Source organism: Sapajus apella, unplaced genomic scaffold (genome assembly GCF_009761245.1).
Source record: "Sapajus apella isolate SASKATOON/1434 unplaced genomic scaffold, GSC_monkey_1.0 scaffold39, whole genome shotgun sequence".
Lineage (NCBI taxonomy): Eukaryota > Metazoa > Chordata > Mammalia > Primates > Cebidae > Sapajus > Sapajus apella.
The window spans coordinates 3428271-3554472 of NW_022436979.1; the positions used below are offsets into that span (position 1 = coordinate 3428271).

The 126202-nt window shown below is 37.4% G+C and overlaps 2 protein-coding genes and 1 long non-coding RNA gene across 14 annotated transcripts in view; 1 reads left to right on the top strand and 2 right to left on the bottom strand.

The window, feature by feature from the left end:
- NEK1 (NIMA related kinase 1) overlaps positions 1-13592 on the bottom strand; it is a 202056-nt gene extending 188464 nt beyond the window's left edge. For 6 of the 9 annotated variants that reach the window (XR_004275287.1, XR_004275286.1, XM_032298641.1 and 3 more), the window contains exons 1-3: positions 13012-13591; positions 3941-4105; positions 3116-3212 (exon numbers count right to left, since the gene is read on the bottom strand). Coding sequence is in view for 7 of the 9 variants with exons in the window: in XM_032298641.1 (XP_032154532.1) it covers positions 3116-3212; positions 3941-4057 (214 nt within the window). In the remaining 2 variants the exon portion in view is untranslated. Of the gene's footprint in view, positions 1-3115; positions 3213-3940; positions 4106-13011 lie in introns of all 9 variants that reach the window. The other 3 variants (XM_032298644.1, XM_032298640.1, XM_032298645.1) reach the window with 2 other exon arrangements.
- Positions 13593-21016: 7424 nt separating this feature from the next.
- On the top strand, positions 21017-121158 carry CLCN3 (chloride voltage-gated channel 3). Of its 4 annotated transcripts, XM_032298647.1 has the most exons (14): positions 21017-21559; positions 35924-36099; positions 78771-78928; positions 84977-85076; positions 86563-86750; positions 88064-88186; positions 89633-89839; positions 93338-93418; positions 94940-95485; positions 102733-102919; positions 105457-105855; positions 112464-112680; positions 117779-117854; positions 119576-121158. In XM_032298647.1, the coding sequence occupies exons 2-14, from the start codon at positions 35940-35942 to the stop codon at positions 119732-119734; spliced, it is 2601 nt and encodes an 866-aa protein (XP_032154538.1). In that variant the 5' UTR covers positions 21017-21559; positions 35924-35939; the 3' UTR covers positions 119735-121158. The 4 variants fall into 4 exon arrangements, with proteins under 4 accessions (XP_032154538.1, XP_032154540.1, XP_032154539.1 ...); XM_032298649.1 differs by lacking the exon at positions 117779-117854 and having other exon boundaries at positions 21018-21559; positions 119576-120638; XM_032298648.1 differs by lacking the exons at positions 21017-21559; positions 35924-36099 and adding an exon at positions 58198-59292.
- Positions 77824-91075, bottom strand: LOC116565170. Its single transcript, XR_004275290.1, has 3 exons — positions 90996-91075; positions 90130-90131; positions 77824-77839 (listed from the first exon to the last, which is right to left on the bottom strand). It is a non-coding gene; the product is annotated as an uncharacterized LOC116565170 (long non-coding RNA).
- Positions 121159-126202: the final 5044 nt, after the last annotated feature.

The following is a 126202-nucleotide window of genomic DNA, read 5'->3' on the forward strand; positions in this document are numbered from 1 at the left end:
ACAGTCCACTTTTAAAAACATACATCAGAAGCATGACTAAATTAAAGGTACTTTAAGGCTTACTAAAAAGCAGCTGCTAAACAGAAAACAGGACCACACTCAAAGAAATAGGGCACAAAGTCAAGGTATACCAGTAACACAGATTGTTTAATGACTTGGGTTAACAGAAAACTCCATCATTAATGATTTCTACTAAAAATACACCATCTTATTGAATAGCACTGTTTACATTGACCTAAACATCTCTGAAATATAAACAAAATGCAGATAAATATACTTGATTTCATTCAGTAAATACAATTCCTTAAATGTCACATATAAAGTCATGTTTTTTCGTCAATACATCATATCAGAGATGGGTTTAGTTTTCCAACTGGCCATTAATTCTCAGCTTTGTTTTATCCACTTCAGTCAATTATTTATTAAACAAATACAATAATAAACGTTGTGATAAACTCTAAGGATTCAGCAGTGTATATGACATAATAGGACACAGTTTCCACCCTCTGGGACCTTTCTTTGATTTATGCTCTTTTTAAAAAACTGTATATGATTGGTGAACAAACATGGAGATGGGCACTATCCCATCCACCTTTATGTCTTGGTTCACATAAAGGGAGAAAGGGACTTCTATGCCACTTCTTATGGATAAAAAGGACTAGAAGAACACTTCTTTTTTTAATTGAGGCTTTTTTTTTTTTTTTTTTTAAGAAAAAGGGTCTCACTATTTTGCCCATGCTGACCTTGAGCCCCTGGGCTCAGGTGAACCTCTCGCCTCAGCCTCCCCAACAGCTGACACTACAGGCCCATGCTACTGTATCCAGCTTAGAAGAACACTTATTCTTTTCATCCTTTACTTCTCAGGTAAGGAAGAGTGGCCAATAAAACTTTTAACACTTTCTGAATCACCACATAGTACTGAGACTATCACAACTCAAAGAACGGTTTTCCTAGTTCTCACTTATTTTACCATTTGTGCTATGGTCTTAATTACATAGCATTTTTTATTTTTCTTTTGAGACAGGGTCCAGGCTAGAGTGCAATGGCACGATCATGGCTCACTGTAGCCTCAAACTCCCGGGCTCAAGCAATTCTCCCACCTTAGCCTCTCAAGCAGCTGGAATCACAGGCATGCATCACCACATCTGGCCGATTTTTAAATTTTTTTGTAGAGATGGGGTCTCCCTATGTTTCCCAGGCTGTTCTCAAAATCTTGGGCTCAAGAGATTCTCTGACCTCAGCCTCCCAAAGCTGTTGAAATTAACAGTTGTAAGCCACCTTGCCCACCCTCCAGGAATATTTATTTCTTATACTTTGTATTGACATTCTTGTCACTCATAGTGCACATATCTTCTTTTGATCTACTGCTTGTAATGTGCCATTGGGATAAGAAGCTATGATAAGCTCATTAAGAATCTCTATGACTTTTTATGATTGACCTGGAAAGATCATCCAAATATACATGTGAGAAATTATAATGTGAAAAAAACTCCTGAAATCTGTATAATTCACTATTTATAAAATAAGTATAGATGTTATAATGTATGTAGCATAACAAAAAGCAAAAAATTACATAGAGTATGCTATCATTTTTTTTTTTTTTTTGAGACGGAGTTTCACTCTTGTTACCCAGGCTGGAGTGCAATGGCACGATCTCGGCTCACCGCAACCTCCGCCTCCTGGGTTCAGGCAATTCTCCTGCCTCAGCCTCCTGAGTAGCTGGGATTACAGGCACACACCACCATGCCCAGCTAATTTTTTGTATTTTTAGTAGAGACGGGGTTTCACCATGTTGACCAGGATGGTCTCGATCTCTTGACCTCGTGATCCACCCGCCTCGGCCTCCCAAAGTGCTGGGATTACAGGCGTGAGCCACCGCGCCCGGCTGGAGTATGCTATCATTTGTTTGTCATGAGCATGTATTCTTTTAAAACTCAGAGAAATAATAAAGCCTTATTTTTAATATACGTCACCCCTTTTGAATCATACAGATATTTCTATGTGAAGCCGCCAATATAAATCCAAAACATCTGCTGGAACATTTGCTCAAAACCTTTTAACTTGAAATATTAAAATTTTGTTAACAACAACAAAAAAAGAAACTAAAAAATGGATGCCAGGAGAAAGATAAAGGAAAAATCAAGGTCCTCAAAAGGAAGAATTGGTTAACATTGTACTGTTTCACATGACATATAAATCTTCATTTCACTACCAGAATAAAAAAAAATAGAGCACCTTATGACATAATATATTCACTGAATCACCTTTTTATAAAAGTACAACATACTTTTATTAAAGATACTGAGTTCATCTGGGAATATACTTTAGCTCTAATTCAGACTCTGAAACTGGTATGTGATATGTCCCTGAGTCATTTCACTTATCTTCTGCTTTCCATCTAGATTATCTTTCTGTTATTCAGTTTATAGAAATTTATAATAATGATGAAAATATTTGGGTAGGACTTCAATAAGCCACTTTGACTTGCCTTTAGAGAAGCTTTGTCTTATCTTAATACCTGCATTTATTAAATATAATGCACATAGTTCCAAAACAGCATAATAGCCATAATACTTTAAGAACTTAAGAAAACTGTCCATATACCTCAATATTATAACAGTGAAGTATACAGGAGCATACTGAGTAGGATACTTTCTAAAGGTCAGAACATTTTCTTGGTGGTAGCAGTGGCAGCACTTGCCGGAAGTTCAGTTTTAAAATATGTAAATTACTGTTCTTGCTCTGTCCAAATTCTTGCACTTCACTTACTACATTGCTTCTTTTAAAGCAATCACAGTAACAGCCAGTATTAAATTATACAGCTAAGGCACAAGAATCATTTGAACGTGGGAGGCAGAGGTTGCGGTAAGCTGAGATCATGTGCCTGCACTCCAGCCTGGGCCACAAAGCAAGACTCTGCCTCAAAACAAAACAAAACAAAACAAAACAAACAAAAATATGCAGACACAATATATCAGTACTGCCCTTGAATCAGTCTGATATTCATATGCATATATTTTTAAGCAAAAATGATATCTTTTTTCCTAAGAATGCATTCACAAAAAGATTAATGTCTTAGGATTTTTTAACAACTCTCTCACAAAATTTATCTGACCTTCAAATGATTCTCTATATTGGACAATATTTGGGTGCTTCATATTTGCCAATACTGCAACTTCTCTCCTTGATTCTTCTCTTTCTTTACTGGACATCTTAAATGGGAGGAAAAAGAAAATAGCAAATTAAACTATTAATAAACCACCTAAAATTCCATCAATGCAGGAGTAGTTAAAACATACTGGTATTAACACAGTTCAATCAACAAAACATAGCAAGAAGTTAAAAGAATGAGTTGAGGCCGGGCGCGGTGGCTCAAGCCTGTAATCCCAGCACTTTGGGAGGCCGAGGCAGGTGGATCACGAGGTCAAGAGATCGAGACCATCCTGGTCAACATGGTGAAACCCCGTCTCTACTAAAAATACAAAAAATCAGCTGGGCATGGTGGCACATGCCTGTAATCCCAGCTACTCAGGAGGCTGAGGCAGGAGAATTGCCTGAACCCAGGAGGCGGAGGTTGCGGTGAGCCGAGATCGCGCCATTGCACTCCAGCCTGGGCAACAAGAGCGAAACTCCGTCTCAAAAAAAAAAAAAAAAAAAAAAAGAATGAGTTGAATCTGTAAGTAGAAACATTTTAAGATGTCTAAACTAAATTAAGCTACAGAACAGCAAGTATATATTTCTAAATACATAAGCATAAGCACATATCATAGAAAAAATCTAAAAGAACATATATAGAGTATTCTGATATTAGCGGGAATAAAGCAGTCTTTTGGTTTGGTTTATAGATTACCTTTTCTTTTTTTTAAAAAGAAAATCTCTAACAATGAGCTCTATTGTAATCAAACTATTACTCATGAAACCAAACTAAAAATATACTTACTCTTGAGATGTTAATTTCCTTGATAACATACTGTCTGCCATCTTCTGTAGATTTAACAAGAATGGCTTTTCCAAATGAACCTTCTCCAATCTTCTGTAGTCTAACATACTTCTCCATGACTCTTTTTCTAAGGCATCTTTACAGATACGCTAGACATTTAGAAAACTAACAAAAAAGATAAAGCATTTACAACATGAGAGATAAAACATTATAACAATTTTAATGCTTAATTCAAATTCTAATTCTTTAGTGATTTGCTAACATTTAATAAAGGGATATTTAATACATTTACTAAAAGTTATACTTTCTATGCTTTACTACTAGAACCTAATTATACCTAAAAAGAGAGAAAAAAAGGCGATATTTCAATTTTGTAAGAATACTTTGGAAAGCCAAATACTGCATATATTTAACATGTATAGAGAGAAAGGCAAACTCTTCTTACCTGAATTAATTAGTAGCATTACTTTATTTTCTCCAAAGAGAAAGAAACCCAAATATACTACTTCCTGAAGTTATTTATCTAATCCCCTCTTATTCAACATTCATTTAAAATGTTTGCTATTATAGAACAATTTCAGATAGTTTTTGTACATATATTTTAATGTGCTTATTGTAAGCATTTCCTTTGGATAATTTCTGAATTCAACAAATATGCCCATGTGACAGTATGGCTTTCAAACAAATATCTTCAACAGAAATGTCTATTAATATATATTTAACCAGTAGTGCTTGCTACTAGATAACCTTATTGACACTGGTTATTATTATTTTTTATATTCAGGGAGATGTTTACTGTAATGTTATTTATAAAAACAAAATACTGTTTTTTATTAAAATCTTCAAGAAGCAATAAAGGGTAGTAAAGAACACTGAAACTTTAGAGTCAGAAAGCTTAGGTTTAAATCTTAGCTTTATCACTTATTTGTTATGTAACCTTAGCCAAGTTACTTATCTTTATGTGCTCAGTTTGGTCGTATGCAAAATGCGAATAACCATAGTACACATTTATGGAACTGCTGGAAGAATTAGTTAACGTAAGTAATGTACTAAAAACAGTGCTTGGCACATATGAGCACTGTGTCACTATTTGTTATTGTTGTTACTCCTTACGTCTAATGGAGAAAATGGTGTTTCATTTTTAATGTCTTTTGCTTACCACTGAATTTGAAAAATTCTTCCACATTTATTGAACTTTCTTTTTTTGAGATGGAGTATCACTCTGCCACCCAGGCTGGAGTACAGTGGTGCGATCTCGGCTCACTGCAACCTCCTCCTCCCACATTCTAGCAATTCTCCTGCCTCAGCCTCCCAAGTGGCTAGGATTACAGGTGTTCACCACCATGCCCAGCTAATTTTTATATTTTTAGTAGAGACAGGGTTTTGTCATGTTGGCCAGGCTGGTCTTGAACTCCTGAACTCAAGTAATCTGCCTGCCTCAGCCTCCCAAAACACTGGGATTACAGGTGTGAGACACCATGCCCTTTCTTCTCTTTTTAAATACTCATCCATGTTCTTTATTCATTTTCTATTGGGTTAGTCTTTAATTTGTAAAAACTCCTTATGTAATGAAGCCCTTATCTGTCATAAATAATTTTTCCCCTATAACCTGTTTGCCTGTATTTAAACATAAAGGTTTATTTTGATATAAACAAGTTCATGAATTTTTCTTTATATTTCCACTTTTAGTATCATACTTAAACCCTTATCATACCAAGAAAATTACTAGTTTAGCAATAGTAATTTCAAAAAAGTGGTCATTTCAGAACCCAGAATACAATAAGCTAGGTAGTGAAAGTTGAAAAAAGTGAAAGAGAGGAGTCATAAGAGCAATAATGTGTACCACCTACTGGCTATATCACCCTTATTGTAGACATCCATGAATTTACTATGCTAATCTAAAACTGATAAACATTTAATTCACCTAGCTTTCTCTGTTTTATTTCCATTCACAGAAGGCAGGCTTCCAGTGGATGATTCCTTTCTAGGAGAAAATAAGCTTGTTGGGAAACACTTTTTAAATTTCTGTGGCAGTTTACCACAAATAAATCCATGTTCTCATCTCATCCATCTCATGCTAAATTTATTTTTAACTTTATTTTGCCTCTAAAAAATGATACAATCTCCTTAGATGACAAACTTCATGTTCTGGGCCTGGAAGAGCAAACTACAGGCCAGAACTCAGCCTGTGGTAACAATGATGAGATAATTATGCTGCATGAAATTCTGTGAGAAAGAGCCTTTTTCTACCTTAGAAAACAAGAATACTTTTGGCAATTTTAAAAGAAACAAGAAATAAACCATTATTACAGCATTTTAGCGTCAGTGAGTTAAAGATGAAAAGTTGTTCCAAATATATTTAAGTCCAAGTTGTGTTAACTGGTACAACATAACAGCTATCTGGGCAACGGCCACAATGTAATGATTTCTCCAGAACATGAATGTTTCTTACATTACTATGCTACTTAGGGGAAAAAACACAAGATAAACTCATCTTAGCAATCTAAATTTCATAGATTAAATAATGGCCATATAATGAGATTATTTCACAACCATCCTTCTTCTGTGACTTTTTGCCAAGAGAGAGAAAACAAAATCAGTTAATTTGGCCATTCCTTAATAAGAATTTAGTTGCCAAGTCCTTTCTAGGGACCACACTAACAAGATGGAAGCTCCAGAAGTCCCTAGTGTTGCATTCTCCTGCCAACATTACTGAGCACGATGGCTCTAACCCTATAAAGCAGAAGAGAATCTACTGATCCTGTGAGTGAAGAAAGATGATTCTAATTGCCATCAAATACATCAAACGCAAACACTTTCCTGAACAACAAAAGACTTAGGGTAGATGACTTTCAGGAAAACAGACAAGCTCTCCTTTTTTGTAAAGTCAGTTGTACATTAGAGGAAGTAAAAGAGAAAACATGAAACAATAGATCTTACAATACATTTAACTGAGCTACTTTTTCCTAGTTGAGAGACTTCTCAACTGAATTATAATTCTATAAAATGTTTCAAACCAAATGAAATAGAAGACAAATTATACCACAAGCCTCCACATACAAAATCATAACTTATAACTGAAGGAACATACAAATCCTGTTGACTTCTGTATTGTAATAAACTCAAATTAATGTTTGCCTTTTCTAGCATTCAGTTTCCAATATCAAATGAAGATCACAATACCAACTTTACTCACTCTACAGTGTTCTTAAGGTCTCTAATAATTACACCAATTCAATCTCTATAATACATATCTGATCTTGAAGATAGGCAAAAAGGAAAAACTCAGAGACTTTTTTGATATTTGAGCTTTCCAAAGTTATGTCATATAATAAAGCAATGAATTCAGAATCAAGAGACAAGATTACAAGCTACATAATCAAAAGCTAACCATTTGCCTTCTGTGGACTTCAGTTTCTTTATTTAGAAACACAAAAGATTTAAACTTAATGCTGTTTTATGGACCCTACCAACTCTACTAGTCTATGACTCAGGGAGAAGAAAATTTAAAAGTCAGAAAATAAGAAACAGTAACACTGTTTAGAATTATACTCTTAGCCACAAAGAGTAAGAATGATGGTGAAAGCCATTCCATCAAAAAATTAAAAGAAGTCATGATACTAATTTCTTTAGCTTAATTCTTTAAAAAGTAAAAATAAATGAACTGCAATCTACAGTTAAGCATACTAGATTGACTATCCATCTTTACCTCTACTACTTCTCCAAACCTAACTCACATGACTTTAAAGGGATTACAGAAAGAGAAGAACAGAAGAGAAGGCCACAGCAATACAGTTCTGGAAGCTGGCAAACCCAAAAGGACACGCAGCAACCGACTTAGGAGACTAGAGAAAAGCTGTATTAAGCCAGCAGTGGGAAATAAGTCAGAAACAAGTCAATTCCCACCATAAACTAGCTCAGTAATTGGAAGTACTGGGGCATCCAAGAGTGAGGATAATATTAGTACTCAAACAGGATTGGTTAAAAGCCTGTGAAAGAAGCATCAGACACTCAGTTTGCCTCCTCCACCTCTCCCAGTCAGATAACGACTCCTCTCCCATCTAGAAAGGCCACAGGTATCTCTAGATTGGGTAAACTAGAGACAACTAAGAATGGAAATACCATCTATGATCTAGGAGACTGAGTGAAAATCTGCATAATAAAAGTGAGACTCTCTTTCAACCATGATGGTGCCCTTAGTATCAGTCCACCCCACCTTCAGAAACAATTTAAAACCTGTATAAAATATGTAAAGAAACAGCAATGCATTGACGGGTGATAATCATTGAAAGGGGGGAACATACTAGTGGGTTCTACATTCAGCCCAGCGTCTTCCCTGAAGAGAGTTTCCAAACTGTGCTACAGACCAATAGAGCTCAAGTATAAAGCAGCAGTCTTGCTGAAAAGAGAAAGTGGTCAGAGTTCAGTGCTACCAAAATCCTGGAGAAGAGGAAAAAGAATAGAAGGAGTCTAAAAATCTACAATAAACTCTGCTCCTGTTAGCCTATTCCTATGCTGTGCATACATGGAGGAGGCCTAAAACAGACTGGTCCTGACAAAGCTTAAAAGCAACCATGGAAAGAATAAAAGGTATTCATTGATGCTTCATCAGACTGCCAAAGCAAAACAATTTTCACAAGATACATGTTTCAGAGGCTCCAAGACTTTTCATTCACAATGTCTAGTATCCCATCAAAAAATAATGATGCACATTTAAAAAAAACAAAACAAAACCCAGAAACAGACTGAAATGACTCAAATACGAAGTTACCAATAGTGGACTTTAAAGTAATCATGATTAATTAATATGTCTAAGAAAATAGGATAAAAAGATGGATAAAACATTTTTTTTAAAAGATGGACAATTTCAAAGAATTAAAATTTATTTTTTAAAAAATTAAGTGGACATTCTAAAACTAAAATATAAAATATCTGAAATTAAGAATTCATTCATGGATTCATAGCAGACAGGACACACCAGAAGGCCAGGATCAGTAACCTACAAAATGGACCAATACAAAATATTCAAAAAACTTAAAGAAAAATATTTAAAAAAACAACACACACCACGGGGGAAATAAAAAGAAAGGAATGTATAGGAAGACTCAATATCATAACGATGGTCATTCCTAATCTCTACATTTAACGCTGTCCTAATAAAAACATAAGCTTTGGGGCTGGAGGTGATTAGACAGGCTGATTTTAAAGTTAATCAAAGAAAAAAAAAAAAAAAGATGATTAACAGCCAGAGAAATACTGAAAAAGAAGAGCAATGAAGAAAAATTTGCTCTGCTTAATATCAAAACACATTACAAAGCTACAATAATTATGAAATAGGCAAATCACAAGAAGTCCAGAAATCAAAAAACTTTTAAAACTTGGTTAATAATTATGGTGACGTTTCAAATCAGTAGGAAAAATGATTTTGAAATATAGTTCAAAACCAATAGTTAGACAACTAGGTAGGCACGTGGAAAAAAACATTATTTCCTCATTTTACACCAACCTAAATTCTAGATGCTAAAATACTGAAATGTAAGAAATAAAAGGATAATAGTAACAAAACATGGGAGAATGATTTCTATCTTGGAGTGGGTAGCTTAAGCGATTAATATGACTAGACCAATATTTTAGCTCATATTACCAAGATCTCATTTTTCTAACAAATAAAAAGCTCCTACATATTTATAAGATCAAAAAATAAAACAATCGAACAGAAAGTGGATAAAGGATATGACGTAACACGTTAACACCGAGAATGAATACAAATTATATTAAAATGTGACACGATACCCAATCTCTTGTAAAAAGATATATAATTTTGGCTGGGCATGGTGGCTCACACCTGTAATCCCAACACTTTGGGAGGTTGAGGGAGGCAGATTACTTGAGGTCAGGAGTTTGAGGTCAGGCTGGCCAACAGGGTAAGACCCCCGTCTTTACTAAAAATACAAAAAATTAGCTGGGTGTGGTGGTGCAGGCCTGTAATCCCAGCTACTTGGGAGGCTGAGGCAGGAGAATCATTTGAACCTGGGAGGCGGAGGTTGCAGTGAGCCGAGATGGCGCCACTGCACTCCAGCCTGGGCGAAACAAAAAAAGCCCCCCCCAGGGAAAAAAAAAAAAAAAAAAAAAAAAAAAATTTAAAGTACAAGGGGTAAGTTTTACGTTATGTATATTTGACCACAATTTTTTTTTTTTAGAACAAGAGACAGCACGTTTCATCAATCAGAATAGCAAAATTCACAGTTTATTACCATACTGTTTTGTGGGGAATAGAAGAAAACAATATAATGGGAGTATAAATTGGTATAAACACTAAGGAAAACAATTTGGCCATATCTACCAAAATTATAAGGGTACAGAAACTTTAATCCAGTGATTCAACTTCTAGGAATTTACCCTATAAATATTTCCAAATGTAGGAAAATAAAGTACATACAAAGTTATTCTCTGCAACACTGTTTCTAAAAGGGCAAAATGTTAACAATCCACATACAGTCAACACAGCAACTTTTATGCTGATATTTTTCAATACAGTGTTAGATTTTTAGGAATCAGAATAAATATGGCATGCTATCATTTGTTTAGTAAAAGAAAATACTTATGTATATATTTATACTTACATTTACTCATATATGTGTATACACATATTTACATATATACACACACACCCCTGGCTAGTATACCTATAGAGAGATACACAATAAACTAGCAATATTGCCTACACAGAAGGCAACTGAGTAGTTGAAAATATTTTTCAATCTTTCGTACTTTCTGAATTTTGAACCATACAAACGTATTATCCATTCAAAACAATAATGTTAAATATGAAAAACAATAATATCTGATAGAAATAGTCAGAATATTGGCTAAATCAATTTCTCCAATTAATATCCTTCAGCAATTCCCCATTTCCAAACCCCTCACTTTTGACAAAGTTTTTCTAAGGCATCACCCTTCTTTTCAAGTATGTGAACTACGCTCCAGAAAAATGTACCTCAGCCTCTAGTCAAATTAGACATCTTTCCTCACATTTTACTAAGAATTTCTTTCTTCCTTTTTTTTTTTTTTTTTTTTTTTTTTGGGGACGGAGTCCTGTTCCGTCGCCAAGTCTGGAGTACCGTGGCACTATTTCGGCTCACGGCACCCTCTGCCTCCTGGGTTCAAGCAATTCTCCAGCCTCAGCCTCCCAAGTAGCTGGGATTACAGGCACGTGCCACCACGCCCGGCTCATTTTTTGTATTGATTGATTAAGAGTCTCACTCTGTCACCCAGGCTGGAGTGCAGTGGCATGATCTCAGCTCACTGCAACCTCTGCCTCCCAGGTTGAAGCGATTCTCCTGCCTCAGCCTCCCGAGTAGCTGGGACTACAGGCTTGTGCCACCACGCCCAGCTATTTTTTTTGTTTTAGTAAAGACGAGGTTCACGATGTTAGGGAGGATGGTCTCAATCTCCTGACCTCGTGATCCACCCTCCTCGGCCTCCCAAAGTGCTGAATTACAGGTGTGAGACACCACGCCCAGCTAATTTTTTTGTATTTTTTGTTAGAAACAGGTTTCACCTGGTTGGCCAGGCTTGTCTCGAACTCCTGACCTCAAGTGATCTGCCCAGCTTGGCCCCGAAAAGTGCTGGAATTACAGGCATAAGCCACAGTGCCCAGCCACTAAGAATTTCTTTAAAGCCACAAATAAGCAATTTTTAGCATAATACAGTTTTGTGAACCACATATAAAAATAGAGTATATTAATAAAAAACTCAACTTCGATTAATCTGGAACACATGCTGTTAAGCATTAAGCTCTCATCAGGCGTTTCCGATATTCTACAGAGAGGCTGTCTTGAAGGGAAGCATTGGTAAAGAAACGGCAGCAGATTTCAAGAAGTCTTTTGGAACTGCCTGCAGCTACAATCTATGCATACAGTTCTCCCTAAGCAATAAATGCCATTTTGAATTGTGAGAGAGGTCGATGTATCTTTTCAGGGAAAAAAGTTCTTTATTCCCTTTATTTGAAAAAGCAGAAAGCAAAAATGGAATTTCTGTTAAGACTTTTTTCAAAATATTTGTTCTTCTCTGTAAGTCTATTCAGAAAGTATTCAACAGATTTTGAGGTGGAAACTACCAACAGGTAAATAAAGAATTTATATTTGTTAAAAAGTGTCATGTTCATGACTTAGATTAGCAGGCAAAAGATCAGATAGAGCAAAATTTACGTGGAAATACGATGTCAATGTATTATTCACACGACCTCAAAAGAACTCTTCTGGTCGAGTTCCACAGTCTTTATTAAATTCCTGACAGTGACTTTTACTGTGAAAAAACCTGTCTTTCCTCAAACTAGGCTCCTTACATTGCACCTAGAACAATGGCAATTTTAAGTGAAACAAGTCTGTAGAACCTCTAATATCAGAAAAATCTAAACTAGAAACAAGGAGCTATTTATCCCCAAATTTGGCTCCCCTCCATCAGCTCTACAATACTGCTGCATCATAAGAAAGGTTATTATTAACTTAGATTGGATGCTATTTTTAGTCGTTCATAAACATTTCTAATGAAACTTACCGAGGAAAGAAAACGTATTTCTGTTTTTAAAGCAGATCTTAAAGAACAAAAAATGGGACTGCATAAAAAGTAATGATAAACTTAAAGTGGAAGAACTATTAATACCTTACATACGGAAACTGTGTCAAATCATGGAAACTGAAATTCGAAGATTACAGGGTAACCAGCTAACTACTAATCACATTAGCTTCCTAATTAAAATTTATCTGTAATTTAAGATTGGAGACAATATAAGCAATCTAAATGCTTGCTTATCCATACTAAGATTCCCATTATTTTAATCTCACTACCGCTCTAGTTTTTAAAAACACTGCAGTGTCCAAGAATTGCTTTGTAATACACAGTTTCTGAAATAATTAACATTTAATAAGATTAAGGTATTTTCCCTGCAAACACTTAAGGTGGCGATTACCTGTGCAATGTCAATATAAGCATGTATACGCACATCTATCTCATTTCCAGGATGATTTTTTCCATTTTGCATGTCCTTGCTTCCCCCAAGTGGCACTCACCTCAGTGACACAGGACGTTAGTAGGGATAACGGTGATGACTAATAAGCATCAGTCTAGGTGTGGCAGTCTTCCTATGGGGCTTAATACAGCAGAGGTACCATCCTGAAAGAGAAACCAAGTCTTTCTAACCAGCAGCAGCTCACAGTCCAGACTGAAAGGGGGCACTGAGACTCTCCACACCTGACACTCGTCTTCAGCTGACACCACGAGTTTGACTCCGTCCTGCCTCGAGCCACGCCCGTAGGACAGGTCGACACCACCCCGACGAAACAAACAAACTGGTTTCCGAGCCCCTTGGAAACGGCGGGGTGCAGCTGGGGGAATGCCTCCGTCACCGCCTCTCCAACTTCACAGAGGTTGTTGCTAGTGGCCACCGCGGGGTGGGGACAGGCGGCACTCGGGACTGGGAAGCTACCTGGCTGCCACGTGCTCCTGCCTCGCAACAGCGGCTCTGGAGTCCGAGTTATGGGGACAACCGCTCGAGACGCCAGGGTAAGGACTCCGCAAGCGGGCGTCCCAAAGCAAACGCAGACGAAGGGGGAGCGGCCGGCGCGTCACCGGCGCTAGAGTGTGACGTCAGCGCGCGGAAGGCGGCACGCTGCGGAAGCGGCTGGAAAGGAGCCCGGCGGCAAGGCTAGAACTGTGCGTCAGGAGGGGTGCGAAAGGACGGGCGGGGCGGGTTCTGCAGGCGGGAAGAAAGAAAAGAGACATCAGGGATGAAAAAGATGGAGAGGAGTGTAAAGCTGTTAAGAGTCATGCAGAGATAAGGGAAAGAAATCACTGGTTGAAGCCAATTTGGAATATAAAGCATATAAAATTTTCCCACGCCTACTAAAAAAAGGGACTTTTTTTTTTTTTTTTTTACTTGAAAGCGCACTTAGGAATTACTACTTACCACATTTTAAAAAGTAATTTCGCTTTAAAAAGCAAGCTTTTCCCTATTATATTTTGGATGGTTAAAACAAAGAATGTTTAAGTCTTGAAAATTTTTTTTAAACTGTAATGTGGTTTTCTATACCTTTACATCGAATAAAGGTACAGACGGCTATACACCGCCAAACCCTTCAATATACAGACACGTAGTTTATAGTATGTATAAATAAGATGTATAAACTACGTGTCTGTACATTGAAGGGTTTGGCGGTGTATAGCAGTCTAAGTACCTTTTTTCACTGCGGGACTGGCGAAGGTAAGAAGAGATTTCCCCTAAAACTATAATAACGGATATCATCTGGTGTCACCCTGAGCGGCCAACCTTATTCCTGCCAGGGACATTGAAAGGTTTTGGCAGCTTTGCCAGAAGACGGCGCTGCAAGTCACCCAAGCTGAAAAGCTGGAGAAAATTTGCCTTGTTTCATCTCCTCTTCAATCTCTATACAGCTACAAAAGGCTGATTTTCCTCATTCTTTCCACTTCTAGACTACTCTCTTGTGGGCCCTCCCACCCCCGGTCAGTCGGTAGGAAATTTGGTGTCTGAATGCACAATTGTAGTTCTACCCAAATCCTTTTGTACATCAAAGTGAAGTGTTGCCAACCGCTAATCAAAGCAAATTCTTTTTGCTGCTTACAGGAAGAATGGCTAGTCAGCTAACCTCCTTAGAGAATTCTTTAGGCTCATGTCATAAACTATTGGTGGGACTATAAAATGCTACAGTCTTTCTAGAAGGCATGATAGCAGTATGCGTATCTTCTGACTCAGCAATTTAACTTCTAGGACAAGTGGGCAATGATTTATATACAAGAATAACCATTATTGTTTATAACCAGAAAAACTAGAAATAATACAAATGTTTAACAGGGAATTGATTAAATTATAATATATCCAAACGACAAAATAATCTAAAGCCATTTAAAACAGTAATCAGGATCTATTTTTATTGACATAGACAGATACCATTGATATAACAATCATATAACTTACTTATATGCCATTGATATATAAAGCAGGTTACCTAAGATGATTACTTGATGATTTCCCTTTCTGGTTTACATAACCCTGTACAATTAATTTTTTTTTATTTTTAAACAAGAATACTTTGGGGCTTCTTTTTCTTTAAATATTTTATTGAACTTTTCTTTCAAGCAAAAAAGTTTTTGCTTCTTGCAACAAGCAAATAACACAAGTGCACAAAGATAGAGCCCACCTCCTCCTTCCCAGAGCTCCCTTCTGTGCTGTCCTCCACAAAACCAATGTTAACAGTTCCATGAATATCATCTACATTTTTCACTAAGTTCCTAAAAATGTAAAAACCTAAGTTCCTTAGGTTTTTTTGTTTCTGAGACGGGATCTCATTCTGTTTCCCAGGCTGGAGTGTAGTAGCGCAATCTTAGCTCCCTGCAACCTCTGCCTTCTAGCTCAAGTGAGTCTCCCACTTCAGCTTCCTGAGTAGCTGAGACTACAGGTGAGTGCCACCACACCTGGCTAATTTTTTTTTCTTTTTTGGTAGAGACAGGGCTTTGCCATGTTGCCCAGGCTTTTTGTGTGTGTTTTTTTTGTAGAGACAGGTTTTACCACATTGCCCAGGCTGGTTTCGAACTCCTGAGCTCAAGTGATCCACCTGCTTTGGCCTCCCAAAGTGCTGGGATTACCGGCATGGGCCACTGTGCCTGGCTGGGATTATAGTATACACATTATTTTGCAACTTACATTTTTAAATTTAATAGTATAACATGAACATCTATGTGGATATCAACTAATTCTTGTGAATGATATTGATATTTCATGATATGGCTAGACCAAAATCTACTCCATTCAGTAGACATATTATTTCCAATGGTATAATTATTTCTGTGGGATCGATTTCTAAAAGTAGGTTTGCTGGGTCAAAATGTATGCATAGTTTTCTCACTTTAATACTCCTATGTTTTGGTTATGAAAAGTTCTTAACTCCTTATTAATAGTGGTAGTATAGTAAATGGGAGGGGACTAGCAGTATGCCTGAGTTATTCTACCAGAGACTTTTCAGAAATATATTCTGCCATGCATTCACAATGAATTAAGCACTATATGTTAGATGATGGGGACAAACATATTCAAGGAATGGATATTGTTATCCCTTTTTTCTAGAAAGCAGGCAGCAAGCTGAAACAAAATAGAATAACAAATAGAGAATAACACATTAGAGCAAATGGCTGGTATAGAACTACACTGAAATATTTTCCTTTTGTAAAATTAATATGTAAATGATTTTATTAAAAGATCATGTATTTGTGAAGGTGTGTCTGATTATACTGATCTACAATCTTTTGTGATTAGAGAAGGACCTAAAATATTAAATATGAAGAAAAGCATTCTCTAAAATCCAGATCTCTTGCAGACATGTAATATTCAAATCCATGAGAGAAAAAAAAGTCAATGTCTTGGCATTTAGTACTCCACCTTGCTACATTCTAGGAAATTTTTAGTATTTAAGCCACATTCCTGACAGTCTACTCTAGCCTTAGTTGGTTTGAACTCACCATTAACTCTGTGTAGCTATGAATTAAACTGTAGCAGCCTAATGAATTTCTGGATTTTAATCTGGTAGGCCCAGTTCCATATGCAAAGTTAAAACATCTAGTTTGCTCCTGAGTTTCTGGCTTTCTGAATTGGGTCACCTGCCAGGATTCACAGATGAGTCAACCATCTGAAGAGAATGATCATAACCTGTTTCTAGGATGAATAAAACAAAACACTGTGCCCAGCCTGAGAAACAAGTCACTTCACGAGTCTGTTTTCAGATATGATTGGCTGAAAAAGCTTTGAGTGTATCAAGTCCTACTGAGGGAGTTTTGTAGGAAACAATCACACTAAACTGGAAGATTGTTTGCCATGTCGTCAGAGGTCTCAAATTGGAATCAGAAGTGCAAAGCTATTTTGGATAACTTTATGCTATCTTTGGGGAAAAGACAAAGGAGAAGAAAAGGATACTCTGACTTACTTCTATGATGCCAGTAGGATCAGGAGGAAATTCTAGACTAGAACCACATTACTATTTTCCTGATAGCACATTAGAATCTCTTCCATTCTCTCTGAAACATAAGATCAAAGTTCTTTTTCTGAAACAACTCATAAATACATGAAGTAGAGCTATAAAATCTTGTTTGATTTTTCTGTGGAACTTTTAAAATATGTTTTTGAGGCACAGTCTCGCCCTATCATCCAGGCCGGAGTGCAGTGGCGCCATCTCGGCTCACTACAACCTCCGCCTCCTGGGTTCAAGCGATTCTCTTGTCTCAGCCTCAAGAGTAGCTGGGACTACAGGCACCTGCCACCACACCCAGCTAATTTTTGTATTTTTAGTAGAGACAGGGCTTCACCATGTTGGCCAGGCTGTTCTTGAACTCCTGGCCTTGCGATCCACCCACTTTGGCCTCTCAAAGTGCTGGGATTACAGGCGTCAGCCACTGCGCCTGGCCTAAAATGTATTTTTTTTAAAGTTGTTATGGGAAGTAATCCTATTTCTGGGTTTTTTTACTTCAAGGAAAGTTCACAGTAACTTGACTGATCCAGGGAGCAAGATAGAAGAAACTGAGATATGATTCCCAGTGCTCTTTACTTTGCCATTTCTATAAAATAGTATCATACAACCTGCCACTCCCAGAGGGATAGAATTGCTGGCAGAGGGAAAGGTTTGCGCTACCTCAATTTGTTTCTCTTGTTCATATCTGCCAGGAACCTACGATCCTACACCTAGTTGTAATTGGCAAACGCTTACACTGTGAGTCAATCTTTTTTTCCTTTTCCCTTTCCTTGAGGCCCCAATAGTTTTCTTGGTTGGTTGGTGAGGGAAGTGTAAAGCTAATTTGAATACTGGTTGCATATTTGTTATTATTAACTTAAGCTCCAACCGGTCCTAGCCAGAAAAATCTGACTACAGTAGAAGAAACTGACCCTTTTCACATAACTTATTTTGCTATGTCTCCAAATACTTCCTGTATACTGGGGGCTTTTAAAAAATGCCTAGAGACTTGTGGTTGAAAGAGGAATTTAAGCACCCTATGGTAGGCAAGATAACACCCCTCACTGCTGCCCCAATCCCTGGAACAAGTGAATATATTAGATTACGTGGCAAGGGGGAATTATATATGGTATGAGAAACATTCAGCCTTCCATTGCTGGCTTTGAAGATGGAGGAAGGGGGCAATGAGCCAAGGAGGTCAAGTGACCTCTAGAAGCTGCAAAAGGCATGAAAGTGGATTCTCCCCTAGAGCCTGTAAAAGAAAACAGCCCTGCCAACACCTTGATTTTTAACCAGTGAAACCTATGGCAGTCAGACTTTCACCCTACAGAACTCTAAGATCAAAATGTGTACTGTTTCAAGCCAGTAAATTTGTGGGAATGTGTTACAATAGCACTTGGATACTAATACAAACTCCTCTTAAGGTTCCAGGAGCAGGTATTTACAGTATAGTGATCAGGTGGGCTGTTGAATTATTTTCAAATGGGAGAAAAGCCCACAGTTGAGTCTGTAAACCGCCTTACTGGGAATTATCTCGGCCCTAAGAAGTTCCTTCTTAATCTTAACTCCCACTAAAATAAAGGATCTGGTAAGAACGCCGATCAATCAGGATCCTTTCTGTAGTATTTACCGTGATGGAATGAGATCAGGCTGAAAGTACTCACATTAGGGCACTTAAAATGCACCGAAGATCTGGCTGTGGTGCTTCCACTGTTGTTTCCTCCCACCAGTCTGTTGAAGAGGAAGTTCAACGTCACCAGATTGTCTGACACAAACACCAGAGGGATTGCAGAGAAAGTTTTTTATATTTTTTTTTTTTTTTTTTGAGACGGAGTTTCGCTCTTGTTACCCAGGCTGGAGTCCAATGGCGCGATCTCGGCTCACCGCAACCTCCGCCTCCTGGGTTCAGGCAATTCTCCTGCCTCAGCCTCCTGAGTAGCTGGGATTACAGGCACGTGCCACCATGCCCAGCTAATGTTTTGTAGTTTTAGTAGAGACGGGGTTTCACCATGTTGACCAGGATGGTCTCGATCTCTTGACCTCGTGATCCACCCGCCTCGGCCTCCCAAAGTGCTGGGATTACAGGCTTGAGCCACCGCGCCCGGCTGAGAAAGTTTTTTTCGCAGATGTGATCTATTGTTTTATCACCAAGCAATCACATACCACGCTGTTTAAATATATTGCCCCACAAGTAACGCAGTGTTTCTGACTGAGCCCCTTGGATCAACTGGGAATAATTAAACACTGGGATGCTTAGGTCCAACATGGGAACAATGAAGACAGGATTTCTGGGAGTGGGGCCTAAGCAAGGATATTTTTCTGAAGCTCCCTAGATGGCTCTGATGCAAAGTGAAGACTGAGAACCACTGGTGCGATGATTATGTATGCCAGAAACCATCACCTGAAAATAAGTTTTCATAAAGGAATAAGGTAGTGCATAACAGGAATAATATTACAAAAAACAAAACGTGCAGACTTGTTCTCGCACAGTTAAGAGATCCTTGGGACAATCCTCCATGAAGAAACTAAGTACCATAAAAGAATTTTTCATCGTTGTAGAAAGCAGGTAAGATTGACTAATAGACCACAACTACTGTCTACATTCTTAAAATTTACGTGCCTTTCCAAAATTAGCTACGTAACTACAGTGAGAGGGAAAAAAAACGTGAGTAAATCTCTTGTAAAAATTCCACTTAGTTTGGAAAAGTTTTTGCCTGCTTTTCCGCATTTTCTAAGAAGAATCTAAGAATCCTGGCCAACAGTGTCCCAGGTAAGAGAAAATTATGCTTGGATTACCATAGTTCTACAAACCCTACCTTGATAAAAGCAATGAAAGAAGTCCTGAGAAGCTTGACTGCACTGTGATCACCATGAGCACTATACCAGCTGGGAAGCCCCGAGCTGTCTTTGAGAATATTCAATTCTGCTCTAGAAGGAAAGAAATAGGTGAACAAAGCTCACGTGTTACTAGCCTGCAAAACAGATAGTCAGTGGACTATGTATATGTAAAAACAGAAAAGGCTGGAGACCAGGTATTATTTAATATTCATGAAGCACAAAATAGACAACAGGCACTTAATATTCCTTAGTAAGTGTATATTCATAACATACTAAATAAACAGGAGATATTAAACGTTCACGGGTCTCAATTCTGCCACCCAGTGGTGACACTCAAATTGATCCCGCACATCTGCTAAAGAAATGCCAAACCTGTACCTGCTCAGCAGGCTGTCAGCATGCTACAGCTGTGGCCACGCATTCTCACACCGCATCGCCCAGCCCCTGCATCGGAACATAGCTCCTTGAACGCGGGATCAGGTTTAGTAAATACTGTGACCCACGCTGGGAACTCAATACATGTTTGCTACACGGAAATGAACTCAATTCAGACCGTGTAGAAACCCTGGCTTATAGATTTTCTCCAAACATTTCATTTCTAAGCAGTATTTTTGAAAATGCGTGATGGCTAAATTCGAGTTACCCTTTTTGTATGTATGTTAAGGACACAAGCAGCGACGACAAACGAGGCGAGGTGACACCACTGCACTCCCTGCCCGCACGCCACCTATAGGCGCAGAGGGCTTTGGGTGCTGGTTTCAATTCAGAGGCCGGCACTTTTCTCCGATCTAAGTTTTAGGAACCTGTGCTCGTCGACGGCTGCCAACACTTTTCATTTTCACGGCCGATGCTTGCTAGTTTCACAAGCTGCTCCAGGACGCTGTGGCCTCTCCCTGGAGTGGATCCGAGCTCCGCGTAACACTGGGAACAGCCAGCGCCTGTGTCCTCACCGAAACACCTCCCACAAGGCGGCCGCCTAGCACGAGGTCACGGGCCAGGCAAACAGGAATGCATGACTGACGTGAGCTAATCGCTAAAGAAAGGGTTTGCAGCCCGCGCGGCCCTCAGAATGAGGCTACTGGCCCCGCTCCTCCTCCTCGTGACCCAGCCCCGGCCCGCCCACGGTTCTCACGCTGCCCAATAGGCGCCGACGCGGCTCAAAGACTCGTCGGAGGAGGAGGTGCTGGGACGGCCTGACGCTGAACGGCCGTTCACGTCAACGCGGTGGCGTCACGCGTCGACGCCGGGGACGTACCTGTCGGACTCCTGACTCTTGCAGCTTCTCTTCCCTTTCTGCGGGTCAGGGCCGGTGCGGTCCGGAACCTGCAGCCCTTTTCCCAGTGTCCTAGTTCGCCCGCGGCCCGGAATAATGAGTGAGGAGGGTGTGGTGGGTTGAAAGCCATCCTACTTTACTCCCGAGTTAGAGCATGGATTCAGTTTTAGTCTTAAGGGGAAGTGAGGTTGGAGATTTTTATTTTTAATTGTGGGCAGAAGCAGGTTGACTCCAGGGACCTCCAAAGCGAGAGGGTTTAACTTCATGTTGCTCCCGTGTTTGAAGGAGGACAATAAAAGTCCCACCTGGCAAAATTTCCGTAACCTCTGCAGTAGAAAACGTCAGGTATCTTTTAAATCGCGATAGTTTTCGTTGTGTCAAGCTATCTCCAGGTGGAGCTCCCAGGGTAGCTAGGTTTTAGGTTTGAAACAGATGCAGAATCCAAAGGCAGCGCAGAAAACAGCCACCGATTTTGCTATGTCTCTGAGCTGCGAGGTGAGTTGCATTGTATGAGCGAAGATTCGTCAGCTCTCAGGTTTACAGATTTTGGGTCAACTGTGAGGCCATCGTTGTTTCTCTTACAATGTACCCATACGATGTTGAAAGGTACTTCATGAATCGGGGTGCATACCCATCCTGATCCGGTGTATACCCTCGGACATTCTTTAAAATTTCACACATCTGCTTCAGTAACCGTCGAAGGACCTCTGAATAGAATGGAAATGGGTTCCAGGAAAAGATTAAACTTAGAAGAGTGGGTTTTACTTTCGCTAAATTTTCCCCAATTTAAAAATAATATTGTTTTTCTATCTTTAGATATATGTGTATGTAAAATATTTTGTGTGTGTGTATAATATTTGTGGTTTGATCTTAAATCATCAGAAACTGCCTTAGAATCTCAGAAATTAACTTTGCATGTGGTATGCTTTATTTGTATGGCATTTTAAAACTGGAGCACATAGAAGATAATTACATATGTCGTGCATATTAGAGACTGAGATTTCTGTTTCCTTTGGAAAGAAATTCCTGTTTTTGGAATTGAAGCAACAGTGACCATAACTTTCACATAGATATATAATTCATAAGTTCTGATTTACAAACATAAACTTTTTGAGCTATGCCATTCAGTTACTGTAGCATCATTGTGGCTTGTATAATCATTGAATCTTTCCAGAAGCGCTTTTACTTTCATCTTTAAATAGTTAATTTAGAAGATTTTTTTTTTGATGAGGTCAGTATGGAAATAGCTATCAGTCAATTCTGCATGTCTTTGTGAGTCACTACCAAATAGTATTTGTTCAGTTCAAGAGTAGCTGTGGGCGTTAAAGTGCTTATGTATATATTGTTGACTTTCATCTTAAAAGGTGCTGCTGCTACTAGTGACTTGTTATATAGTATGGCTTTAAAAACCGTGTGTGTGACCTACAGATAAATTCTCAAATTGAATATGCCCGTATGGCTTCTAGTCAATAAAGACAGTCACTGTTGGCAGAATTCATCACAAATTGCATACTCTTCCCACCTTTTACTCCCCCCACCACCTCATAAACTTTGCTGCTTTGCTTGAATGATGAGTTAAATTATTTTAAGAAGTCGATATGAATGTATAGTACCTCCGTCTTTACTTGGAAATTGTGCTTTAGCATGTGTTATCAATCATACATAGCTCATTAAGAATGTAAATATGTCAGCTACTTTTGGTTAGATGTGGTTCAGGGGCCAGATTTGTTGATGTTATGGGTTTGTGTTAGTAAATTGGCTGTTTTCCAGATCATGTTACTGGTAGGCTTTGCATTTCCTGTTGTGACATGTTGGTAATAATTTTCAAAAGGCTCAGGAAGCCAGATTTGATCTCTGTGGTGGGTCCTATATCAAAGCAGCATCCTGTGGGGTTTGGCCACTATCACTGCTTTGTAGAACTTCCAACTTAGTTTGGTAGTCAAACTTGTCAGCAGGGATCTAAAATGTATGATATTTTATAATAAGTGTTAATATTTATTGAATGCATTCTATGGTTTCAGGTTCTTTTCCAAATAATTTTTGTGAATTATCTCAATTTTCACCCCAACCCGACGAATTAGGTACTTTCACTAATCCCGTTTACATTCATAGAAACTGAAGCACAGAAAATTTATCCCGCCCAACAGTGGCTGTCAGAACTGAGACTGAAGCCTGGGAGTATGATTTCAGAGCTCCTGCTTGATGCTGCACCATATTGCAATTTAGAATAGTCAAAATACTAGAGAAAAACCATAAGAGACAAGTCGTGTAGGTTCAATTATAAAAGCAACGTAAAATTACAGAAAGTCTGGGAAACAGTGTTTTTAAAAGGATACTCATAATCTTGCTAGTCTAATAAACTTTTAAATTTTTAAAATATATACATTCACATCTGTACATAAACATTGTAGCTGTGATTCCTTTTGATTCTTAAAGATAAATCTTCAGTAAAGCTTAAAATGGAGAATGAACCTCACTGCCTCACTTTCATTGCTGAAATCTGGAGAGATTTGATCTGCACATTTGACTGGAACCAAGTTAAATAAATGTATTTATTGCTATTTCTTGTGGGATCTAATTGAATAGTTTCTATCTTTTAAAATAATGACTATTTAGTTTTCAAAGTTTCTGTCTTCCACAGCAACGTATTATTGGTTTATTGTTTTATCTTTCTTCCTCGTTATGAGTGTTATATTTGTATGTGTGTTTATTCCTTTGTCCTTTCAAAATCGTTTAGCGTTTATACCCGCTGCCTCTGAGGAATTTGGGTTTTTTGGTCTGTTTTTATTTATTTTTAATTGACAAATACTAATATATGGGGTATAATGTGATGGGATATATACTTATGGGGTACAATGTTATGTTTTGATAAAAGTATATATTGTGGAAAGATTAAATCAAGCAAATTAACATAGCCATCATACCACCTACTTGTCATTTGTGGTGAGAACATTTAAAATTAACTCTTAGCAATTTTGAGGTATATAGTACATTATTATTAACTATAGTCACTATGGTGTGCAATAGATCTCTAAAAATTACTCCTGTAACTGAAACTTTGTATCCTTTGACTGACCTCTCTCCTTTCCTATTTCCCCACTCTCTGCAGCCTCTGTAGACTGCCATTCTGCTCTCTGCCTCCCTGAGCTTGGCTTTTTTTTAAAAGATTTTACATATATGTGAGATCATGTAGTATTTGGTTTTTTTGTGTCTGGTTTATTTCACTTAGCATAATGTCCTCCAGGTTAATCTATGTTGTTGAAAATGACATAATTTTCTTCCTTTTATTTATTTTTTTTTTTTTTGAGACGGAGTTTCGCTCTTGTTACCCAGGCTGGAGTGCAATGCCGCGATCTCGGCTCACCGCAACCTCCGCCTCCTGGGTTCAGGCAATTCTCCTGCCTCAGCCTCCTGAGTAGCTGGGATTACAGGCACACGCCACCATGCCCAGTTGAATTTTTGTATTTGTAGTAGAGACGGGGTTTCACCATGTTGACCAGGATGGTCTTGATCTCTTGACCTCGTGATCCACCCGCCTCGGCCTCCCAAAGTGCTGGGATTACAGGCTTGAGCCACCGCGCCCGGCCAATTTTCTTCCTTTTAAAGGCTGTATAGTGTTCCATTCTGTATCTATACCACATTTTCTTTATCCATTCATCACTGGATCGACACTTAGGTTGTTTCCATATGTCGGCTATTGTGAATAATAGCATTTAACTTTTGCATGATGTGAAAAGATTTTGTAGGTCTAAGACATTTTCTTCAGAGAGCTATTTCCCTCAGTAGATTATTCACTTATTGCATTTTTTAAGAAAAATAAGGCACAACAATTTTGACATGCAGGTAACTGAATGGACAATAAGGATAAATTATCAAGTAATAATATTTTGTGAAAAACTAGTTTTATTATTATCTTATTTTGTATGTGTTGACAATTTGTATTAAAATAAATTTCTTGTTTTAATACCCTGTGGGTCAAATTAAACACTTTCCCCCCTTTTCTTCATCTAATCTTGCTCTTTTGCCCTTTCTAAAAAATAAGTCCCATCGCATATGTCTTTTATTGTGATACTTCATATGGTTTATGGAAGTAGCTGGGTTTAATAATTTGCCCAAACATATCTCTACATAAAACATAATTTTTTCATTTTTAATTGTGTATAGTACCAAAATAATACTCATAATAATACTCATAATTATCCCTACTTTTCTGATAGAAATCAGTGACTCTAATGTATCATAGATCCTTTTAGGTATCTCTAATATCACCGGTGCAGTGGGTCACGCCTGTAATCCCAGCACTTTGGGAGGTCGAGGTGAGCAGGTCACCTGAGGTTGGAAGTTTGAGACCAGCCTGACCAACATGGTATAAAATCCCGTCTTTACTAAAAATACAAAAATTAGCAGAGCATCGTGGCAGGTGCCTGTAATCCCAGCTACTTGGGAGGCTAAGGCAGGAGAATCCCTTGAACCTGAGAGGTGGAGGTTGTAGTGAGTCAAGATTATGTGACTGCACTCAGGCCTGGGCGACAAAGTAAGACTCTGTCTCAAAAAAAAAAAAAAAAAAGAGTATCTCTAATATATGCATAAATGCAGAAGATGAATCACTGTATCCAAATAAAGAAAAGTAATTGTATAAAATCAGTTTAAAATTAGATCAGTGTAGCAAGGATTAGGTATGTTGATTTCACTTTCAGAACTTTGAAAACTTGATTTAAATTGAACCTTGCCCAGTGCTAATGTGATCAGTAAACCACACTTAATTTCTGTGGTATAGTTGTGCCTTTTTCCTTTTTGGAGACAGAGTCTCTGTCACCCCATCTGGAGTATAGTGGTGAAATCTTGGCTCACTGCAACCTCTGCCTCCTGGGTTCAAGTGATTCTCTTGCCTCAGCTTCTGGAGTAGCTGGGATTACAGACGTGCACCACCACTCCTGGCTTTTTAGTAGAGACAGGTTTTACCATGTCTTTTTTGTAGAGACAAAAGTTTTACCATGTTGGCTAGGTTCATCTCAAACTCCTGACCTCAGGTGATCTGCTCACTCTGGCCTCGCAAAGTGCTGGATTACAGGCGTGAGCACCACGCTGGGCCAATTTTTGTATTTTTAGTAGAGACAGGGTTTCCTGTTGGCTGGACTGGTCTCAAACTCCTGACCTCAAGTGATCTCTCCACCTCGACATCTAAAGTGTTGGGATTACAGGCATGGGCCACTGAACTGGGCTGGGATATATACTGATTTTTAGGAAGCTATTACAGCATCCCTCTTGAAGACAATATATAATGTAATTTATGCTGAACTCTACTGAAAGCTGTAGGGCCTATACAAATGTAATGGCATTAATACAATAAAAACTGTGTTTATATTTATTATAATTTCTGGTACATTGTTAGCTATTCTATAAACATTAGCAAATGAATGTTACGTTAAAATTCCTTTTTATGTTTTAATCTGTGACTAGTACTTAGCAGTTTTTATAATTTTGTATGAAAATGCTCTATACATACAAATGGCTAGCTTAGATTTTCACTTCTGTGCCCTGTTGCTCTTGAGACTTTTGTTCCATCTCTCCAGTTGCTGACATTGAGAATCTTTTTCTTTTGTCACCCAGATTATATCTACTTTTCTTTTTAGCTTAACAGACAGATAGTTGACTGACACACCTTTGGGACTTAGATGTGATCCTCAACCGCACCTAGTCAGTCTCCTTAATGGGAAAGACAAAACTTTGTTGGGAACCATGAAAAATTAGTGTGTGTATCTCAGGCTGGGGATCCTTTCACCATCCATTTCCATGGATTTCCTGTTTTTGCTCGCCTCCCCAAATTCTGGTGGTGTACTGCTTCTGGTGTTTGCAGTTTTGGGGCTCAGGTCAGTGTACTGAAGGTAACCTTTATAGTCTGACCTGGAATAGAAACTAAAGCCTGGGTGTATCCTAAAGTTGGAAAGAACACTCTGGTCTTGAATCCTATGAGTTGTAGGAGACTGAAATTTGTTTCTGCCAACTGTTTTCAGTTAATCAAGTTGGAACCTTAGTGGATATCTTAGCTGCTTCTTTACCATTCCCTCTATCTTATTACCGGATCTTCTTAAATATTTCTTCAAACTCTCTCTGCTTCTCAATATTGCTGTGTCTCATTGAGCAGGGTAGAGTAACAGCCAAAGCGTGTTTTTTTTTTTTTTTCTGAGACGGAAAAAAAAAAAAACAGACACTGCACTCTGTCCCCCAGGCTGGAGTGCAGTGGCGTGATCTCATCTCACTGCAACCTCTGCCTCCCAGGTTCAAGCAGCTCTCCTGCCTCAGCCTCCTAAGTAGCTAGGATAACAGGTGTGCGCCACTACACCCGGGTAATTTTTGAATTTTTAGTAGAGACGAGGTTTCACTATGTTGGTCAGACTGAATTCCTGACTTCGTGATCCACCCACCTCAGCCTCCCAAAGTGCTGGGATGACAGGCTTGAGCCACTGCGCCCGGCCCAAAGTATTTTTTTATTCTCTCACTCAACACGACAAGTAACACAGAAGACTTATGTGACCAGATACGTGAGGGTTTCTCCCCCCACAGCAACCAACCAATCAGTTCTGCAGCAGATATCAGCTGGGTGCCCCCCAGTTCCAACACTGTGTGTACCTGGAGGTAGTGTCAGATACTACAGGTTGGGTCTTTTGCGATTCTAGTGCTAATCGCAAGCCCCAGGTTATTTTGATTTTGCCTGTGCTTCTGATACACTGGCTATAAATTGGGGATCCCATGAACCCCCTCCTTACATCCTTGAGTTCAATTAATGTGCCAGAGCAGCTCACAGAAGTCAGAGAAACACTTAACCGGTTTATTATAAAGGATATTATTCAAAGGATACAGATGAACAGATGCATATCGGGAGGTATGAGGGAAAGATCATGGACCTTCCATTCCTCCCCTTGGCGCGCCACCTTCCGGGAACCTCCGAATGTTCAGCTCTCCGGAAGCTCTGTGAAGCCAGTGCTTTTGGGTTTTTATGGAGGCTTTATTACATACGCGCAGTTGGCAACCTTGTAGAAATGTGGATTGGACAAAAAGGGTATGACGTAACAATGCTAATACAGCCAGTGGGGAAACCCAGCAAGACCTGTCTGTTCAAATTCTTCTGCCTGTCTGTGCAGCGTTCCTTCTTCCAGGGTCTGGGGCAAGCTCCCTTCTGAAGTGAAGGTCTTATGAACCACAGTAAGAAAGACTGTGGAAGATAAGAATCCTGGCTGGGGCTGGCGGAAAGGAGGGCAGGAAGAGGTCAGCAAGAGAGAAGAGATTCTGTTTTCTGAGGTTTAATGTCCCTCAACATTATAACAAAAGACTGTAATAAGGCCGGGCGCAGTGGCTTACATTGGTAATCCCATCACTTTGGGAGGCCAAGGTGGGCGGATCACTTGAGGCCAGGAGTTCGAGACCGGCCTGGCCAACATATCAAAATCCTGCCTCTACTCACATAACATTAGATTTAATATTCAAAAAAAAAAAGAATGTAATAAGAGCTATCGGGACTTTCATCCACGAACCATGGATGAAAACCAATATGTATCATGCCACACTTAGCCCTTACTATCTTATGTTTAGTATTGTCAGATGTCTAGTCTCATCTCCAACTCCTCTATCTGTAGTGCTTCAGTCTCTTACTCTTCTTATCTGCCTTTCACACTGCTGCTGGTGTTGGCTTGCTAAAATTAATGTCTGATCATGTGGTTTCTCTATTTAAAGTTCTTCATGGTTTCCCCGTGTATAGATGAGTATGTTTCTTAGCATGACACATGATCTCCTCCCTTTCACGATCTGGCCTGTGTTCACTTCTGTAGCTGCTCTCTAGTCCTTTACCTCTTATATAAGCTACTCAAGCAGGTTTTACTATGATTCTTCTGTGCTGTTGCACATACTTTTTTTTCGTGTGCCTGTATTGACTTTTCACCTCATACTCCAATTAATTTATCCTAATTTATCCTAATTCAATATTCTGCTAAAACCTTCCCTCTATTAAGTGCTCACAGACTCTTTGCCAGCCAGCTTGCTTACTTTTCTCAGGTTTCTCAACTACCTTGTATATACCTCTCCTGTGATGTGTATCATACCATACTGTCGATATTTATGACCGTCCCCTTCACTGCCTTAGGAATAGGAACCAGATCTTACTCATTACCCTGGAGCCTGGCTTGGTGCATGGTACATGCCAGGTGCACTGGAAATGATTATCGAATACATTAATAAATGACTCTGAAAACTAGCTTTGGCTACTAGATAAATGGTGATTCTGAAAACCGAGATAGGAAAAGTAGGAGGACAGGCACTTTTGGGGCAAATATTTATTTAGGTCTTGTTGAATTTTAGCTCTTTTACAACATCAAGGAAGGTATGTACTATTCATTTCTTATATACTTGTTATTTATTCATACAGTGTAATTAACCCAACAAGATCTTTTTAAGATGTGGACAAGAGTATTCTAAAATTTACATGAAAGGCAATGATAAAGAAGAATCAGGTGTGAAAAATCAATCTACACGATTTCAAGACTTATTATGTAGCTACAGTTATCAAGACTGTGTGGTGTGGGCAGAGATATAGACACGGAACAGAGGAACAGTGGAACAGAACAGAGAACTCTGAAATAGATACACATAGATATGCCTAATTTTTGTCAAAAGCACAAAACTATTCAATGGAGGTAGATAACTTTTTCAAGAGTTAGTACTGGAGCAATTAGACATCTATACACTGTCCCCCACTCCCAAAAAAGGAACCTCAACCTATGTCTCATACTTTACATATACAAAAATTAACTCAAAATGGATTACAGGCTGAAATATAAAAATATTAAAGTATAAAGCTTCAGGGAAAAAAGAAAATTTTGGGGAGGTAAGGTTAGGCAAATGTTTTTTGACTTGCCACCAAAAGAACTCTCCTTAAAGGAAAAATTGATAAATTCAACTTCATCAAAATTAAATATTTTTGCTCTGTTACAGACCCTGTTAAAAAGATGAAAAGATAAACTACAGAGGGTAGAAAATATTTGCAGACAACACAACTGACAAATAGCTAGTATCTATAGTGTATAAAGAACCCTTAACATGCAACAGAATGAAAGCAGTCCAGTTAGCAAATGGACAAAAGACATAAATAGTCATTTCACTGAAGAGAACTACACATATAGTAAATGAGCACATAAAAAATGTCCGACATCATTACCCATTAGGAAGGTGCAAATTAAAGCAACAAGATACTACCATTCATCTATCAGAATAGCTAAAATAAGAAATAGTGACAACACCAAATGCTGTCAATGATGTCAAGAAATTGGATCACTCGTACATGGTTGGTAAAAATGTAAAATGGCACAGCCACTCTGGAAAACAATTTGGCAGTTTCTTTAAAAACCAAATATGTGACTGCTCTATGACCCAACTATTGTACTCTTTGGTGTTTAGCACAAAAATGAAGACTATTCATTTTGTGAAAACCTGTTCTTGTATATTTGTAGCAGCTTTATTCCTAGTTACCAGAACACAGAAACAAGGCAGATATTCTTCAGTGGGTGAATGACATGTCTGTTATCATAGGCTTCTACGATAAAAAGGAAGGAACTATTGACAACATATAACACCCTTGGTGACTCTTCAGAGAATTGTGCTGAGAACAAAGAGTTAATCCCTAAAAGTAACATCATTTATGTAACATTCTTGAAACGGCAAAATTATTGAAGTGGAAATCACTGTGGGTTGCTAGGGATTAAGAAGGGATGGCTATAAAAGGGTAACAGGAGAGATACCTGTGGTGATGGAATGTTGTGTATCTTGACTGTATCAATGTATCTTGATCGTGATATTGTACTATAGTTTTGCAAGATGGTTCCATTAATGGAAACTGGGTAAAGGTTATACAGGATTTTTTTCTGTATTATTTATCATAACTACACGTAGAACTACAGTTATCTCAAAATTTAAGAAAAAAAGTTGAACACCTAATGTGATGCTTTTTTTTTTTTTTTTTTTTTTGAGGTGAGTCTTGCTTATTCACCCAGGCTGAAGTGCAGTGGTGCAGTCTTGGCTCACTGTGACCTCTGCCTCCTGGGTTCAAGTGATTCTCCTGCCTTGGCCTCCCAAGTAGCTGGGATTACAGGCATGCACCACCACACCCGGTTAATTTTTCTATTTTTAGTAGAGGTTTCACCATGTTAGCCAGGCTGGTCTCGAACTCCTGACCTCAGGTGATCCGCCCTTTTAGGCCTCCTCAAGTACTGGGATGACAGCCATTGAACCACTGTGCCTGGCCTAATGTGACACATATTTCGCTAACCATTGTGAATGCAGTGTTGAGCAAAAATTGAAAGACCTCATGACACACTGTACAATGGAAGACAGATATTAAATAATCACAGAAATAAGTTCAATATTCAAGTGTGATAAGTGCTGCAAAAGAGAGCTATAAGAACTAATAATGAGAAAATTTGATCCAGTTAGCAAGTAGTTCAGGGAGGCTTTCCATACTAACTGCATGACTTTGGCCAAGTTATTTACATGCTTTGTGCCTCATTTCCTCATTTTAAGTAAGGATAGCAACTATACTTTAAGGTTGTCGTATATTTAATATGAATATTAAATGAGTGCATTTGTGAAGTGCTTAAGATTCTGCTTAGCATAGAGTAAGTTCTGGATAAGGGTTTGTTAAATAAAAAGGTACTTGATGTAAAACCTTAATAATGAGTAAGAGAGTTGATTCTTTTTTATTTTTATAATTTCAACTTTTATTTTAGATATGCAGATTTATTACATGGGTATATTGCATGATGCTGATGTTTGGGGTACAGTTGCTCCCTTCCCTTCCTTCTCTCCCTTCCTTCCTCTGGTAGTCCTCAGTGACTGTTGTTGCCATCTATATGTCTGTGAGTACCTGATGTGTAGCTCTAACTTAAAATGAGAATATGCAGTATTTGGTTTTCTCTTACTGTGTTAATTCACTTAAGATAATGGCCACCAGCAGCATCCTTGTTGCTGCAAAGGACATGATTTTATTCTTTTTATGGCTGTGTAATGTTCCATGATATATATGTTCTATATTTTCTTTCTTTTTTTTTTTTTTTCCTTTGGTTAAGACAGTCTCGTTCTGTTGCCCAGGCTAGAGTGCAGTGCCACGATCTTGCCTCACTGCAAACTCCACCTTCTGGGTTCAAGCGATTCTCCTGCCTCAGCCACCTGAGTAGCTGGGATTACAAGCACCCAGCATCATGCCCAACTAATTTTTGTAGTTTTTTTGGTAGAGACAGGGTTTCACCATGTTGGCCAGGTAGGTCTTGAACTCCTGACCTCAGGTGATCCACCCGCCTCAGCCTCCCAGAGTGCTGGGATTACAGGCATAAGCCATTGAGCCTAGCCTGTACCATATTTTCTTTAGTGCACTGTTGATGAGCACCTAGGTTGATTCTGTGTTTTTGCTATTGTGAGTAGTGCTGCGATGAACATATAAGCGCATGTCTTTTATGTAGAACAATTTGTTTTCTTTTGGGTATTTACCCAGTAATGGCATTGCTGGGTCAAATGGTATTTCTGTTTTAAGTTCTTTGAGAAATCTCCAAACTGCTTTCCACAGGGGCTGAACTCATTTACATTCTCACTGCCAGTGTATAAGCATTGTATAACCTTGCCAGCATCTATTGTTTTTTGGCTTTTTAATAATAGCCATTCTGACTGGTGTAAGGTGGTGTCCCATTGTGGTTTTGATTTGCGTTTCTCTAATGATTACTGATGTTGAGCATTTTTTTATATGCTTGTTGGCCAGTTGTATATCTTACTTTGAGAAGTATCTGTTCATGTCCTTGCCTACTTTTTAATGATGTTTGTTTTCTGCTTGTTGAACTGTTTGTTTCTTGTAGATTGTAGGTATTAGACCTTTGTTAGATGCTAGATTAACAGAGAGAAGATCCAAATAACCACACAATCAGAAACAACAAAGGTGACATTACAACCAATCCCACAGAAATACAAAAGATCCCCAGAGACTATAATGAAGATACCTCTGTAAACACAAACTAGAAAATCTAGAGGAAATGGATAAATTCTAGAAACAAACAACCTCCTAAGATTAAATCAAGACGAAATTGAAACCCTGAACAGACCAATATTGAGTTCCAAAATAGAATCAGTAATAAAAAACCTATCAACCAGAAAAACCCTGGACCAGATGTATTCATAGCTGGATTCTGTCAGATGTACAGAGAAAACTGGTACCAATTCTACTGAAACAATTCCAAAAAATCAAACAGGAGGGACTCCTCCTTAACTCGTTCTTAGAGGCCAGCTTCACCCTGATACCAAAACTTGGCAGAGATACAATGAAAAAGGAAAACTACATGTCAGTGTCCCTGATGAACACAGATGTAAAAATCTTCAATAAAATATTAAGAGAGCGAGTTGGATGAAGAGGAGAGGATATGATCCAGGCAGAGGGAGCAACAAAGGCCTTGGGGCAGGAGTCAGGAAGGAGCTTCGTAGGCCTGAGAGATTGAAAGGAGATTAATGAGACTAGAGTACTTCAAGAAGTATATACTGTAAAAGGAAGCTCAGGAACTAGCAGTGGCTGGGCTGCATGGGGCTTTTTCTGCTATATTAAAGAGTTTGTCTCTTAAGGGTGATAGAAAATGATTAAAAGATATTAATACATGGAATGGAGAGAGATTATAATCAAACTTACTTTTTGAAAAAAACAACTGCTGACTGCAGTATCATCAGATTCCAGGGAAGCAAGATAATTGCACATAGATAATTTAGGAATTTATTATGGTAAATGAGGCCTTATCCCTGGCAGTTTTCATAGTTTAATTTTGTTTTGTTTTGTTTTTTGAGACAGAGTCTCATTCTGTTGCCCAGGCTGGAGCACAGTGGCACAATCTCTGCGCACTGCAACCTCTGCCTCTCGGGTTCAAGCGATTCTCGTGCCTCAGCCTCCCTAGTAGCCTCAGCTGGGGTGGCTACCACGCCTGCTTAATCTTTGTATTTTTAACAGAGGTGGAGTTTCAAAGTTGGCCAGGCTGGTCTTGAGCTCTTGACTTCAAGCAATCCACCCACCTCAGCCTCCTAAGGTGCTGGAACTACAGATATGTGCCACCACACCCAACTTATCTCTGATTTTTATAATTTTGCAAGAATATATTTACAAGTTACTATGTATTACAATGTTTTGAAATGGTTATAAGTATATTTTTTGGCAATTAAAATGGAAAAGGTGACTTTGCATTTTTTTTTTAATATGTAAAATGTCAGCTGCTGTGTTAGGGTCTGAAGAGTCTCTTGTGTCCAAGCCTGGGAATTGGGTTTAGAACCTAAAAATATTTAACACTAGTGTTCATATTTTCTTCTGTTATGTTTCCTTTTATGTTACTATGGAAATTTGAACATTTTACAATAGTGCTGTTCAATAAAAACATTAGTGCTGCAAATGCAAACCACATAGGTAATTCTTAATTTTTTAGTAGCCACATTAAAAGAGTAAAAATAAAGTGGTGAGATTCATTTTAAATATATTTAACCCAATAGGTCTAAAATATTTCAACATGGAATCAATATAAAATTTCTAGTCAAATATTTGACATCCTTTTTAAATAGTAAGTCTTAGAAATCTGGTAGGTATTTTACACTTAGAGCACATTTCAGTTTGGACCAGCCATGTTTCAGTGGCTCAACAGCCATATGTAGCTGCTACCTGCTGCATCAGATAGTACAGATCTATAGGTTTCTGGGAAAATAAGTGGAATAGTTTTTTTTTTTTTTTCTTAAGTTACCCAATTTATAGAAATAGCAACCCATGCAGGCCTGAGGATGGTTTATTTGGAGCAGAGTTGCATGTTTGTGTTATAAAGAATGATCTGCAGGCTAGGTGTCTCAAAGGTGTTATGAAATTAATTTTTTTAACAGAAATAGTGAATTTCCAGTTATCACTTATGGTTTTTGAGGGACTTTTAGGGATAAAATGGAAGAGATATATTGGAACTTGCTAATTGAAGTCTTAATATATAGAAAGGTTTAATGATTTTAGATAGATTTCTCAGTGCTGTATAGCTTCTAGCTAATGTTCACTGAAATGTTATCACATGTATTAAGCCCTTCTATTCTGTAAAGAAATAAAAACAAAGTGTCTGTGTTGTTCAAAAAATCTTAGCATACATGCTTTGATACATCAAAATTAAATGATTCTTAAGCCATCTTGGCTCACTGCAAACTCTGCCTCCCAGGTTCAAGCGATTCTCTGGCCTCAGCCTCCTGAGTAGCTGGGCACTACAGGTTTGTGCTACCATGCCCAGCTAATTTTTGTATTGTTAGTGGAGAAGGGGTTTCACTATGTTGGCCAAGCTGGTCTCGAACTCCTGACCTTGTGATCCACCCGCCTCAGACTCCCAAAGTGCTGGGATTACAGGCGTGAGCCACTGTGCCCAGTCTGTAGTGTTTTTTCTGTTGTACTTATACCTGCTAAAATATTCAAAAGGGGCAGTCTGTCTTTCAAACCTTGTACTTCAGCCATCTTGTTCCCTACCCTGTGGGCAACTTACCTGGAAATCTCTCCTGAGACAGCCTATGCATATACAAGCAAAAATGTAAATATATTTTACATTTTTCAACTTAAAAATTGCAGATCTACTTGGAGGAATTCTTCATTCTGTTTTACAGCTGTATAATGAGAATAAAATTATTACATCACCCGAAAATACTTAATAAAGGTAGCTATTGTTACAATGAATACACTTAATATTTTTTAGCAACTTTCCTTTTGTGATGTTAAACTGGGTGATTTTTATTGTATGTTTGAAAAATGTTAAAACTACTTTTTCCCCTCTCCCTCCTCCCCCACAGATAATCCGACAGCTAAATGGAGTCTGAGCAGCTGTTCCATAGAGGCTACTATAGAAACAGCTACAACAGTATAACAAGCGCAAGTAGTGATGAGGAACTTTTAGATGGAGCAGGTGTTATTATGGACTTTCAAACATCTGAAGATGACAATTTATTAGATGGTGACACCGCCGTTGGTAAGTTCAGCATGACAACCTAATGTCTGTATTCATGAATATCCACTAGTAAACATATACACTATTTTACTGAGGTTGAATTTTTCAGTAACTTAAAATTTTGGGGGGTAAAATTTACATAACATGAACTTAACCATTGTAAAGTGTATAATTGAGTGGCATTTAGCACATTCACAGTGTTGTGCAACTGTCATTTCTATCTAGTTCCAAACATTCTCATCACCCCAAAGAAAACTACATTTAAATGGGTTAGCTTTTAAATATAATGTAATACAGAGAAGTGTACAATTATCAAATCATAGTGTGGAAATTGATGAATTTCTACAAAGTGAACATTATTATATAACTATTCTTTAATCAGGAAATAAAACATTACCAGTATTTCCAGAATTTTTCCTTGTTTCACCTTCACTTTCAATATTATTTTGATTTCTATCTGGATTAGTTTTGCGAGTATTTAAACTTTATTTACAAGGAATTCATACTGTATACTCTTTTATGTCTGGCTTTTACATTTTGAGATTGTTTATATTGTTGTGTGTAGCAATAGTTAACTTATTTTCATAGTTGGTATAGGATCCCATTGTGTAAACATACTTCAATTTATTTTTCTATGTCGATATTGTTTGTTGTTGTTGTTGTTGTTTATTATTTTTTTTTTTTTTCAGATTTTTGGCTGTTGCTAACAGTACCACTATGAATTTTCATATGCGTGTGTCTTAGTGCACATTATGTACACAATTCTGTATGATTTATATCACAGAATGGAATGCTTAGATCATAGAGTATGTGTGTCTCAGCATTATCAGATACTGTCAGTGATACTTCCTTTTCTTTTTTCTTTTTTTTTTTGAGATGGAGTCTGGCTCTGTTGCCCAGGCTGGAGTGCAATGGCACAATCTCAGCTCACTGCAACCTCCACCTCCTGGGTTCAAGTGATTCTCCTGCTTCAGTCTCCTGAGTAGCTGGGATTACAGGCGCCTGCCATCACTCTTGGCTAAATTTTGTATTTTTAGCGGAGATAGGCTTGGCTGGTCTCGAACTCCTAACCTCAGGTGATCAACCCACCTGAGCCTCCCAAAGTGCTGGGATTACAGGCATGAGCCACTGTACCCAGCTGCTTTTTTTTTTTTTTTTTTTTTTTGGTCAATTACCATATACAAAGATATTTTGAAAGTGGATATAGCATTTACATTTCTACTAGCAATGTGTGAGATTTGTAGTTACTCCACATCTTCACCAATACATGGTATCAGTTTTAAAAAATTTGGCTATTCTACTGTAGGTTGCAGTAGTCTCTCATTTTGGTTTAATTTATATTTACTTGATGATTTAATTTATATTTACTTGATGATTTATGAGTTTAAAAAGTTTAAATGCCTTTTTGTGTGTTTATTGGCTTTTCAGATTGCTTCTTTTAAAGCACCTTTTTAGTCCTTTTCCCTGTTTTTTAGTCCTTTTTAGTCCTTTTCCCTGTTCGTTATGCATTCTGATTATGAATCTTTTCTCATGTACATGTACAGTATTGCAGTTATCTCTCATTCTGTGGTATGTCTTTTTACTCTCTTAAAGGAATCTTCTGGTGAAGATATCATCGATTCTAATGAAATCCAGCTACTCTTTTTTTTAAATTCTAAGCCGGTCTCAGTCACTCATGCCTGCAATCCCAGCACTTTGGAAGGCTGGGGCGGGAGGATTGTTTGTGGCCTGGAGTTTGAGACCAGCCTGGGCACCAAAGCAAGACTCTGTCTCTACAATAAAAATGCAAAAGAAAAAAAAAATTAGTTCGGTGCTGTGGCATGTGCCTGTAGTCCTAGCTACTGGGGCTGAAGCTGGAGGATGGCTTGAGCCCAGCAGTTTGAGACAGCAGTGAGCCATGATTGCACCACTGCACTCCTGCTAGGCACCAGAGCAAAACCCTGTCTCAAAAAACAAACAGCACCACCACCACCACCAAAAAACCTTTTTCTTTACCTTTACTTTTAGTGTTTCTTTGTTCTGTTTAACAAGTCTTCCCATACCTCAAGGTCACAAAGATATTCTGCTATTTTCTTCTAGAAGTTTTATTTTTGTGACGTCTTTGTCATATATCAAGTGGCTATATTTTTGTAGGTCTGTTTCTGGACGTCCTACTGTGTTACACTGAAGTATTTGTTTTATCCAAATGCCAATGCCCAGCATATATATGAGTTTTGATTTTTGATTTTGATTTTTAAATTTGTCTGTTTTTTATTGATTCATAGTCTGTTTGCATTTAACATAATCACCAATATGTTTGGTTTCGGACCATCCTCTGTTTGCCTTCTGTTGGTCATATCTAGTTTTTCCTCTCCCTTTATTTCTGTTACCTTCAACACCTTTTTATACATTCCCCTATTCTTTGTTCAGTAGGCTACCCTAGAGATTATTACACGTATCTTTGATTTATTGGTTCTAGGCATTAGTACTTTTGCCACTTCATGGAAAATGCAGGGACTTCAGAATACTTTACCTCTTTTTATCCCTCTCTGCTTCCTCACCATTTTCTCACCAGGAAATGGCTCAAGAATAAAAGTGATTAAGACTGTTGGGTTTTACCTTTCTTTATTTCACTTCTTTTCAGTACCTTGACACTTCAAGGTCTAGCTCCCTTGGATATTTACTGGTTTAAAATACAATATTTTGCTGTTACTGGTCATTTGCTCTCTTCATCACAGATTTTTTTTCTAATTTTAATGACAAAATTATAAACAAACATATATTCATCATTTGAAACATCAGGTGAAATTAATAGCATATCCATTTTCTTCTGTGTTTAAATAGCTCTTTAGCCCTTTAGGTGAGGCAGGAAATTAACTCCAGGAAGTAGAAAGACATAGGAGGAGCTGACTCCTTCTGTCTTTCCATACTGCCATCAAGTGCTGGTGATGTCTTTATTCCTGGTCTTTACTAGGAGAGAGTGCCAAGCAGTAAGGATGGATGGGGCAAGGGCACAAAAAGGATCTACTTGCGTTGCTCTTTTATCAGAGAGGATAATTTTCTAGAAGCTTCTCAGTAGACTTCCTTTTGTGTCACTGGCCATAACTGGGTCACATGCCCACCCCAAGACTGGTAACTGGCAAAGGGGAATGAGATTACTGATTGGTTAGGACAATTATGATTCCTTCTTGGAAATTAGGCATATTAATATGCAAACAAGAGGAAGGTCCAATTAGCAAGTATAACGTTGGAATGATATAGGATAGGCAACCATTGGTGTTTTCTTTTCTTTTTTGGAGACAGAGTCACACTCTTGCCTAGTCAGAAGTGCTGTGGCACGATCATGGCTAACTGCAGCCTTTACTTCCTGGGCTGAAGAGATACTTGTGCCTCAGCCTGAGTAGCTAGAACTACAGTTGCATACCACCAGACCCAGGTAATTTTTTAAATATTTTGTTGCAATGGGGTCTGACTATGTTGCCCTGGCTGGTTTTGAACTTTTAGGCTCGAACGATCCTCTTGGCAGCCCAAAGTGCTGGAATTGCAGGCTTGAGCCACTGTGTCCAGTCTATTGGTAGTTGATTTAAAGATTCTGTCTTCAAAGTTAGTGTAGTTGAAGGTATACATTGTGGAGTAACAGTAAAAAATAACTGTGAGTTTTCAGTTGGGTGGTACAGATTCCAAATGTTACATCTCATGAAGAAACGATATCATTTTGATAATCTTTTAGAATTGCAAAGGCTGTTGTAAAGGGGAAATCATGCATGAAGATCCAGCACTGGGATTAATATTATATAGGTGAAACAGCAAATGTCCTTTGTTAAGACAGTGAATATTCTTTCTTTCAACATAGCTGATGTGCCTCTGTTAGCAGCAGTAGGAAGGGGAATGTCTTAGAAGAAGTTGCAGCCTCAGATTAGACCTCCCTCTATAGGTTAAGGCAGATATCAGAGGAAAAAGCTTATTTCTGTTTCTGCTCAGTATCTGGGAGTATGGAAGTGGTTAGTAAGTCAAGCAGTAATTCTTCATGACTCCATATCTTTTTAGCATACCAAAAAATAACAATCACCGGAAGGTACTGATAGTGTTGTTTTGAATATGTGTTGAAGGAAAATCTGTGATGTTCAGTGGCTTTCAATTGGTGACCTGAATTTACATCCTGGTTCTGTCAGTTACTTGCTCTGCAACTTTTGGCAAGTCACATAGCTTCTTTATGCCTCAGCTTATTCCTATGTGCAACATAGTAATAAACTCATAAATAATAAATTTTTTAAATGATAGCTCTGAGAATTAAGTACTACATGTAGCGATCTTAACAGATAAATAATGCATATGGAATCCTTAGCAATGTGACTGGCTGATGGTAAGGACTCATTAAATAGTAGCGGTTTCTGTTTTCTTCTGTGTTACTTCACCTTTGGATGTGTTAGACTCTGTACCCCCAACATAAGCAGTTTCCTTTTATGTTTGTATTCAGTGAGAATGTCAGTAACATTCATGAAAAGCTGTAGCTCTAGAGCTCAAATATGACATCTGGATTAGGATTTAGCTTGTCAGAGATAAACTGCTTTGGAATCTACTGATTTCAGTAGATATTTGTTGCACAGCTCTTGCTTTGAAAGTATATGTGTGCTAAATGATCTAGAGAACACTGTGATTAAAAAATAGAAGTTATTCTGAATAATGATGACTAGTAGTATCAGTTAAAATTTTAAGCTAGCAAAATGCTGAAAAATTAGGCCTGATATGCGTTTATATTAGGTATATCTAGTCATTTTGGTCAGTAATTCAGATTCCATGGAAAATGCAAAATTTTTTTATTGCAAGTAACTGGGAGGGCCAAGATTTTGTTGCCAGAGTTGTATTCATTAAAGAGAACCATATGGCTCTTGACTCATCGAAAATGAAGCAAATGACTTTTCATGAGTTGCAGCTTTAGAACTATTCTTATAATAGTACTATCATCACTTGAAGTAAGAGAAGTTATTGAGATTGACTGATGGGTTGAAAACTGTAATCAGCCACATGTTTAAGCAAATTAACTTTCAATAGTTAATTTATGTTGATAATGTGATTATGCTAGTAAGTTTGTTTAAATTTTAGGCCCCTATATCCTTTTTTTTTTTTTTTTTTTTTTATCACATCTGAAATGTTTACTTGACAACATCCAGGGTCTCTCCCAGGTTTCTGATTATGTATAGACTGAGAGGAAAATGTGAGAGGAATAATAAGAGCCCAGAGGGCTCACTCCTAAGTGTTTGATTTCCTATCTATAGATAACTTTGAAAAATAAAAATAACAACCTTGGAAGCCGGCGCACTGGTGGATGCCTGTAGTCCCAGCTGCTTGGGAGGCTGAGGCAAGAGGATTGCTTGAGTGCAGGTATTCAAGGCTATGGTGCTATGATGCTATGATTGCACCTGTGAATAGCCCCTGTGCTCTGGCCTAGGCAACATAGTGAAATCCTGTCTCAAAAAAAAAAGCCTTTGGAAATACTAAAATCCAACTGTGAGTTTTTCTGATTTATTGGAAATCTTGGGGCATGTGATAACTGGGAATAGAATCCACATAAATTACATAGATTATTGTATTCTACTTCCCATATATGTAACATTCTGAGCTTCGGAACTCAGAAACCACATAGTATATGAGGCTCAGAGGTAGGTTGTCCTGGTCAAGGTGTTGTGATCCTCCCACCACTGCTGAAACTTAACCTACCTTCTGAGCTATTACAAGAGGTTCCAGTATTTTCATTCAAATATCTATTGTTAGATTGAGCTTTATTCAAAATGTTTGTAATTTTATTCATCTCATATCCTTCTGGGTGGTGTATTCATAACTACTGCCTACATGGGACATTTCAGAAGAAGCAGCGTGGCAAAGTAGATGCAGAGTGATACTACCAGAAACCGAGTGGCCATCTCTTCGTGTGAAGACACCTCCTAGAGTGAGGGTACATAACACAATACGGGGTCCAGCCCTTCTTCCTGTAAACACAGAGACATGGCATCACCATGAAACTAGCTGTCTCTAAGAGATGGATTCATATTAACTAGGGTTTTAGATCTCATTAGGTAAAACCATAACACAAATTTACTTATTGTGAGAAATATACTAATAATCTAGTTCATTACAATAAAGGATATAAAGCAATTTAAAAGGATAAACAGAATTCAATCATTTGCATAAGTATTTGACACAGAAGAAGCAAAGGGAAAACAACTTGAGGTGACCTAAAATGAGTAAAAGTGTTCTGTTCATTCTTTCTACTTTATTACACAGAATATTAAAATGATGTGTACTTAAGAGTTGTGACTTAATCAAATGAATACTTACCATTTTATCAAGGACATTTGGAAGTGAAACAGGCTTTCGTTTTCTGCAAATTCATGTGGTGAAAAATAAAACAACTTCTTTTTTTTTCTTTTCTTTTCTTTTTATTTATCAAAAGCATTTTGAGATGGAGTCTTGCTCTGTTGCCCAGGCTGGAGTACAGTGGCACGATCTTTGGCTCACTGTAACCTCCACCTCCTGGGTTCAAGCAATTCTTGTGGTTTGGCCTCCCAAGTAGCTGGGATTACAGGTGTGCGCCACCATGCCTGGCTAATTTTTGTATTTTTAGTAGAGACAGGGTTTCACCATGTTGGCCAGACTAGTCTTGAACTCCTGCCCTCAAGTGATCCATCCGCCTCAGCCTCCCAAAGTGCTGGGATTATAGACACAAGTCACTGTGCCCAACCAGTACAACAACCTCTAGTCCATTTTGGTGCCACTGTTCTGATTTATCCTAGATATCAAACTGTCTTCCTCACTCTTGCTTTTGATAAATGAGACAAAGAATGTTACTGTCTGCTTAATGATGGCCCTCCCCACCCCCTAATTCCTAAAATCTGTAAATGTGTTACCTTACATGATGAGATGGACTTCCATTAAATTAAATATCTAGAGATAGATTGATTATCCTGGATTACCTGGGTGTCTCTGATGAAATCACAAGGGTCAGAGTCAGTGGTAGCAGACATGACAATGGAAACAAGAAATGATGTGAGAAAAAGGCCGTAATCCAAGGGATGAAAGTGGCCTTTGGAAGCCAGAGAAGGCGAGGAAACAGGTTCTCCCCTGAAGCCTCCAAAAGGAGCACTGCCCTGCTGACACCTTGATCTTAGACTTCTGGTCTCCAGAACTGTAAACAAATGAATTTGTGTTGTTTTAAGCCACTAAATTTGTGGCAGTGCGTTACAATAACAGTAGGAAACTGACACAAATGTCTTCGTATTATTGAAAGTGTTGTTTTAACCTTATAGACCCTGTGAGAAAGATTTTGCTGTCTCTGGACCATACTTGACCACACTTTGAGAATTCTGTTTTAAGATAAGCTAGCTGCCAAATGCACACTGAGTACGTGAAAAAGGTAACTTGTTTTATTGGATTAAAAACTTTTAAGAGTGAGGCCGGGCGTGGTGGCTCACGCCTGTAACCATCCAAGCACTTTGGAGGCCAAGGCGGGTGGATCACCTGAGGTTGGGAGTTCAAGACCAGCCTGACCAACATGGTGAAACCCCATCTTTAAAAATTAATTAATTAATTAATTTCAAAAAAAACCTTTTAAGAGTGAAGAGATTATATAAAAAGGATACAATCTGCATACATGATTTCCCAGTTCTCTTCGAATACTGTATACACACAGAGAAAAAAACATTGGAGGAAAATTCACCAAAATAATGTGTTTTTGTCTTCATGATGGAATTTGGGGATTTATAATTTTTCTTTAGAGTTTTAGCATTTTCCGAATGGTCAGCAATTTGGCTGCAGAATTATAAAACTGCACTTAAACTTCCAGGTCATGCTGAAGTTTCTTTGTATGTAGGATAGAACACATTGATAGTTTAAACTTGATATTTAAACTAAATATTTTTCCCATTTGGTAATTGTGCTTTCTGTTGTACTATTACTTTGGCCCTTGTAAATGTTAGGTTTGAGCTTGTTCCTGGCTGTCATTTCTCCAGGTCTTTATACATGTTCCTTTGTCTAGAATACCAACAGTATTCCAATACTAAATAGTATTCCAATACTAAACTACTACTTGTACTTTGCTTCTTAAATTAGCCCCAGTCCCTGTAGTAAGCCTTATCTTACTCTTCAGTTAAAGTTAAGGGCCCCTTATGTAGTAAACTGGGTGTTGCTCCTATTGTGCTTGCATGCTTGACTTTATCTGTATTTGTCTAACTTGTTTATAGCCTGCCCTCCTCCTAAATTGAGCAACACATTTTTTGTTTTTGGTAAAATTATCCTAGTAATTTCTGTTAGTTTGTAAGTAATTTATTTTCCTATGTACATTGTTCTGTTTAGAGCTGATCCATTATGTTTTGATTACATAGTTCAACACTTGAAGAGCAATCTTGTTTTTTTTATTTCCAAATTTTGTGGAGAAGGGATATTCCTGTATAATGGGCAGCCATATATACTGTTTATTTTATCCTTCCTTCTTACAAATGTCTAATCTATTGGCATGCATAGAGTAGGAGCTCATTAAAAGTCTATTTCTCTGTAAAATATTCATCTATTTAACATACTTGCTGCTCATATTAGGAGTCTTTTTTCCTTTTTAATTATTATTGAGACAGAGTCTCTCTCTGTTGCTCAGGCTAGAGTGCCCTGGTGGTATTTCGGCTCACGATAACCTCTGTCTCCCAGGTTCAAGTGATTTTTGTGCTTCAGCCTCCTGAGTAGCTGGGACTACAGGCGTGTGCCACCATGCCCAGCTAATTTTTTATATATATTTTTTCAGTAGAGACGGGTTTCACTATGTTGGCCAGGCTAGTCTTGCTTGACCTCAAGTGATCTGCCCACCTCAGCCTTTCAACATGCTGGGATTATAGGCATGAATCACCACACCCAGACCTTTTGAATTATTAAACTAATACAGTTATATAGAGAAAAGTTTTGGTTTAGCTGGACACGGTTAAAACTGGTAGGTTATTCAGTAGAGTAGCAGGATATAAGCCACTCATCTATATTGTTAAACTGTATTGCATGAGAGCCCACCAAAATGGTAATGTAATCCAGAAGGACATAGGGACAGAATAGAAAGCCAGGAGAAAACCACAGAGGAGAATGGCTGTATATTCCCTACCTGCCTGACATTAGTCAGTATCATACACCCTTTTTGATTTTCTCATCTAAAAAATGAAGGGAAAAATCTCTGTTCTACCTACCTGACTCAGATTAGTTTTGGAAACAAAAGAATATGGTAGAAGAAATGATGGAAGTGTTGCTATTTAATATTATACATGAGAGTCCTTTATGATAATTTTGGCCTGGGTGCCCAAAATTTAAACTTACTTATACTTTGTGCAGCTATCAGGCAGATTACATGCATCATGACATTCAGGTAGATTATTCTGGGTTCATAAAAATCTTATATGGTTGGCCGGGCGTGGTGGTTCACGCCTGTAATGCCAGCACTTTGGGAGGCCAAGGTGGGTTGATAGCTTGATCCCAGTAATTTGAGACCAGCCTGGGCAATATGGTGAAACCCTGTCTCTACACAAAATAAAAAAATTATGTAATCCCAGCACTGTGGGAGGCCGAGGCGGGTGGATCACGAGGTCAAGAGATCCAGACCATCCTGGTCAACATGGTGAAACCCTGTCTCTACTAAAAATACAAAAAATTAGCTGGGCATGGTGGCACGTGCCTGTAATCCCAGCGACTCAGGAGGCTGGGGCAGGAGAATTGCCTGAACCCAGGAGGCAGAGGTTGCGGTGAGCCGAGATTGCGCCATTGCACTCCAGCCTGGGTAACGAGCGAAACTCCATCTCAAAAAAAAAAAAAAAGAAAAAACAAAAAACAAAAATTTAGCTGGACATGGTGGTGGTTGCCTGTGGTCCTGGATACTCAGGAGGCTGAGATAGGAGGATCACTTGACCCTGGGGAGGTCAAGGCTGCAGTTATTAGCCAAGATCTACCACTGCACTGTAGCCTGGGTGACAAAGCAAGACCCTGTCTCAAGGAAAATAAATCGTATATGGTTACATTTAGGTCTTAGGAATGATTTAGATTGCCTAGGAGAAATGGCAGTCTAGGACTGAGACAGTGGAAATACAAGATGTGGCCAGAGTGTCTTTTAGTATCAGCAACAAAGAAGTACTCATAAAACAAAAGGATAGGGCACATCAACGGAACACAGGAACTAACCTGAAAAAGCTCCCAACGGTCAAAGCTGGAATAATTTGAGCAAGAAAAATAATATAGCATGAATTCTTACTCAAAGTATAAAATAAGCACATGTATATGCTATAAAGGATATAAATTGATATAAAGGATTGAATTAAATATGAGGCAAAAGACAAATCTCCTATCAAATAATTTATGTACCCTTTCCATTCTGTGGAGGAGAAGCTTAATTCCTACCTCCCTTGAGGGTGGGCTAGACTTGGTGACTTGCTTCCAAAGAATAGAGTAGGTGAAAACATGGAAAACACTATCTTGGCCAAATAATGAACATTAATATCACTAGTGGTATATCATAGATACTGTGTGCCACTGATACGTGACAAGAAGAGCATGTCACCTTTGTGATGGTCTTTCCAAAGAAGCATAATCCTAGTCTCATGACAAGGAAAGCACCGATGAGCTTAGGCTGGGTGACATTTTACAGGATACCTGACTATTCAAGATCATGAAAACAAGGAAAGACTGAAAAATGAAGACCAGAGGAGTTTAGGAAGACAAGATAGCTCAACGCAGTGTGGTATCCTGCACTGGGAGCTGGAGTAGAAAGAGGACACTTGTAGAAAAGGGGCTGAAATCTATCTCAAGTCTGGAGTTTACTTCATAATAATACGCAAATGTCAATGTCTTAGTTTGGACAAATGTACCATGGAAATGTAAGGTGTTAACAATTGGGGAAACTGTGAATGAGAAGTATTTGGGACATCTCTGTACAATCTTTGCAAATTTTGTAAATCTAAAATTGTTCCAAAATAAAGTTTATTTTTAATATGGGTTGAAAAGAGTTAATTTTTAAATAATAAAAGCAAAATGTGCTTATCGTAGAAAATTTAAATAATGAAAAATACAAGGTAGAAAATGAAAACTACCCATAGTTCTACCATGCAGAGATAATGGATTATTTGAATATATTTTCCCCCTAGAATTAATTCTATGTGTGTTTCATTCAGCAAATAATTATTAGACTCTTTTGTGGTCCAGACATCTTGGTAGGTGCTAATAATACAGCAGTGAAGAAGAATGATGTGTCCTTCTTTTATGGAGCGTATGCTCTAGTGACAGAGAGTACTATTAAACAATCTCACAAAAAAAGTTACAATTGTGATATGGTAAGGGCTGTAAAGAAGCATGAATGTCAGCCAGGCACAGTGGCTCATGCCTGTAATCCTAGCACTTTGGGAGGCCAAGACAGACAGATTCCTTGAGGCCAGGAGTTGAAGGCCAGCCCAGGCAACATGGCTAAACCCCATGTCTACTAAAAATAAAAAAGTAAGCAGGTGTGGTGGTGCACACCTGTAATCCCAGCTACTTGGGAGGCTGAGGCACGAGAATTGCTTGAACCTGGGCGGCAGAGGTAGTTCAGAAAAGCGATTATAGTGTCTAGGACTATAGGTAGTGCCATTTATAAGTGGCGAGATGGCGCCACTGCATTCCAGCCAGAGTGATAGAGAGAGACTATCTCAAAAAAGTAAGTATGAATGTGAGAACATGTAAGTGAGGAAATCAGAATTGAATATGTATTATTTAAGATGAGAACTGAAAAATGAATATAAGTCAGGCATGTGAAGGAAGGAAGCAGGGCAATGGAGGTGCTAGGAGCTTGAACAGGCACAGTTGCAGGCAGAGGGAAGGAGCTTGGAGTGTTAGAGGTAAAATGGCTGGACTTTAGAGAATGATAGCTAGAAAGGGATGGACTGAGGCTGAAGAGGTAGTTAAGCAAGGTCTAAATAATACATGTAAAGTTTCTGGCACTTTTCCCCAAGAGTGGTGGGAAACCACTGAAGTTTTTTGAATAAAGGGAGTCATAAGACATTTGTAATTTTAAAAGATTATTTAGAGGCTGTGTGGGCAAATGGATTGTTAGGTGGTGAGTGTATGGAAGTAAATATCATAGTTCAGAAAAGAGATTATAGTGTCTAGGACTATAGGTAGTGATAAGAGAGTAGACAGATTCAAAACAGATTTAGGAGCAAAATCAGCCAGCTAGACTGATGGTTTTAATGTAGGATGAGGGAGTATAAGGACAAATGTTCTGTTTTTTCTAGTATATGCAGTTGGTAGTGCCATTTATAAGGCAGAGAGTTTTTAATATATAAAACATTGCCTTATGGTGCAAGAGCTTATCTTAATCATTTTTAATGGTTGCATAATAATTAGATACACAAATGTATTCCCAATTCCCAGAAATAAGACTACTTCGAGGAAGGCATTTGTTAACATCTGTTTATGTGTAGTGAATATGGTGTTTTGAAAATTAGTGGTGGAAGGCTGGGTGCGGTGGCTCATACCTGTAATCCCAGCATTTTGGGAGGCCAAAGTGGGCGGATTCTTGAGCTGACGAGCTTGAGACCAGCCTGGGCAACATGGCAAGGCCTTGTCGCTACAAAAAAATATAAAAACTTGTGGGGCTGAGGTTTGACAGTTACTGGAGCCTAGAAAGTCAAGGCTGCAGTGAGCCATGATCATGCCACTGCACTCCATCCAGCCTGGGTGACAGAGTGAGACCCTATCTGAAAAAAAAAAAAAAAAAAAAAAAAAAAAAAAAAAATTAGTGGTGGAATTGTTGATAAAGTCTAAGTGCTGATAAAACAGTTGAGTTGGTGCTTTCTGTAAATAAGAATAATGAAGCCCTTTGTTTGATATTAACTGCTGGTAAAAATCATTAATAAAACAATCCAAGAAAGGTATTTGAGGAAACATAGTATTCTCCTAAGTAGATTTGTAAGCAGAGAAATTTCCTACAGTATCAAGTTGTGGTATAGCTCTAAGGAAAGCATTCTCAGAAGAATTTGGCTTTGCTACAGAGTTTCAAAGTTTATGTTTGTGCATATTGTCTTTAGTAGATGACAGGTTGATTTTAGTTTTGTTGTTTTATCTGGCATTTTCCAATAACATTGGTAGTAATTTAATGAGTAAGACATTTGACTCTGAAGTCAAATTTGACAACATATACTCTTAAGCCAGTTGAGAAAGTATAGAATGGTAACATGGTGAATCTTTGGTAGAGTTTTTATAAGAAATACTTAAATGACGTTAACAAAACACTGCTACCGTTTAAGGGCTGTCTGTTGGGAAGAGGTCAAAGCTCTTTTAAATGGTCTACTCAGAATTATTTTTAGAAGTGAATAACTCTAAAGTTCATCTGATACTTATTCTAAGCAGGGTCATGTTCTTAATACACTTGACACTTCACATTCTGTTGCCAACTACTTTGTAAACATTTCTACACCTGTGTCTCCAGACTGCTTTAGCCAGAGCAACCTACTTAACCTCTTACGTTTAATATATGTGGAACTAGGAGATTGCCCAAATTTGTGTTTATATAAGAGTAAGGTGGGCCGGGCGCAGTGGCTCACGCCTGTAATCCCAGCACTTTGGGAGGCTAAGGCGGGTGGATCACGAGGTCAAGAGATCGAGACCATCCTGGTCAACATGGTGAAACCCCGTCTCTACTAAAAATACAAAAAATTAGCTGCGCATGGTGGCACGTACCTGTAATCCCAGCTACTCAGGAGGCTGAGGCAGGAGAATTGCGTGAACCCAGGAGGCGGAGGTTGCGGTGAGCCGAGATCGCACCATTGCACTCCAGCCTGGATAACGAGCAAAACTCCATCTCAAAAAAAAAAACAAGAGAGAGTAAGGTGATGTATTTAAGGAAGACAAATTCATACTACGTTTATGAAATGCTGTAATTCAAGATGTTATTAATGACCTAGGCAAGAAGTTGGTGTTAATAATAAACTGGTGCCTTGATAAAATTAGCCTAAGATGCCAGTGGAGAGTCAATCAAGTACTGGGAGGATATCATGAGAAAGGTCACTGGAAAGAAGTGAGCTTAGTTGTATAATATACAGAAACTGGTGATTTATGCCTCAGTTACCACCTTAATTATTGTCATTGCCTTGCAAAAAATTTTTTTTCTTCTTAAAAATGTTTCAAAGAAGGTTAACTAAAATGATTACCTCTTCACTCTACCTTTCTCACTGCACCCTAATATCATGAGGTGACAAATTAACTTCTGTGCATGTAGAATATTACCTATGAACTGTCCTTGGGAGAATTGAGAACATTTTCAAATTTCATGTTTTGTGTTGTGGTTCTGGCTAAGAATTTCTGTTGAAAAGGACTGGAGGAGTTATGTGCTAAACCTGTAAGATCATAAACTGAATACAGATACAGTCATTTCTTGGTATCTGTGAGGGATTGGCTCCAGGGCCCCCTCAGGTACCAAAGTGCATGGATTTTCAGGTCCCCTACATAAAATGACAAATGACATAGTATTTGCATATAACCTACACACATCCTCTTATATGCTTTAAATCGTCTGTAGATTGCTTATAATACCTGATACAATATAACTGTTGTATAAATAGTTGTGCCACTGTATTATTCATGGAATCATGACAAGAAAAAGATGAAGTCTGTTCATGTTCAGTACAAAACAACCATCCATTTTTATTCCCAAATATTTTCAAGCCATGGTTGATTGAATCCATGTTTGTGGAAACCACAGATGTAGAACGCCTGGTTACAGAAGTTTGATTATACATAAAATCAAAGGAAGTCTATGGAACTCTTAAACATTTCTGAAATACAGAGGAAATTCCTTGGAAGAAGCAGCACCTTACAATAAATTAGAGTCAGTTCAGTTGCTTATGAAATTTGTTATCCACAACTGATTTAGACTGTAAGTAAGATTAAACTAGAAGCATTTAGGCAGGAAAAAAAGAAAAAAATCCACTAGATATTCATAGAATTAGAGATACTTAGGATATATTTTTAACTTAAAGACTTTTGGATTGTGACATAACACATCAGAAAATGCATAAAACATAATTGTGTAGTTTAATGAGTTATTACAAAGCAAGCATTTTTGTAGCCCACCCAGGTTAAGAAAATAAAGCATAACTGTATTCCAGAAGCCTCCTGCACGTACGTTCCTAATCATAGCCCTTCCTTTCCCTCTGAAGGTAAATACTATTTTCTCTTTGTCTAATCACTTTCTTGCTTCACTTTATGGTTTGCTCATCTAAGTATGGATCCTTAAGAATATAATTTAGTCAAGCCAGAAACTGTGTGTTGAAAAAAGAAGTGTGTAATTTAGCATTGCCTGTTTTTGAAAGTTAAATAAATGGAATCATACAGAATCTATGCCTTTGTTTCTTGGTTTCACACAATGTGGCTTTCAAGAATCATGCATGTTGTTGCAGGTAGTAGCTATGTGGTTGCTCTAAACTATTACATATTAGTCTTCTTTAAATGAATTTACTACAGTTTACCTGCTTATATACTTTTGATGGATCTTTAAGCTGTTAACAGGTTTTGGTGGTTACCAACAATGCTGCTTTGAATATTATGCATGTACTTGTGCGGTACATAGGTCCTTAGGTGTCCAAATTTTATTTGTCCTGGACGTGAACTTGTTGGGTCATAGGTTATGTTTTCCATAGTGGTGTTTCAGAATATATTCAGAGCAAGAATGTATGAGAGCTTCCATTGGTTCATATTCACTAACCACTTGATATTGTCAGACTTTCAATTTTGTCAGTATGCTGGCTATGTATGGATTTTGATTATGGTTTTAATTTGCATTTTCTTTGTAGTCAAAGAGGTTTAGCATCTTTCATATCTATTGGGAAACCCTTTTCAAAGCACCAATTTGGGTCATTTGCTCATTTTTCTATTGGAGTGTCTATCTTACAGTTTTGTAGAAGTTCTTTATCTTCTAGAACAAACTTTTGGTGGAGTAAATGTGTTAATAGATATCTTCTATGGAGTGCATTTCACTCTTCTAATGGACAAATTATGAATAAATGTTCTTAGTTGTAATGTGGTCCTATATGTTAATCTTTTGCTTTATGGCCAAGGCTTTTTGTGTCTTAATTTTAAAAAAACATCACTACACTTGATATTATGAAGACATTTTTCTAAATTATGTTGTAAGAGCTTTGCCTTTTACATTTAGTTCTATAATCATCTGAGTGGGGTGTGTGCGTGTGTGTGTGTGTGTGTGTGTGTGTGTTAGAGTGTCGTTCAGTATTTTTCTATATAGTCAGTCTGTTTTGCATTACTGTGAAGGAATACTTGAGGCTGGACAATTTATAGAGATAAGAGGTTGGCCGGGCATGGTGGCTCAAGCTGTAATCCCTGCACTTTGGAAGCCCAAGGCAGTGGATCACCTGAGGTCAGAAGTTCAAAACCAACCTGGCCAACATCATAAAACCCTGTCTCTACTAAAAATACAAAAAATTAGTCAGGCATGGTGGTGGTCATCTGTAATCCCGGCTACTCAGAAGGCTGAGGCAGGAGAATCACTTGAACTTGGGGGAGCAGAGGTTGCAGGGAGCCGAGATACTTGGGTGACAGAGTGAGACTCTGTCTGGAAAAAAAAAAAAAAAACAAACAAGGTCAGGCAGGCTGTATTGGAAGCATAGTGCTTTGGTGAGGGCTTCAGGAAGCTTCCAGTCATGGTGGAAGTTGAAGTGGAAGCAGGTGTGTCACATGGTGAAGGGTAGCATGAGAGAGATGCCAGGTTCCTTTGTCGTGAACTAACAGAGCGAGAACTCACTTGTTACCATGGTGAGGGCACCAAGCCATTCAGGAAGGGTCCACCTCCATGACCCAAACACTTCCTAGTAAGCCCACTTCTAACACTGAAGATCACATTTCAACATGAGATTTGGAGACAAAACAACTAAACCGCATCAGATAGCCAGTTGTCCCAACATCAATGGCTAGAAAACAGTTTTTTACCCCCTCTTGTACAGTACCACCTCTGATGTTAGCACAGGGCCTATTCTGTATAGGAGGGTCTATTTCTAGACTCCCCATTTTGTACTATTGGCTTTTCATCCTGATAATGATCCCTTTTCTCTCCCCTTTCCCTCCCCACCTTAATCTATGTCACTTTAGGGTTACCAATCATTAGTTTTTCCAATGAATTAGTTTGCCTTTATTATTCTTTTCTATTACATATTTATTTTCTGTTTCATTAATGTTTTATTTTATTTTATTCTGCTTTGTTTGGGTTTATTTTGATGGAGTTTTTTCTGACTTCTTGAACTGGATGGTTAGCTCTTCAGTTTTAAGCCTTCTTTTCCTTTAAGTGCATTGAAAGCTATACATTTTTTTCAGATACTGTTTTGTTTCTATGCCATATGCCTTTATTATCACTATTTAGAAATCCTTTTTGACTTTTATACTGATGTCTACCTTGTGCTATAGGTTATTTGGGAGTGCAGTTTATAGTTTTGAACACATGAGGAATTTCTGGTTATGTTTTAATTGATTTATAACATTATTGCATTGTGGTTCAAGAACATGCATTACGTAATTTCAGTGTGTGGAAATTTTTGCAACTTGCATTGTGGCCCAGGAAAAAGTCAACTTTGTAAATGTTCTGTGTATGCTATAAGGATACATCATGTAAAGTTTCTGGTTATGGTCTTCTCTTCATGTCCGTTAGTAAAGTTTGTTAACCTATTAAAATAATAATTTCTTTACTGATTATTCTCCTTGTTTCTTTCTATTATTTGATAAGTGATGTGTTAAAAATTTATCTGCTGCTTCTTGTCAGTCTGTCAATTTTTGCTTTCTATACTTTGTTATCGTATGTTTAATTAGGTTATATCTTCCTGGTGAATGTTTGCTTCTCTTTATTTCTAATTATAGTTTTTTTTAAATCTTACAATCTACTTTGATATTAATAAAGCTCCCAATTTTCTTTGGATTAAAGTTTGCATCCTGAACTGTTTTTATCCTTTTTACTTTCAGCTTTTCTGCATCTGTGTGTTTTGTTGAAACTCTTGTAACTATATAGTTGAACTTTAAAATCCAATTAGGCAGCATTTAATTTTTAATCGGAGCATTTAGCTTGTTTACACTTAATGTAATTAGTGGCATATTTGGATTTAAGTATTTCTGAAATTTAGAACTCTTAGAATCTGTTTTTGCTTAGTCTTTGTATTAGCTTACGTTCATACCTGAATATATTTGAGACATTCCTTCACAAGGGATTGTTTAGGCATTAAAACATGTGGGCTGGTTTTGGTTCTGATTTTGAAAAATTGATGGTTGTGTGATGTTTTTGTTTCTGAGACAGGGTCCTGCTCTGTTGCCCTGGTTGAAGTGCAATAGTGTAATCATGGCTCACTGCAGCCTGGATCTCCAAGGCCCAAGTGATCCTCCCACTTCAGCCTCCTGAGTAACTAGGACCACAGGCATGTGCCACTACACCCAGCTAATTTTTAAAAAAAATTTTGTAGAGACAGGCTCTCCCTATGTTGCTCAGGCTGGTCTTGAACTCCTGAAGTGATCCTCCTGCCTCAGCCTCCCAGAGTGCTGGAATTACAGGCACGAGCCGCCATTCCCGGGCTTATTGTGTGATGTCTGTGAAAGCAAATTCTTTATATTTTTATTTTTATTCCTATGATATGTTATTTGGGTAGCCAGATAGCTATATTGGAAACTAAAACTTCTTATGTTTATGAGGTATGAATATTATAAAACCATTTTGTTTTTTCAGTTTATTTTCTGGCTTCTCAGTTTTAAGAATTTCCACCTCTTCTTTCTTGAGGGCTTTAATAACTTTACAACTAAATGTGTAGTTTATTGATTGTCCCCCATGAAAGCTTTGCTATATCTTTTTTTTTTTTTCCTCTGGTGCTTTTTGATATGGAGAATGACTGACAATGCAATTTAAGGCTTAGTGCCATAGAGTGTGTCCAAATGTAAACATAAAGCAGCCTGTAATAGTCCCTTCACATGCTGCTATAAAGAAATACCTGAGACTGGGTAATTTATAAAGAAAAGAAATTTAATTGGCTCACAGTTCTGCATGCTGTACAGGAAGCCTAGCATCTTCGGGGGAGGCCTCAGGAAACTTACATTTATGATGAAAGGTGAAGGAGACGCTGGCATGCCTTACACGGCTAGAGCAGGAGCAGGAAGGGCAGTGAGGTTAGTACTCCACACTTTTAAAGAACCAGATCTCCGGAGGACTCTATAATGAGACAGCACCAAAAGGATGGTGCTCAACCTGTCATTAAGGCTCCACCCCATGACCCAGTTACCTCCCTCCAGGCCCCGCCTCCAATATTGGGGATTACAGCTCAACGTGAGTTTTGGGTGGGGATACAGATCCAAACCATTTTACAAGCATATTGATGGACTGTAAGCTATGGTTTTTAACCTGCTTCTATTAATAAGTCGAGGAGTAAAGATTGTAATGTTTTATTAATGTTTATCTCATATAAGTGATTTTATTTATAAGCATTCTTTTAAAAATCTCTTTGGCTTGGTGCACTGGACAGTGTTGGGTGGGCCTGGGCAACGTTGTAAGACCCATTGCTACAAAAAAAGAAATTAAAAAATTAGGCCGTGGTGGCACACACCTGTGTCGCAGCTCCTGGGGAGGCTGAGGTGAGAGGATGGCTTGAGCCAGGAGGTTGAAGCTGCAGTACGCTATGATCATGCCACTGTACTCCAGCCTGGACATTGGAGTGAGACCCTGTCTTTAAAATAATAAATACCAATAAAAAATCTTTTCATCATAGAAGAAATTTTAAAACATTCAAAAGTATGGAGAAGAATATTGTGTACCTTTTCATCCTGGTCACTTACTTTAAGTGATTATCAATTCATGGCCAATTTTGTTTCATTTCTGCTCCCTCAATTATGTTGAAGTAAATTGGAAACACTGTATCATTTATATAAGTAGATAGATAAACATATGTATTATATATTTCTAAAAGATTAAGATTCTTTCAAAGGTCATTATTACTTTTAAAATATGAATAATTCCTTAAAATAAAATACCTTGTGTTTACCATTTCCCCAATCGTTTCTTAAAAAATTGTATTGCTGTATCTTTTAAGTCTTTTTTCAAAAATTCTGTAGGTTTTCTCTCTTTCCCTTTTTCCTTACAAAATTGTATTTGTCAAAGAAATCAGGTCATTTGTTTCCTAGTTTGGTTTTTCCTGATGACATTTTGAACTATCATTTAACATATTTCTCTGCTCCTATATTTTCTATGAATTGGTAGATCTAAAGGCAACAAAACTGCTTAAAAATTGTTTTTATTGTTTTAAAATTTAAATATTTCTAATATTGTAGATTTCTCAGATCATTACTGTTATTATAAGGGGCTTAAAGGTAGAACTGTTAAAATATTATTGTCATCTATTCTGCCTTCCTGGTTTATAGTTACAGAGACATCCCAGAGAGGTTGTGATTTATCCAGATTTCCACATCAGGTTGAGATTAGAATCTAGGGTGTGTTCAAAAGTAGAAATAACTTCTTTTGAATTTTGATGCCTCATGTGTGCTACTTGTGATTTTGGTTCTTCAGAGTTGCATCCTGAGCATTTTTCTAGAGCTATGCCTAGGAATTCTTGAATTTGTCTTCTACTCTCTTTCTACTTGGACTCCACCCTGAGTGTGATTCAGCTTTTTAATCTGGTGATAAAAAGTCTCTGTCAAAGTCCTCTTTTACCACACCTTCCAATCTACCTTGTGCTTTTCTGAATTGTGATTGGATTTAGCCTGTGTAATGATTCCTTTACTTTAAAAAAGTGGCAGCTATAGACCCCATAATCACAAGATATTTGTTTACTTCTAAAGTAAAGATATTTAGATTTTTAAATTTTTTATTAAAAATAACATTTTTAAAGATTTTTAGGTTTATTACTACAAAAGTAATATATTTGTTTAAATAGTGTGGAATTATATAAACTCTGAATATACCCTCCAACCTCTACCTTATGTTTCAGTAATAATAATTGTTAAGGGCTTGATGTGTCTTATTTGAAACTTACTACTATACAAATATAATTATATAGGTTATATATTATATATACACAAGTTTATCTTTAAAAATAATTCAAATATGCTACAAAGCTTTTACATATGAAGCATTGTCAATATTTATTTTACAGAGAGGACTTCCCTCTCTAGTGAGTGCTGTCATTTTCATTCTTTATGAGCAAATTGTACGTGAGGAAAAACAAGTTAGGAGACTGCCCAAAAGATACCAGGAATACTTGTGGATAGATTTTCTTTTTTTATGTAAAGACATAAAAAACATAAATGGTATAAAAACGAAATCCTTTACAAATGCCATATAATTATATATTTAGAAAAATTGTACGGTGGTAGAACATACAAAAGAACCACAAACTCCCAAATTTACATTGAGCTAATTTCTTAAAGTTAGCCTTTGTCAAAGCTTCCCTTGTTTAAAAAAGTTATTGGCTCAGTGTGCAGGAAGGAGTATGGAAGAAAAAATTATTGCCAAGAAAATTTGAAAATTACAGAAAATGAAGAAAAAAAGTCACCTACTATCCTATATAAATTTTAATATCTAGGGTCAGGATAAGATAGAATATTCCTGTGGCAATAATTCTAGTCTATATTCCTTTCCTGGAACCCTGTCTCCCAAATTCCAGGTGAGAGTTTATGAGAAGCTCTGTTTATCTGAGATTTAAAATACAAAAAAATTGATTCAACCTTTACAGTTTTTTAAAAAGACACCAAATAACTAAAATTTAGTACTCTATAAATTGAATAGAATTTCTGTCTTCTCTTACTGCCCTCTGAGTTTTCTCTTTCCTTCTCTCACCTCCAGTGTTCACGTAACACTTTCAGTTGGAGTGGGCCTTAGAGGTTGTCTCATTGAATACTTCAGGAAAACAAATTTTATAGAACCCTTGAGTTCTGTGGAATTGCTTCTGATGAACAGCACCTTTTTCTGTTGTTGCTGTTTAGTGACTCTGAGTGACAGGCATTTCAGGAGAATCACCCAGTCTAGAGGAATCCTCTGAGAGGTAGCTGTAAAATGTTGAGCTCTGATCTTCAGTAAGCATTGCAGGGTTTTTTTTGTTTGTTTGTTTGTTTGTTTTTTTAAATAAGAAAGTTGCTTCATTTCTGAACTTTGAATTTTATAACAATTTCTAGAAAAGTCGAGTACCTCACTGAGACATGCTGCTAAAAGTTCTTTTAAAAATTCAAACCCCTTATGAGATAAGAAAACTAGGAAGGGAATAGAGTTAGGAAAGTCTTCTGCTTAGTAAACGTTTTTTTGCATACTTCACACACACACAATAGTAAAGTTACTTAGCATATTGATAAGCTTTCTCCTCAAAAGCTGGAATGTCTTGCTAGCTAGTTCCTTCAAGAAAGGAAACGGGAAGACGCTGGAGAAGAGATTGGTGAGTGGGAGAAAACACTATTCAGCTCTTCAGTTACGCGGTTTTTAAGTCCTCAGTGAAAGGCTGCTGTATATTTGTAGGCTATGTTTTATTTTTAATAGACTTAAAACCAAGTTTCTTGAGAAACCTTTGGCATGCTGTAGTTTTTTATGGTTGTGACTCACATGGCATTATTGTATAAAACTAGTACATTCTCTCATAAAAGCACACAAACTTAAAGTGCTGCTCTCATTCTTCTGCATTAGAAATGAAAAAGGGCATTGTCTGCATTCAGAACTTCCTTTTTACATCTTTTTTCCCCTTTACATTTATCTTAAAGCCAAAAGAAATAATGTTTCTATTGTTTGATTTACCAGTTACCACTGATGCTACAGAAGCTGTATTGTGAGTGCTTTAAAATTCCCAAACCAGTTTTGTATGTTATACTTGGAGCTTAGTCATCATGAGACGTAGCAGGACCTGATTAAGAAGGCTGTTCCGCCTCTAAGCCTTGCTAGATTGTAGCCACTAGCAACCAGGCTGCAATAATTTCCCTTTGATGACATCATCCACTGTGGAAGAACCCAGTTGCTTCAGCGAGTCGAACTACAGTTCTAAACCTCATCAAATATGGCATCTCCCTTGCTTGCTGCAGCAGGGATGGAAGAAATGCCACTTTCTTTTTAAGCTAGGAAGCTTTTCTTTTCCTTTTTATTCTTCCTTTTAAAAATTCTAATCATGGATGCTTCTTCGGATCCTTATTTGCCTTATGACGGGGGAGGAGACAATATTCCCCTGAGGGAATTACATAAAAGAGGTAATACCATCCCCTTGCTGTGAATTCTCTGTTGGTATGTTTTGCATGCGGCTGGGCGGTCCTCTAGCTTAAACTGGTTCTCATTTGTCCTTTAAATACTGTAGGACGTTGTTTAGTTGCCCTGGGTTGTTAGTGAGGGGAAAATGCAACCTTCTGAATAGTTCTGTAGCCGTCCCTGATTGTTTCCTCTGTGCAGATTAGTACTGCTTCAGATCATGTCGCGCTCCGACTCCATCTTCTGCATGAAAATCTTTCTAACTATGAAAATGAATTAATCTGCTTTTACAGCCAACTAACGTCGTGTTGGTTGGCACCTAGAAAGTAATGTTTTTCTTCCTTCAGAAAACTTACATTTCCTTTAACTTACGCAGAGAAATCAGGTGCCTATGTACCATTATATTTCAGCTGCTGCCGATTACCATGTAGATTTTACACCACAAAGTAAATTTATAGCAAAAGCTCTATCTACATTTTAGAACATTTTTAAATGACAATAAAGATGTATTAATACAAAAAGATTAATTTTTATATTAATACTTTTAATATGTTTTTAAGCTGATTAACATACTACATTGTCTTCCACAGGTATCTTGGGAAATTTGATAAGATAAAACACATGTAGGGTACTTTACTAAATGTCAGAAAAAATAATAGTTAATGAATGGTTTATGAAAAGCAGAAGAGCACCCAGCCTGCCTGTAAATCTTTTGGCAGGCACTTCCTCGGTCTCCTTAAAATTAATTGCATGTTAATTACTGCCCCCCTCCTTTTTTTTTTCATTTTTGTTACATTGCTTATTCTAAAAACAGACTGGTTGAGATTTGTTGTCCTAGAAAAAAACCGAACTTCAAGAAAAATCTCTTAGTTTATGTGACTTCATTTTTGAGCCACATTAGTTTGAATTACTGCATGATATTATAAACTCACCTTATGATTTAACCCAAACTTTTATTCCTAAGTATATAAGGAAGTCATAATTTTCTCAAATATAATTAGCCTGCTTTGTTTAAAATATACTTTGTCTTCCGATAGCACTTTTTTTCAGTATTAAGTTCCACTATAAACATTATAATGTATTCAATAAATGTCTATTGGTTGTGTTGTGTCTGCTAGACACTATTTTAGGGCCTGAACAGTTATAACATTATTTATCTTGTAGTATTCTGTAGTTAGTAAAAACTTGCTTTTTACATTTTGAGAAAAGCTATGTAAGGATCATGTTACATATATGGTGCTTTCTTTTACCTAGTTGCCTTCTTAATAATATTTCAATACATGTGTATATGAATATGTTATAACATTTGGAAGAAATATCTAAAAGCATAAAGAAGAAAACAATTTCTCATAATCACGCCACCAGAGCTTTTTATTTTTTTATTCTTAATGTTACGATCATTCATAAGTTCTTCTATTTCCTGTTTTCTCATCATCAGTTTTCTGGTAAGGGTTTCTTTAAACAGGAAGCAAGGTGAATGAATAATGACTGTTCAGATGTCACATTATTTGCTAATCAGTAATTAAACTGTAAAATGAGGCAAACTATTTTTCCCATGCTGTTACAACATTTGGTTGTCAATGATGATAAACCAGAATACCTGGGCTTCAGAAATTTAATTTCCTTGTGTGGAGCTTGACAGTCCTCTACAGAACTTACTTATGAACTGTCTCAGTGTAAAATATGCAAATAATAATAAGCCAAAACTTATGTGAGGGTAAGTATGGTTACTGATATGACCAAAGCATAAGCTTTATATTTTATTATACTTTCATAAATAATCCTTTAAGAATCTTGCTTAGGATCTAAATCAGTCCCACTCTTGGCAGCCCAAATAGGTTCTTTATCCCTTGATGAGACTTAATCTAATAATATAAGCCATTGTTACTGGAAAGTAACATTATGTATTTGTAGTAGAGATAAGTCAGTTATTGCTGGACTGTACTGTATTACCTCAAACATACTGTAGTATCCTAGTGTCTATGCGTAACATGTTATTTGTTTTCCATAATTTATAAGCCATTGTCACCATGGGTCAACACAAAGGAACTGATGGAGACAGGCAGCTAACAAATCAAAAAAACTGTGAATCAGCTTCCCTGTGAGGAGGAACAGAACTATAATGATTAAAATTGATCTTCAGGCTGAGAGTGAAGAGGCAGATAAAGTATAAAATTTTGAAGGGTATCAATAAAGTAAACATGGCTCTGTTTACTAAATCCCTGAGTGCTAGAGCCAGGGATTACCTTTGTTGGGTAAATTGAATTTAATAACTACTTTTCAAGGTGAGATGGTAAAAGCTGAAGCTTCCTACTTCAGTAAATAATGTCAAGTCTGAAAGTATAAGTAGATTCAAAATAGAATATACTATTGATAGATTAGGAATTTAGATGACATTTCAGGAATAGCCATCTTTAGGGGTAGATTTCCTATATAGAAACAATCAAGCTGTCTCAAAATGTCTCCCCCTTTTTTATCAGGAAAAACTACTTGACTTATTTGGACTGTTAGTTTTACGCTTTGACTTCTTAATTTGTTCAAAATGTTTAAGTAATTTTGGAGGTCAAATTTCTTTCTTCTACCAACACTTTATAATGGAATTGATCTTTTAGGCCTGAGCCTCCCTTTACTCCATGAGGGGCCTTTAAAAATTATTTAAATATTTAATTGTTTCATCCATTCAAAGTGAGCATATCTATATCTATCTATATATAGATAGATAGATATAGATATAGTACTACTAGGTGCTGTGGAGAATTATGATAAAAATAGTAATAATAATAGCTCATATTTATTAGAATTTTCTGTTAGCTGGATACTGTTCTAAGTGGGTTCTTTTCTTAAGAGAGAAGGTATCACTCTTTAACCCAAGCTGGAGTACAGTGGAATGATCATAGCAAATTGCAGCCTTAACCTACTGGGCTTAGATCTTCCCCTCTCACTCTCACATGTACCAGGGACTGCAGAGATGCAACCCTATGCCCGGCTAATTTAAAAAACAAAAATTTTGTTTTAGAGCCTCACTATGTTGCCCAGGCTGGTCTCCAACTCCTATGCTCAAGCTACCCTCCTGCCTCGGCCTCCCGAGTACCTGGGATTACAGGCATGAGCCACTGTGCCTGGCTTGTTCTAAGTGCTTTATGTTTATGAAATCACTTAATCCTCATCAAGAGTTTATGAAGTAGGTACTGTTATAATCCCCATTTTTCAGTGGACAAGACTGAAGTAAGGAAATATTAAGGAAAAGTCAGAATTTCATCCAGATATTTGGCTCATACTCTAATCACGAGGCTAAACTGCTTCTCACTTATCTTCATCATAACTTGTGTTTTAAGTCTGGTAGAGGCATAAGAAGTTTAAAAGCAAAGAAGCACAATCCTGAAGAAGTTAGTAAATTTCTCGTGAATGATAGAAATGATAGAAATCTCTTCTTTTTCTGAAGTCCCCATGTTCTTTGTACACAGGGGAACTCGATAGGGCATTCCTGGTGGATGTAATAAAATGAGTAAATGCTGTGATGGGAGGAAATGCCTATTATGTTGTTCTTGGATTAGTTTTGATACAACAAAGGCAGTTTTGTTGTGAGTCAGTAGAGGTAGTGTAGAAAGGTGGAAGTGAGGCCAGGCGCGGCGGTTCATGTCTGTAATCCCAGCACTTTGGGAGGCCAAGGCGGGCGGATCATGAGGTCAGGAGATCAAGACTATCCTGGCTAACACAGTGAAACCCCGTCTCTACTAAAAATACAAAAATTAGCCAGGTGTGGTGGCGCACTCCTGTAGTCCCAGCTAGTTGGGAGGCTGAGGCAGGAAAATAACTTGAGCCCAGGAGGCAGAGGTTGTGGTGAGCCGAGATCGTGGTACTGTACAACAGCCAGAGGGATAGAGCAAGACTCCATCTTAAAAAAATTAATTAATTAACGAATTAATTAAAAAGGTGGAAATTAGAAGAGTGCCAGATCCTAGAGGACTAACGATGGACTTAAACCACAAAAAGTGTAGCTTTGCCATTGAAATAATAGTTTGGGATCTTATTTTGTTCAACTTTCTACCTGAAATTATTTCTTGACATTCATTAGCTTAGCAATGTATCTAACTAAAACTTTTTTTTAATTTCCATTATATTAGATATTTGTTCCTTTTTCTTCCCTCTGAAATGTATCAGCAGTTAGCATTTTTTGCACATAATTTGAAAATCCAGGTGTTATATTCTTACTGCCAGAGGGTCATTCTGTAGGCTCTTTGTAAAATGACTTTAGGATTCACATCTTTCTTATACTTTTCTTAGCCCTTATATTTTATCCAACTAGAAAATTAAACCTCTTCTTAAAAATTAATCCATCTAAGTGTCTGTAAATTAAAGGAATAACTAAAGATTCTTTATTTGGTGTCAAAAACTCCTTGACAACAATAGTATAAAACAAAGCCTGTTTTTAAATGTATTTTGCCCACAGTATTGGAATTTCAACTCTTCAGTAAAATTTGGTTCATATTACTACCTCTATCTTGATTTTCTAAAAATAACTGATACTTTAATATGGTTAATTTTATGCCATCTCGTGGCTTGTCAGAAATGTTTGTATCAAGATTTCAAAGAGTGAACAGATTTCTTGCTGCATTGATTAAGTTTGTAATTTTGGCTATTTTCCCAGCTTCGAGGTCTCTGCTTTGTGTTTATGCAGGAGACTCGTAGCTTAAATTGTACTTTAAGATTTTGTTTCTCATTTTGAAATTAACATATTTATTTAATAAATTTTATAAATTTATTAAATAAGAAATTTAGCAAATTTTATAAATCTTTTTATTCATGTACTGTACAGCTCATCTTATATGCAGATGCAATAATTGAATGTGGATCTTATTTCTAATTACACAGATGTCTTAATATCCACCTTATCATCTCTAACTAAGGATGTGGCTTTTTATTTTGAGGTGGCAACAGAACAGAAAAGAAAGCAGCGAATTGAGTAATGGGCTTAGCATTGCTGCTGCCTGGTTGTGTATCTTCGGTAAACTTCTTTGGGATTTGGTATTAATTTGCAAGTCTTTGCAGTTTAGAGAGTTAAATATGACTGAATGGCTGAACAAATTTTAATAGTATGTGCTGCTTTTATACTACTCATTTACCCAGTAGACATTTAATTGACCACCTTCTAAATGTGAGGCACTATTCTTGCCATTACAACTTTGGAGTCTGCTAACATTCTGAAACTTCCACTATCAACTTGTAACATTTACTTTCCCCTCCCTTACCCGGATGGACATTTCTTATCAGTAAGGTCACAGAGGGAGAAGAAAAAAAATCCCATGGCTAGACTTCCTGCTCTTAACATGCAGAGGCAATTAAGTTATGAGGGGACACATAATATTTTGGATTTCTGCCTTCTTCCTTCCATAATTTTTTTTAAAAAGGTTCATATGTTTTGCATATGTCTTATGTAACAGTAATCTGCATTATGAACTTAAATAACAAGGATCACTATTTCACATATTTGGAGATTGACCACAGCAGTAATAAGTAACTCTTATTAAATAACCGTATACACCATTTTTCATGTAAAATTATTATTTGGATGCATCCCTTTCAGAAAAGACTTAGGTTCTTTTAAATGTCACTGTGATATTTACTAGGAAGCTCAGTTTAAGATGCAGCAATTAAGGCTGTGTGTGTGTGTGTGTGTGTGTGTGTGTGTGTGTGTGTGTGTTTTTAAGTTCAGCAAATATATGTGGACAGCTTATGCTTAAAATTATATTTATGGGAAAGCAGACAATTTTATTAGTGCCTATATTTTTCTAGTTCAGTGTTTGTCAAACTTCAAGTTTTAACATGTTGATCATGAAACCCATTGAATTGTTAGCAGTATTTTAAAAGGAAAGATTAAAAAACCAGAAAGTGAAATATCAGCATATACCAAGTACTAAGTATTGTTTACTAAACTTTGGTTTTATTTAAGTACCTATCTGTATACTATGTCGGTGAGAAAGATTTCTCAGCATTTTTAAAAAAAAATATTTCAAAAGCTAAAAAAAAGTTCGAAAACCAGTTTATAAGTACACCTGGGTTACATAAAGATATGCTTCCTGTGACGTAAGATGCAGTTGAGGGTGAGAATGAGGATGCACTCATAAACTTCTGCAAAAGCATAAGGATATGAATGCTGGGAGCAAAGTAGTGCTCACCACTTCTGTAGTTTTCTATTGCAGCATTTTAAGTAATATAGGAACAAGTGGACTGGAACCAAAGGCAAACAGGGATAGTGATGGTGAACGGTAGGATTGCATTCGTTGTCAAAAGGCTAAGTGCATATGCGTATGTGTGGGAGAAGGCGTCATGTAATAGTTCTTAACCTACTCTGAGGGAAGGTTGTCCACATTTCTTAAAGTATACATGTAAACCAACAATGAAATTGTTTTTTAGGCACTATTGCTTAGTGGTAAGAAGTGTCTTGAGAAGCAAAGTGCTAGACTTTGATTCCCTGTTCTACTGCTTGCCAGCTGTGACTTTGGGCCTGTTTAACTCTTTGCACCTTGTTTTCCAAATTGATGATGTGGAGATAACAATACCTGTCTCATTGTATTGTTGTGAGGATTTTATGAACTAATATGTGTAATGTCCTGAGAACAATGTCTGGCTCACATTAAGTTAATTAAAATTAGCTGTTCTTACTGTTATTATTAGACATGAGCTAGATAAAAGTGGCCTCTGCATGGGAAAGATTATTTTAATTCTGATGTAGTCCAGCTTACCTTTTTTTTTCTTTTGTCTCTTGTGCTTTGGTGTCATATCTAAAAAACCAGGCCAAGCTCAAGATCACAAAGCTCAAGATCACTCCTGTATTTTATAGTTTTTGCTCTTTAGATCTAGGATCCATTTTGAATTAATTTTCATATATAGTGTGAGGTAGGGGTACAGTTTCATTCTTTTGCATGTGGATAGCCAGTTGTCCCCACATCATTTATTCAAAAGACTATTCTTTCCTCACTAGAAAAAATATTTCTTTAAAGAATAATGAATACTTTTTTTTTCTTTTTAACTGCTGTCACTCAGTTGGAAAAAGAATAGTGAATAATTTTAAATAACTCTAGGTAAATTTAAGTCTTTTTGTTTAGATTACACATATTAGGAAATAATGGATTTGTATTTCCATAGGTGTGCTTGACCTTTATAAAGTTCCCGGTCTCTGGAAAAAATAACATAAGGCAAAACAGTCTTCTTAGTAGAGATACCTTTGCAAGAAAGTTGCAAGCCAGTTTTAGTTCATCAATTGGATAATTTTTCCTGCTTACGGGAGGTATTTCAGTATTGGTGATATCTGGACTATGAAATGTCCATTGTGGGAAACTTGATCTTTCACCAAGCATTTTAGGAACTTGTTTGTGTCCATATCAGGCATAACGAATTAAGTTATTTGTTAAAAATACAGGAATTTTGACTGGGTACGGGGCTCATGCCTGCAATCCCAGCACTTTGTGAGGCTGAAGTAAGTGGATCAAAAGGTCAGGAGTTCAAGACCAGCCTGGCCAAGGTGGTGAAACCCTGTCTCTACTAAAAATATAAAAATTAGCTGGACATAGTGGCACATGCCTATAGTCCCAGCTACTCAGGAGGGTGAGGCAGGAGAATTGCTTGAACTCGGGAGGTGGAGGTTGCAGTGAGCCAAGATTGTGCCACTGCACTCCAGCCTAGGCGACAGAGCAAGACTCCTTCTCAAACAAAGAAACAATGCAGGATTTTTGTTCAATATACAGTTGTAGAAGAACTCATTGTCCAAATTTGTTTTTGTTTTTGTTTTGTTTTTTTTTAAATGGAACCATACTCTGTCACCGAGGCTGGAGTGCAGTGGCACAGTCTCGGCTCATTGCGACGTCTGCCTCCCGGGTTCAAGCAATTCTCCTGCCCCAGCCTCCTGAGTAGCTGGGACTACAGGCGTGTGCCACTATGTCTGGCTAATTTTTGTATTTTTAGTAGAAACGGGGTTTCACCATTTTGGCCAGGCTGCTCTCGAACTCCTAACCTTGTAATCTACCCTCTTCAGCCTCCCACAGTGCTGAGATTACAGGTGTGAGTCACTGCACCTGGCCAGACATTTTTCTTTGCCTTTTTTTGTCATATTGTTAGTCTTTTGGTTAAGTGAGCTGTATTATAACTTAGTCATATGAGTAATATAATGCAGCATGCTGAAGTTTTTTTTGTTTTTGTTTTTGTTTTAATAGAGATGAGGTCTCACTATGTTTCCCAGGCTGGCCTTGAACTCCTGGGCTCAAATGACACAGCCTCCTGCCACAGCCTTCTGATTAGCTGGGACTACACGTGTGTACCTCTGCATCTGACTTTCCTGATGAAATTTTAAATACCCAAATATTTGAGCAAAAATAATGTAGCTTGTGTTTATTGTTTTCCTATTATTTGTCAGATATAGTATTAAATGTTTTACATAATCTGTCTGCAGTCCACATATTATGCTCTAGTATAAGTGGATAACAAAACCAAAGTACTCAAAGAGGTTAATAAGTAACTTGTGCTGGATCACAGAACTAATGGGAGGCAGGGTTGGAATTTGACTCTAGGTGTTTCTGACCTCAAAGTGCATTAAAGTCATGGAATTTCTCTACTAGGCCACCTGTAAGAAAAGTGACCTTTTTCCCAGTTGTTTTTGTTACTGTTTTTCAGCCAGGAGGTAGTAGAGTTAGGTAGTAGAATGGTAGTCACTGGCATCTGGTAGCCCTCCAAAAAAGTTTTTGATTTTTTTTTTTTTTTTTTTGTCTTAAACTTGGAAGCTATTAACTTTCAGGTCATTAACTTTCTTATCATTCAAGAGCTGGGTATTTAGGTAGCAGGAACTATCCTATGTCTTCTTGAAGGTTCAGTTGTTAAAATTAATTGATTCTGATTATCACTGTGCTCAACATTCACATTTCCAGGAGCCAGAGTTTGATTGCTCTAACTTGGATCTAACTTGCGTCTTTAGCTGGGGAGGAGAAGGTACCTTGATTGATAGCTTCACCAGGACGGCATGCAGTGAAAGACAGAAATTTCCTTAAAATAATTGTGTTCTGTTATAGAAAGAAGGGGAAGGAGATACCAAGTAGGCAAAACAATCAGGTTTCATTAAATAAATAATAACACTAATGTGAGGATAACAAATGGATAATATTATTTTAAATTTGGAAATATACCTGGTTATTAGTATTGAATATCTGATAGTGGGGTTGGGGAAAATGTTGAGAATAAAAAAAGACTTAAACTCATAAAAATTAATTGGAAAAGAGGATGGCTAAGCAGATACACATGTTAGATAATGTTCATAATGGCTAACCAATCTGAAGATGTGTTTAAATTGCAGTGTGCCAGATGTGGGGGTGCTTGCCTGCAGTCCCAACTACTTGGGAGGCTGAGGCAGGATGACTACTTGAGCCTAGGTTCAAGGCTATAGTGAGCTATGATTGCACCACTGCATTCCAGCCTAGGTGGCAGAGCAAGACCCCATCTCTAAAAAAACAAAGTAAAAGGAATAAATTGCAGTATGTCATGACAAATACAGTAATCTGAAGTCATTGAAGATGTGCATGTGCATTTAATGATGTGAAATGATTTTTAGAAAGTATGAATGAAAAAAAATCAACTTTTAAGTGTGGCTAATATGATCTTACCTATATGTCACTTACAAAAAATATAAAAGGCTGAAGCCGGTCACCAGTTTAATTGTTCTGTCTTGTTTACTTGATTCCGTTTTCCCCCCTCCCCAGCAATCTACATGTAGTTAGGTAAAATTGGTTCTTCATCTGGCTTATTGCAGAAACGCTAAGCCTGTTTACTTAAAGCTTTTTGAAACCCAGAGACCCATCTTTTGAATGCAAAAGTTTTTGCTATTAAGGATTAGTATTTTCATATGTTTGTTAGCCACATAATTGTCTCCTTTTGGGAAGTGTCTGTTCATATCCTTTGCCCACTTTAATGGGTTGGTTGGTTGGTTGGTTTGTTTCTTGTAAATTTGTTTAAGTTCCTTGTAGTTTCTGGATATTAGACCTTTGTCAGATGGGTACATTGCAAAAATTTTCTTTATTCTGTAGGTTGCCTGTTCACTCTGATACTACTTTCTTTTGCTTTGCAGAAGCTCTTTAGTTTAATTAGATCCCATTTGTCAAGTTTGGCTTTTGTTGTAATTGCTTTTGGTGTTTTAGTCATGAAGTCTTTGCCAGTGCCTATGTCCTGAATGGTATTGCCTAGGTTTTCTTCTAAGGTTTTTATGGTTTTGGGTTTTACATTTAAGCCTTTAATTTGTCGTGAGTTACTTTTTGTATAAGGTGTAAGGAAGGGGTCCAGTTTCAGTTTTCTGCGTATGGCTAGCCAGTTTTCCCAGCACCATTTATTAATAGGGAATCATTTTCCCGTTGCTCGTTTTTGTCAGGTTTGTCAAAGATCAGATGGTTGTAGATGTGTGGTGTTATTTCTGAAGTCTCTGTGTTCTGTTTTGTTGGTCTATATACGCGTTTTGGTACCAGTACCATGCTGTTTTGGTTACTGTAGCCTTGTAGTATAGTTAGAAATAGGTAGCATGATGCCTCCATCTCCTTTTTGGTTCCATATGAAATTTAAAGTAGTTTTATTCTAATTTTGCAAGGGAAGATAATGGTAGCTTGATGGGAATAGCACTGAATCTATAAATTATTTGGGGCAGTATGGCCATTTTCATTATATTGATTCTTTCTATCCATGAGCATGGAATGTTTTTCCATTTGTTTATGTCCTCTCTAATTTCCTTGGACAATGTAGTTCTCCTTGAATAGGTCCTTCATGTCTCTTGTAAGTTGTATTCATCATCACTGATCATTAGAGAAATGCAAATCAAAACCACAATGAGATATTATCTCATGCCAGTTAGAATGGCGATTATGAAAAAGTCAGGAAACAATAGATGTGGTTGAGGCTGTTGAGAAATAGAAACGCTTTTACACTGTTGGTGGGAGTGTAAATTATTTCAATCATTGTAGAAGACAGTGTGGCAATTTCTCAAGGATCTAGAACCGGAAATACCTGTTTGACCCAGCAATCCCATTACTGGATATATATCCAAAGGATTATAAATCATTCTGCCATAAAGACACATGCACACATATGTTTATTATAATACTATTTACAATAGCAAAGACTTGGAACCAACCCAAATGCCCATCAGTGATAGACTGGATAAAGAAAATGTGGCACATATACACCATGGAGTACTATGTAGCTATAAAAAAGAACTAGTTCATGTCCTTTGCAGGAACATGGACAAAGCTGGAAGCCATCATTCTCAGCAAACTAACACAGGAATAGAAAACCAAACACTACATGTTCTCACTCATAAGTGAGAGTTGAACAGTAAGAACACATGGACACAGGGAGGGGAACATCACACACTTGGACATGTTGGGGAGTAAGGAGGAAGGGGAGGGAGAGCGTTAGGACAAATACTTAATGCATGCAGGGCTTCAAACCTAGATGATGGGTTGATGGGTACAGCAAACCACCATGGCACTTGTATACCTATATAACAAAACTGCACATTTTGAATATGTATCTCAGAACGTAAATTAAAAAAAAAAAAAAAAGAATTTGTCTCTTCTGTGGGTTTCAGAAGCCTACATTTGAAATGGGTATACCATAATATCAAGTCGTGTTCTCCATACTCTGCTGTGTATTTCGTTTCCTATGGCAAAGGATGTCTCTGATGAATTGTTGCAGAGAAGGTGTGTGGAGGGGAAAAGAAAATAGAGTTGACTGAGGAAACTTGCTTAGTCTTTCCAAGAGGTATTCCACTGCAGCTCCACTAGTGTCTTCACAAATAAATGAGAACTGCATATGCTTTGAGAAATGGGAAGTCCAGGGTAAATCCTGTCGTTTTAGATTAATAAAATCTAACTGTAAGCAGAACTTTTTCTGAGGAGAGAGAGAAAGGCATAATCAAGGAGGCTGCAGTCTCACTCTACCTTTATTTCACCCTAAAGACATGTCTTTGTCTTCTAGAGTTTCCTCCAGATATCCATTTTAGAAAAGCCGTATTGTCAGGCCTGGTGCAGTGGCTCACGCCTATAATCCCAGCATTTTGGGAGCCCAAGGCGGGCAGATATCCTGAGGCAGGAAGTTTGAGACCAGCCTGGCCAACATGGATAAACCTTGTCTCTACTAAAAATACATAATTAGCTAGGCATGGTGGTACATGTCTGTAATCCCAGCTACTTGGGAGGCTGAGGCAGGAGAATTGCTTGAACCCAGGAGGCGGAGGTTGTGGTGAGCCAAGATTTCACCATTGCACTCCAGCCTGGGCAACAAGAGTAAAACTCTGTCTCAAAAAGAAAAAGAGCTATACTGTCATTTTCCAGTGAACTTTCCTAGTTATATATATATAATTAAATGTATATATAATTTTTTTTTTTTTTTGAGACAGGGTTTCACTCTGTTGCCCAAGCTGGAGACAGTGGTGTGGTCTTTGCTCACTGCAACGTCCACCTCTCAGGCTCCAGCCATCCCCCCGCCTCAGCCTCCTAAGGATCTGGGACTACAGGTGTGTGCCACCACACCCAGCTAATATTTTGTATTTTTAGTAGAGTTGGGATTTCGCCGTGTTGGCCAGGCTGGTCTTAAAGTCCTGGCCTCACGTGATCCACCTGCCTCAGCCTCCCAAAGTGCTGGGATTACAGGCGTGAGCCACCGTGCCTGGCCTCTGAAATATTATTATAGGAAAAAAAAGAGTAGATGTACTTTATGAAGGAGAGAACTGTAATTTATCCTGTGATGGTACCTAAGAGATACATCCTTTATAAATCATGCACAAGATGAAATTGAGAGGTAAAATGGGATAACTTATACTGTTGCTTTTAAAAAATTTAAACATGTATATTATCTCATTTTAGCCTGTGTAAGTCATATCTTGTACAAGTTTAGGTTTCAGAGAACTATATGCAGAGAAACAGTCCAGTAGGATTATTTTAAAGCCATTGTTGTTAGAAAACATAATACCTTTAAAATTACTTCTCATGTAAGGTATGTAGGCATTCTTGTGATCACATTAGAAATACAGTGTCTTCTGCCCAGTTTAGGAGAGAAATTTTCCTTTTCTTTTTCTTCTTCTTCTTCTTTTTTTTTTTTTTTTTTTTTTTTTTGAGACAGAGTCTTGCTCTGTCACCAGGCTTGAGTGCAGTGGCATGATCTTGGCTCACTGTAACCTCTGCCTCCCGGGTTCAAGCGATTCTCCTGCCTCAGCCTCCTGAGTAGCTGGGACTACAGTCATGTGCCACCAAGCCCAGCTAATTTTTTTGTGTTTTTCGTAGACGCGGGGTTTTGCCATGTTGGCCAGGCTGTTCTTGAGTTCTTGACCTCAGGTGATCTGCCCATCTCAGCCTCCCAAAGTGCTGGGATTAAAGGCCTGAGCCAGCATGCCTGGCCTCCTCCCCTTCTTTGCACTACTCAGATTTTCATGTTTGGCAGAACAAATTATAAGAGAAAATATTTGAAATGTCACATACTAAAGTAAATGGATGTTTGAAAATTTTCTGGTTTTCAGAGATTTTGAATTGCTGAATCGTTGTGTAAATTAAGATGTTAAGAGTAGTTTTCACAGAGTAATAATTTGAAAGCCACTGAAAGAATGACACGTGCCTAATGTAGATTTTATTGCACTACTGTACCTGTTTCTACCTCATAAAAGTGAGAACAGGAGTCTGTATTTTCTACTTCGTCGTTTGTGAGTCTGTTGTTTGCTTATTATCTTCATGCTGCAAATAGTCTGGAAATTCTTTAAATGGGTCAAGTGATGTATTATGGATACATGTTAAATGGTATAGAAATTTCACTTTTTATTTTTTGCATTAAGAGCAATGAGATCGGTAGTCCATGTTTCTTCAGCTCTACCCAGAGAAGGGCAATGTAGGGGGTAAGATGAAGTTTGCAAAATATTTTATAGTAGGCTTTTTCCAAAGGTATCTTCAGAGTTACAGAAGTTTAAATATAGCACAAAGAATCCCATATACCCATCACCCTGATTCCTGAAGTGTTAATATTTTACCATATTTGTCCATTATGTCTCTATTCTCCAAGTATTATATGCGCCATTATATGCATAATATATAATATGTAGCATTTTATATAGATATATGGCATGTATGCACTATATATGTTTTTTTCTGAGCCATGTAAAGAGTAAAATGCAAACATAACGTGCTTTTACTCCTAAGTACTTCAGTGTGTATTCCCTCAAGAAAGGACATTTTCTTCTATACAGCTACCGTAGATTTCTACACTTTTCAAAATCAGAACGTTTATATTGATACCATACTATGACATGTCCTGTAGACCATTTTCCAATATGCCAGTTGTCCCACTGTGTCCTTTAGTACAAAAGAAAAAGGATTTTTTCCTGGTCGAGGAGCTAATCCTAGAGCACATGTTACATTTAGCTGTCATTTCTTTTTTAATCTAGAACAGTTCCTCAGTCATTCTTTATCTTTTATAACCTTGACATTTTTGAAGAATACAATCCATTTATTTTGCAGAATTTCCCTTAGTTTGGGTGTGTCTGGTTTTTCCTTACAAGATTCATTTTATGCATTTTTTGGCCAAAATACCATAGAAATACTGTACGTCTTACCAGAAAGCTGTAAGAGGTTTTGATTCTTCCCTGCAAATGCATTTTCTAAATATCACTTTTAATATTATATAGAGAGCAGAGTCAGATTCTCACATTATAAAAGTTCCTGTTATATTTTTTCTCCAATTGCTTTTTCTCAAGAAAATGTGTGGCCTTTCAGGTAGCTTTTACAAAGTGGAAGTTACTACATAAAATTAGGATGGGGGGCAGGGAAGAGCTTTATTAAAGCTCTAAGTTTAAGCTTTTGAATATGTGTTGTATATAAATGAACACGGGCATCATGATGCAGGGATTGGGCCTTTAAACCCTTGGCCAAGAATGATATAAATTATTTATTCTTGGAGTACTTCTGCTAAAACACTGAAGTCAGTGTACTACTCTCTTTTTAGAAGTTTTACACCTTTTATTTTTGGCGCGGGGGATGGAGTCTTGTTCTGTCACACAGGCTGGAGTGCAGTGGCATGATCTTAGCTTACTGCAACCTTTGCCTCCTGGGTTCAAGCAATTCTCCTGCTCCAGCTTCCCTAGTAGCTGGGATTACAGGTGTGCACCATCATGCCTGGCTGATTTTTTGGATTTTTAATAGAGACAGGGTCTCACCCATGATGGCCAAGCTCGTCTTGAACTCCTGACCTCATGATCTGCTGTCCTTGGCCTCCCAGAGTGCTGGGTGTGAGCCACCGCCAGAAGTTTTACACCTTTTCAAAGCACACCTTCTTTTTGTTTTGTTTTTTTGAGGCAGAGTTTTGCTCTGTCGCCCAGGCTGGAGTGCATTGGTGCAATCACAGCTCACTTCATTCTCTACTTCCCAGCCTCCAGCAGTCCTCCCACTTCAGCCTCCCAAGTAGCTGGGATTTCAGGTGCATACTACCATGCTCAGCTAGTTTTTGTAGAGATGGGGTTTTGCCATGTTGCCCAGGCTGGTCTCTAACTCCTGAGCTCAATCTATCCGTCCTCCTCAGTCTACCAAAGTGCTGGGTTTACAGGCGTGAGCCACCATTCCCGGCTTCCAAGGCAGACATTTAAGTTTAATAAATGAGGAGATAAGTGAGAACCCTGTTGGATCTGATAGAAGCAAACAAACATTTATTATTACTGTTACATTGTTTAAAATACTAGCCCCTTCTATGTTCATGTCCTGTTCTTACTACCTCTTAGAATTATTTAAAAAAAAAAACCAAAAAACCCTACTCAATAATTTATTTGACTTATATCTCAGCAGTAATAAAATTAGTTAATAGTATTGGCATCATGGTTCTTTGTGCATTTCTCCCTTATCCTACCCCCAAATTGATTTCAAATGATCTCTTGCTCTAGTCTAAGAATGTTTATATTGATGGGCCGTGGTGGCTCACGCCTGTAATCCCAGCACTTTGGGAGGTCGAGGAGGGTGGATCACAAGGTCAGGAGTTCAAGACCAGCCTGGCCAACATGGTGAAACATCATCTCTACTAAAAATTCAAAAATTAGCCAGGCATAGTGGTAGGCACCTGTAGTTCTAGCCACTTGGGATGCTGAGGCAAGAGAATCGCTTAAACCCAGGAGGAGGTAGAGGTTGTAACGAGCCAAGATCATGCCACTGTACTCCAGCCTGGGCAAAAGAGCGAGACTCCGTCTGAAAAAAAAAAAAAAAAGAATGTTTACAGAGATTAAGAAAAGTTCAGATTCTGGCTTTAACATACATAATTGTTTCTTTATCTGTAAACAGAAGAGAATGAGTTCATTCAAACCAGAAAGACTGCAAAAGTAGTCTGGGAATTTTGCTCCATTACTTAAAAGTTCTATAATAAAATAAACATGTCGTGTGTTTTATTTTTACAAATTTTTAAAACATTAGTATAGAGTGCTACTTCTTATATTCTATATCAAATAATTTTCAGTAATCTCTAGGTAATTTTTGGCATTAAAATCTATATTATAAAATAATTTGAGCATATAATTTATAATCACTTATGCTAAAATCACCTATTTGAAATTATGTATGAGGTTTTCAAAGTTTATAGTGCTTTGGAAAAAATGTAAATGTTTCTTTGCTTATATATCTTTATTATAAGCTGTAGTATGTATCATATAGTTGTCAAGGATGCTGATAGATACTTAGTATTTAAAGGTAACTTGTTTAAAGTTACTCAGCTGTCTAGGACTAGAAGCTGGCTGTTTTGGTAACAGTTTGTTGCTGTGTTTACTTATATGATGATTGGATTCATTAGAATTTCTCTATATTTTCATAGCTATATCCATGGTCCTATGAAAATATTGTGTGTGTGCTTATACATATATGTATAGTAAGTACAAAGTAGAAAATGAAAGTTCATTTTCTGCTTTTGACAATTCTGGTCCCCAGAGATAACCTTTATTAATATATTGTCTCAAGTTTGATCCTACCGTTTTCTCTGTATTCATGAGCATACCTGTGAAGCATAATTTTTAAACCAAAATAAATGTTACACAGTAATGTACATATTAAAAATGCTAATCTACACCTGACCCTTTTTTAAAAACTGCGATATATTGTAGCCAACTTTTTATAGGTATATATTGATCAACCTTATTCCTTTTACTGCTGCATTATATTTCATTGCATAAATGTACATAATTCATTACCAATAGATAAGACATTTCCATGGGTTAGAATTTTTCAGTATTACAAATAATGGTTCAATGAAATATTTAAGTCTTTGTGCACTTGTGGAATTAATTCCTAGAAGTAGAACCCTTATATTTTGATAGGTATTTCCAAATTGCCTCCCAAAATGCTTGTATCTCTTTACTTCCACTGTCAGGTCTAATAATTTTCACTCAGATTATCGTATTCCTTACCCAGTCTGTTTTTTATACTCTAAACTCTTTTTTCTTTTCTTTTTTTTTTTTTTTTTTTTGTTTTTTTTTTTTGAGACAGTGTCTTGCTCTGTGGCCTAAGTTGAAATGCAGTGGTGCGATCACGGCTTATTGCAGCCTCAACCAACCTGGGCTCAAGCAATTCTCCCAACTTAGCCTACTGAATAGGTGGGACTACAGGCGCATGCCACCACCACACCCAGCTCTTTTTTTATATTTTTAGCAGAGATGGGGTTTTGCCATGTTGCCCAAGCTGGTCACAAATTACTAAGCTCAAACAATCCACCTATCTCAGCCTCCCAAAATGCTGGAAATTACAGGCGTGAGACACTGCGCCTGGCCCAAAAACTCTTTTTCTAACAGTAATATAAATTGTCTTTTACAGACTATACTCATATCATATGTTTCTTCTTTCAGAAATAGGTGTTAAGTGTATCTAGCATGGAATGTATCTCATTGTGAAACCGTAGCCTAATTTATTTCAAATTACAGTTGAAAATTTATATTTTTTTAGCAAATTTTCTTAGGTTAAGCCCACCTAGTTCAAGGCACTACAGACTCAAGATTTCTTTCTTTTCAACAAATTATAGGTAACATCGCTAAATTTATAGTGAAAGAATATTGGAACCTTGGAACTTCAATATTTGAACTTTGTTTTGAAATGTAATTTGTTATAAAAATATTATATTGCATGTGGAAGTCAGGGACAGTTTATTATTATTATTTGTACCTCCTACATTGTATAGGAAAGTGCTATTTATATAAAAAAATTCTTAATAGAAGTCTTCAGTTGCAAAGTCTGCTGTACAGACTTTAGATCAGGGATTGGCAAACTATGAGTCATGTGCCAAATCCTGTCCTTCACCTGTTTTGTAAATAAAGTTTTATGGGAACACATTCAGACTCATTCATGTACATATTGTCTATGATTTCTTTTGTGCTACTATGGTAGAATTGAGTTGTTGCAGCTGTGTGGCATCCAAAGCCTAAAATACTTATTCTCTGGCTGTTGGCCAACCCATTTTAGCTCATAAACACTTTGGCATTAATATGTTTTGTTTTGTTTTTTGTATAGCATATAGTAAGATGCTCTGCCCACATTGTGCATAATTTATGGATTTATTCAAGGATTTATGCAAGTGTGGCTGCAAGAAAAAAACGTAGACGTGAACTTGCTAGGTTGTAGAGCATCTGTGTGTATTAAATTTTGTTAGCTTTTGCCTTCCCAAAGGGATTATTCCAGTTCATATTTAAACTACTAATTTTGTGATAGGGCCTCCTTTACCATAGCTCTGCTAACTTAGTGCATTCACACACTTTGTCTTTACTAATCTGCTGGAGGAAAATGATACTGTGGATTTGATTTGCATTTGTTTTTATGTGTTAGATTGAGCTTATTTTCATATGTAAAAGCCACTCGTCTTTCTTTTTCTTGAGCTGCCTTTTAATGTCCTTCCTGATACATTTCTCCAGACTTTGTTACTCATATAAGATAGGTAGTGAACATGTGTCAAAGATTTATTTGACTCTAATGCGGGAACCAGCCCGATGACAAGGCTGATTGAGAGGAGGATGTATGAGCCTGAAGTGTAGCCTCATTGAAAGAAAGCAAATTCTTACAGGGCGAAAACAACACCACAACTCTAAGGGCTATTTTTTCTATGGGACAGAATTCATTTGCATTTTACAAGGTAAAAAATAAGATTTTCAATTTATCTTTTACAGGACATTTTCTAATTTTACAATGTTTTCCCTAATCAGTAGTAAATAGTCATTCAAAATTCTCCAAAGAATCAGGTGACTGTTAAGCAAATTGTTGATACTTGGGTTTGACTCTAAAAGGACATGCCATAATCTTTTGCCTTTATTTCCAAGTTTTGGATAATTTTTCTTAACATTTTTCTCTAATTGAAATGATTTCAAGTAATATTATTTCTGTATAACTTAATAACGAACTTCTAAGAAGGTCACATAGCTCACTATTGTCTCTTCTAAAACATACTTTCCTTTTTTCCTCTGTAGGAACTCATTATACAATGACAAATGGAGGCAGCATTAACAGTTCTACGCATTTACTGGATCTTTTGGATGAACCAATTCCAGGTGTTGGTACATATGATGATTTCCATACTATTGATTGGGTGCGAGAAAAATGTAAAGACAGAGAAAGGCACAGACGGGTAAGTGTTTTTAGTAATTTTAAAAAATATATAGTATATAATTAGATCATTTAATAATGTATTTCTGCCAGTGATCTCAGGCTGCCGAAATATGTTTACATTTAATATAAGTAACTGTCTACATTTCATATGTGATACATGTTCTTTTCTTTTTTTCTGTGTTTAATTTTTTTGGGTTACTCAGACCCCATATCTTCCCAGAAAGAATTTAGGTAGCTAAAAAACCAGGAAATACAATCAGAAGGAAAGGGGAAAATACAGTACAGGAGTTGGGGGAAGAACAGGGCAAATTCAAGATATGGAGGTCAGCATGATTTTTGGCTTTGAGCAGCTCAGCAGCTAAGGCAAAAAAGGAAACTCGCTGCATAACTCTTACTGTTGAAATAGAAGAAATCTACTGGGGGCAGGTAGTTTTCTGGGATTTTGCTGTTTTCTTTCATTCCCTTTCCCAGTGTTTGATTCTGAGATATTTCTCAACTTGGATCCCAAATAAAGCTTATTGAGTGTTATAATGATTTGCTAACTGTTTTTTTTAAAATGGGTTTAACATATTAAAGTACAATGTATGGATCCTTTTTGTTTATGGTCGTGACTTATTGAAAATGTAATCCAAAGTACATTTTTAAAAATTTATTTGTTTATTTATTTATTTATTTATTTAGGCAGTGTCTCACTCTTTTGCCCAGACTGGAGTGCTGTGGTGTGATCTTGGCTCACTGCAACCTCTGCCTCCCAGGTTCAAGTGGTTCTCCTGCCTCAGCCTCCTGAGTAGCTAGGACTACAAACATGTGCGCTACCATGTCTCATGGCTAGTTTTTATACAAAATATGTTTTTTAAGAAACAAAATATATATATATATATTTTGAGACAAAGTCTCATTCTGTCGCCCAGGCCGGAGTGCAGTGGTGCAGTCTTGGTTCACTGCAATCTCTGCCTCCCAGGTTCAAGCGATTCCTATACTCAGCCTCCTGAGTAGCTGGAATTACAATTCTGTGCCATCATGCCAAGCTGATTTTTGTATTTTTAGTAGAGATGGGGTTTCACCATTTTGGCCAGGCTAGTTGAACTCCTGGCCTCAAGTGATTCGCTGACCTCAGCCTCCCAAAGTAGAAAATCTTTCTGAAAAATAAAATTCCAAATCTCAGAAGGTCCTGTATAATTTTGGTGTTGGAAATCTACTTGTCAATGAAAATGACTGTTTACACAGATTAATTACAAGCTTCTGTATTAATGTACATACGGGTGTGAAACCTGAAATTGAAATTACATTATATTGTTTATGAAAGGTACAGCTTCTGAGATTCATCAGATGATAATTATGTTCAGTGCATATCTAAAAATAAGTACATGAAATCGGTGCTTTAATCTAGTGATTCTTAAACTTTTTGCTCTCAGATTCCCTTTAAATTGTTAAAAAAAATATTGAAGAACCCCATGGAGCCTTTGTTTATGTGGTTTTTATCAACAGATATTTACCATATTAGATACCTCATACACAGATAATATAGTTGGAAAAGCAATGAGTATTTTCATAGTCTTTTAAAATTATTGCAAATATTCTTTTTTGATACTACATTAAAAGAACAGTTGTTAGTTTCTTAAAGATTAGTTGTAATGTGTACTTTGAAACTGCAACAATGAACCTTGTCTTCTGTTACATTAAAATCCATTGATTTTGAACCTTGAACTTTGAATATGTGATTTTATAACATGCAATGATCATTTGGAAAATACTGATTCACTGATCTATGTGGATCTTTTAAATGTTGACACTTTTATTATAGGATATAATATTTTAAAAATCACATTTGTTAATTTTACCTTCGATCTCTTCAGAAAAGTCTCTAAATATTGGGAACCTCTCATCCTCACAGTGATGGATACAAGTTTCCTAAAATTCTAATTTTTACCAAATAACTCAAATTCTATCATTAGAAACAAATACACATTTATTTTACTTAAAAATGACGGGATTACTTGGTTTCATTATTGAGAAAATATCTGTCAGATTCCCAAGTCTGAAAAACCATAGTTTGGTGTCACTTTTTCAAGTAAAAATGGTATTCCATGTAAGGGTCTAGTTTATTTTGCGACTCAAATAAATTATACAAGTGCCTTTCTTTAGGACATAACTTCACACTTCCACATGCAGCAGATATGTATAGTTATGCCTAGTTCCTTATGCATAGTTCTTATGTCATCACACAAAATATTAAAAACATTGAATGATTGAGACATTGCAGTTTTTACTACTTCATCAAAGATGCTCTTATTTGAAACTGGCGTTTTACTTATTTATGTATTTGATTTTACCGGGAAGCATGGCAGTCACGAGTGTAATGACTGTCATTACATTTGAATGACACTGCCTGATTTTTGCTAAGGAGCCAGCGGTTTTGCCATTGGTTTTGCATTTTCAGTAAAAATGTCAACACAATGAAAAAAATACATAATGTCTTGTATATTTTGTAAACAGTTTTCTCTTTCAGACCCCTTGAAAAGAGTCTCAGGGATCCTTCAAGGTGTCTGTTGCCCAGGCTGAAGTGCAGTGGTGTGATCTCAACTCACTGCAACCTCTGTCTTCAGACTCAAGCAGTTCTCATGCTTCAGACTCCCAAGTAGCTGGGGTTACAGGTGTGCACCACCACGCCTGGCTAATTTTGTAGTTTTAGTAGAGATGGGGTTTCGCCATGTTGGCCAGGCTGATCTCAAACTCCTGGCCTCAAGTAATCCACCTGTCTTGGCCTCCCAAAGTGCTGGGATCACAGGTGGGAGCCACTGCACTGGGCCTACGTTAAATTTTAAAGTCTTTCTATGTCAATGCATATACCCAACCTAATTCTTTTTTTCAGTGAACTTTTTTGTTATACTTGTAGCCTTCCTATCTCAGATTATTTTGAAGCAAATTGACATTCTGTAATTTCAAATATTGCTATTTCAGTATTTTACAAAATGGTTGCAGTTTAATTGTTGTTCCATTTTTATTTATTAGCTTCCATATTTTATGGGGAGTTTACCCCACATCAACCATTTGGATTCCCTGAAGTACAGATGGTACAGGGAAGGGAGTAATCTGGAAATACTAGGTTCCTTAGCAAACTCTAAGTTGACCAATGAGATGTTTTGCTTGCTTGCCTGTTGTTTGTTTCTCTGTCTTCATGGACTCACGGATTTAAGTATATTTGTGTTTTAATCATCACAGTTATTATCCTTATTGATTTTCATATTCTTTTTAGATTAGTGGGAGCTTATTTAGTTTATAATATGTGTCCTTTGACATGTCCTTAGATAATCCTAATTCATAGACATTTCCTGCAGCAAACCTGGAATCAGCCATTTCTCCAAGGAGCTCTGATTCCACTGAAGGAAAATATAATATAGATACAATCTGGGCACTAAGTGGTACTTGTTACTTCTGGCTTGCCTATTGTTTCTAGCCTCCTAAGTTTACATGACTCTTCTAATTTAAATTCATAACTGTAGGACTAAACTGCTAGTTCTTAAATCTGCGTTTCCTTTAAGTCATGACAAAATTTGACCATCGCGAACATAGTCATTTCATTTACCCTACAATACACACCTACAACATTGTCAGAATAAGTGTACCAACACCATCACCAACAATATGTCTACTGAAAAATTTTAGGTAATCTGCCTCCAGCCTACTGGGTAGCTGGGACTGCAGGTACAAACCACCATTCCTGGCTAATCTTTTTTTTTTTTTTTTTTTTTAAAGAGACTGGGTCTTGCTATGTTACTCAGGCTATTCTGAAACTCCTAGCCTCAAACAGTCCTCCTGCCTTTGCCTTCCAAAGTGCAGAGATTACAGGTGTGAGCCACTGTGTCTGGCCTATTCTTTATTTAATCCGCCACAGTTGTTCATACAAATTACTTTGTTGTAAAGTCCCTTTGAATAGTTTCTTCTGTGTCCTTATGCTACCAATTAGATGCACCTTAGATTCATTTAGTTTTACTTCAATTTTTAGTTTTGCTTTTTAGATTTAGTTTTTTTATATATAAATATATGAACTATTTCCATGGTTCCAAAGTTAAATGTACAAAACAGGTATGTTCAGAGAAGTGTGGTTTCTATCTCTGTCCCATCCAACCTATTTTCTTCTTCCCCTTATAAGTAATAATTTACATTTTTAACTTCATGGTATACCTTCTGATTTTTAAAAATATAAGCATATATATTTATATTCCTGTCTTTTAGCATACTTTTAGCCATCTTGCTTTTTTTTTTCTGTGTAACACTACATCTATCTTATTCCTTTTTAATTGCTGCAGAACTTTTCATTACATAGGTATAGTGCAGTTTATTTATCTGATGCTATATTGATAAACAATGATTTCCAGATTTTTGTTAGGAACAGTGATGATTGACCTCTCTGTAAATGTATTTTTTTTTTTTTAATTGAGACGGAGTTTCGCTCTTGTTACCCAGGCTGGAGTGCAATGGCACGATCTCGGCTCACCGCAACCTCCGTCTCCTGGGTTCAGGCAATTCTCCTGCCTCAGCCTCCCTAGTAGCTGGGATTACAGGCACGTGCCACCATGCCCAGCTAATTTTTTGTATTTTTAGTAGAGACGGGGTTTCACCATGTTGACCAAGATGGTCTCGATCTCTTGACCTCGTGATCCACCCGCCTCGGCCTCCCAAAGTGCTGGGATTACAGGCTTGAGCCACCGCGCCCCGGCAAATGTATCTTTTTTACTTGGTATACTCTATCAAGCAGGTACTTCAAGGCCTCACTCTGGTGCTGTGCTAATTAATCGTATAAAGAAAACAGCAGTGACTCAGTCTGAATATCATCATGTTTTCTTACACATTACATTTATTTTTATTGAGGAAAAGCAGCATGGGGTTTAGTGATTATTTTTGAAAGAAGTAATCTATTTCTAATTCTAAAGAATGGTTAATATCTGTGTTTGGTTGCTTAAAGGATAGAAGAATTAAAATCACCATTCAACTTAGAACTTACTGTATCATTTTAGTGGGGAATTGTGACTTTAAATAGACCTGATGCTTGAAATAGACTGGGTCATTGAATTCCAGCTGTAGCCCTCCTTCAGAACAGTTGAGCACTGAAGTCCTGGGCTGAGAAAACGGCTTTTAAAACAACAATCCTAGTAGAACAGAAGAGGTGTGGACTAGTTAGGGATAGGTTTAGAAGTATATTCTTAGTAACAGAGGTGAGATGTACCTTCTTGTGTTTTAGTATAGTGAGATCTGGATCAAATCTATTACCCTCTTGTTAATCTCCCAACTTCCTACACTATATCCAGTAGAGGACACTTTTGCCTTACATTGTAAAGAAAGAGCCCCTGGACTCTACCAATGGGATCGGAGCGCTCCAAGCCTGCATATTAAAAGGCCTATAAGTTTTAGGGGGTCCCTTTGTCCACATGATTATTCAGTAATACATTGTATCTATGGGCATGGTTTATACACAGACTCTATCTTTTAAAGAACATTATAATCTACTTACCTGCTAGGACCAGAGAATGACAGACGATTCAAACCATATTATCTTACAGAAGACATATATAAAAGATAGCTATGTGTACCAATTGAAGTTCAAATTTGCTAATATTTGAAACAATCTAGGTCAGATTTTATGTAGTTTGTGCACCCTTTGTACTCAAATCTCAGGATTCTTATTAAAATGCAGATCTTGGCTGGACGCAGTGGCTCAGGCTCACACCTGTAATCCCAGAACTTTGGGAGGCCAAGGTGGGTGGATCACTTGAGCTCAGAAGTTCAAGACCAGCCTGGCCAACATAGCGAGGCCATATCTTATTTATTAAAAGAAAAAAAAAACTTTTTAATAAAAAATACATGCAGATCTTTGGTAAAGACATGTCATCTGGTTTACATGTATAACAATTGTGTATAATGTAATTTTGCCCCAAACTTACCTTTTCCATTATTTAGTTCAGAAATTACTGTTCTATGTATGGTAAATGAGAAGAATTGCTAGATTCTAGAATTGTGGCTTCTATTCATAGTTTGAAAAATGAAGCATAAACATTTCTAATTTCAGATCAACAGCAAAAAGAAAGAATCAGCATGGGAAATGACAAAAAGTTTGTATGATGCGTGGTCAGGATGGCTAGTAGTAACACTAACAGGATTGGCATCAGGTAAAGAACATTTTTCAAGCAATCCTTTTTTAGTTAACAGAAGTATAAATTGTTCTTTCCTCCTTCTCTCAGTTTCTTTTTCAGCTACCGTTGGATTTTATAAAGCATTTGTTTCTCTTCTTCAAAACATCTTCTTAAATATAAGACTAGGAGGCAGGAGGCTTCCAAGTCTAGTCTTGGCTCTGTCACTTTAAGTGTTTATCCAGCTTGGTTGATCTTTCTGGGCTCAATTTCCATATCTGTAAAATAAGTGGTTTGGATCAGATGATCAGTAAAGTATCTTTTGATGTTAAGATCATCATAAATAGCCAATATTTATGGAATGCTTCCTATGTGTTGTGCACTGTTCTAAAAACTGTGCATGTGTTTCAGCCTCACGGCAATCCTATGGTACCAGTGCTGTCATTATCGCCATTTTACAGATGAGGGGACTGAAGCAGAAGAAAAGCAGCTTAGTCTGACTGAGGTGTTACAGCTTAGTAAGTGACCAAGCCAGGATTTGAATTAAAGCCGTTTTGCTCAAGAGTTTATTCCCTCCATCACCCTGTTGTTACACAGCATGACCACAAAGTTCCAATGTGTGAGATTTTAAGAAATCACTGCTGAGGACCTGAAAACAAATGTTAAGCATTGTTATAATCACTTTCAGCTTCCATGTTGGAAGATAATGTTCAGAAGACCACAAAAAAATTAAAAGTTGTGTAGATAATAGAGGGAAGTACTGATAATTCTAATTGGTGTGCATAATAATTTTATGGCCTCTGTGTATGTAACCCACTGATTTTTTTATGTGAGAAGAAGGACCCAGATTTGACCATAAATTTGTGTATTTTTTATATTCTCACAGTAAAATAATCTTGATACATGGTTTTCTGTAATTTAAGAAAAAACTGTAAATATGAATCCTATGAGTTTCAATAATTATTTCTAATGGACATTAAATTTTCATGACATTGACATCATTTATAAGTCTGTTAATTAAGTTATGGATTGAAAATTAGATTTGTGAACCTCCTGCCAAGTAGCTGTTTTTGAAGATATTTCAGTATCTTTCAAACACTGTTTTTCGGATCACAATTAATTTGAATGATGTAACTTTTTAAAATTCCAAACAAAAATGGCAATTTCATTGTAAAAAGCTCTTTACAGTTTTAAGATATATGTTTATATTTTAAAGTCCCAGTCCCTCCTGAGTAGCTGGGACTATAGTCGAACTCCACCATGCATGGCTAATTTTTGTATTTTTATTAGAGACGGGGTTTCACCATATTGGCCAGTCTGGTCTCGAACTACTGACATTGTGATCTGCCCACCTTTGCCTCCCAAAGTGCTGGGATTACAGGCGTGAGCCACCACTCCTGGCCATGTGGTTCTTAAATGACCCTTTATTTAGGAGTCTCCTGCTTTCCACTTGCCTTTTAACTAGATTGTTCTCAACTCCCAAGAAGTTGACTTCTTTTTTGGTCATCTCCAACCTATTTTGCAGGGGCGCTGGCCGGATTAATAGACATTGCTGCCGATTGGATGACTGACCTAAAGGAGGGCATTTGCCTTAGTGCGTTGTGGTACAACCACGAGCAGTGCTGCTGGGGATCTAATGAAACAACATTTGAAGAGAGGGATAAATGTCCGCAGTGGAAAACGTGGGCAGAATTAATCATCGGTCAAGCAGAGGTCAGTCTTGCTTTGTCTCAAGATGAATTAATGATTGATATAGCAAAATGTTTTCAATTCATTTAACTATAGGATTAATCACATATTAGATGATTGCATCCACATTAAATGGATCCACCTGAACACATTGCAGCAAGAAATAATTAAGTGTAGTATTGTTTCAAGAAGCTTTTGTATTAGTTAACTACATAGTCATATAACAAATCCACAGGATTGTGACGCAAATATATTTCAGCTGTAGTAGAAAAGAAGTGATAGTTATTGCAGTAGGATCTGTGTAAAGTTACTAGGAAGTCAAGTTATTGAAACAAATATATTACTAAGATTGGTAAGTCTGAATTATGAAAGTATGATTATCAAATAATTTAGTAAAATCAACCCTCTAAGTAGAGATACATTAAAGAAAATCAGAGATTTTTATTTGTGGCATTACAGCATTTAAATGATTAATTTACCGTGATCTACAAAGAACTTACGACATCCTAAGTTTAGAACTTAGGATGTCATAGGTATATTTTTTACAAGACGACATATGGATATATTTTTTAAATTTTGTTTTAGCTGAACTTTAGAGCTAAAAAGTATATATTTGTGGTAAGATGAGTAGTATGCTGTTTCTCACCTGGCTTGAGTTTTATTTAATGATCTGGAAAGTTGCAGCAGAATGAAATCTGAATGCTGATGTAATTTGTTTCCACCACTGGTTCCAAAAAGTGGTTTGTAGGCAGAGGTGAAGTATAGCTGAGATATCTTGGTAACAAGACTTCAGGGATTAGGAAAAAGATTAAATGGGCTCAAGGCTCCTTGGTATATATAGACATGAATTTTTGGATTCTACTTAAATACTTTGTTCATATGAAGCTTTTATTATTGTGGAAATAAACCAGGAAACTTTTACACATTTTACTGAAGTTTCTTTTCTTTTTCTTTCTTTCTTTCTTTTTTTTTTTTGAAATTGAGTCCCACTCTGTTGCCCAGGCCGGAGTGCAGTGGCATGATCTCGTCTCACTGCAACCTCCACCTCCCAGGTTCAATTCTCCTGCCTCAGCCTTCCAAGTAGCTGGTATTACAGGCATGCACCACCATGCCTGGCTAATATTTGTATTTTTAGTAGCGACAGGTTTCTCCATGTTGGCCTGGCTAGTCTTGGACTCCTCACCTCAGCTGATCCACCTGCCTCAACATCTCAAAGTGCTGGGATTATAGGCATGAGCCACCATGCCTGGCCATTTACTTAAGTTTCTTATGGCAAGCATTTGCATTAGAGGTTCAGTGTAAATTAAATTCATACTCTTGAACTATTTTCTTTTTAGGGTCCTGGTTCTTATATCATGAACTACATAATGTATATCTTCTGGGCCTTGAGTTTTGCCTTTCTTGCAGTTTCCCTGGTAAAGGTATTTGCTCCATATGCCTGTGGCTCTGGAATTCCAGAGGTAAGCCAAGTAATATTTAGTGTCATTAAACATTATTATGATGCTCATCTTTTTGCCCTTAGTGATTAAAAAAAAAAAAAAGTAGGCTTTTTTTTTTTTAAAGGGAGGGAGGGGATGGTTTGTTCATAATATGAAAAAAAATTTTAAGTACAAGCTGTAAACATCATTGAAAAATACTGTTCTCCATAGTCATTTGATCATTTACTATGCAGGTTATTTATTTATTTATTTATTTTTGAGATGAAGTTTCACTCTTGTTGCCCAGGCTGGAGTGCAATGGCGAGATCTCAGCTCACCTCAGCCTCTGCCTCCTGGGTTTAAGCAATTCTCCTGCCTAAGCCTTCTGAATAGCTGGGGTTACAGGCGTGCATCACCACGCCTGGATAATTTTTTTTGTATTTTTGGTAGAGACAGGGTTTCTCCTGTTGATCAGGCTGGTCTCGAACTCCTGACCTCAGGTGATCTGCCCACCTCATCCTTCCAGTGTGCTGGGATTACAGACATGAGCCACCACACTCAGCCGGAGGTTGATTTTTTTTTTTTCTGTCACACTAATTTAACACATGACTAGGCAAATTTTCGGAAGATTTAGTTATCATCAAGAGCCTGGAAAAAGTATCTTGTGACCTAACGTTCTTTGATGGATTAGTAGATATTTTGCTGTTATGACCCTGATTTTAATACATTCATTCTCTGTTTATAATCACCTTTTGATTAGTTAAGTTAATTATTCTTGAATTTGGCCATTTTATGCTTTGAGAAAGTAGTTGATCATAGTGAGTGAACAGTACAAACTTGAGTTTTATTTTTCATCACAACAGAGTTATACATAGGATTGGTTGAACTTGATTTGAATTTATTTATTTTCTCTCTTTTATTTTTCTGTATTTAAATGTTACCAACTTTTTCCTAATGTATTTCTTTTTAAAATAGAATTATAGTGATCTTTAAAGTTTTATTAAGAATATTTTTCATAAAAAGCAATGTCATGCAGTATATAACAGGTGTAATTCATCCTTCATGATATATAAAAACTATGCCACATAATTACAGTGCTCAGTGAAAACATAATATTCTTATTCGTGACACAATGTCCAAAATATATTTAAAATATGCTTACTTTTACAACAGAAATATTTTAGTTTGCCTTTTTCTTTGTTATGTAATTATAATCCTTATAATTAAGGTCTGTATCATTTTAACATGGCCTGATATTTTGATTTTATCCCTAAGATAGAGTTGCCTTCTCTCCTTTTTTGGTAGAGAATTAGATTGTGATTATCAATTTATTATATGTAGCATAATAGGTAAAGTTTCTGAAAATTTAAGTAAATTTTTCTATAGGTTGCTGAAATTTGCAAGGTAGTTTTTGTGCATAAAACAAGAAAGTAACTTGGAATTGTGTTTTTTAAAGGAAATTAAGCTGCCTTAATCTTTGCCTTGTAGATTAAAACTATTTTGAGTGGATTCATCATCAGAGGTTACTTGGGAAAATGGACTTTAATGATTAAAACCATCACATTAGTCCTGGCTGTGGCATCAGGTTTGAGTTTAGGAAAAGAAGGGCCCCTGGTACATGTTGCCTGTTGCTGCGGAAATATCTTTTCCTACCTCTTTCCAAAGTATAGCACAAATGAAGCTAAAAAAAGGGAGGTAAGTGTCTTTTGTAAGTTAATTTGACTGAAAAATATTTGTTTATATGTAGAGTTTATGTAAGTAAAGAATTTCTTAGTGTAAAAATAGTAAATTCTGTATTCAGATAAACTATTTTGAGATTAATTGGTGCTTCTTTTGCTTTTCCTGAATAATCTATAACGTCTCTCTAGGATCCATTCCCAGTGTTGCTGAGTCTTTTATTTTAGAGAAGGTTTAGACAGACAGCTGGTGTCCACTGGGTTTCAGTTGCATTTCACAAAGATCTTTCTGTTTTCACTTCACATGACATCTTTCTTCTTCTGATGTGTTTTCTAAGCTTAGCTTTGTTCTTCACTCTTAACTTTCAACATTAAGAGGTTGGGAAATCCTAACAGTGGTGTTTTCCTCCTGGAGGCAGTGTCTGGTGCCAGTGTAAGTGACATGTGATATGAAAAAAGCTGTCCAGCACCATGGGGAAATTCTGAGGGCCTTTAGAACCTCCTGAAGTTTAAATCAGAAATTCACATTAAAAGAGATTTTAATATGAGAAAGAGATTTTCCTGTAGGAAATCCCTTTCATTTGATTGTTTAAGGCAATTTCCTTTACCGTTTCTTCAGGCCAGCCTGGATCTTCTACAAGACCTTTAAACCGTATATGTATTATGAATTTCCTCTGATGTTTCTGGATTGCTCTGGGTATTTTCCTGAGTCCTTTATATTAGCTCTAGACTTTGGGAGCCCAGTCCCTTCCTAGTTTGCAAATCTAAATCTGCAGCACTAGATAGTACAGAGATCTTTGGGTTTTAAGATACGATTTTTAAAAAAAACTCATTAAATACTGGCAGAGCCTTTTCTTCTTGTTGGGTGTTTTATGTACTGTAACCAAAAAGGTAGACTATTTTATCAAATGGTTTAATCTTCAATTGAAATAATTCTAGTACATTTTAATGTTCACATTAAAATATAGTTCTTGCATTGGCTGTAGATATTCCAAAAGTGGAATACTTCAGATCGTCATAGTTTCATCTCTGAATAATTGTGATTCTAGTACTTTACTATACAACAAAATAGCTAGCATTATTGATTACTTTCTGTGTATCTGCTACTGTAGCAAATACTTTACTTGCATTTTAAAACTTAGTTTCTCAGTAATTTAGTAATATGGGCCTGTTACCCTCATTTATAGAATAGGAAACTAGACCTGAAAACAGCTAACTTGCCCTGGACCACATACCTAGTGAGTGGTGTAATGTGGATCAAAATTCATTTTTCTTTGACCCTGAAGTCTGTGGTCTTATCTACTACATTACTGCTCCTACGACTGTGTAGGTATATATTTGTGTGTGTTCAAAACGAAACTCAAAACCATCCTGTAGCATTGCACGTCAGTGGCTAAGATGGAGCTAGAACATCTGCCTCCCCTATTCAATTCCTTTACTTCCTGTTGTACCTTGACATTTTTGGTAAGACTTTTACTTACTCATTCTGAGTTCAAAAAAATATAATTGCCGGGCGTGGTGGCTCATGCCTGTAATCCCAGCACTTTTGGAGGCTGAGGCGGGCAGATTACCTGAGGATGGGAGCTCGAGACCAGCCTGATCAACATGGAGAAACCCCGTTTCATCAAAAAAGAAAAAAAGAGAAAGAAAAAAAAAAAATATATATATATATGTAATTTATTAGATGTCTTAGAAATTAAGTTTACCTAAATTTTAATATTCACACTGTAGTGATTAATGTTTAAGACGTTGTTATTCTGTCACCTTAGTATATGTATAAATGGCAAGACTTCACTGTTAGTTGAAAGCATTAAGACCCCATAGTTTCATGTAGACAAGAGGGGAGAGTACTGATGTTGTTAAATTAAATGCTTCTTAGTTACTTATGAAACAGATTAAAACATGTGTATGGGTTATAGATACATAGGTGTTAGTCTGGTTGTAAATGCAGGATCAGGACATTCAAATAAATAAATATGTTTGCATTCCTTTTAGTGGGGTGGGGGGAAGGAAGTTAAATTTGCTCCCTTTCCTCCCCAAATAAGCAGAATCCACATTCTAATGCCAACAATTTAATTAAAACAAATATTTATTTATTTTTAATTCACCAAATTTGTAGAAAGCATTTACTGGGTGCCAGGCACTGTTGTAAGCACTCTCTATATATGTACTCAATTCCTTAAGAGCTAAGTAATATTATCACATTCCCAGTTTAGAGAAGAGAAAACTGAGGCACACAGAGGCTGTATATCCATAGTCACACAGCCAGTAAGTAGCAGAGCCATGATTTCAACACAGCAGCCTCGCTACAGAGTTCATGCTCTTACCATTTACAGCTTAATTTTGATTATTTCTAATTTCTTTTCTGGAAGTGTAACAATTGACCATTTGAAAAAATACTGTAGGTAGCCTTGGATATTTGCTGGATTAAAGTAGTGAAAGGAATACAGACTCTTAGCTGGGCACAGTGCCTCATGCCTGTAATCCCAGCACTTTGGGAGGCGAGGCACGCAGATCACCTGATGTCAGTAGTTCGAGACCAGCCTGGCCAACATGGTGAAACCCTGTCTCTACTAAAAAGACAAAAATTAGTCAGGCGTGGTGGCGGGCGCCTATAATCCTAGCTACTTGGGAGGCTGAGGCAGGAGAATCACTTGAACCTGGGAGGCAGAGGCTGCAGCGAGCCGAGATCATGCCACTGTACTCCAGCCTAGGCAACAAGGGAGAAACTTCGTCTCCAAAAAAAAAAAAAAAAAAAAAAAAAGGAATACAGACTCTTAGAAAAATAATTACAAATAAAACCTTAGTGAAATTATATGTGTAGCTGGCTTTATACTGGTGGGAAGTAGACCCTGACCAGCTGATAGACTGGTGAACTAGAGAGAGGACACAGAAGCGTATTCTTGGATTTTTCTTTTCTTTTAATTTTATTATAGGGATGTTGCTTGGTGAGACTGTCATTTGAGAAGCTGTTGTGTGTGCTTTCAGAATGAGGCTCTCTAGATTAACAGTATTTTAGCAGCATTTCAGAGGGCATAGGGTAGTAAAATGTGGGGAATCTTACTAGGTCTTCATTTCCCTGAATATCTTGCTAGGATTTGGAATAGACTATTTCTGGTGGAGCTGTTAGCTCTAAAACTTGAAGAAATGATATTCTATTGAAAAATAACCACCATCCCAGATACTGTCCTCCCCTCTTAACTACACAAACATACATCTTGAAAATTGTCTATATTCATTGCCTCCTCTTCTTTACACCACATTCACATTAGTATATCTGGCAAAAATGGTTTTTTAACTGAATAGTAAATGTGTGACCTTTCAATTAAAGCACAGGAGAAAAAGATAAACCTTAATAGAATAAATGAATACCTGCCCTTTGCTTAGGGAGCAAGGAAACAAACCTGCAAGTTAAATTGAGAAAAGCCACTTGGAAAATTCAAGTGACATGAAGAATTTTTATTCGGTATGCTTGAATTTCTAAGGAATTAGGAAATAAGCCATATCCTCTTTCTAGGTGCTATCAGCTGCCTCAGCTGCAGGGGTTTCTGTAGCTTTTGGTGCACCAATTGGAGGAGTTCTTTTCAGCCTGGAGGAGGTAGGTAAAAAGAATACAACAATTAAAATTATACGTAATTATCATTACAAATATATTTTAGCACACATTTCAGTTTTATAGGTGATGTCATAGGTAGAGATTTTGTTTTCAAAATTATTTTTCTAAAGTTGTTTTCTACTCATTCTTACATAAAAAGTAAATGTTACTCATGTTCCATACCTGGAGGAAACTATTTTTTATATTTATTTTTTTATGTATAAATATGAGTAATTATTTAAAATTTAACTTTACTTTGTTGTCATATTTAAAAGTAAGAAGTTGTGAATTTGACTTGATAGAGGACATGTGAAACATGTTTCACAATCTATTCCCATTGGCTAATTTTTGTATTTTTAGTAGAGATGGGATTTTGCCATATTGATATTGGCCAGGCTGGTGGGGCTTTTTTGTTGTTGTTTGTTTGTTTGTTTGTGAGGCAGTTTTGCTCTTGTCAGCCAAACTGGAAGGCAAAGGCACAATCTTGGCTTACTGCAACCTCCACCTCCTGGGTTCATGCAATTCTCCTGGCACAGCCTCCCAAGTAGTTTTTATTTAAAACATTTTGATTAATTCCTTTGTTGTGTTTTAAAGTTTTTTGCATGCAATTATTTCTGATACAGTTACTGATGTTTAAGGAAATCATTTTAGTCACTTCAGTGGATTATTTTGCTTTTATTTTCTTATAGGTGTTTTAAGACTTTTTACATAAAAATGTGACCCGGAATGTTTTGATTTTTTTTATGTTTATTTTAAAATCTGGGTTTTTTGGCAAATAATAATTGTTTATGTTTTTGGGGTATAATGTGATGCATCTATACATGTATACATTTTGGAATAATCAAATCAGAGTGATTAGCAAAACCCTCAAATATTTATTATTTTCTTGTGGTGAGAACATTTAAAATCCTCTCTGAGCCAATGTGAAATATGTAATACGTTATTATAAACTGTAATCACCTTACTGTGTGATAGAACACCCGGACTTACTCCTCCTCTGTTACTTCATACCCAATGACTAGTTTCTCCCCTTTCCCTGCCCACCTCCCCACCCCCAGCCTCTGGGAACCCCTATTTTACACTCTACCTTTAGGAATTTAACTCTTTTAGTTCAAGAATGTTTTTAAATTTACTTTTTTCTTTTAGTTGTTTGTATTCTCTTTTATTAATACAGAAGAGGCAAATTAAATACATTATAAGCTAACAGGAATTGGTGACGGTACATTTATTTTTAACCACCGTGATTGAATTGAATGTGAAACTCATTTTGAAAATAAAACAGTGCTAGGTATTCTAAATATTTATTAGACATTTATGATCAGTTGATACTGTGACTTTGTAGTGACGATCACCATCTCCAAAAATAATAATAACATCAATTTTCTTCTTATAGTGAAATCCATTGTATGTAAATTCTAACTACAGCAAAATTTAGAGCTAAGATATTTACCATTCAAGTTATAATATATCAGACACATCTTATAAAATGATAGCATTAAGTTGTCTTTCCTTTTTTTTTTTTAGGTTAGCTATTATTTTCCTCTGAAGACGTTATGGAGATCATTTTTTGCTGCTTTAGTGGCTGCGTTTGTTTTGAGATCCATCAATCCATTTGGTAACAGCCGTCTGGTCCTTTTTTATGTGGAGTATCATACACCATGGTACCTTTTTGAACTGTTTCCTTTTATTCTCCTAGGGGTATTTGGAGGGCTTTGGGGAGCCTTTTTCATTAGGGCAAATATTGCCTGGTGTCGTCGACGCAAGTCCACCAAATTTGGAAAGTACCCCGTTCTGGAAGTCATTATCGTTGCAGCCATTACTGCTGTGATAGCCTTCCCTAATCCATACACTAGGCTAAACACCAGCGAACTGATCAAAGAGCTCTTTACAGACTGTGGCCCCCTGGAATCCTCTTCTCTTTGTGACTACAGAAATGACATGAATGCCAGTAAAATTGTCGATGACATTCCTGATCGTCCAGCAGGCATTGGAGTATATTCAGCTATATGGCAGTTATGCCTGGCACTCATATTTAAAATCATAATGACAGTGTTCACTTTTGGTATTAAGGTAAGTGCTAATGTGAGGTGCTATTTGGGTTCAAAACTTATGTTCATAACATATATATGGAATGAGAGAGGTTGTTGTTTCATAAATGACTGATAAAAGCACTTATCTTTTGAGTTTAATTTTAAGTAACAGAAAAGATAACTTCTTAGCATAGATTGTTGAGGGTATTATTTGTTGCTGTTTAACAAATTACCCCCAGAACTTAGCAGCTTAAGATAACTACTTACTTTGTTCTTGATATTGGGTCAATGATTTGGGAAGGGCTCAGTGGCCATTTTTTGTTTGTGGTCTTTTATATAGTTGTTCTTAGATATGGCGAAGGCTGATCATCTCAAAGCTGCTTTTTTTCATTTCCTTTTGAAAAAAATGTTTTTGTGGGTACACAGTAACTATAGTTTTGGGGGTACATGAAATATTTTGATACAGGCATGCAGTGCATAATAATCTCGGGGTAGATGGAGTATCCATCACCTCAAGCATTTATCCCTTGTTACAAACAATCCAATTATACTCTCAATAATTTTCAAGTGTACAATTAAATTATTTTTGAGTTTAGTTCAAAGACTTCCTCGTTCATGACTAGCACCTCAACTGAAAAGACTCAGACACCTGGGCTCCTGGGATGAATCACGCATACTCTGTCTCTCATGCACGCTCTTGCTCGTCCCCTCTCTTTCTCTCGCTTTCCCTTTCCTCTCTCTCGGTGGTTTTTCTAGGGTGGTGGCCTCAGAGTAGTTGGATTTCTTACATCATAGCTCAGGATTCTGAACGTAAGCGTCCCAAGAGGGCTGTTTTTAATGTAGCTGAAGAAGTCTTGCAGCATGACTTGTTTTTTACTCTGCTCATGCTCATTGAGGCAGTCACAGAGGCCCACCACTATTCAGAGCAGGGACATACGCTTAGTGGGATGAGTGCCAGATAATTCATGTTCATGTTTTAAAACCAGTTTTATTAGTTTCCTATTGCTGCTATAATAAATTACTTCAACTCATTGGCTTAAAAGCCACACAGGTTTATTACCTTACAGTTCCAGAGATCAGAAATCTGAAATGGATCTCACTGTGCTAAAATTAAGGTGTCCATAGGGCATTCTGGAGGCTGTAGGAGAGAGTCTGTTTTTTGCCTTTTCTGGCTATTAGAAGCTGCCGGGGTTCCTTGGCTCCTGGCCCTCTATTTGCATCTTCAAAGCCAGCGATACCTGGTCAAGTCTTTGTCTTGTCTCACTCTGACACAAACTCTGCTAAATCTCTCTTCTGCCTTTGAAAAACCTTTGTGATTACTTTAGGCCCACCCAGATAAATCAGAAAATAATCTCCTTTTTTAAGGTCAGCTGCTTTGCAACTTTCTTTCTGCAACCTTAATTCCTCCTTGCCATGTAACAGAATGGAATCACAGGTTCTGGGAATAAAGTTAGGGACATCCTTGAGGAGCCATTATTCTGCCGTATACCAGTGTAGGGTGTTAGCTTAAAGACACTGCAGACTCAGTGAAATTACTAAGTTTGTAAATACATACCTTTTTCTATCAAGGAATTAAGGCAGCTGGGCCTTATGCCCTGGGACATGGCTTCTTTTGGATTTATAAAATAACAACGTTTGTTGATTAATGATCTATCAGTAAATATAATTTCTTATATGAGTATTAGTGATATATATGGGGAAGTACATATCAGCTTATTCTTGTTCTTTAAATTACTACACCTGTACTTTTGTAATAGTATTTGGTAGTGGTAATGTGCTTTTACAGATGTAAATTAATGTGGAGTAACAGCTTTGTTTCTACAAAATTGGAGTGGTATTAGTTTTTGAAATAAGGTCTCTTTTCTTTTATCCTCAGTCTGTAGTCCACTGAGTATCAGTAGTTAAATAATAGAAAAGCCTTAAAGTTTTACCTTTTTTCTTAGGGGATCAAGTTAAAAGCTGTTAAAGCTCTTTTTTCTACAATAAGTAAGTGTTGTGTAAATCCCAACTTTCTCACAGTCAGTTGAGCTACAAGAAACTGAAGGCAATTGGCAGGCCTATATGAAGTCCCACCTTTAACTCAGCTCTGGCTGAAGGTTCAGACCTGGCAAGAGAGTGTAAACACACTGATTTTTTTCTATTGTATATCCTTTTAATATCCTAATAGACTCAAACATGCCATCATTTTGTGTTTGGCTTGTTTCATATTCAGGAGGGTCATAACTATTACTCTTTCAGTAGTTTTTTTTTTTTTTTGAGACAGAGTCTTATTTTGTCACCCAGATTGGAGGGCAGTGGCACAATCTTGGCTCACTGCAACCTTCACCTCCCAGGTTCAAGCAATTCTCCTGCCTCAGTCTCCCAAGTAGGTGGTATTACAGGTGTGCACCATCACGCCTGGGTAATGTTTGTGTTTTTAGTAGAAACAGGATTTGGCCATGTTGACCAGGCTGGTCTTGAACTCCTGACCTCAGGTGATCCACCTGCCTCGGTTTCCCAAAGTGCTGGGATTACAGGCATGAGCTACCGTGCCTGGCCTCTTTCAGTAGTCTTTGAATGATCTTGCTTATGGTGCTTCTTATCCCTATTATCCTCATTAAGTTTAATCAATAAATATTTTTCGCTTTTTAATTGATTCATATAAATAGACTTACCTGAGAGATACGGGTTTGGTTCAGACCATCACAATAAAGGTGAACATCATAATAAAGAGAGTCATGTAAATGTCTTGGTTTATTTTTTTATTTTTTTATTTATTTATTTATTTTTTTTTTTTTTCTCTTTATAATTTTTTGTAACAGAAAGACAGTGAGGCTGGAGAAACAGTCTGCAGGTCCACGAACCATTAAGACTGGGGCCCCTTGTCTTGGTTTCTTAATGCATATAAAACTTCTTTTTACACTGTGCTGTAGTCTATTACGTGTACAGTAGCATTATGTCTTTAAAAAAATAATACCTTAATTTAAAAATACTTGATTGCTAAAAAATGCTAACAGTAATCTGAGTCTTCAGTGAGTTGTAGTCTTTTTTGCTTGTATAGGGTCTTGTCTTGATATTGGTGGCTGCTGGAGGTAGGACTGGCTGTAGCAGTTCTTAAAATAAGATAACAGTAAAATTTGCCACATTGATTAACACTTCCTTTCGTGAAAGATTTCTCTGTAGCATGTGATGCTGTTTGATAGCGTTTTACCTACAGTAGAACTTCTTTTCAAAATTAGACTCATCCTCTCAAACCCAGCTACTGCTTTATCAACTAAGTTTATGGAAAACTCAGTCTTTTGTCATTTTAAAAGTGTTCTCAACATCTTTACCAGGAGTGGATTCTACCTCAAGAAACCACTTTCTTTGCTCATGCATAAGAAGTAACTGCTTATCCATTCAGGTTTTTTCATGAGATTCTAGCAATTGAGTCACATCTTTAGGATCCACTTATCATTCTAGTTCTCTTGCTATTTCCACCACTCTGTAGTTACTTCCTCAACTGAGGTCTTGAACCCCTCAAAGTCATCCATGAGAGCTGGAATCAACTTCTTCCAAACTCCTGTTAATATTGATATTCTGACCTCCTCCCATGAAAGATGAATGTTCTGGATAGCATCTAGAATGTTGAATACTTTTTTGAACATTTTCAATTTACTTTGCCCAGATCCATCAGAGAAATTGTTATCAATGCTGGGTATCCAAGTTATCAGGGACAAATCCATACAGATCTTCAGCAACCTCAACCCTAGCGGCCTCAGAGAAAGAATTCTGGGGGACATAAGGCAGAAAAAGAGACCAAGCAAGTTTTAGAGCAAGAGTGAAAGTTTATTACAAAGCTTTAGAGCGGGAATGAAAAGAAATTAAAATACACTTGAAAGAGGGTCAAGCGGGCATCTTGGAAGACAAGTGCTCCATTTGACCTTGGACTTAGGGTTTTATATGTTGGCATACTTAAGGCATCTGGCATCCTTTTTCCATCTATTCTTCTTTTGGGGTGAGCTGCCCACATGCACAGTGGCCTGTTAGCACTTGGGAGGGGCGTGTGCGCAGGGTATTTACTGGAGTTGTATGCGTGCTTCCTGAGGCGTTCATTGCTTACCAGCCGAATGTCCTTAGGAGGTCATATACAAGTTAAACCATTTGCTTCTAAATGCGCGTGCCAGAGCCCACTCACCCAACTCCTGAGATCTTACCAGAAAGCTGCTGATCACTAGTTTCAGGTGTTTCTATCTTTTGGAAGACTGCCTTTCCCTGGCACTGGCTGCGATCAATTATTATTTTAGAGAGACAATGTGAGAGCTGCCTGACTATCATCACCTGATGGTTGCCTGACATTCCTGGTGGCTTTGGGGGAATCCCTCGCCTGCCCTGCATGTGCCTAACTAGCCACTCGCTGTAACAAAAGTACTATATATGGCAGCTATAGCCTTAGGAAGAGTATTTCTTTAGTAAAACTTAAAAGTCAAAATTAGTCCTTTATCCATGGACTGCATAAAAGATACTGTGTTAGCAGGCATGAAAACAACATGAATCTCCTTGTACATCTCCATGAGACCTCTTGAGAGACCAGGTACATTATTAGTGATGAGTAATATTTTAAAAGGAATCTTTTCATCTGAGCAGCAGGTCTCAGTTGGGCTTAAAATACTTAGTAAACCATGCTGTAAACAGATATGCTGTTATCCAGGCTTTGCTGTTTGTATAGAGCTCAGAGAGAGTAGATTTAGCATAAGTTTTAAAGGCACTAGGATTTTCAGAATGGTAAACTAGCACTGGCTTCAACATAAAGTCACCAACTGCATTAGCCCTACCAAGAGAGTGAGGCTGTCCATTGAAGCTTTGAAACCAAGCATTGGCTTTTTCTCTCTAGCTGTGGCAGTCCTAGCTGACACCTTCTTCCAATAGAAGGCTGTTGTTTCATCTGTGTGGAAAATCTGTTGTTCAGTGTGGCCACCTTCATCAGCGACCTCAGCGAGATCTTCTGTATTACCTGCTGCAGCTTATACATCAATACCTGTCGCTTACATTACACTTTTGTGTTATGAGACAACTTATTTTCTTAAACCTCATGAGCTAACCTCTGCAAGCTCCCAGTTTTTCTTCTGTAGCTTCCTCACCTCTTTAAGCCTCATAGGCTTGAAGAAAGTCAGGGCCTTGCTCTGGATTAGGCTTTGGTTTAAGGGAATATCATGGCTGGTTTGATTTCCTCTCCAGACCACTCAGACTTCTTCATATCAATAATAAGCCTGTTTTACTTTTTTTTTTAATCACTGTATGTTCACTGAAGTAGCTCTTGTAATTTAATTAAAGAGATTTTCTTTTGTATTCATGACTTGGCTGACTGTGGCTAGAAGTTGAGACTTCGGTGTCTCAGCTTTCAACATGCCTTCTTCACTAAGCTTAGTCATTTTTAGCCTTCTTATTTTATTTCTCTGAGACAAGATCTCGTTCTGTCATACAGGTTGGAGTGCGGTGGCATAGTCATTGCTTACTGTAGCCTTGAACTGCTGGGCTCAGGTGATCCTGCTAACTCAGCCTCTTGAGTAGCTGGGACTACAGGCATGTACCACCATACCTGGCTATTTTTTTTTTTTTTTAAGAGATGGGATCTTATTATGTTGCTCAGGCTAGTCTCTAACTCCTGATCTCAAGCAATTCCTCCTGCCTTAGCCTCCCAAAGCATGGAGATTACAGGTGTGAGTCATAATACCTGGCCATTTTTAGCTGTTGATATAAAGTGAGAGACGTGACTCATTCTTCGAGACAGAGTCTCACTCTGTTGCTCAGGCTAGAGTGCAGGGGTGCCATGTCAGCTCACTACAACCTCTGCCTCCTGAGTTCAATCAATTCTCCTACCTCAGCCTCCTGAGTAGCCGGGACTATAGGCATGCACCACCAGGCCTGGCTAATTTTTGTATTTTTAGTAGAGACAGGGTTTTGACATGTTGGCCAGGCTGGTCTGAAACTCCTGGCCTCAAGTGATCCGCCCACCTCAGCCTCCCAAAGTGCTGGGGATTACAGGCTTGAGCCACCATGTCCAGCTGAGAGACATGACTTCTTTCAGTTGAACACTTAGAGGCCATTGTATGTTTCTTATTTGAACTAATTTCAGTATCGTTGAGTCTCAGGGAATAGGGAGCCATGAGGAGACAGAGAGAGACTGGAACAGCCAGTAATGGAGCAGTCAGATCACATACAACACTTACTAAGTTCACTTTCTTTTATGGGCTTGGTTCATGGTGCAGTAAAACAATTGTAACAGTAACATCAAAGATTGTTAATTACAGAGCACTGTCGCAGATACAATAATAGTGAAAAGTTTCAAAGTATTGAGAGAATTAGCAAAATGTGATACAGAGACACAAAGTGAGCACATGCTGTTGGAATAGTAGTGATGATGGACTAGCCTGATCCTCCAATTTGTAAAAACTGCAACGTGTGTGAAGTGCAGTCACACAAAGCATAATAAAACAAGATTTATTATGAGTATATCACCCAGAATATTGGGTAACTCTGATAAGTTTGTCCACTTAACATTGTACCACTTCAGATGAATAGCATCTTCCGTTTCCATCATTTGTAATGGAAGGACATTACAAATGATGTCCTTCTATTACATATAGGAGGACAGAATCTTGAAGTAAAAGACAGTGCTTCAAACTGAATCAGTTTGGTTTTATGAAAAATACTTTATATTGTCCTTTTAAAAAATGCATATTTCTTATTTTAATAGCTTTTATGTTACAAGTGGTTTTTGGTTACACAGATGAATTCTATAATAGTGTATTCTGAGATTTTGTTACAACTGTCACCCAAATAGTATATATTGTATCCAGCAGATTGTCTTTTTTTTTTTTTTTTTTTTCATTTAACCATGGACTAATGAAAATTTTGTTAGGGACTGATATTAGGGCACCCTTGAGCTGCCTTGAGCTAATGGAAATAACCCTTGAATTTTTTTCCCCTTTGGCCTAGAGAATGTGGTTTGTTATTTTGTAACTGAATTCATGGGATTGTTAAGGTACAAGATTTCGCTATAGTTTTATTTATACTAGGATTTTGCTATATTAATAAAGTGTGAAAAGAATCAAGAGTGTTAGAAACAATGCACAGAATGTGACTTTCAGCCTGTGAGTAGAGGATCTCTCTCTCATTAGGAGTTCTGTTATATTTTATTTGTACTAGGATTTTGCAGTGTGAATACAGTGTGAAAAGAATCAAGTGTTAGAAAGCATGTGTAGAATGTGAATTTCAGCCTGTGAGTAGAGGATCTCTGCCTCATTAAGAGTTCTGTTGTTGTTTCAGGTTCCATCAGGCTTGTTCATCCCCAGCATGGCCATCGGAGCGATCGCAGGCAGGATTGTCGGCATTGCAGTGGAGCAGCTTGCCTACTATCACCACGACTGGTTTATCTTCAAGGAATGGTGTGAGGTCGGGGCCGACTGCATCACACCTGGCCTGTATGCCATGGTTGGTGCTGCCGCATGCTTAGGTAATGTGGCTGTGTCTGCCTGTGTGTGGATGTTTGCGAGTCTGAGAGAGCCACGAGAAAGTAGGACACATTCTTGCGTAATTTGTGGGTAGATTGGTTGAGTGAAGGAGAGTTCAGGGAGGAAATGTTTTAACAGAAAAGAAACAGTAGTACCATTAAGGTATTATACAGTACTGGTTTTCTGTCTTACAACATTTTTTAATACAAAAATTTAATGGCATTAGCATATTGTAATATAACCTAATACTTTATGGCAGAAGCCATGGAAGTACAACAGAAGCTTAATTTGAATCCTGACCAAAGAGATCTTTGATTTCTTAATTTATTAATAAAATTAGAAAAGGTAACTATTCATTTTAATGAGAAGAAAAGCAAAATACCTGCATTATATACTTGAATCTATTTAATGTCTGTTGGGGCAGGAAAAAATAGTTGTTGTGTTATTTTTATTTAAAATGTCAGCTAAACTTTGGTTATAATATTTAATAATACTTGCCATTTTGACCATTTTTGTGTAGTGAATAAAAGTTATGTGATTATTGAGCTTCAAAAATGTAATGTCATTTAAAAGGGAAGGACAGAATCATTTTTACCAAAGTAGCAAGTATTTATTAAATGTCCACTTTCTTTTTAGAATTGTGCTAGATACAGTGAATAATACAAAAAGAACTTGGACCCAATCTCCACTCTAGTCAAGTTAAGGAGACAAGATCAATACCGAGAATACAATAGTGAGGAATTTGAATGATTATATACAGTGTTCAAAGAGTCTAAATATGGTAGGAATATAAGGAAAGAAAGAGCTGAAGCACTTCAGGAAGAGTAGAACATGAGCTTTATTTTCGAAGATTAGCAGAATTTAAGGAAAAGGTAACTTTGCTGAAGATTATAATGTGAAGACAAAGGAACTAGGATGGGAATAAATTTTGTATTCATGAGGCTTTGAAGAAATTGACTCTAAGTAGAGAGTACATTTTGGGTGCCTTTGGAAAATGAAGTTGGATTGGTGAGAAGGAACAGATTATGAAAAGACAACGTGATTTATGTCAGGATGATTTTGTATTTGAAGTTGGTCAGATCTGTGGCAGTCCTAGCTTTGCCATTTTTAGTTTGATGACTTTGAGAAAGTTCCTTCTTGAATTAATTTTCTCTATATAAAATGGAACTAACAGCCAGTGATCTGCTGGGATTGTTTTGAGGATTATATGAGATAAAATGCATGTAAAGCTGCTATAATAGTAGTGCCTGGCAAAGTAACTACTTAGTTTGAAAAACAAGTCGTTGTAAACTGATGAGGACAAGATTGCCATCGGGTAGGTGTGTAATATATGGTAGGATCTGTCTCCCTTCTATTTTTAGGTAAAAAACTCAAAGGAAGAGCTTGAGCTTAATACAGTACAAACTGACAAGCCTTGGTAGGTTTTTGAGCAAAGGAGCAACACAGTGAAAGTAGTAGTTAGGAAACAGTAGCCAAGGAACATGTCTTATAAAGCGGTAATGGGGCCTGGGGTCAAGGAGGTAAGATAATACGGTATTATAATTAAGGAATAGCCAGGCACAATGGCACACACCTGTAATGCTAGCTACTGGAGAGGCTGAGGTGGGAGGATCATGGGAGCCCAGGAGTCTGAGACCTGCCTACGCAGCTGAGTGAGACCCCAAATTTTAAAAGTACAAAGTAAAAAAGCAATAAAATCATGAGGGCTTGGACTGGGTTGATAACAGTGAGGATACCGAGAAAGGGGCCCGTAGGTAGTGTGAACACAGCTCACTGCAGCCTCCCCAGCCCAAACGAGCCTTCCACCTCAGCCTCTCACATGGCTGGGACCACAGACATACACCACCATGCCTGGCTACTTTTTGTAATTTTAATTTTTGTAGAGATAGGGTCTCACTGTATTTCCCAGGCTGGTCTCAAACTCCTGAACTTAAGCGATCTTCCTGTCTTGGCCTCCCAAAGTCCTGAGATTACAGGCATAAGCCACTGTGCCTAGCCCAGATAGTTTTCTGTGAGTAGATATTACTTGCATCATTAATGTAAATCAGAGGCATCAAAATATTTTACTCCTTTTGAAAAAATTTAGAGGAGAAATTTATTATGTTAATATTCTACCCATATGTGAGTTTAATTTGTAAATTGGTAACAAACAAGATAACCATGATGTGCTTTACCAAATTCCTTAATAATTAGAGTAAGCTTTTATAAGGGTGAAATTATGTCTTTGCTACAGCAATAAACCAGAGTGGCAAAATCGTTTTAGTTGATAAGCTTTGATTTTTTAAAATATGAAATAAACAGATTTTAAAATGTTATTTTAATAGGCTTCTGTGTTATAAACAAAGAAAACTGGTGTTTCTCTAGATCTTATTAAAAGTAGTGATTATTGTCCTAAAAGAGGAGTAGCAGTTTCAGACGATAATGCCTTTCCCTGCCTGAGTTCTATTTATAATTTGGTTTTAACTGCCTAGTGCAAAAATTCTAATGAAATGTAATGATGAGGATCCTGTCCTTCCTAACTAGGGTGTGCTTTTTTCAGGTGGTGTGACAAGAATGACTGTCTCCCTGGTGGTTATTGTTTTTGAGCTTACTGGAGGTTTGGAATATATTGTTCCCCTTATGGCTGCAGTAATGACCAGTAAATGGGTTGGAGATGCCTTTGGCAGGGAAGGCATTTATGAAGCACACATCCGATTAAATGGATACCCTTTCTTGGATGCAAAAGAAGAATTCACTCATACCACCCTGGCTGCTGATGTCATGAGACCTCGAAGGAACGATCCTCCCTTAGCTGTCCTGACACAGGACAATATGACAGTGGATGATATAGAAAACATGATTAATGAAACCAGCTACAATGGATTTCCTGTCATCATGTCAAAAGAATCTCAGAGATTAGTGGGATTTGCCCTCAGAAGAGACCTGACAATTGCAATAGGTACCGTTTCAAATATCTGTCTATCTATCTATCTATCTATGTATATATGAGATAGATTTCTGGAAGAAAGGAAATCAGTAAGCAGTAACATTTAATGGGTTGGATTTTTGGTGACAGGGATGTTATTGTGTGTCCCTTAAAATCTTATGTTCTTAAGGAAAGGAAGGTATGCTTCAGTGGATTGTTTACTGCTAAATACAGTTTTATCTTTTGATCTGGCATTGTTAGCAGAAATTGGAATCAGATTCTTTTCTCACTCAGATAAGCCTTGATAAGTTGATCTTGGTTATTCAAAATAGCTTGTAATATAAGACCTTAGCCAAATACATTCAGCCAAATACATTCTTGTATTTAATAAAGTTGGCTTATTGGAATACGGGTCATTGAAAATCTCATTTTCATCGGTCTCTTTCATATTAGATTAACACCATTTTGCTTTATCATTCTTTGGAGTTAGGTTTACAATATGAACTTAAAATATCTGATGTAAAGTGACAATCATTGAGATTTTTGTTTCTGATCAAATGCCAGGTTGAAAAAGTATATCAGTCCTGTTGTTTTGTATGCAGACTACTGTTCAAAGGTATTAGCCATAGTATATTTCTTGGAGATAAATTAAACTCTCGGCAGAGGAAGCAGTTGTATTTCTCTAAAATTTGTTTTTCTCCTTACCTTGTAGTCCTACAATATTGATAAGGAGGCATTGAGACTTAATTTTTTTTTTTTTTACACAATCTTAAATCTCTTCCTCTAACCCTTACAAGTGATCGAGGATAGGTACCTCAAGCCATTGCTTTGTTACTCCCCAGTTTTTAGTCCCATACCCTGAATGGAAGTGTCAAGCCTTTAGCCCGTCTGAAAGGTCATTCCTGTGATCATGTCTTCTCTCTTCCAGCTTACTTCTGTGGCCATTGCAAAGGATTGAGAAATAATTTTTGTGCCACTTGAATGGCACACGACCAGACAGTGTATGTTAGGGGAGTATTTCTCAAATCAAACTGGAAACTCTTTAATTTGTAAGAGCTGTTAAAGCAGAGAGAGAGAGAAAAGAAAGGAAAAGAAAAAAGATCCTACAGAGAACACCCCGTTCAGTTTGGGAACAGGCTAGTTTTGGAAGGATTTTTCAAGGCCTAGCAATCCCATCATTCTAAATTTTACTTAGCTAATACAGTTGCCAGAGCAGATGACAAAGTATTTTGTGATGCTTGGCTGCATTCAAGTCTTTCTTTCTTTTTTTTTCTTTTTTTTGCTGGAGTCTTGCTTTGTTGCCAGGCTGGAGTGCAGTGGTGCGATCTCAGCTCACTGCAACCTCTGCCTCCTGGGTTCAAGTGATTCTCCTGCCTCTGCCCCTCGAGTAGCTGGGACTACAGGTGCGTCCCACCATGCCAAGCTAATTTTTGTATTTTTAGTAGAGATAGGGTTTCACCATTTTGGTTAGGATGGTCTCAATCTCTTGACCTTGTGATCCGCCTGCCTCAGTCTCCCGAAGTGCTGGGATTACAGGCGTGAGCCACCGTGCCTGGCCAGATGTTTTAGTTTTTTAGCCATTACCATGGGTAGACCTAGTCAGAAAAGAATTTCATTGTTTAAGATTTCCATTCTCTGATTTTTATTAGTAGCCAGCCAAAGAAAATAAAAAGGAGGTCAGGATTTTGGTGTTTATATAGAAAATTAAGGTGAAAAAGCCAGGCAGGTTTTTAAAGTGTGGAAATTAAGAACTATTCATTATCCCAGTGATTCTGTGGATGGATTTGTTAAAGTTGTGTTACTGTCTTGAGGGAGAGCATATCGAGATAGGAGATAATGTTGGTTGAAGGAAATGAGGGTACTTTCTGTTTGTGAGGTGTCAAGCCATGTCGTCAGAAATGTTAGTCACATGACTTTTTAAGCACGCCTTAAATGTTTTACCCACATATGTTTTTGTAAAGTTTTAAGTTTTTAACTGGGAAAAACAGACCTATATACTAGGCTTTATATATAGATATATAAATTGAAAATTACACATATACGTTTATATATGTTATATATGTTTATATATGTAATTTTATATATCATATATAGTTTTATATATGTATAAACATGTTTTTATATATTATATATGTATAAACATGGTTTATATTTGTAATCTTTCATATGGGAGAGAGATATATACCTTCTGTATATTAAAAATACATATCTATATGAAAATTATATATGTAAATATTAATTTGTTATACATGAAAATTATATGTGTAAATATTAATTTTATATAATATATAAATCATATAATTATACATATATAATTATATAAATACTAACAATTATATATAGGTTTTATGTAGAGAGAACTTAGTGTACAGGTCTGTATATAAGTTAAAAATGTATATGTTATATATAGCTACATCATATAATACATATAATTTTTATATATAATGACAAATACTTTATTGAAGAACAAAAAAAATTTCCATGCTGTCTCATACGATGGTTGAAATATGCTAAATTATATTACCATTTCATACTAAGGCAGAATGTTGTAGAATAGTAAATCCAAATGAGATGTCTCAGATTACTTAGGGCTATTACAACAGGAATGCTGAGACTTTAAAAAAAATGTCTGAGGCCAGGCGTCGGGGCTCACACCTGTAATCCCAGCACTTTGGGAGGCTGAAGCGGATGGATCAGTTTGAGACCAGGTGGCCAACATGGTGAAACCCCGGCTCCACTGAAACACAAAAGAACACATGGGCGTGGTGGTGCATGCCTATAATTCCAGATACTTGGGAGGCTGAGGCAGGAGAATTGCTTGAACGGTAGGCGGGGGTTGCAGTGAGCGGAGATCGCACCACTGCACTCCACCCAGGGTGACAGAGCAAGACTCTGTCTCAAAAAATAAAAAAAAGAAAAAGGCTGAATCATGTCAGAAAATGAAAATTGTAATGTTCTTAGTTTCAAAGGCCTTTGAATGAATAGCGTCAAAAATATTTTTTAAAAATGAAAATAACAATGTAGCAGATATCCTGGTACTTTAAAATGTTTAATAAATAATGCTTGTTAAAATAATTACTATGTTTAGCTGGGCATGGTGGTTCACACCTGTAATTCCAGTACTTTGGGAAGTCAGGGTGGGAGGTTTGTTGGCACAAGATCAAGATCAGCCTGGGTAACATAGGAAGGACGCCAGCCTCTACCAAAAAAAAAAAAAAAAAAAATTGGCCAGGGTGGGGGGCCCGTACCTTTAGTTCTAGCTATTGGCAACATTGATACAGGAGGATCCCTGGGACCCTAGAGTCCAAAGTGAGACCCTGTCTCTAAAAAAACAAAACAACAGCAACAGAACTGTATTTATATAAAAGTGATTTTTTTTGAAAAATTTTATTTTTAATTGATAAAAATGGTTTATGTGATATATATATTATGGAATGATTATATCAAGCTAATTAACTCCGAATTTTTTAACTTAAGAGATATTTAAAATCTCTCTCTTTAGCAACTTTCAAATGAAATGAAAGAATAAAAGTGATTTTTTTGGGGAGACATCTCACCCTGTTTGCCAGGCTGCAGTGCATTGGCACAATCCTGGCTCACTGCAGCCTCCACTTCCCTATCCTCAGGTGATCCTCCCCCTTCATTGTCCTGATTAGCTAGGACTACAGGCATGCACCACCACCACCGGCTGACTTTTATATTTCTTATATAGACAGGGTTTGCCATGTTGCCCAGGCTGGTCTCAGGCCCCTGGGCTCAAACGATCCACCTGCCTTGGCCTCCTGAAGTGCAGGGATTACAAGTGTGAGCCACCAAACCCAGTGAAAGTGTTATTTTTTAAATGACAAATTTAAGTCAAAGAGATTGAATGTTTGTATATATGAGGAACATTCCATTAAATAATAATTTTTAAAAAATTTAAATTACATATTTTGTCATTAAATGTTTAAACAATATAATTTCATTGATGATATAATGCTTGTTATTTTGTCAGTGTTTAAGATTGGTAATTGGGGTTTAAATTCACAACATTATTCTATTTAATGTCACAATTCACATTTTTATTTCGTATATCTAATAAGGAATACTTTTAGCTATAGTTATTATTTTTTTTGAGATAAGGTCTTCTGTGTTGCCCAGGGTAGACTTGAACTCCTGGGCTTCCGCAATCCCCTCTTCTCCACCTCCAGGTAGCTGGGATTACAGACACGTGCCACTGTACCTGGCTTGCTATAGTTACTTTTAATTCTTTTGTTTTTCAACTTTTATACTAGAGTTAGAAATGATTTACAAACCCCATTGCAGTTTTAGAGCATTCTGAATTTGACTATATATTTCTGACAACAACTTAACTTCAGTTGCATACAAAAACTATAGGGTTTTACTTCCCCCATCCACATTTTATACTATTGATGTCAAAGTTTACATCTTTTTACTTTGTGAATCCATTAATGATATGTCTAGTAGTTTTTACACTCACCATTCAGTTGTCAGACACCATTCAGTGGTTAGTCAGATTGTTATGAGCTAAAAGCAACTTAATGGGTATTTTTCAAAAATCATTTATGTCAATTGCTAATGGACAATCTCCTTTTCTATGCCATGATCATGCTTTTTTTTTGTTTTTTGAGACAGAGTGTCACTCTGCCGCCCAGGCTGGAGTACAATGGCGCAGCCTTGGCTCACTGCAACCTCTGCCTCCCGGGTTCAAGCAATTCTCCTGCCTCAGCCCCCCAAGTAACTGGGACTATAGGCATGCACCACCACGCCTGGCTAATTTTGTATTTTTAATAGAGACAAGGTTTCACCACATTGGCCAGGCTGGTCTCGAACGCCTGACCTCAGGTGGTCCACCCGCCTCGGCCTCCCAAAGTTCTAGGATTACAAGCGTGAGCCACCGTACCCAGCCTGATCATGCTTTTAAGGTGGCCGAGTAAGTACTAGCTGCTGGGACTTTAGTGCCTTCCTACTCGAATGTGTTAGAACATAGTTAGGAAGGCTATAGTGGGCAGGCGCAGTGGCTGACCCCTGTAATCTCAGCACTTTGGGAGGCTGAAGAGGGTAGGTTACAATGTCAGGAGTTCAAGACCAGCCTGGCTAACATAGTGAAACCCCATCTCTACTAAAAATTAAAAAATTAGCTGGGCGTGGTGGTGGGCACCTATAATCCTAGCTATTCGGGAGGCTGAGTCAGGAGAATCACTTGAACCTGGGAGGTGGAGGTTGCAGTGAGCCAAGATCGTGCCACTGAACACCAGCCTAGATGACAGTGTGAGACTGTTTCAAAAATAAAAAAAAATAAAAAGACTATAGTATTCAAAAGAGTAAAAAGCAGTGTGGTGTTTGCAGTAATACCTGCTTCTCAATTTAGCACTGGTGCTTATTATGGCTTAAATATTTTTGCAGTAAAATTTGTGTTAAAAAAAATATACTTTTTTTCTTTTTGAGATAGTCGCACTTTGTCACCCAGGCTGGAGTGCAGTGGCATGATCATGGCTCACTGCAGCCCTGACTTCTGGGTTCAAGTGATCTTCCCACCTCAGCCTCCCAGTTAGCTGGGACCACAAGTGCACACCATCATCCTCAGCTAATTTTTTTTTTTTTTTTTTTTTGTAGAGACAGAGTCTCCCTATGTTGCTCAGGCTGGTCTTGAACTGCAGGTCTCATGTGATCTTCCTGCCTCAGCCTCCCAAAGTGTTAGAATTACAAGCCTGAGCTACCACACCTGGCCACAATACTTTCACTATAACAAATACCATATTTGTATATACTCAATTTTAATATTAACTCAAAGTAGAAACAAAGCTGAATGACTGTTTTCAAATTCTCTCTGTTGAGTTTCCTTCTCTGTCTTGTGTGATCTCTGAACTTTTCTCCATCTTTGCTACTTCCTGTCTAGCACTTTCTTTTTTTTTTTTTATCAGCAGTTTCATTCAGATTTTTTTTTTTTTTTTTTTAGTTCTTTCAAAGGTGGAGTAGAAGTAGGCAGCAGGACAGAACTTCAAGCAGAGCACACTGGAGATGAGAAATTAGCAAAGCCTTTACAAAGAAGATAGTCCCCAAAGATCAGTCTGTGTGCATCATCTGCATAATTGTAGTTTGATCTCATCTGTAATGTTCATGACACTCCTAGAAAATTATACTTCAACATGAGAAAAGGAAAAGAACCAGTGAATTCATAGGGATGGAGGACACAGCATAGTGAAAGCAAGGATGAAACACTCTTTAGTGCCACCTCCAGTGCAGAATAAGTAACATTCAGCAGAGGCAGGCTTCATTTGATGATGAATTCCTATAATAAACTGTGCTCAGAATTTGTGCAGGTTTTAAAATCCCATATTCCAAACCCATTCCTTAGCCCCCAAGTTAGAAAACAGCTTCAGTTAAGAAAATTGTACGATATAACTTTACCAAAAAATTCTTTCCATGAAGGTGATATTATTATTATTGGCTTCTAATTCAATCAAATTGCTAAATGGCTTTTCGGTTGACTCCTTTCTTGGTTAAGGAGAAGATAGAAAAAAAATGAAGCCATCAGAAGTCACAGGATACACTAATTTTTTTTAATCTCTGAATAAACAGGTTGCCTATTTAAAAGTCTGTCATTTTTAAAGTGTTAGTCTCTCTCTCTCTTTTTTCAGAAAGTGCCAGAAAGAAGCAAGAAGGTATTGTTGGCAGTTCTCGGGTGTGCTTTGCACAGCACACCCCATCTCTTCCAGCAGAAAGTCCTCGGCCATTGAAGCTTCGAAGCATCCTTGACATGAGCCCTTTCACAGTGACAGACCACACCCCAATGGAGATTGTGGTGGATATTTTCCGAAAGCTGGGGCTGAGGCAGTGCCTTGTAACTCACAATGGGTAAGTCTGGTACCACAGGAATCAGTTCACTTGCTAGAATATATGACCTTTTTCAGTGGAATCTACATAGTTATGAGGGGAGCATGCAAGTCAGCTCCCAGATGGGAAAGTCTGTCAGAGAGTATAGTCCCAAATACAGGATCAGTCAATTAGATTTCACGTTTACTAAAGAATAAGAAAGATGTCATCTGCCTGCTCTTGGCCAAGCATAGTGACATTTGTAAAGAATAGCTCAAAGTTGGAAAAGAGGCATTATAAGATCTCCAGCATGAAAGCATGTTGAACTTAAGAGTGTTTCTTTTCCTAGGGGAATTATGGACCTAACCTATATGGAGCACTGCAAAAACCTGTTGTAGTTTTGTAAATGTTTTATTTTTAGTGTATACATTTCTAGTACACTAATTTCTAGATATTTTGCTGTTTAGTCTTTCAGCCAATATTTGATTTATTATGTAATGAAGGAAAGAATATATAATTAAATGAAATTTGTAAATTAGCTAAAAACCACCTTTAACGAATGCTTTGTTTCCTTTTGTCTACCTTCTCTACACGCAAATCTTTTATATTTATATAACTGCTAAGGACAAATAAATCCTCATGTATTAAAATGTATACATTGATAATTTGTTTTTCTGCCTTTTACACATGAACTGCCAGTGTTTCTCCGTTGACAGGAATATAGGAAAGAGACAGATGACACGAGGGTTGTGGAGACTTAATACGCAGAATTAATTTGGCAAATATACTACTTCATAACCACTGCTTTCTTTCCCTGGACCTGGGATCTGTTTCTTCACACTTCCTTCTTTAGGCCCCTTTATTTCCACTGTATATTGTTCCTTGTGGAACTTAAGAACATTGTTTTATCTGAAGGCAAATAACAGGCTAGAAAGGAAAAACAGAGGGTATGGATTATGGATTATGCATGAACTGGATGGCTAATCCTGAACAGCGTAAAGCTGGTTGAAATACTAGACACTTAGAAAGTCACAGCAGTTGTTTTTCTTTTAACTTTTTTTTTTTTTGAGACAGAGTCTGGCTCTGTCACCCAGGCTGGAGTACAGTGGCACAATCTCGGCCCACTGCAACCTCTGCCTCCCAGGTTCAAGAGATTCTCCTGCCTCAGCCTCCTGAGTAGCTGGGATTACAGGCTCACACCACCACGCTGGCTAATTTTTGTATTTTTTTAGTAGAGACAGGGCTTCACCATCTTGGCCAGCCTAGTCCTGAACTCCTGACCTCATGATCCGCCTGCCTTGGCCTCCCAAAGTTCTAGGATTACAGGTGTGAGCCACCGCACCCGGCTCTTTTTAACTTTTTTTTACAAAACACATTGGTGACAGAATATGTGACTCTTGTCTAGAGAAAAGAGGAAAAAAAAAACCAGAAAGGAAGGATATTTGTTTATTGAACGCCTTCATATTTTCTCATTTAACTTTGCAGGACCTCTGCAAAAGTAAGAAGTTATATCCCTACTTTACAGATGTAGTAATTAAAGTTTAAAAAGCTTTAATAATTTGCCCAAAGTCATGTGTTGAGCAAGTTGTGGTTCAGGGAATCACATTGCCTTTCCAACTTTTTTTTTTTTTTTTTTTGAGACGGAGTCTTACTCTTTCACCAGGCTGGAGAGTAGTGGCAAGATCTCGGCTCACTGCAACCTCCGTCTCCCGGATTCAAGTGGTTCTCCTGCCTTAGCCTCCTGAATAGCTGGGACTGCAGGCGTGTGCCACCATGCCCGGCTAATTTTTTGTATTTTAGTAGAGATAGGGTTTCACGATGGCCAGGATGGTCTCGATATCCTGACCTCAAGATCTACCCACCTCGGCCTCCCAAAGTGCTGGGATTACAGGCTTGAGCCACCGTGCTTGACCTGTCTTTCCAATTTTAAAACCCAGTCTCTTGCTACTATTTTGCACTATAAGTGACTGACAGAAACTCTCTTTCTTTGTGATTTCTTAAACTACTAAAACATTTTCTTGGCCAATCTATTAGATTGGGTTAGGAAGAGAAATATAAAACTAGAGAATTAGATGTATGTTTAGTGTTTTTCACCGTGCTAATTAAAATAACTCTTTAGGAATATGAAATCATTATAGAGGTAAAGCTCTTAATTAAAGGCAGGGAGTTTAGAATTATTAAATATCACAGATACCGATTGGAGAAGAGAAATATATCATAACTTATTACTCTTAATATTTTTCTTTGTGTAATATTGTTTGATTAAATAATGGCACCAACTTCGTTAAGTTTAAAAACTCATTAAGTACTAAATGGGGTAACTTTTCATAAAGGTTTGCTGGTCCTTGAGGCCTTTTATTAAATGCACAACTGGAACCTAAGCTGAGTTGTTACAAACTATTATTTGCTTCAAGTTGTTTTCTGTTCCTGGCATGGTTTTTTCTTTTATGTACTAACAAATATAAATGTTACTCTGTTGAGTTAAGGTTAACTATGATTACAGAGCTGTTATGGATTAATTTTCATATTCAGCTTGCTGATTAATTCCCAGGCATTTGGCAGCATAGATATTAGAAAGGAAAATGTTTAAAAGAAAGTGTAAAAATAATGAAGTATATAGGGCGAGGGGTGGATAGCTAATTAAAATTTTGTCCGATCCTGCTTATTTTATGTAAGAAGGGGTTGGACTTTTTCTAAGAGAATATGTTTAATTGCTTTCATCATATTTTCCTTATTTCTGTCTGTCAAGTAAAATAAATTGACATGTATACAGGAAGAAAAGAGATCATTTAGGGAAGCAGCTCGTGGGATTTTATTTTGTTTGAAGTGTATAAGGAAGTGGGGTGTTTTTTTCTCACCTAAATGATTTAAAACCCAGAAAGGAAGTGATATATTTTAATGGAGACTATGAAGTTCCGCATGGCTATCATTGATGTGTAGTTCATACTGCATCCTTAGAAGTAGAAAATAGTTATTTGAAGGAAGAGAGAGAACAAATCTGGAACCTTAGGTGCAAGGAGAAAAAAAGAATAGAGAGATGAAAGGAAAAGGTGTTTGTAAATTATAAACATTTCAGTTAGCTATTGATTTTCTGCACTTAATATTTTAACTTAGAATTTTTCAAAATCAGTTAATCTTGGTGGAATTAGCAGGGTGTTAATAGGAGTGACTCAAAACATTTTGTGACTAAATTTGGAAAGTATTGGATTAAATACAATCGAGGTTTCTTTACTGTGGAACTCCTCAGAACTTATAATATGTTGATAATTCTTTGGTTTCCAGATGGGGGTATAATAGGATACATAGTTTTCCAGACTTGTTTGAAAATGCAACTGTTTTTTGGTTGCAGGGAAGGATAGGGAAGAAATCATGGGAACCAGTGTTTCTTGGAACATACTTGGGAAATGCAGGGTTATGCCATGTTAACTCTTACATCATTGGTTTTTAGTCGGAAAGGAAACAGCAAATGATTTTTTATATGAGTCACATTTTACATTGTTTTCCTTCCACTCTGTCAAATTAATAAAGCAGCACTGTGGCCTTTTTATGCTCAAATCACCCTTCTCCATTAATATGTCTTTCTCCCTCTTTTAGGGCTTTTACTTTATAAATATAGAGATTACTTTGTAAAATTCTAAATTTGCCACTGGGTCCTGATACATTTGTAACTTTCCTCACAGTATATTTTGTGATTTGGCAGAATTTACCAATATAGATGACAGTGACTGAAATGAACCATTCTATATCATTGGAAAGAAAAGCATGAATAAGAAACTGGTGTTATCATATTTAATTAATTGCCAAGACTTTCACATTTCCTGACTACAACAATAAAATCAAGTGAATTGATGGCTTAAAAAAAAATAAATAAAAACCTGCAATGTTTAGTCAAGGAAGAACATCTCTTGAATGAGTGAATGTTCACTTTATATAGTGCACTTTCTGAGCTTTTTTGGAGGAGGAGGTTGCTCCCATGCTCCGAGAACTTTTCAATTGATTCTTAAGGATCGATACATTATTTTAAAAATAATAAGGAGAGAACATGAGCAGAGAACCCATTTCTGTCCTTCCCATTCTCTATCCTTGCTCACCAGTCTCCCATCCCAGTCATCAAACTAAGTAACTCTTTTACACCTGGACATAGCTATAGGAACAGGCTACTTTGAAGTCTCCTGGTGACATCCTTCAACTCTGAATATTCAAAGGCAGTTTAACAGGGAAGTTGACTTAATGAGATCATCAAGGAAATTTCCAGTCACCCTGAAGGGTATTTTGGATGGGCTTCCAGAATTGAAAGATTAAAGTGTTTTTAAGGTTTTTTTAAAATTTTCACTGTTTATATTGCCACATTAATTTCCATTATAAGACCAGTAACCATAATTTTGTTTTAATTAGAAGCAATCTAATATTTTCATGTATCCTCATTATTAGAATTTATGTCCATCACTTTGCTTGATGTGGTAGCAGTGACAGGCTAAATGAGAAAATTGTTATTTAGGAAAAAATGCATAAAAGTCCTTTTGATCCCTAATCATAAATACATTTTATTAATTTACTTTAAGAAGTGGCAGTCACAGCTCCTGAACATTAGGGAGCGTTTCTTTTGGTCAGCATTGTTTATTTAGTGCACATTGTTTTTAATTTTAATTTGAAATTATAGTAAAATCCACAGGATTTCTTAAGTCTCCTCACAGCCTTTTCCTACCTTTTCACCACTAAGGTAGATCCAGATGATAGCTGCTATATTGTGACATCATAGAAATTGGAAAAATATTTGCCCCTAAGGAAAGAACATTATAAATGACACTCTACATATCAGAGGTCTATAGCTGTGTATCAATATTAAGTTTCTTTTTTACTTTGCTTTGTAGTCATCTTCATTCGAAACTTTCATAATTATTATTTTTAATTTAAAAAGAAAAATAACCCACCAATATTTACGATTAGTATTGTGTCACTTTTGAAAGTTAGAATTTATGCAAAAGTAACTTGGAACTTTAAATCATTTCTGTTTTTATTTTCTAAAGTTCATGAAACTCATTCTTACGGTACATGTTTTTATTTTTTCTTTCTTTATCATGATTGGAAGCTCTTTTAATTTAATTTCTCACACAGTTATTAGCATAATAATCTGTTTCAGGATTGTCTTGGGGATCATCACAAAGAAGAACATATTAGAGCATCTCGAGCAACTAAAGCAGCACGTGGAGCCCTTGGTGATTAGATATATCAGACCTCCTCATAGACACCTTAGAACAGGAAGCATGAAACTTGTGAACTGTTGAGTTCTCCCTTTCCCAGATATCTGCTGAACAAAAATATCCTACTATGCTGCCAATTACATTATATCTGATAAAACATGTCTGTAAGATAAATTTAGATATGTGTAAAATCCCATTCATAGAAAGTAAGCAAAAGTTAACATCTCTCATCAAAATCATTCGTTATAACTTCAGAACTGTAAACAGTTTGGTGGTGGAATGAGTGAATATTATTGGACATTCTTAAATTGAACATGGCAAATCTGTCTACCTCAGTGGATACACCGGTCTCAGAAGACTCCTGACTGGTTAAAAATACTGACCCATCCCCCCAAAGCCCTTTTTTAAAAAAACTGTTTCCTGACCTTGTGATAGTCTTATGGTAAATCTAAGCTCCTAAAGGATTTTCAAGGAGCTTAGCAATTAGAATTGCTTCCAGTTAAACGGATTTTTTAACGGGCACACTACCTAGAGTGCAATGTGTATATGATTTGTGATCATAGCATTAGTTCTTTTTCTGCTACACCCTGCATATCTTCAAAGTCACAGTGTGTGTCCTGCCATCTCATTAGTGAATCATACCTAGATTATGTGTGTGCCCCTTTTGTATGATGTTTCTAGAACGCTGTAAGCAGCTTTTAGAGTCAAGTGCATTCGTTTTTACTGGCTTTATGTCCTAGTGGTTTCATGAGTACAAATTTGAATGATCTTACTGCATAACATAAAAAATGTCTGGCTTTAGCAATTAATACCTGAAATTATTTTGCCCTGCAATTGTCATACCTGTATGAAAACTGTCCCAGTTTGCTTAAGTACACAACTGATTATGTATTCCTGTTGTATGCTAATATTTCACAAATGTTTCATGCATCCTTTTTTTTAAAAACTACTAACCAAAATATTATCTTAGCTACTCATTCATTCTGCTTTCTGCTTCACCTACAATAATCTTTTAGGACTGCCTTCTGATTTTTCACCTATCTTTTAATGTAAGCATTAACAACTAAGACTTTCATAAAAGCACTGTATCTTAATTTTTCTGGCCAAAGTCAAAAAAGGAAAACATTGATAAGTGTCCTAGAAACTTGGGTTCTTTTATAGATTTGTTCTTGGGGCTCTGATGTTTGGGATCGAAGTTCTGTGTTGATTATTTTATATGCATTTTATCTCAATAGTATGTGCTTTCATGAAGATTTTGCATACAAGTGGGCAATCCTTAAATTGTCTTTTAAAAATTGGTTAATATTGGTTAAAAAAAGGAAAGTAGTGAAGGGATTTGGTCATCAGACATTTGACTGCTTTCTTGATATGATGGAAATGAATTTTCCTTCTCAAATGGGATCACTATCATTTCCTGTTCATACATTCACCCATTTTTTGTTACTTTTTTGTTGGCATACATTAATCAAAATAGCTGTACTTCAGTGAGCCATGCAGTCCTCAGATTCTCAGTGGAAAGGCTGTCATACAATTAGTGACCGTAGTCACTTTTTATACCAAAGGATGGTTGCTGGATCATTTTAATATCTTTACCAATAAAGTACTTTTTGGAAATACAAAATCAGGCTGCTTGCTCTGCTCTATTCCTGTCAACAAAAAGGATTTACTTATAGATGTAGCTTGTTCTTTTATTTTTCCCTTTTATTTCAATAGCAGTCTTTGTTTATTCCTTTCAGGCGCCTCCTTGGCATTATAACAAAAAAAGATATCCTCCGGCATATGGCTCAGACGGCAAACCAAGACCCCGCTTCAATAATGTTCAACTGAACCTCATAGACGAGGAGAGAGAAGAAACGGAAGAGGAAGTTTATTTGTTGAATAGCACAACTCTTTAACCTGAGGGAGTCGTCTACTTTTTTTTCCTCCTTTACAAAAAAAGAAAGGAAATCTAAAAGCCGGGTTTTTGCAACAAGGTTTGCAAATGATGCTGGTGGAGTGGAGGAGTTGTTTGGGGAGGGAAAGGAGAGAAGGAAAGGAGTGAGGTACTTCCCGTCTAACCGAAAGCAGCAAAGCAACTCCTTGTTCTGCACTGGATGCATTGAGCCGAGGATGTGCCGTGATAGTGCAGGCTTGGCCTCACCAGAGATGGCAGCGGAGTCCTTGCGCACCTGGCCCGTTGCTCCAACATTGCAAAGACACATTCTCAGTCCCTGTTTCTGGAGGGATTACTTTGAATTGAGCCATCTATAAAACTGCAAGGTCTTGCCCTTTTTTTTTATCAAAACTGTTGTGTTTCATTCACGAATTGTATAGTTAAGCATTACCTTTCTACATTCCAGAAGAGCCTTTATTTCTCTCTTTCTCTCCTGAGCTGTAACAAAGCCTCTTTAAATCGATGTCCCCTCTTGAAGCAGTCCTTTCTCATATTGAGATGTACTATGATTTTACTGAGATTTCCTCACAAGAAGGGAGTGTTTCTTGTGCCATTAACCATGTAGTTTGTACCATCACTAAATGCTTGGAACAGTACATGTGCACCACAGCCAAGGCTGACCGAACAGGTAAAATCTCGAAGGAAGCGTGAACGAAATCGCTCATCGCATGCCATGTGGTTCAAAACTGGAAGCAGGGAAGCTTGGTTTTGAAGGATAAACAGTTTTCTTTTTTGTTTTCATCTCAGACTTTATGGATAATGTGACCTGGTCTTATGCAAATTTTCTATTTCTAAAACTATGATATACAAATGCTGTTCAGCATAATTAAACAAAATGCTGCTGCTTTGATAGTTAAGAGAAGGAAGTATTCTGTTTAGCTGTATCTGGTATTAATTGCATGTTAAAACACTGGAATTTTGTAATTAAATTGAAATTAGATCAGTCATTCTTTTCTTTTCGCAAGATATCTCATGGCTGACACTGAAGAAGAAATGTAATTCATAACTTGCACTAAATGTATATTTTTTTTCTTAAAAATTTACCATTCTTATTTATATTTTTATGGATTAAAATTTATAAAATACAGATCAGTTAATATTGCACTTAAGTAATTTTACCTTTCTAATGTGATTTTTATAGAATAATTCAGACTTACAAATATGGAGATGTGAACAAAGTTTACAGTGGGAACAAAGGTTTAAAAAGAGGTGTGGTTCTCTCTCTGTGATCCAGTGTGTACATAAACCTTTCTCTGATTTTTCACTGCCATCCTCTGGATTCTGTCTTCTGACCTGTCCATTTTGACCCATTAACTGGAAAGCTGAAAAACTACATTACTTTGGAGATTAAAACCAAAAGTTACATACTGTTTACCTTCTTAAAAAGAAATTTGAAAACAATAGAATTGCAAAGATAGCAGTTAAAATTTTAATCTGAAAATAACTGTGGAATCTTGGGCTAGGTCACATCCATATTTGAAGTGATCAATGATGGTTTGAACATTTTTGCAGGATGAGTTAAAATGCACTGGAGTATATTTGGGATTTTTGTTTTTGGAAGTGTCTGCTTTAATCACAGGCTTAATTCACAGTTGGCAAAGGCAATTTACTCAAAGGACTGGCCTAAATATTCTGTGATTATGCATTTTTGATAGGAAAATGAAGTTTTGCAGACATTTTCTTTTCATTTTTTTTTTTTTTTTTTAGACAGTATCTGACCTTGTCACCCAGGCTGGTGCAGTGGGGCATGGTTTTGGCCCACTGCAGCCTCGACCTCCTGGGCTCAAGTGATCCTCCCGCCTCAGCCATGCAAGTAGCTGGAACTATGGGCATGTGCTGCCATGCCCAGCTAATTTTTTGCATTTTTAGTAGTGATGGGGTTTTGCCTTGTTGCCTAGGCTGGTCTCAATCTCCTGAGCTCAAGCAGTCTGCCTGAGCCTCCCAAAGTGCTGGGATTATAGGCGTGAGCCACCGTGCCTAGCCCAGACAGATATTTTCTGAAACACAACTGGCAGTCATCAGTTTTTACATTTGGAAAGTGATTCTTTACTTCCTGGTTTTTCATTATACCTGTTAAGATCGGCAAGACCCTGAAGACTTATAAGGTGATGAAGCCATATAAGAATGAGGATTGAAAGTTGAGCAAAATTTTCGAGACTTTGGGAAACACTGTTAGCTGTGCTATCTGCCTAAAATTAGTCCTTATTACTTCCCTCCTTTGACAGGCTTCAGGTTTTCTTCATAGCCCTTTCAAAGTTTGTGTGGCCATCCAGAGTAAAATCATTTCTAAATGATAGTTGTGTATATCTCAAACTTGTCTTAATTGTATCTGCTGTGTGCAAGGTACTGCTAGACTATGAACTCTTCAGCGTGGCTACTGGATAACTTAATTGCCCTGAGTCACAAGCCTTCAAAGGAGAAATTGGTTTCTTTGCAGATAGTTTCATGCATTAAACTTCACATGGATTTTGTTTTCCATATTTCCAGTTTTTATTTCTGCTTCTACTTTCATTGCCCATCTTGCTTCAGAGACATTTTAGGGTGGATATTAATTAAAGCATTAATTTTCTTCTTTGGTATATTTCTATCCCTAGCGTGTCTTACTGCTAAAATACAGGAAAAGTGCCGTATTTTTAATGCATTTAGTGGTTTTCTTTGGTGTTATTATCTGTTCCATTTTTGTTTTTGATACATTGAGGTGTGTCTGCTTTTCAACCAAACCATGGAAGTGGAGACCCTGAAATTGTTGTGCCTGGCTAACTGGCGAATTAATTTACCAATATAATCAGCGTAGCGCCTTATTTGAATACCCTTTTTTGAGAAGGTATGATGAGAATGGGCAAGGGTGTCAGCATCTCTTCTTCATAATTGTTTTCAGTTTTGGTTCATGAAGAATGCTTAGTTTGTTAATCTGTGATGTTGCCTAGAGCTGTATTTATCTGTTTTTATTTATACTAGTGTAGTAAAGCTGCATATCATTACAGTAAAAATGATTACTGTGATGAATTAATCAGAAAATCTATTAAAATCTCTATGACAATGTGTGGTTTGGCCTTTAATTATATCTGTTACAATCCTCTTTACCGCTTCCCTACACAGTGTAGGCCGATATGCCTGGCACAGGGAGCCCCGGAAAGGTAATAATGATAATGCTGCTCTCAGGTTACAAAGCATTCCCGTACTTCGCACACAAGGAGCAATAGAAGAGAAGATAGATGCTGGACTGACAGCAGGATGTTCATCCTACCAGCAATGGTTTAGTGCTCCCACTTGTCAGAGAACATTGCAGGTCTACAGAAAACTGATTTCATTTCAGCTCATTTTCAAAAATGGGATTTTCTTTTTTTTTTTTTTGCAAGAAAAATGCCATTTGCATGAAAAGAGGTTAAACCAATTATTTACATGTCTTTAAAAAATGACCTTGGATATTTGCTAATAGAACTGCCAAAAGAGGGTGGTAAGTAACAAGCTTTGAGTAAGTTGTGGTCTTTTAATATGAAGCTTTTAGTAAAAAGGAACACACTAAAAGAAGTCCAGAGTAGGTCATTTATATTCACTTGAGTATTTACTGAACAATTCCTGGGCACTAGGCACTATTCTGTGTTCTTGAAGTTTTCATTCCAGCAGGAAGAGAAATCTATAGTATGTCAGATGATGATAAATACGGATTTGTTTCAGCAATTTTTAAAAAGGTGATTTTTATATACTGCACACGGTTAAGAATATACAAAATCAGTCAAGAACCCTCATTGGAATGGTTTTTCTAATGGACAAAATGTGAAGGCATGTGCCTGTGTGCGCCCACCCCATTTTTATAGAGGGTGATCAGGGAAAGCCTCAGAGATAAGGAAGCATTTGGCCAGAAACATACCGGAAGTGAGAGGAAGACATTTCCCTGTGAGAAAAAAAAATGTGGTACGAAGAGAAAATGCTATATACAAAGTAGGATTCTCCTGCTAGGTTCAGCAGACACCGAGGAGGTCACTGTGGCTGGGGAGGAAAGGAAAGTGGTAAGGAAAGAAGTTGGGGGTGTCGGGGTTTGATTTTTATTCTAAGTAAAATGAGAAGCTGGCTGGGCGTGGTGGCTCTCGCCTGTGATCTCAGCACTTTGAGAGGCTGAGGTGGGCGGGTCACGAGTTTGAGACCAGCCTGACCAACATGGTGAAACCCCATCTCTATTAAAAATACAAAAATTAGCTGGACGTGGTGGCGTGCGCCTACAGACCCAGCTACTCGGGAGGCTGGGGCAGGAGAGTCGCTTGAACCTGGGAGGCAGGCAGAGGTTGCAGTGAGCTGACATTGGGCCCTGCACTCTAGCCTGGGCGACAGAGCGAGACTGTCTCAAAAATAATTAAAATGAGAAGCCAGTGAGGCAGAAAAGTCGCATAATCTGACTGAAAATGATCTCGGACTTTGTTGGGAATAGACCCTAAGGGGGTGGGGTGGAATAGGGACCAACTAGAAGGCTCTTGGAAGAATTCAGGTGAGAGATGGCGGAGATCTGAACCTGACCGGAGCTGGCAGGGGTGGTGAAATTGGTTGCATTCTAGACATGCTGAAGGTGGAAGAGTCAGGACTTGTTGAGTGTGGTCAGTGAGAAGTCAAGGACGTCTGCAAAGTGTTCGGCTGAGTAATGACTGAACAACGGAATGCCCACTGGCTGATTTGGGGGTGGGGTATTGGGTGCAGAGGAATTTTGGTTTCAGACATTGTTTTAAGTGTCTTTCAGACTTCCAAGCGGGATTGTTACATAGGCATTAGCATGTATCAGACCGGAGTTGAGGAGAAAGGCCCAGCCTGAGAAGTGCATAGGGCAGCATCATCCTGAGACAGGAAGCACATGGGTTGACTGCAGAGAAGAGGTCGAGGACCGAGCACTGACACGTGGGTATGCTCACAGCTGGGGAGGCGAGGAGCCAGCAAATGGAGTCGCTAGTGAGGTTGGGTTGAGACTGGTGACATTCCAAGAAGGGTATTCCACTGGTGGATTTATTTAAAAAATAAGCTGGTGTGGTGACTCAGGCCTGTAAATCTAGCACTTAGGGAGGGCAAGCAGGGCAGGATTATTTGATCCCAAGGAGTTCATGACTAGCCTGGGAAACATAGATCAGGTCTCTACAAAAAATTAAAAAATAAAAACATGAGCTGGGCATGGTAGCATGTATCTGTAATCCCAGCAACTTAGGAGGCTAAGGCAGGAGGATCGCTTGAGCCCAGGAGTTGGAGGCTGCAGTGAGCTATGATGGTGCTGCTGCACTCCAGCCTCGGTGATAGAGCAAGCCCCTGTCTGAAAAGAGAAGTATTGTCCCCTAAACCAAATGAATAATAGTTTCAAGGGGCAATGATTAACTGTCACATGCTGCTGGTAAGTGAAATAAAATGAGGGCTCAAAATGGACCAGTGTGGAGATAACTGATAACTTCCCCCAGAGCAGGTTCGGCACGATGGTGACAAAGCCTGAGAGGAGTGGGTCCCACAGAGACTGGCAGAAGAACTGTAGACAACTATTGCGATTCTTCCTATGAGGTTTCTGGAAAAGTCATTCATGATCTTTTTAAGATGCGGGATATTACAGTTGTATTTTGCCGTTGATGGTTTGACAGGGAAAATTAATCTGAGATTGATTGGATTTTAAGCTGCAGGAAACTACAGCTTTTTGTTAATGATGGGAATGTTTGAGAGGAAAAAGAGGTCCTTGAGTAGACAAGGGAGGATGGGTTCATGGAGACACATTCAACCTTCATGGAAAGAAGGAGATGCAGAATATAATGGGCAGTTGGTAAGGCAGTGGGATTCTGCTTAAGTTATTTTGGTTGCTTCTGTTTTCTCAGTGAAATAAACTGAGGGTGGGGTGGGGGTTGGGGTTGAGAGATGAGAAAGTAGGATCAATGGGCATCCAGCATGGCTAACTTAAGGTTCAAATAAGACAAGCTGCCATGGTTGTATTTTTTCTGTAGCCGCCTGATACTAAGCAGGCTCAGGTAAGGAATAGGCTTTTAAAATTTGGTTTAAGGTTAACAGGTAAATACAACAGATGGAGAGACAGGCAGTGGAGTAGAGCATGTGGGGGTGATCGTAACCATGGGGCATAGATTCTAAAGGCTGGGTAGAGAGAATCAGGAAACGGAGTGGGTGAAGAATGAAGAAGGTGGTTACATTTATCAACTGCAAGGAACTGTTGTGTTGAAAAATTGTTGGGGTACTAGACGGAAAGAGATGGAAGGATGAGTGATGAGTTAAGACAGCTTGAGACTGAGATTTGGGAGGTTTCTGTTACTAGTACTGAGAAGGTACTAGTTTCTAGTTTGTCAATCAACCCCTCATCTAGATCACTGAAAGATAAGTCAAGGAACTGAGAGGTTAGAGTATTGTAGGAATCACAGACACACACACACACACACACACACACACACACACACACACACACACA

Coding starts and splice junctions, on each gene's coding strand:
- CLCN3 (XM_032298647.1), top strand. CDS start 35,940: ATGGAGTCTGAGCAGCTGTTCCATAGAGGCTACTATAGAAACAGCTAC. Junction 93,419..94,939: donor TTCTTTTCAGCCTGGAGGAG/GTAGGTAAAAAG, acceptor TTTTTTTTTTAG/GTTAGCTATTATTTTCCTCT. Junction 117,855..119,575: donor AGCAGCACGTGGAGCCCTTG/GTGATTAGATAT, acceptor TATTCCTTTCAG/GCGCCTCCTTGGCATTATAA.